This window comes from Cibotium barometz, chromosome 8 (assembly GCF_041138505.1).
Source record: "Cibotium barometz isolate CiBa-2024 chromosome 8, ASM4113850v1, whole genome shotgun sequence".
Lineage (NCBI taxonomy): Eukaryota > Viridiplantae > Streptophyta > Polypodiopsida > Cyatheales > Cibotiaceae > Cibotium > Cibotium barometz.
The window spans coordinates 55,828,733-55,972,911 of NC_141053.1; the positions used below are offsets into that span (position 1 = coordinate 55,828,733).

At 44.0% G+C, this 144,179-nt stretch overlaps 1 protein-coding gene across 1 annotated transcript; it reads left to right on the forward strand.

Moving 5' to 3' along the window:
- The first annotated feature begins 32,872 nt into the window (after nucleotides 1-32,872).
- Nucleotides 32,873-114,609, forward strand: LOC147636438 (uncharacterized). Its single transcript, XM_086801877.1, has 7 exons — nucleotides 32,873-33,250; nucleotides 49,833-49,932; nucleotides 50,068-50,136; nucleotides 50,280-50,391; nucleotides 87,443-87,525; nucleotides 87,654-87,715; nucleotides 114,057-114,609. Exons 1-7 carry the CDS (start codon nucleotides 33,045-33,047, stop codon nucleotides 114,163-114,165), a joined length of 741 nt encoding a protein of 246 aa, XP_086658003.1. The 5' UTR covers nucleotides 32,873-33,044; the 3' UTR covers nucleotides 114,166-114,609.
- Nucleotides 114,610-144,179: the final 29,570 nt, after the last annotated feature.

A 144,179-nucleotide genomic window follows, 5' to 3' on the forward strand; every position in this document is an offset into this window, starting at 1 on the left:
CTTTGTGGAGCATGTGGCGGTAACCATAAAACAGAGGAATGTAATACCTTTTCTCCTCTAGTCTCAAACCAACCCACAAAAAAGTGGTGCCAAGCCTGTGCTTGGAACTTTACCCATACCACACAAGAATGTACTCGCATTGCAAGAATGAGACAGGAACGTGAGCAGCCAAGGGGTGGAGTGGCTCCACAAATGTATCAACAGTATACTAATTTTGAACGTAAGCCACCGATGGCACAAGAGCAAGCACGACCTGTTCTTGGTGCCCAACCTCCTGCTCCTGGGACTGCTCCTGTGAGGGTTGTCGACTACGACAATTCAAATATGTGTAGAGACTTGGTAAACCCAGGCTATGTGGAGGAGGAATATGTATCATATTCATCCAAGGAAAATCTCTTTGAAAGTCGTGCATACCCAAGCCAAGCACTGGAGACTCAACCAGGGGAACAAAACTCTTTGATGTTGCTAGGCGGCTACCAACCTAGGACTCCAGGCCCCTCAGGTCAATGGCAGCCAAGGAAAGTAGAGGCCAAGCCAATGGGCCCCTATTATGAGTGCGGAGAACCCCATTGGGCTCGTGATTGTCCACATCGCTCAAGGCAAGCATCTCGATCCAATACAACAGTACAACAGTTTCCACCAATTGAAAGATATTGTCTAGGGTGTTGTGTAGAACACTTTCCAAAGGATTGTCTGCTGAAACCACATGAGGATGGCACCTCTCAACCAAAGGTCTCACTCAACCTTGTAGGGGCAGTTCCATCACCACCTTCATCTGAGAATGAGGATGTAGTGCCACTTAGAGTCATGACTAGATCACAGACACGAAATGCTGAAATACAGACTGATGAGACACCTCGAACTAGGGATGCAAAGACAAATCTAGTGGACAAGACCCTACAGTCCAATAGAAAAAAGACCACTAGGAGGAAAAAGAACCGAAACAAGCAAACTAAAAGTGCATCCACTAGTTCTCAAGATGCCTCTAAACAAAACATGAGGGATCAAACTTTTACATCCCAAGAAGTGCATGAGGAACATCAACCTCAACCTGGGCCTAGTGCTAAACAAGAGGAGGCTAGTATGACTGAGGATAGTTCTGGGGGTTCTGTTTTTGTGGATAAAGTGAATGAGACTCTAGATGCCATCATTGATGCTCATAGAAGTCGCATTGCAGCTTTATCTGAGCTACCCAAGAAGCTTCAAGAATACCCAAACCCTCGTGAGGAGAAGATCAATCTAGCTATACATCAGCAACTCATTAGGGAAGCTCAGTCAATACTTGAGGGACCACCACCACCTATTCCTCGGGGCCCAACCTCTATTAAGCCAACATTAGAAACCATACCAGAAGTGTCATCAAGTCGGGAAATGAAAAGTGAGCTCATTTCACATGCTCATAGCGAAAGGTCTGCACCAATTGACACCCAATTGATATTCCAATTAGCATTTACTACGATATCCCACACATCAGCTTGCGTGCTAACATGTACATCAAGCTGTTCTGCATCGTTGATGTCCGAATCGAGTGCTTGCCATTCGCCTCCAGTCAGCTTCCAACGTCTGTAAGGAAAGATAATAGAGAGTTGTTGCTTTCCAAGCTGGTACCGAACGACCATCTTCTCCGACACCACCATGCACTTTATCTTGTCACCCTGATGTTGAATAACCTTCAAATCCCACGAAGGTGGCAAAAAGGCACTCATTACTGTGCCTCCCTTTGCAATCCACATTGTAGGAGTCCGGTGAACATCAGCCTCCTTGAACAAAAACACAAACAAATGTAAAGGCATGAAGAACGTGAGAGTCGCACGATGTGACCCATAGGTGCACTTCATTGCATTGCACACATCAATCTCAATCCGACGTCTGGTTAGTGCAACCAAAGTATTGTCGGGCTTTGGCCAATCATGGTCCGTGAGACTTGGTGTAGGGAGCCTCCGTAGAGTCCCAGAACCATCTCTTGACGTGGGTACAATATACTGTGCATGAAAGAAGAAAACTGAGCGCTCTAAAAGCTCTGATGTTGAACAACCAGTATATAGTAGCTTGCCGATTTCAAAGTGGTGCGCCTCAAAGGTTCCAGAAAGGGCCTCTAAAGGCTCCCATTCCACAAATGTCGACGGAAAGATGTCTGCACAGAACATTACAAGAACACACTTGAAAAAATCAAGCTTCCGTAACATGAAATGATATTAGCATGTCTCAGTGCAGCCCATAAAACAAGAAGCACAAATAAAACTTACAATTTGCAGGAAAGCGTTTGTGATTGGCATTGTCAACACGGAGTTGCGATGCCTTGTAGACGTGTTGGATCATCACCTGCTTGCTTCCGTCAGCCCCCTGCTTGAGATCCACTATGCGACCCTTCCAATGGTGTGACTTTAACCCTATGTATCTGCGAGAGACTTTGTGGGCTCCCCTTGTGCTTGGACGCATCGTCACCCACATTCCTTTTGCAAAGGTGCTTGTAACCCACAAGCCAGTGTCGTCTTGTTCGTTGCTGCTCCTAAAGGACTCCACCCTTGAACGAGGTCGGCGACTCATTGTGCTTGGCTAACCGACTAAGCTAAATGCTATGAAGTTGTAGGTGTGTGAGAAGATCTCTGCAACCTAATGCTAGCAGAGCATATAAGCTGGCAAGAGGAGTCAAGAATGTGTATAAGCTAGCAAGAGGAGAGTGAAGAATGTGTGCAAGCAAGAGAGGATGGACTTGATGGGGAAAAAAGGACTGTTTTCCAAGCTTTCCATAGCCAAGAAGATCTCTGCAACCTAATGCTAGCAGAGCATATAAGCTGGCAAGAGGAGTCAAGAATGTGTATAAGCTAGCAAGAGGAGAGTGAAGAATGTGTGCAAGCAAGAGAGGATGGACTTGATGGGGGAAAAAGTGGACTGTTTTCCAAGCTTTCCATAGCCAAGAAGGCACAGAAAGATAGATCTAACTTTAGGAGGGAAGGGGAAGGCAGAATGGGGAGGGAGGAGGCCAAAAAAGATTCTTTTAGTTAGAGAGAGACTCAAAACCGAATTGCTAGTTTTAGAGAGAGGAAGAGGGAGTGGGGAGAGGGAAAAGTAGCTTTAAATGAGGGATAATGATGGGGGGGCGTTTCTGGCCCTAACCCACTTTTCGAGGTGGGGTCATTTATGCCAGTTTGAGCTGTCTTTATTAAAAAAAGGTGGGAAATCTGATTTTATTGAAAGATTTTGCATTTTCAGCCCAATTTCTTTTTAAAAAAAACGTATGATTCAAGTTTGACCCCTACATATTAGGGGCAGGGAAACCCAACATTCCTTAATGACTGTCATTAGGCTTGGGGCAAATTAAAGGGCCCAAGAAGACCCCAAACAAGTCCTAATGACAAGCAGCAAGATTTACAGGCAATAGATACATTTTGGTTGCAAACAGATTATTGTACAAAATGGGTGGAAACAGTAGCATTGAAGGATAATAAGGCAACAAGGGTTGTAAAATTTTTGTATAAGAGCATTATGACTAGATTTGGATGTCCATTTGAGCTTGTTTCAGATCAGGGAGGGCATTTCCTTAACAAGGTGATAAAATGCTCATAACATTGCATTTGATTGTGCATAAGAAGTCAATAGTGTATTATCCAGTTGCAAATGGTCAAGTTTAAACAAAATTCTTCTGAATATTCTCAAGAAGATTGTGTCAGATAACAGAAGAGATTGGGATCAGAAATTGGATTCTGCATTGTGGGCATTTAGGACAGCATTTAAGGTGACTACACGGTTAACTCCATTCAAGCTTGTGTATGGTTTGGAAGCTATGGTGCCTATGGAGTTTTTGGTACCTAGTCTCAGAGTAGCAGTAACATACAAGCTCTCATCTAAAAAGTCATTGGATTACAGATTGGAAAAACTTTTGGAATTGGAGCAAGACAGAATACAATCATCTTACATTTCAAAAGTAATTTAGAAAAGAAGGCAGGCATGGGTTAATAGGAATATAAAATTTAAGCTATTCAAGGAGGGAGATCTGGTAATGCTATATAATTCAAAGTTAGGTCCACATCAGGGAAACTGAAATTGAGGTATGTGGGCCCATTTCTAATTAATCAGGTGTTGGGTCAGGGAACTTTCTTACTGTCTGACTTGTCAGGAAATCAGTTTTAGAAAACCAGTTAATGGTTTTAAACTTAAGAAATTTTCTAGCCCAAGTCTAGTTGAAAGGGAGATTGGTGTCGGCCTAATATGTTAACTTGACACAATGGAAAGGAAGACTTAAAAGAACATGCTCAATAGGAATTGTTGGCCTTGAATATGGAAGTATCTCTCGCAAACATTGTGGTCAAATGCCAGAGTATATAGGGACTTGTCCAATAGTTATATACTATTGCATTCCTGGTGACCATTTATCAACTCTACAAGATATGTTATTCATTTGGGTTTTCATGATGAACACCCTTTATGAAGAGGGTTCATCTAGGCAAAAATAGAAAAGTGTGGAGGAAAAGATTGCGATGCATGCACAATTCAATCCTTTCGCTACTCCAAAACAATTAGGGGTTACTGTGGCCCACGACATTGTTATGGAAATGTTTTAGGTGATGGGGTTACAAATACTGCTGAGTTTGGGGGCAGAGACCTTAAAGAGATTTTGGATGTGGTGACTCCACTTTCTGATAAGAGGAGGATTCAAAAGTGTGTAGAGGATGCAAAGAGAGCAAGTTTGGTGAGTTCAAAGGGATTGGATGCAGTGTTGGTGCCCATGTGTGTGACCCTTTAATTCGTGAGTTATTGACAATAGCCACATGTGAGTTCAAGGTGGAGGATAGAAATTCCCAAATCAAGTTTTGGAAAATGCCAAATGTTGTGGTTAAGAAGTGTGGCTTTGGAACTCTAGAGTTTTGAGGGTTCATGGATGACAGGGCTAGTGCTAATTGATTAGCTGTATGGTCTGTGTATAATGGTGGTGCTAAAAAGATCATGCATGGCAAGGAAACATCTTGTGTTTTCCACTTGGAGCAAAGCATGCTCAATCATACAAAGAAATGTATATGTGCATCCTCTCAGGAGGACCATAAGATTTTGTGCATAAAATGGAAAGAAGCTCCCATAGAGGTTTCTTGCCAAATAGTGCAAGCAAGAATTGCAAAAGTTTTGGCAAAATAATCATGCTATGGAGGGAGAGATTCCTTGCTTAGAAACTTGGCTAGCATGGGGGGATGTTAGGGCCTTCCATTGGGGGTCATGGTTTCTTACACAAAATGATTATGGTTTGTTTGTGCCGACAACAAATTTGAGTCAAAGCCCTCTAGCATGAGAGCTAGTGTGGGATTCAAAAATCGCATTTCCTTGTATGAAGGCAAGGGGGGAAGAGCAAGTTGATGAGACACAAATTGCAATGGAGGCTTACCTGCTGCAAATTGTGCCATATGTATCCACCTCTCAGAATGAGCCATGTGCCAGTGGGGAAGGGGACATCACCCATGATTCATGGTGAGGACATCATAAGGAGGAAAAATATTATGAGCTCTACTGTATGCCCACCTATCCCATTATGTCGCTTGATTCCACATGCCAAATTCTATGGACTACGAGATGATGTTTCTTCTCTTAAGGCAGCATTTCAACATGAGGATTACATGGAGGAGAAGGGGTTTTTTATATTGCCCTTGCGTACATCGCATGGGGCGGAGAGCATGGTCACTGATAACATTGAGGAGAGTTGGGATGAGCACTGGAGGGCTGTCAATACAGAGTTTGAAAATGACATCGCAAGTAGTGGCGAGCTGAAAATATTATTAGGACACATGTTTTACGTCAGGGAGGGAAATTAAAGGACACAGTGACCTGGTCATCAATCATAACAGAGAAGTTCTCTGACACAAAGAGTCGGCATGTGAGAATGTTTTGAGCAATCCTTGATCTTAGGAAGGTTAGTGAGATTACATTATTGATGGGACTTCAAATAATGAATATGTCAATGTTTTGTGTTTCATAATATTTAGAGATTGTGGTCTATTTTCAGGATGTTTGTCAAAAATTTACCTTCTCATTTTGTTTTTATTATGTAGTCTCTTGGCAAATGCCCTTGTTGTGCCCTCCCTCAGAGATAAGATTGTCAACACTGCAAATATTTGCTCAACTAACTCTCAGGATTATTTGAGAGAGCTTCCGGATTCGGATGTGAAGACAATAGATGCCATCCATCAAAGAAACACCAAGGGAGTAGAACCATGGTTCCCCTTGATACGAGGATACCTTGGAAAGCTTATGTATAATGTAAGTTTCCATGTGCATGTTGGATAGCTAGTGTATGGATTGTGTTGTTCTTTTTTTGAGTGTGCATGTGTGGTCTATGTAGGTGCAATATCAAAATGCGTTGGAGAAGAGGTTTGGTCCTTTCAAAGGTCAAGTTTCCAATGAGGAGTTTGCTAAGTTGGAGAAGAAAGAAAGTGAAAACCTCACTCGAAAGTACTCAGACAGAATAGGCGAGGTATATTTTTGGTGCATTCTTTGGCTTCTACCTTGCTATGCATGAACGTCATTATCACCCTAATTTCCTAGCTTTGTGTGATGTGAGCACGGATGTGAGGTTGCGATGGCTTTCGCTTTTTGAAGCGAACAAGACTACAAAAGCTATGTTTTTTCAAGGGTGACCACGAGTACAGAATGTGATCTTCCAACTTCATTGGCTTTATGGGTGGTTTCTTTTCATGATTTATTGTTGCATATTAGTTTGATGTGTTTTGGTGTGTTGTCCTTTGGTGGCTCCCGAGAACTTGTTCTGGGCAAAATTCAAAAACGTTTTCTAAAGATTTTAGCAGACTATGTGTCCATCCTAAAGGGCATTGTGTTGCCATCTGATTATACACTCCAGGATTACTATAAGGAAGTTAAGACAAAAGCACGGAGATACATGTTTCCATTGGCGAGAAAGATTGAGGTTTGTTCAAGAGACAAAGAGATGCAGACTTTGAAGAAAGTGGATATGGTATAGATGGTTGTACAACGTCTGGTGTTCAGGTCCATACAACCTAGCCTCTCCCTTTGGAGCCCCTTTGCATGGCTTTGTATATTAGTTATGTTTTGGACGAGTTTTGCATCATGCAACTTAACTGTGCATTGTTTTTTCAAAAGATATTTACTATGTTTGAAGGCGAGCTAGCTTTTGGGTAGTTTGCATGTTTGGGCAAGGCCATGGATCTGTGTGGCTAATGTGGAAACCACCATGTATCCCCAAATTTTCCATTCGCTCAGCAGTTGGGAGTTGGATAATTGTCCATGCTAGTTGTACATAGAGAAAGGCCACATCCTGGAACAAGAGAAAGAGGCATTCTATGTTGAAAAAGGATGCATCGAATGATCCCCCATTGTCACCACATGGTTCATTAAGCAATTTGTGAAAACTAAATGTGAAGTATGTTATTTTTTCTTACTAAGTTTTTTTGGGGGCTTGCACAAGTGAAACAAAAAGAAACCGGGCAGCCAATGTTCTTGAGCCGTATCTGGACCACATTGATGACTTGTCTGTCCAATGAGAATGATTTGGCTCATACTGGTGAGTAGGTTGCCTCTTGCACTCATAATCATGGTGTTTGTGTGATGGTTTTTCATTGTTTTGTGCTCTTGTGCAGAGACTCTTTTTGTGCTCGTGCAGAGACTCTTTCCTCATCTACATCTACTTTGAAGCTTCGACATACCTTCATTTTTTTGAGGGAGCACACTATACAATTTGATGGTGTCTCTCCATGCATGGCAGTTCATGGGGACTACATTGTGTTTAGCAAGGCTTTTGCTAATGATTAGAGAGACCCAGTGTATACACCCATCCATGAGTTCTTCACAAAGAATAACCCCATGAGTAGTGTGTACACTAGGAAAGGAAAGCAGGTACCATGGGCAGCGGACTTTGTTATGTTGAACCTCTCATTTGGAGGGAGTCTCCATGGGAGTGCACAGAGGCCTCCATGGGATATGTTCATGGAGGACCATGTTTGTTATGGTTTCTCTTTGGCGGCTGCTTCTCTCTCCGCCCCTTGATAGTGGTAAGTTGATGGTGGTGTCCCACATGGCAAGTTAGAGCTTGCCTTGAACTCAATTTCCTATTCACCAATTGTTTGTCGTAGGTTCCAACTTGGTCAAGAGGTTTATGCAGGAGATTCTATGGGGTGGATTGAGCACTACTCCAGAGCATATGACATGGAGGCTTGGCGACGGATTGTTATCTTCCATCACTCAGCATATGGTTACATTAAACAAGAGGGCAGCATGGCAAAGGTAATGATTTTGTTGCCTGGTTGAGTTTATACGTGTGTCTCTTATGAAAATGTAGTTTTGGACTTCTATGATGTACCTTGTTTGCAAAAGAGGGTTGTTTGCACCCACTTTCACTCCTGTAAGCACACCATTGTTTGAGGCATTGCAAATGGGAGCCATGGACTCATCTATTATGCATTACCTGCTAGTGAGTGAGCACACTATCAGTAGTGTAGGGTGGGAGAGCTTCAAGGTGGTCTAGAGATGAGCCATACATTTCTATCATGTTTCTTGGAGCTGCTCTGTCATCCACGGGGTATTTTGGAGTTGGGGTGTGGCAAGATGCCCACTCTGAAGGCATGCCTCCGTTCAGGGAGATCATGTGTTTCATTGGATGTAGATGATGCCATCATCTTAGGCTATGTAGATTTGTACTTGCACAGCTACACGAGTGCAGGCTCTTCTATGACGATGAGAGTGGATGACCACTTGGAGGATGAGATTGATCCTCACGCGGGGGTGAACCCCTAAGCTTTGACAGTCCCTCTTTGACTTTTTTTGGTCCTTTTTTGCTAGATTCGAGGTGGAGCTATTCTACTACACTAACATTGTTCCTTTTTTATGAATTTGTCTCTATCATATGGAGTGTTTCTTGTTCACTATATGTGACAATGGATGACCATTTTTGTGCTGTGTTTTGGGTATTTGGCTTGTCCTTGGCACTAGTAGTTTGGACACCAGCACTTAATTTTATATCAAAATTAGTGATGTCCTTTTTGTCACTCTCTCTTTGATTGTTCAGTTGAAATGGAATTAATAAATATACCCTTAACACTTTGGGATTCAATGCAGGCTTTGTGTTGTTGACACATGTACTTTTGTTGTCATTGTAATGTATTTCCCTCTTATGCGGAGGCTACAGCTCAAAGAATGGTTTCTGAAGTACAAAAGGATGTCATGAGCACATCCAGCTACCTGATCCAGGATTTCATCTTGAAAAGGAAGGGGGTAGTGATGTCTTTTAGTAGTTGCATTTAAAGGCTTGTAGGCGATGTCTTTTAGTAGTTGCATTTAAAGGCTTGTAGTCCACACAGATCCTCCATTTGTTGCCTTTATTTGGAACAATTACAATGGGAGACACCCACCTAGCATCATCTACAGGGTAGATAAAACGGGTAGATAAAACCTGTCTCCAAGCTTTCTAACCTTTGTCTCGAGTATTTGTCTTTTAATTGTTCCCAATCTCCTCAACTTTTGAACTACTGACTTAGCACCCTATTTTAACTTCATTTCATGTACAACACTACTGGTACCCCTCATTTGAGTGTAATCTTTTGCAAGCAGCTGTTGGAATTAGGGTTGCAAGAAAGCACACAAAGCTTGGAGAAGAAGAAGCAAGAATGCACACAACACAAAGTGTATTAGATTGTGTCAATGTACAAAGATAAGATAGCCCTAGAAAGATGGAAGTATATACAAGCCGGGGGAAAAAACCTCCTAAAGAGGGAAAAAGTGCCCCGGCGGTCCTAAGTGTGTTCACACATATTACTGCCTATATATATGGCAACAAATCTCCCCTGGGAGTGATGGTGTGAACGAGAGTTGGCACTCATGTATAGGGAAGTGCCATGCCCGAAGTAGATCAGTCCACAAAGGGGAGCAAGCCCAAAGCTTTTGCGGAAAGCTTTGAACTTCTTTGAAAAGATCGGTGAGGTTGTCCTGTGTTGGCACATAGGCCAAGCTGATCTCTCCTGCTGAGAGTCTCTCCCTGACATAGTGATAATGCACCTCAATGTGCTTTGTGCGAGCATGAAAAACTGGGTTTCTTGCAACTGCCAATGCGCTTTGACTGCTGTCAGTGTAGATAGAGGTGGAAGACTCCTGTCCAACACCCAAGTCAGCCATAAGCCGTCTGAGCCACACACACTCAACCGTAGCTGTGAAAGCTGCCCTGTACTCAGCTTCACAACAACTAGAAGTGGCCACAGTAGGTTGCTTCTTGCTCAACCAATATATGCATGAGCTACTGAGCATGAAACAAAAACCACTTGTGGACACTCTTGTGTCATAGCAACCAGCCCAATCTGAGTCCGAAAAAGCATGTAAATCTGGCGGCAACGATCCCCCCCTTGGGATAAAACAACCCAAGATGTATGGTGCCACTCAAGTAGCGAAAGATGCGTTTAACTGCCTTCCAATGCTAAGACCCTGGGCTATGCATAAACCTGCTCACTTGTGAGACTGCGAACTGAATGTTCGGCCTTGTAATGCATACATAAATGAGGCAACCAACAGCTGTCTGATAGAGTGTGACATCAAAGTGATCTCCAGCATCATGAAGACTCAACTTCAAACCTGTCTCCATTGGAGTAGCAATAGTCTTACAGTCTTCAAGGCCAAATCTCCGCAACAATGTCTCAATATACTTTGTCTGACACAAAGCAATACCTCCATCACACTGCTTAAATTGTATCCCCAAATAATGATGCAAATGCCCCAAATCTAACATCTCAAAAGAGGCATTCAAATCAGCCTTAAAATCAGCAATATGACTCTCATTTGGTCCTGTGAGTAGCATGTCATCGACATAGAGAGCAATGATTAGATATTCATCATCCACACATTTAACATACAAAGTGCTTTCTGTTGGACTATTCTGAAAACCATGTGCAGTTAAATATGCATGTATCTTTTCATACCAAGTTTGTGGAGCTTGCTTTAAACCATACAAAGCCTTTTTCAACTTGCACACATTGTTTTCCTGCCCTCTTTGAACAAAACCACGAGGCTGCGATACATACACCTCCTCATGCAAATCTCCATTCAAGAACGCAGTCTTTATGTCCAACTGATGTACATTCCAACCATTAAGAGCTTCTAATGCACAAATGCTACGAATGGTAGTCATACGACAAGTGGGAGCAAAGGTCTCATTAAAATCAATGCCCTTTTCTTGAGCATAACCCTTTGCAAAAACAAGTCTAGCCTTATAGCGATCAACACTGTCATCTGGCTTTCATTTCAACTTAAAAACCCACTTACATCCAATGACCTTTTTACCAATAGGCAAATCACATAAAGACCATGTACCATTCTTCATTATAGCATCATATTCACTTTGCATTGCAGCCAACCAATTTTCTGATTTTTGTGCCTCATCAAATGAAAGAGGTTCTTCCTCTTCACACATGCTAGACACAGCCAAAGCATAACAATCTGATGCTGTTAACCCATGGCGGACATTGCGACATACTATATTTTACATCATTAATTTAAATATTTTGAGTCATGGGCCGGGCTTGTCGGCACCATATGTTAAGGATGAAGGGATTGGGTGATCGCCGATGAGAGGCGCACCTTGGATATCAGTAGGATAAGGGTTAGGGTCGGCCGGCCATGTATGGGCGCCCAAGTGTGAACGGCCAAGTCACCTATATGAGTCAAATGTAACCCTAAAATCCTCATTCTCATGTGTTGTGAATAGAAGAGTGCTCTTGCCTTATCTCCTTGTTTTCCTTCTCCTGCGTGTGTGAGAGAGAGAGTGAGAGCGATCGAGCGCACTGTGTAGCGGCACGGCGAAGCGGCGGAGAGGCGGTAGAGCGGCGACGGCGGCTCCTCCTTCACGGCTGCGACGCGGGAATCCTTCAAGGCGGCAGTTAAGCGGTGAGTGACACACCTTCTGCATTCTGTTTTGAGCTTGCCTTCCTGGTTGTATGCTTGCAGCCATTCGTGGCTCGCATACGGTGTTCGGTAAGTCCCCAGCTACGACCTGTGCGGCAAAAGCGCACATTTTTGGCGCCGCTGCCGGGGAGTTGCCCTGCACCAAGCTCCAGTTTACAGCTCGGCTGCTGCTGCGTGAAGTTTAATTTACACTACTGTAGGAAAGGCGTCTGTGTTGCTGTTGTGGTGTTTCTGTGGTTTTCAATCTCTGTTTCTGCAAGTTGTCTTCTGCATTTCTGTTTCTTTTTTGGTATTTTTCCGCTCCGCGTGTGGGCGTGCATTCTGTTATCTGGTTTCCGCGTGTGAGAGGGATTTCTGAATCCCCAGATCTGTGCTGTGTGTGCGAACTGCACCGCGGCCAAGGCTGAACCCTAAGGAAACCCTAGAAAACTTATCTCACAAAAAAAAACAGAAAATAAAAAATAAAAAAAATTATAAAAAATAAAAAACAAAAAATTAAATTTTATTTTCAAAGAAAGAACCGAACATGTGGAGAGGAAAGATTTTCTAATTGGAGAAAAAAATTTTGAAAAGAAAGAACCCCAATCGACCCACGACCCACGCCCCGGCCTCGGTCTCGGTCTTTTGATATATATATATAGGAGAGTGAGCCTCCATAGCTTTCTCTCAAGTGAGAGCTTATGGGAAGTTGTGCCCTATATGTAGCCCACTCCCCAAGGAGTAAAGTGAGCATGTGGGATAAAGCCCTCACCCTTTCCTCCACAAGCAAATAGGCTTTTGCCCTTTTCCCCCAAAGGAAACGGACTGTTTTGAGGACTACAGGAGCTCTAGATAGGCGAACACGGTGCTGTAAAGCACACTAGGACCCTTTAAACGATACGCTCGTTTCGAGCTATCACACGCCCTAGTCCAAGTTCGACCGTAAGTAAGGGGGTCAAAAACGGGTTAAAAACAACACAAAAACAAGTAAAAACGGGGTGCGAAACACCTAAGAAACCACTTGTGTGAGTTTCAAGGGTAGTTACCAACGCACGTAGGGTACCCACGTCACATGCATCTACGTTCTGGTCGGGTACTAGAGCCTGAGCCACTAGAAAGCGTTTCAGTTTACGCAGGCTCACACCATCCCTCCACGTTGGCATCTTGGCCTTCGGCTGGAACCCAAGGGAGTGCAACCCAAGATCCACGAATAGTGGATAGTGACTCGTCCTCTGACTCAGAAGCCATGGAAGGGCAACCTACCAAGAACCCTGAGGAGACAAGCCAAAACATGCCAGTGTGGGCCCCACAACCCGGATCTAGCATGTTTAGTCGTCTAATAGAGACCTTTAGTAGAGCTACACGCTCTGAACATGCGGCAAGCGAAGTAAATGAAGAAGGAGGGGTAGTAGATTCGCCATTCACATCTTATGTGGACCCTACCCTCCCAAAGAGTGTCCATGTGGATATTCTACCTACTTCGTCTAATGAGGGCCCTACTGAGCAACCAACTTCCGATGCTCTTCCTAAAGTAGAGGTCCCTAGAAGCCAACCCATAAGAAGTGACATTGCGTCCACTTCAAGAGAGCCGTTTGGCACACCAAGTCTAGATGGGATATTTCTCAATGAAAATTGGGAATATGATCTACACACAGAGACTCTAACGGACCTATACACGGGTTACACATACCATGTAGGTTGGTTAGAAGTCCTACGATCTACATCTAGCGCCACTAATCTAGAGGAGCAACAATACATGATATGTGAGGTGATTCATAGAATTATCCAAATTGAGAGGCAAAATAGGGGAGTGGACCTAGTTTCCACTGGCCCTATGAGGTTTTTGGATACGGGCAAGGCCAAACAACCAACCCTATCACAATTGGAGACTCCCTCGGTGAGTCCCATAGACCCTTCATATGTTGTTTCGCCTGGAGTCTCAATGCAGGTTGAGCCCACGAGTAGTAACTTTAGTTTTCCAACCTTGGCTCAACTTTCCATTAAGGAATCCGTAATGCCTACCCCAATGATGAGCATGACAGAAAGCGCACCTGTTACCACTGTAGTTAGTACGACACCACTACCTAGTGGAACAGTACCTACAACAGTGCGTGGCAGTGCCTATCGGCCTTATGTACCTATTGCTACTCATGCTCATGTAGCTCCTACGCCTCCTAGTATGCCAATGGCGTATGCTCCAAGACTGCCTTATCATAACCATTATCCAAGGGGAGCTAGGCCTAGCCACATATCATATCCTACGTCATTTGCCAACTTACTCAGACCAACGCCAACTCCTATCAGCCAGGCTATCCCAGAAGTACCTCCACCAACTATGCCTGCTCACTTAGGTGATCTCGCAGCATTTGCTCAGACGATCGGACGATCCATTGCAGAAAACATGCGGGGTATGCCTGAGAGAGAACCTAGAAGCAAGGCAGTACAAGTGGCTAAGCTCACTCAAAACTTCAGTGGTAACGAGGATGTTAGGAAGCACATTGAAGTCTTTGAACACGTGTGTGATTCCTTGGAAGAGCACAATGAGCTGCACAAGTGTAAAGCCTTAGGCTTAACCTTGAGTGGGAAGGCCGGAGATTGGTATCGAACCTTAAGGGTTGAAGAGCGCACTCACTACCCCACTCTCAAGAGATTGTTCTTGAAAGAATACATACGCGAGGGTGTGCTTTGGGGGGTAGCATCTCAACTCCAAAAAGCTGAACGCGAGGAAGGGGAGTCAGTGAGAGACTTTATAAGTCGATTGAAACATCTAAATTCTCGCTGCACTCCCGATGAACGCTTCAATAACAACCAACTCCTCGATAGATTCATCCGAGGATTGTGCCACGAGGACATTTACAATGGCCTAGTCATTAGAGGTCTTACAACGTGGGAAGCAGTCACTGCCAATGCAATCCAGTTAGAAGACAACTTGATGATTGCAGGTAAAAAGGTGTCTTCAGAAACAAAATCTGTTAGTTCGCAAGTATCTGGGCACGAGCCAATGACGGTAAAACCTATTGCCAAGGAGCCCAAGATATCTGAAATGTCTGTGACCGACCTTACGAAGGCTCTCCAAGAATACTTTAGGGGTAATCGAGCTCCTCAGAATAGCCATATGTACCCAAGGAGAGAGCAACAATGGTGTTCGGTGTGCTTAGGACCACATAGCACGAGTGAATGTCCCACATTTAGAGTCAAATTCAATGGGAATTGCAATGCATGTGGTAAGTATGGCCATCAATCTAAAGATTGCCTAACACTTAAGCGAATGTTGGCAAACCAGGCACCACTAGCTTGGTCAAACACACCTCAAGTACCCGCGCTAATGCCTGCACAACCTATCGAGCAACCGTCACAGCACATAGTTCCAAGGAATCCGAATGTAGTCCAGTCTGTGCCGTTACCACCGCCAGTGCTAGGACCACAACCTCCACATCCAAGGATTACCCCAATAAACCAGATGGGTTGTGAGTCACATAGTGCGTGTGGGGATTATGAAGAGGAGATAGACCCCACTGCTCCATACGGGATTGATACGTTTGAAATGATTCCCCAGTACTACATGGAGGATCATTTTGGGCAAGTCAAGCCTGTATATCAAGCGGCTGCTCTCGCCACAAGAGGGCAAAACCTTAACACCTTGGCAAGGAGACCACCTCTTCAATGCTACGAGTGTGGTGGACCACATCGTGTAGCAGAGTGCCCTAATAGGCTACAGAAGATCTCTACTCAGATGCAACCAAATCAAGCGAGCACATCGGGAATGCCGGTACTTACATGTAATCGTTGTGGCATAGATCATTTGATCGCTCAATGTCCACATAATCCTAATGTGCCCAAGATTACGCCATTGAATTTGGTTGAGGTCACCAACCAAGCACGAGGAACCACACCTGTTGTACCCGCGAATGTAGTTACACGGTCAATGCTTCAAAATCAAAACTACATTCTTGAAGAGAGGGATACTGCATCAATCGCTCAGGCAAAGAAAAAGAAAATACGGCGAAAGAGATCGCTTAATGCCACGAGCTCCAAGCCCAGTTCAAAGACTAACATAGGGACAGGAGACGACCCCGTGTATATGAATGATCCTGAAGATGATTCTGATTCAATAGAAACCATGGGGACCAAAGCCACTACCTTAAAGGAGGAACCCACTCGGGAGCTCGATGAAGGAGAATCAAGCGAGTACATAAATAAGGGAAAACAGAAGAAAACTTCCTCGGTCCCACAACCAAGTCAGTTAAGGCCCTCTCGACCACCCAAAATGACTGAGACTCCCCAAGACAAGCCACGTGGGCCAAAAACCCTCAAGAAAAAGATTGGAACTTACCCAAACCCAGTTGAGGAGATTGAACAAGTGCAACACTTAAGGGGTTTGGTGGAAGAAACACAAAGAGAACTGGAGCCAAACCCGAGAAAAATCAAAATTCCAGACACAGTGTTTCCTACGCAAGTTCAGCCTCACCGGAACCATAAACCGTTAGCTATACCTAGTATCATTCGGGAAGAAAGTGAGGATAGGACATCAGGAAGTGGGCAAACACCCTTTTTGCTTGAAAGAATGTTTAGAGAGGGAATGCCTGACCCCATCGAAGAGGAAGTGATTCCATCTTCACCAGTCCCTAGTCAAGGGGCGATGTCTCGAAAAGTACCATTGAATGTGTCTAAGCTAATGGATTTCATGTCCTCTGAGATCAGAACCACGATCATATCCAAATTATACGGAGATCCTGAGCTATTCTTAGCTCTTCGGGCATTTCTCAATGGAGAACTAAAGGCGGGGCTACCACAGTTTGCAAATATGGATAGACCCGACACGCTTCAAGATGAAGGAGAACATTGGGATCTACAACCCAACCTAGATGAAAACTCGGTCGTGGAAATACCTGTTAACAAGTTGGGACAGTACTTTGAAGGGGACGAATCTAATGCCACCCTCCCCATTACTACCAAGGGATTAACTCTAAAGGGAATCCTTGATGGTGGTGCTGGAGTGAGCATTGTGACTAAAAACTGTTGGGAATCCATGGGGAGACCTCACCTCGAAGTCACAAACATAGTGGTTAAGATGGCAAATGGAACTATTGCTAAACCTATTGGAATGTTAAGGGACCTTAAGATCAAGGTCCTGGGATACAAGGTAAAACATACCTTCATTGTAATGGATTTCTCCAAGCATCCTATGTCATATCAAATGATCTTAGGACGTCCTTTCATGAGGGAAGCACAAATGGTGCATGACTGGTCGAAAAACCATGTCTACCTACAATTCCAGGACTCTGTCATTCGAGTTGATCTTGAGAATGGTCGCGCGCATCCTTTAGGAAGCAAGGTTATCATCGATAATCGATCGGATACCACTATTCACTCCGCCCCATTAAGGTATTGCTATACATGCAAAAAGGAGACTGATGATGGGAAGGATTCTCCTTATATGGATGTCCTACCGGGTATGACTGAGTCGGATAACGTGGATTGGGTACACCTAGCGGCAACCATAGACACATGGGGAAATAGAGGTACAAGTTGGGTAACACCTGAGGGGCAAGATATGCCACTGTTAGTGCCAATAAACATGATAGGTGTTATGCACTTGACACCTAATGGCGAGAAAGTGGCAAACTCCACTGACACTGAAAGTAGCGAAGACTCTGACCAACGCGACTCTGAGTATGAATCTCAAGAAGAAACTGACCCTGAGCCTGATGGAAGGGATGAATCAAATATTCACCCAAATGTGGAAGCAAGGTGCTCAAGGCCTAGGATAGTGACCTCCTGCAGTTCATCCGAAAGTGAAGATCGACCAAGTGAGTCCGAATCTGATAGAAACAAAAATCAAAAACTTGGTAAGAAGAAAACGAGACATAAGCGCCAACGCTATCGAGCTAATGTACGCACTGCAATAAACAAGGAAAGATCCACTGCAGAATGGCTTAGTTATGTAGGAGCCATTGACGCTCATCGGAAGATAGCGGATGATTGGGGACAATACCTCCAAAGTGTCATGTGGTGTATTCCGCAACCTCATGACGTCGCCCAATTAGAAATCGAAGAGAAGCCAAAACTAAGTCGTACTGCAAGAAGGCGGCAAAACCAAGAGTTGGCTCAACAACAAAAGGAAGCGGAATTAAAAGAAAAAAACCGGGCACAACAAGAACCAGTAGACTTACACCCCGCACCCGATCATTTCAAATCATTCACCACAGGGGAACGTAAAGTAGTCTACACAAAAGCCCAACGAACGCCTACCAATGGGAGTAGCGGTGTCTACGATGACCCTGCGGTAGTTAAGGAGATAGACTTAGCAGATCCGGGTGAGGAGTCTAAACCAGTTTTTATTGCTCAAGACCTCACCAAGGCGGAAGAAGCTGCACTTACAAAGCTTCTTAAAGAATTCAAGGACATATTTGCATGGACATATCATGACATGAAGGGTGTTCCACCCTCGGTGGTGCAACACACGATTCCAATGATTAGCACTGCTAAACCAGTCCAGCAACGTCCCTACCCAATGAATCCTAAGTACGCAAAGATTGTACAAGAGGAAATTGAAAAGCTGGTAAAATGTGGATTCATATACCCAATTGAGCACTCAGAATGGGTTTCTCCGATAGTCATCGTGCCAAAGAAGAATGGGAAACTCAGAGTGTGCGTTGATCTCAAAAAGGTTAATGCAGCCACTAGAAGGGATCATTACCCCTTGCCATATTCTGAACATGTGCTTGAAAGAGTGGCTGGCAAGGAGGCATATAGCTTTTTAGATGGGTACTCGGGTTACAATCAGATCACAATTGCAGTCGAGGACCAAGCTAAAACAGCATTTATCACGGAGTTTGGAGTGTTTGCCTTTCGCGTCATGGCTTTTGGCTTGACCAATGCACCTGCAACATTCCAACGATTGATAAACACGGCCTTTAAGGAATATCTAAGGGACTTCTGTGAAGCTTTCTTAGATGATCTTTGTGTTCATTCCTCGTGGGACGAGCACTTGATGTGTTTACGAAAAATATTTGAAAGGTGTAGATTATATCGCATCTCCTTGAATCCTTTCAAATGCCAATTCTGGGTTAAACACGGAGTTATCTTAGGGCATATAGTGTCCAAAAATGGGATTTCCACTGACGAGAGTAAAATCAAGGTCATTCTGGAATTGCCACCACCCACCAACTACAAGGGAGTCCAACGCTTTATGGGCCACGTTGGTTATTATCGAAGGTTTATTCTATTCTTCGCCGAGATAGCTCGACCATTGTATAAGCTTCTCATCGAGTTTATTTGGACCGAAGAATGTGACCGTGCCTATGAGCTATTAAAGAAGGCCTTGGCGAGTGCTCCAATCTTGAGAATGCCTAACTGGGATTTACTCTTCCATGTGCATATTGATGCATCAAACTTTGCTATTGGGTGTGTTTTAACTCAACCTGGAGAACACAAGCTAGACTACCCCATTAGCTTTGCCAGTCGCCAGTTGAACGATGCTGAGATGAACTACACCACTACGGAGCGAGAAGGGTTGGCAATGATATATGCAGTAAGGAAATTTCGTTATTACCTCCTTGCCACCAAGTTTGTTTTCTATGTAGATCATCAAGCATTGTTGTATCTGGTAAACAAACCATGCTCCACAGGAAGAATCACACGATGGCTATTGATTCTTCTTGAGTTTGATTTCACTGTTGTTGTGAGACCTGGCAAAAAACATGTTATGGCTGATCATTTGTCTCGCATACCTAATGGTGAGGCCCCTACAGGGGTTGATGATGACTTACCTGACACTTCCCTGTTCATGGTGGAGACAATGCCTGAATGGAGTGAGAAGATTGTTAACTTTTTGGTTAATGGCTTTCCACCCAAGGAGCTTCGTAAAGATCTAGCTCGAAAGCTGATCAAAGAATGCGAACCCTATTGCCTGATAGCCGGGACTCTTTATAAAAGAGGAAAGGATGACGTTCTTAGGCGTTGTGCCCGAGAGGATGAGTATCTATACATTTTACAAGAGGCACATATGGGCGTAGCCGGTGGTCACTTCTCAGGAGACTTAACTGCGCGAAAGATCTTACAATCAGGGTATTGGTGGCCCACTATGTTCCAAGATGCATCACTCTTTGTGAAGGGTTGCGATGAATGCCAACGATACAAGAAACCCCAGAGGAAAGATCAGATGCCCCTACATCCAATCAAAGTAAACCAACCATTTGAAAAGTGGGGTTTAGACTTTGTAGGTCCAATTAGCCCAGCGGCCCGAAACACACAATCTCGCTATATTATTGTGGCCACTGACTATATGACCAAATGGGCTGAAGCGAAAGCGACACGTAAGGCAGATGCGAGGACAACAGCCAAGTTCCTCTTTGAAAATATAATCACACGCTTCGGTTGTCCTTTTGAACTTGTGAGCGACAATGGTACGCATTTTATAAATGAAGTGATTAAGGAGCTCACAACAAATTTCATGATATCCCATCATAAATCTACTCCTTACTATCCGCAAGCGAATGGCCAAGCCGAGAGTACCAACAAGACTTTAATCTCTATTTTGACAAAGACAGTTGAAGCTCATCGCACGGATTGGGATCTAAAGCTTATGACAGCTTTATGGGCCTATCGTACTGCGTACAAAGTGGCTATTAATTGCACACCATTCAAAATGGTATATGGCCAAGAAGCAGTCATGCCGTGGGAATTTGTCATTCCTAGTCTTCGTGTTGCTACTCAAGAGGGATGGGATGGTAATCCCTTAGCAGAGCGTCTGTATATCCTTGAGCGGCTAAACGAAGAAAGACAATTGGCTGTATACAATGCCCTTGTGGAGAAGGATAGAAGGAAAAAATGGTTTGATCGCCATCTAAAGGACAAGGACATCAAGGTTGGGGATAAAGTCCTGATGTATGGAGTACGCAATGAAAAGAAGAAGCTCAAATATGCTGGTAAGGGACCATATAGAGTATGTGAAATTACCCCGCAAGGTACCATCAGAGTGGAGACTCTCGACGGAGTTGAAACCATTGGATTCCTTAATGGGAGTAAATTCAAACGATACTATGACCCCCTGAGCCAGGAGGAGTTACATGCAATCCATCAAAAGAAGGCAGCTAAAGAACAAGCTGAGCTTAAAAAGATACAAGCGAGAGTCGAAGCCAAGGAACGTCAACAGCGTGCTAGGAGACAACGAGAAGCCAACTTGGGAATTACGCAAGTATTTTTCGAGGAAGCAGAGGAGGATGCACTGGAATCTGACCCACCTCTAAGATACCCAATTGAGTTACGGAGTCCTTACGGGGAGGTGTTGTACAATGCATTATTGGATACAGGAGCTCAACACAATTTGCTATCATATGGCGTGTGGTGTCAACTGGGGAAACCACCTCTATCCAAGAGTTCTATCCAAGTTCAAGGAATCAACAAGAAGAAAACCCCCGTTTCAGGAATTCTGCACACTCCGGTTGCCTATGACAAGGGAACCATAATTCAAAGCTTTTTGGTTATGCCAGCTGGCACCATGGAAGGGACTGTAATCTTAGGGCGCAAATGGATGATGGCCACCAAGTGCAATATCGATTGGGCAACCAGACAAGTCACAACGCAAGAACCAACACTAGGTCTGACCGCTCAAAATCCCGCACCTAAGTCACCCACTCAAATATTAGATAACGAAAAATCACAAAGTCTAGTGGCAAAACCATCTTCGATTGTTGGCCACCCCTCTAACGCTTCAACGCCAAGAGTGGAAACAGGCAAGGTGGTCCCTAAAGCTTCGCTTACTATGCCAAAGAGTACATACAAATGGGTCCCCAAAGCTTCGTTAACAGCTACTTTCCCTGCTCAATCTCGTTCAGCCACCAAGAAGCCTCATAAAAGGAAAGCAGCTACCCACCCGAGAAAGGGCAATGTAACATCACGATGGATCCCTAAAAAATTATTAGTTGCCCAAGGGTACTACGAGGGAAATGACCAGATTTGGGTCCCTAAACATAAGTTGAAACCCTCTACATCACCTGTAAATCCTTGCAAACCAATTGTTTCCACCTCAATGACAATTCAAGACCGTGGTAAGGGAAAGGTAATAGAGTGCTCTGCACCACTTCTTCCAGAGTTAGTTTGGATTCCCAAACAATATCGATCATTACCACCTAGCTCAGGAAGGGGGGAGCCACATGAAGCTTCTAGCTCCTCATGCCAGGCACACACTCATATAGAAGTTTCTACATGCTCTACACCTACTCTTGTCAACACCCAACAAACAACCGACTCTACGTCTCCCCTTGTAATAGTATCGTCGGAAACCATTTCCTCCATTCGTCAATGGGAGCGTACACTACCATCTCTGCAATTGGATGTAGCCACAAGGGTCATAAAAAGCTATCTGCCCACATCACAACCTATGACCCGCTGGACAAATTGGTTCCAAGAGGCTGCAACATCATTGCAAATAATATGATCTACCTAAGGAAAGGGGGAGCATGTACTCACGCTCGACATTCTAATGCTTCCTCCTTAACCTTCTCCCCTGACCATGCAATTGCCAAATTCAAGGGGATGTATATATATATAGCTTCATACTTTAAAAAAAAACAAAAACAAAAACAAAGAAAAGAAAAGCAAAAAATAGTAAAGAGCAAGAGCACAAAAAGAGGAGAAATATCCAAACTAGATTGACTTGTCATAAACCTACTGATGCTATATCTGTGTTTGCAGATATGGCAGATGCACGATCATCATACACTTCATCCACTCCCACCCTTGGTGAGAGGTATCATCTATACCTTTCTCAGATATTTCACATGTGCTATCCTGTTATTGAAACTGAATGGGATCATATAGATGTACTGGCCAGAGAGGAAAATGTTGAAGAATTAGAATGGCTGATTCGCCTATTGACCATGACTGACCCCTACTCCATAGAGGAAATATCCCCGATAGCCCAACGCTTTCCTTTTCCACAAGAGGACTATCCTCGCATGGTTACATTCTTGATGAGTTTATGTGGATGGGAAGATGAAAAGGAAATATCTGACAATGATGAATGGACGGATGAAACTCATGGCACTACTGAGGTTGATTTTATTTATTTGGATGATGCGGATAGAGGCTTAGCCTTAGGGCTAGAGCCAGGACTCTACAACATCCTCTTACCGTATCCTCAGTAGTAGTGTGGTGACTGGTAGGTAGGTTAGTGTTTTCAAGTTTTTTCTAGTTTAGATTCTTTAAACGAGTCTTGAATTTTCACATTCATGTGCCTCTCGAGGTATAGTGCTTGTTAGTTGATTGTACAGGTTAAAAACTTTGAGGTGGGTTCGCTTACAAGTCTAGAGACTGCCGCAACGTTCATCAAAATATATCTACATCAAATTGCAAGCTGTCTCGTCAAATCAAGGAGATCTCCAATTACAGGTGTAATTCTTCCATACCCACTCTCTTTCGTTTTTACTGTTCAATCAATTGCATAAACTATAATGCATGACCACATGGAAATTGTCAATGTACTACTTAGTTTTTGAAGTTACTTGCATGCTACTGTAAATCATTAATGAGCTTAACTTTATTGGAAATATTCCTAGGCAGCATGACGTCTTTAGTTAACCTTGGAATACGATTGTCTTAGGTCTAGGGTCAAACCATCTTAATGTTTGAACACCTGGCTGTGTGTGTGTTGACCTCTAGGACATAGCTTTTACCCCTTGTCGAAAGGATGTAAGAACACATTTTAGTTCAGGAGCGAAGATCAAAAGAAATAGATTTTAAAAAAAAACAAGCCTACAATAAATGGCAATACAAGTCTATGATGTGCTTCAATGTTGGCCTATCGCCTTATTGACACTTGGTAGGCGAGGAGTATTCTACTCCAAACCGATGCCTTGGTTGGTAGGGGGTAGCCTTGCCTAAAGTGAGCTAATAGATTCCTGGATAATGCCTTGTGTTAAACATGGTACCAGGATCGATGTTAGTTTTGCCTTAGGAAGGTCGCCATTGTGTAAAAATTGTCACGTGCATTGAAAAAAAATAAATAAAGGCAAAAGGCTCCTGTAACTCTGATGTTTCTGGTGTCCCTAGACGCGTGGTATTAACTTGTTCTTAGAGTAGACACAGTGTGGTCATCTGTTTATTTATTAAGCTTGGTTATTTTCCTTGACTTAGGCCAGTTATATAAACCTTGATTAACCTTTGACACCTTGCTAACTCTTGAATTCCTTTCAATAATTTTAAACTCCTATTAATTTGCTACACTTACTCATTCATGTACCCTTAAACTAAGTTCTAATAGCAACATCCATTGTGGTCTCACACGCTTGAATTTATACACTTTATATCTTTTGAATTCCAGCATACCTTCACTCTACTTCCCTGTTTTGCAGACGGTCTACCACAACAACCCTCTCGAGCTTACCATACCATAGCTTCCGAGGACGGAATCTACATCAGGAAGGGGGGCATGTTAACCCATGGCGGACATTGCGACATACTATATTTTACATCATTAATTTAAATATTTTGAGTCATGGGCCGGGCTTGTCGGCACCATATGTTAAGGATGAAGGGATTGGGTGATCGCCGATGAGAGGCGCACCTTGGATATCAGTAGGATAAGGGTTAGGGTCGGCCGGCCATGTATGGGCGCCCAAGTGTGAACGACCAAGTCACCTATATGAGTCAAATGTAACCCTAAAATCCTCATTCTCATGTGTTGTGAATAGAAGAGTGCTCTTGCCTTATCTCCTTGTTTTCCTTCTCCTGCGTGTGTGAGAGAGAGAGTGAGAGCGATCGAGCGCACTGTGTAGCGGCACGGCGAAGCGGCGGAGAGGCGGTAGAGCGGCGACGGCGGCTCCTCCTTCACGGCTGCGACGCGGGAATCCTTCAAGGCGGCAGTTAAGCGGTGAGTGACACACCTTCTGCATTCTGTTTTGAGCTTGCCTTCCTGGTTGTATGCTTGCAGCCATTCGTGGCTCGCATACGGTGTTCGGTAAGTCCCCAGCTACGACCTGTGCGGCAAAAGCGCACAGATGCATAAGAGGCATGCTGAAAACCTGAACGAGTATGACTAGACATAGGTGCATCAATTTTACTATCACTCACGCAAGGTTTGCACCAGTCATTTAGGCATACCTCTAGCCTGCTCATTTTCAGCCCTATCCTCATAAATTACATCCTGTAAATCTGCATCAGAAATAGGTTGATCTATGATGTCGTTTGAAATCTGCACAGGCTGAATATTTGCCTCATTAGGACTTACATTTGAATTCCCACCTATAAACAGAGGCAACAACGTATCAAATACATCCCGTGAGCTCACACCTGTCTCTTTGGTACATGGTAACAAAGGCTGCACAGCATCTTCCACAAAAACATCTCAACTAATCAAGATACGCTTTGACTGCGGATGATACAATCTGTAACCCTTGCTTTCAGCACTGTAACCAACAAAAATGCATTTGACAGCCTTAATACCTGTTGAGTACATATGCAGCACACATGACAGCCTCAAGCCAAAACGCATGTGGCAAAGCTTGGCTCTTGACCATACATCGTGCCATCTCCATAAGTGACCTATTTTTCCTCTCAACAACACCATTTTGCTGAGGGGTATACGGCACTGTACATTGGTGTTTTATCCCACGACTAGCCAGAAATGCATTAAACTCTTTAGACATGTACTCCCCTCCTCGATCAGAATGGAGAGTGCTCATAGTACAATTGGATACATTTTCAGCCATAAGCACAAAAACACTTCGGACTTTGCCTTCAGTGGATATACCCATGCATGTCTTGAGTAATCATCAATGAAAGTCACGAAGTACAAGTGTTTACCAAATGACGGAGTTTGCATAGACCCACATACATCATTATGTACAAGCTGCAACTTGTGAGTGGCCCACATAGAACCATCCTTTGGAAACGCAGAACGCTGCATTTTGCCCAAAATACAGCCTTCATCACAAACATGTTTCAATGGTGCCTCAAGAGGGGGCAATGAAGCAACCATATCAAATTTCTGCAAACGCAGCAAACTAGCAAAGTTCAGATGACCAAAACGAGCATGCCATAGTTTTGCATCTGAAACTGCATTTGCTGAATCTTCCACACACTTGTCATAAGAATTGAGCCTATACAGCCCACGAAACAAGGTGCCAGATACAATAATCGTATCACCAGAAGACAAATCATGAACAATACATCTGTCATCCATAAATTTAACTACAAGTCCAAGTCTAGCAAGCGCAGAGATTCATCTTGTTTATCCCTGGCACATACAAAGCATCTGAAAGTGTGAAAGCGCTGCCATTTGCAGCAATAAGCATAATTTTACCAATGCCCTTCACTTGGTAAGAAGCATTATTGGCACATGTGACAGTATTCCCATTAGAGAGACAGCCTCAAGACAAGTGAACATATCACGATGTGAGGTAATGTGCTTTGTACCACCACTGTCAAAATACCATACATCAGAGTCAACAGAAACTGCCAAGCTGCTCTGATACCAATTGTTGGAATTAGGGTTGCAGGAAAGCACACAAAGCTTGGAGAAGAAGAAGCAAGAATGCACACAACACAAAGTGTATTAGATTGTGTCAGTGTACAAAGATAAGATAGCCCTAGAAAGATGGGCATATATACAAGCCGGGGGAAAAAACCTCGTAAAGAGGGAAAAAGTGCCCCTACGGTCCTAAGTGTTCACACACATCACTGCCTATATATATGGCAACAACAGCTTGGGATACATGTATAATAGCTCTTGATAATAGTGCACTTCCTCTTCTTTAGTTAGATCCTTTGCTAACATCTGCATCAGCTCATCCTTAGAAATATTTGGCTTTAAATCTTGAATACCAGCAGCCGACTTTGCTAGAGGGTTAGTCATCTGCACACCACATAAGGTTGCCTCTAGTTCTAACAGACTTTGACTCCTTATCTATCTTTGATGATCCAATAGAATACTCTTCATAGTTGCCAGCAGAGCTTGAATCAACTTCCCTTTCTTCCTCCAACCTCTCTCCAATCTCCAATATTTTACCAGTTTTCAAATCACACCTTATTCTCTTCCCCTTGGGTCTGTTAACAAACAGGTCAATGCACCCCCTGTACCAATCTTGTTTGGACCTCATAGCAATGAGCCAGGGTCTGCCTAATATAATTGGGTATGCCCCAACCCTAGCTAGCATAATATGCATTTCAATGACAACCTTCTACCCCAATACATTCCTTTCCATGGCTTTAATTACTCCCAGGCATTTGACTTTAGAGCTATTGGCCATTTTAACACTAAAAATGGACTTCCTTGTCACTTTCAAGCCTAGGTCATGGACTGCTTCCTTTGTCATTACACATACTTCGGCCCCTCCATCAATATATACTTTATTTACCTTTCTGCCCTATATCCAGGCATCCGCTTGGTAGTATGTCAGACACCCTGCTCAGTTGCACTACATTTGCTTGAGGTATCTTGACCTTGACTCTCCTGACACTAGCCAGCTTATGCCATTGCCTTCTAATATTTGAATTCAGCAGCAGCTGGCCATAGGTTATATTTGCCTTCTCATTCTTGACATCTGCTAGAAGGCTATATGGGGGTTCCCCTTCTCGCAGATGAAATTCATCATTCTAATTTTTCTTCTCCTCGCTCTAGCTCTCCCCTGCTTACTGGATTCAGGCTTCTCCATAGGTTCCTTCTCTTTTCCCTTTTTCTTCTTTGCCTTGGTTTCCTTACCAATCGCCTTTAATTCAGATCTTTGGAGCATGGTTCTCTTATTTGCTAACATATATGCCTCATCTTCTTCCTCCTCTTCAATAGTTCCAAGTATATGAACATTTCCTAGAGGTCCCTGTGGTACCTACCCTTGAACTAGTCCTTGAATTCTATTGTTTATCTTTCTATTTCCAGCTCCCTTGTTCCCTTCTAGCCTCTGAATTATGGGGTAAACACCCCCAGGTTCCCTCCTTGGCTGGGTACACTATGGAGCAATGTGTCCCCTTTCTCCACAGTTAAAACATTGAAAACTATCCATTGTGTTCCTCAAAGGTCTGCCAACCTGTGGTCTCCTAACCTGATTTTGAATCCCCTGCACATCAAGGTTCAAGCTCCCTATTTGCTCTGTAAGCCTTTGAATCTCCTCTTGCAATCCCTCCTGACCTCTGTCTCTACGTGGCATTGGATAGGCGCAACAGCATCATGTTTAAGAACTGTCTCCCCTTTTTTTACGTGCCAGCTCCTGCCTCCTCACTCTCTTCTTCCATTGCTCTATTGCCAACCTAATAGCTTCAACATAAGAATTTGGATACTTTAGCTCAACTTTATCCTTTATGATCCCATGCAACAACCCTATAAACCTGTCTTTCTTTAGAAAATCAGGGGCACCTGAACTTTAAGTTTGTATCTCTATCTCAGTCATCTAAATTTTAAAGTAGGTTTGGCAACCTCCGAACATCATGAATATCTGATTTGTGGACCATCACTTGTTTTGGAAAGACCCTCTACACTTAAGAAGGTGGAGTATGACAAACATCATCAATTTCTCCCTCCTTCACATCCTAAGTATGTGCCACATGATGTTTCACCACATGATGTCTCACCACTTGTGATGAGAGGTAGAGATTCGTTTGAGGCATGGAGAAGCACTCCCAATCCACCAGCAAATGGAATGTCTAAACACTCAATCTTCTTTCGACTTCCATATTGGTGTGACATGAAGATCAATCATCTCTTGGATCACAAGCATATCTTCAAGAATGTGGCAATAAATATTTGGGACCATTTAATTGGTAAAAGAGATACAAAGGGTGCAAGGGATGACTTATAAAACATTGGATGCCTTCAAAGTGCATGGCCAATTAAAAGTGAGAGTAGCAAAATAGTTCTAACAAAGGCACCATGGGTATTAACCAAGAGGGAGCAAAATAAGGTGAAAAGTGTAATTTGCCCCCAGCACTCTCACTATTTTCCTCCAAACCCCCTCAAATCTGTTAACAAAAGCTGCAATATCCTCTTCCTTCCCTTGGTATAACCTGTTGAACTCCTTCCATAGCTCCTCTAGACTCTCAGTCCTCCCATATTTCCTCCTTAGAGCATTCCTCCTAGTTCCCTCTTTGCTCCTTTGTTACAGCACATCCTCGTACCACTCCTTGGCTACCCCTTCTAGAAGCAACCCCATCATCCTAGCCTTATAAATATCATCATCTCTGTTATTTTTCAAGGCTGTCAGTTCAAACCTTCTCAAAAACAAAGAGACAGCCTCCCCTCTCTCACCTCTAAAGACATCATATGTGGAATTAGCCATTTGTCTGAGTTAATCTACAAGTGATCCCCAATTTGCAAATTAAAGCTTCAAAGAAGAGCTTTTTGTCCTCAGTGGGGGCACCAAAGCATGTGTGGTGGCTAGGTGATGGCCTATATAACAACACTAGCAGACACACAAGATGAATATGTAGGAGGATCAAAACTTGGAGACTCTAAGGTCCCAACTCAAATGGCATCAATCAGCTCAACTTTTATCCCTGGACCTCTGGCTGACACACAAGTGAGCACTTCTACACCTTTCTACCTAGTTAGCTGCTACCCCCAATTGTCCTCTACCATCAGATCAAACCTCCAAGACTTCAAATCTCTTACCCAAAAGCCTCAGCTGACCTCAATGGATGCTTTTTTGACTCAAATCGCTCACGGTTGCCTCAAACATATAATGTATTGATTTCTTCTTAAAACAGTCACTATGTGATGATCCTAGATCAAAAACTATCCGCAAACATTAGAACACTCCTACGACTTACTTTAGGGCCAAATATCACACATTAGCACCCTTCAGCTGACCAAAATTCACTTCAACTGATGCATAAATGATAGAAAACTACTTTCGAAATCTTCCCCTATGTTCCCAGTACAAAATGAGTCTTTCTGGATCCTCTAAGCTCCTCCTGCTTCAGCTAACCTTGCAGACACTATCCCAAGACCTCGCCCAACTCTGACCCCTTTTCTACTCTCTTGCTCTGTTGATAGAAAATCTTATAGAAATGTGTCCTTAGTCAGTGTCGCAGAAATGAACTAATTGACAAAGGTTTAAAACAAGTGTTTGCTGACATAATCACGTATGCCAGTTGTCCAGAGTATCCTTCGATATCAACTGACTACTACAAAGACATGATCCCAAACTTCTTATGACCAGTCATCTCCCAATGTAAGATGAGTATTTATTTTATTTTGAGCTATTTATATTGTAAGTGTGTACAAAAAGCTCTATTTTTTTACAAAAATCTTGTAAAAGCTCACAAAATAATCACACTCGATATATGAATGATTTTAAAGCTACTTACTTAATTTGATTGGGCTTTGATTAATCATTCTAAAGTTTGTGTGTCTCTCTATTATTCTCATTATAAAGTTTATGGGCCTCTCTATTATCCTCTTGTCTTGCCCAAACCCCTTTAAACTCCTTTTTATTCTTAGGTTTATCATTGCTAAGGTTTTACACTTTCTAAGGTTCCTTATCTAAGTTTTTCTTACATTATAACTAGAAGGAGGATAGTGAGTCATTTGACCCATTAATAGTGTGTTAAAGGTGATTCTTAATTTGTCCGTGCTTGGCATCTAATTAAAAAATAGTGCCTTATGGGCACATTAATTTCAACTTGGTACTCTTCTCAATTAATAATATTATGTGGAGCTCCTTATAAAAGCTTAGTAAAATTAGCATGATTCAACGAAGCTACTTCTTATGTCCCCCTAGCAACCTCTATCATGTTAGAGCCATTATTAATGTAGAGCCTTGCTTGGTGTGCCACAAACCCTCACGTCCACCTATTACAAGATCTTTGTCATTGCCAACTACTCATGGAGTCCCTTGCTCTTAAATATATATTTTTTTGTATATAGACTCTTCAAGCTTCCAAACAAAATTCATCAATGCTAAGAGCCTCCTTATTCAAGTTCAAGTATAACCGTAAAAAATGGATGCCTCCTCGTTAAGGCCTCGTTATAGCATATATATATATATATATAATCTCTCTCTCTCTCTCTATATATATATATATATACTCTCTCTCTCTCTCTCTCTATATATATATATATATATATATATATACACTCTCTCTCTCTCTATATACTCTCTCTCTCTCTCTCTCTCTCTCTCTCTCTATATATATATATATATATCTACTCTCTCTCTCTCTCTCTCTCTATATATATATATATATATATAGAGAGAGAGAGAGAGAGAGAGTAGATATATATATATATATATATCTACTCTCTCTCTCTCTCTCTCTCTATATATATATATATATATATATCTACTCTCTCTCTCTCTCTATATATATATATATATATATATAGAGAGAGAGAGAGAGAGAGAGAGTGTATATATATATATATATATATATATATAGAGAGAGAGAGAGAGAGAGAGAGAGAGAGAGAGAGAGAGAGAGAGAGAGAGAGAGAGAAAGAATCAAAAGTTAAGCAAGTGTTAAGCAAGTGATACCTATTACTTAGTCTTGCTTTTTTCTGAAGACAAGCCCAAATTCAATCACAGTTTAAGAAGGATGGATTAATTTGTTAATAAAAAGAAATACATTGTATTGCTTAGGCTTGTTTTTTATAGAAGGCAAGCCAAAAATCAACAACACTTCAAGAAGGGTGGACTAATTTATCTGTCAAAAGAAATTGGGACTAGGTTCATTGTATTGGATTATAATTACAAGTGCTTATGTACATTTATTCCCGACCTACTTCTTGCAATGGCATGACATAACACTCTAATGTATTACATAAGTTTGTAAGGATAGATGTGGGGCACTTAAGTGCGATTATTGTGTGGGTCCTAGATCAATCACCACTTTTAATAGTGCTTATTGGACATGTATGCATTCATGTGACAATTCAATGGTGCAGCTACTAATTTTTCATTGGCTTGAATTTGTTGAATTGTTGCATGTCCATTAAAAGCTTCACGATTAGCCACACTAGCACGTGTGTGACATTCCTTGTGTCATTTGTTGATTGAAACACATAACTCACACCTTTTAAGAGGGATATGTTTGTAATAGACCAACCTCATTTCTTGTGCAGCCTGAGTTCCTACTGTAGCATGACTTGTGAGCTAGAAACATGGCTTCACCCATGAAATGCGTGACTTACAAAATTTTTTAACAACAAGAAGGCAAAAGCCATTACTTGTGCTTGGTTCGCATATATCTACACATGGTAAGAGTTTTAAAACAAATTCATTTACCTAGCAAATTGTGCATTAATAAAAAAAAAAGGAAAAGTGGTTTTTAATGTGGAAATTGCATTGATTGTTGGAAGAAGCACTAGCTGGGACTTTGTCCGCTTTAACCACTCTGCTACAGCCGTGTTCGCAATATATAGGCTACTTCATTCATCTAGCAAGACTCATCTTGCATTGTGGACTAACACACCCCTAAGGCATTTACACACCTGCTCTTTGAAGTGCATGCACACCCACATGCTCTACACACATTATTTTTACACTAATGCAAGCTTTTCCTCTTCAATGGTTATGGGTGGTGGAGCCCTGCCATAGCTGCTATATGACCGGAGGTATTTAGCACCGTAGAACACCTTTTCGGAGCTGCCCAGAGCTTGCTTTTTGATGGTCCTATCAAATGCTTTTGGGTAATTTGATTGTAAACTGTAGGTGAAAATCCTGTTTTCTTGTCAAATTTTTACTTAAACGGCAGAAAGACAAGGTTCTCGTGATGGCCCATGAGAGAGGGCAAGCCTGTTGCCCGCCGCCCATGGGTTTTCCAAACCATATGAATAGGTGCTCGGCAAAATCGGACCGCTGGGAGGCTGGGAGGCTGGGCAAGGTTTTTGCCATTTTCAGAAATTAATATTGGCACGTGGGACCCATTTGTGTCAGAACCTTCTGTGGTTTCAAAGGAGTTGGGGTCCTACAACATTTAAGAAATTTATGATTGAAAATATCCGTAAATTTTATATAGGCTTTGAAAAGAATTATATTATATACTCGCTTTCCGGCAAAAGTGTGGCGAACGAGCACAGAGAGAGAAGCACTTCCAGAGGGTAGGCATGTGTAGGAACTGTACAGAGATCTGATGTTAGTGCAGAGTCTTTGGTATAGCGTGCAAAAGGTATGGGCCATGGAGGAGTGAGTTAGGAGACGGGGGACGGCGGACTGTTGCTTTTGTCTTTGGCGATGGCGGTCTCTTCGAATCCGAACGCTAATCAGAGCTACCAGCAGCACGGCGCCCAGGCCGCGGCGGGGAATTCCATGGACACCAACGCAATGCCCAGCGTCCTTAATGGTAATGACGTGCAGCAGCACTCCCTCAAGCATGACCCTGGCATCGTCGTCGACTGGAGCATCGAAGAGCAGACTACCCTCGAGGAAGGCATCTCAAAGTAGGCCCCCCTTTATGCTTTATTTCATACTCCTAAGCTTAGCAAAAAAATAATTAGGGTTTCCCCCCTTTGTTCTTGTGGCTAGACAGAGCCCCTGATCGAGCCACATGTATGGATGCGATCATTGCCACATGTCAAGACATTTCGTGACAGCGCTTTGAGATGCCCTGAAAGGAAGCTGAATAGAAAAGCTATCACCTTATGTAGAGATTTATTCCATAAATGGAATTATTTTGTACTCAAAACCACATAACATAAGTATAGAAACCTCTACTGTTATAAGACATGAGTTGAGCTCTTTCAAACCACAGTTCCACTACATATGAGCGCTTTGGCTTGAGGCTAATCCCTCTCAAGGGGGAGGGGAGATAAGCAGATTGTACTTTGTGCATTCTGAAGCTTGTATGCATTCTATTCACATTGTATATAAATACTTGGTAGATTAGGTCATCTCTCTTTACTGTGTTTTGAGCAATTTGTGCATGGGTTTAAGTCTTTGATTAGGTGCTAATCACAATCAATTAATTCATAAACACGCTTCTGCAAGCACCCGTGTTACTCGAACAATCGGACATCATCGATCATGCGGTCCAGATCCTACCAACAAGTTACGTAGGAGGGAATGCCATGTGGACATTCTGCAGCTTCTTAGGATGCCTATATAAGAGCAGCCAGCCAAGGGCATGAATCATCTTGCAACTTGTGAGCTCAAGGGTCAGCCCAAGCATGAAGAGGCAATTGACCCTTGAATAGCTTGCAGAAGGGGAGCATAGAGATCAACCATATCTTCTTCATCTGAAGGAGAGTGTCCAGCCAGCATATAGCCCTAAAACACAGCTCATCAAGAAGGTCATCTCTGGAGCAAAATGTGTGAAAATAGCTTTTTGTCCAGCCCTAAAAAGGGAATTTTCTGGACATTTATTGGTTTTATTTAGTATTTTTGTCTTTTCTGCTGGCTGACAGCCTTTAGGCTGGCTGACCAGCAGTCCCACACAGTATATATAGCTTTGCCTCATCATTCACCACAGTGTACCACTTCTTGACCATATCCGGTACCATCTGCTGCTGCTGCTTCTGCCGGGCTCTACACCACATTGCTTCATCATACAGGACAGCACCTCAGCGTTTTATCATCTAGCCACATCTCAGGACAGCAGCCCACTCTCTGCTACAAGCCACACCGTGGGACAGCAGCCCTCTGCTACATTCAGTAGTTTACATCAGCACATCATCAGCGCTTACAGCGCACATCATCAGCGCTTACAGCGCACATCATCAGCGTTTACATCAGCATATCATCAGCGCTTATATCAGCACATCATCAGCGTTTACATCAGCATATCATAAGCGTTTTACCACAGATTATGGGACAGCAGCCGCCCTCTCTGCCACAGTAGAGCATATCAGCATTTTATCTTCAGCTCATGGGACAGCATCCCTCTCTGCTACATAGAGCACTTCGGCATTTTTCCTCAGCTCTCACCATCGGGACAGCAGCCCACTCTCTGCTACATCACACCATCAGGACGGCAGCCCGCTCTGTGCTTATCTTCACCCAGGTACGTACGCAGCACCCTTGTCACCAGAGTTTGCACCACTCGGGACCGTAGCCCCCTCTGCTCCTCACCACCCTTTAGGTACGCAGCGCTCGTCACCAGAGCTTGCACCACTTGGGACGGCAATCCTCTCTGCTCCTCTACCACTGTAGGTACGTGGCACCCTTGTCACTAGAGCCTGCACGCTTTAGGTCTTGCAGCACCCTTGCCATTAGAGCTTGCACCGCTACACCACTCGGGACGACAGCCCTCTCTACTCTACATCTACCACCTCAGGTACCGCAGCACCCTTGTTACTAGAGCCTGCATCACCTCATCTTCCGCTGCCATTACCACCTCGGAGTGCCTCTACATCCACCGACGCGAGCCTCCGACACCGACCACCTCTCGGAGTGCTTTGCCTCATATCAACGCGAGCCTTCGTCATCGACTGTGCTTCAGCTCCAACATCATCTTGGCTTCTGCACTGGTCTTTCTACTTGGAGTCACGTCACATTAGAGGGCTCTTGTACATATGTTCACTCACCATTATATATAGTCTCACTCACATATTTCATGCCGTGTTGTTTTGCTCTGATCTCTCGTACATTTGGTCCTCTCGTTCTTTTGCCCTCACACAAATCCCACAGGTAAATCGTCGATGCATGATCTACACCTCTATAGCTCATATATGAGCTCATGAACTGTTCCCGTTCTGGATTGGTAGCCCTTGGTTGAGGGATGAATTCAAGAACGTTCTCTATCCGTTCCATTGTACATGTGAATCTAGTCACCTAATATAACACCAGACAACAGCCCTGTACTCGACCTCTAAGATGGCCAATTGGTAGAAGCATGTCCACGTCACACTTGGGAGTGTGCACCTGACATCATCCCCTCTTGTTTAACTTGGAGCACGGGTGCCCCTTATCCTTTGCGTTTTTCACAGATTTGCAGCCTTCTTCTTGCTGCGTTTTGTGGACAGCTTCTGCTGGTTGGTTCTCCTTCAGTTTGGCTTCATTGCTTGCAGCCAAAAGGTAACTTTTTCATCAGCGTTTCATTCCTACTTGGAGTTTGGATCTAGGCGGCCTGTTTTTCAGGACAGCAGTCCCTCTTTGGCTGCGTTTTTCCCTCCGGTGGACATTCCCTTGTGCAGAGGGGGATTGTGGTGGTTCGGGCTTTTGGTACCTGTGGAGGACACTTCTTCTTCTAAGATTGTGCATATTTCTGAGATTGAGCCCAAGCTTTTGTGATGGCTGCTCCGACTTCTCTTCATATGTTCTTTGAGTTTGCAAAGTTGGTTCCAACTACACCTTATGGAAGGTGAAGGTGAAATCGGCCTTGTGTGGCGTGGATCTTTGGGATTGGCTTGTTACACCAACCAATGCCACTTCTCCCACCCTTGCTTCTGGTGGTGTGACTCAGGCACAGATTGATATTTGGCAGGCGAATGATCGTCGTGTTACCAATTGGCCGACCATTTGGTCCATCTCCAGATTTGTGTCTCGTTCACTTGAGACCAGGCGGGTGTCTCATGTGAAGAGGCCAATATTTTTGCTAAACATGGACGGGAGCCAGACTGGTGCCACCTATGTGTTAGCAGGATGGTGTTGTATGGACGACAGCCAGATTGGTGCCACCCGTGTATGACCTGGACTGTGTTCTATCCATGGGATTGTCACGCCATGGAAGAGCCAGTATTTGTGCCGTCTTACCTATGGGACTGTCACTCCATAGGGAGGCTCATGCCTGGAACTGTGTCTTACCTATGGGACTGTCACTCCATAGGAAGACCAGGATTCATGTTTTACGTCGCACTCATGTTTTACATGTTTGAAATTGTTTTCGCATGACTTGTATTTTTGTGTTTGCCTGCTTGACGTGCCACTTACTGAGCGGGGACGCCTGCCAGTGAGTCGTGAAGTTTGCTCTGTCTTCTGACAAGTTTTGTTGCATGTGAACAGGTGGTACGTGTATTGCACATGTTGGTTTAATAGTTTTATCTCTAACCTTTTGTTTTATAAGGTGGTATGTTCACATTCACTTAAAAGTGGGCACCCATTATGGGCACCCACTTGTGGGCCAAGGTGGGGAGGGAAACCCCGCACTTAGCCCCTTAAGTGTGTGTGGGTGGGTGCATGGCCACTTACCCACACCACACCACACCATGGAACTGGCCGCCCCCATGCAACCTTGGGGAGCTGGCCAGCTGTAGTCGTACAACTTTCCCTCCAACACCTACAAAGAGGCGACCACCCTTCTCTCTTTGGGAAGATGTTTTTGGATGCGCCACCTTCCCCTCTTTCTCTGTCAGGCTGCGCATGCTGGTGGCTATCTCCTATCTGTCAGTGGCTGTTTCTCCTCCCATACAGGCGGCTGCTGTTCCTTCAACAGGCGGCTGCCACCTCCAGAAGGCTGCGTTGCCTACTCAGCAGGCGGCTGCCACCTCCAGAAGGCTACGCTGCCTCTTGCAGGCGGCTGTATGCTCACCTCTAGCGGGCGGTTGTTCTCTCTGCACTATAGGCGGTGCAGGTTGCAGCCAGGCGTCACCTATCCATCGGGCGGCTAGACCACAGGCTGACGGTCCCTTCTCCACTGCAGCCAGGCGGTTCTACAAGCGGCTGTCCATCTCATGCAGGCAGCGCTCCAGCTTCAGCAGGCGGCTGTCCATTGTGTGTCCTCTCCAGCAAGCTCTGCACTACAGGCCGGCGGCTGTAGGCTGCTCTCCCTTCTCCACTGTAGCCTGGCAACCATATAGGCTGTGTGTCACCTCCATACAGGCTGCGCTACCTCCACAGCAGGCCACTGTGTATCCATCTCCAGCGGCGGCTCCACCTCCAGTTGGCAGGTGGCTACACTTTCTCCAGAGGTAGCTACCCCTCATCCTCCTCGACAAGCTGCTGTGTCTTGGTGTCCCTCTCAAGTAGCTGCACACAGACACCATGGGTATTGGTCTTCCATCTGCAAGCTACAAGTAAGTGAATTCAGATTTAAGTTAAAAACTGTGTTGTAAATCTGATAAAGGATTCTCTCTTTACGGCTAACACCCGTTCGGTGCCGAGTAGTCCAAGCTTTTGGAGAACCACGGTCCAAAGGTGCCGAGATCGAGAGAGCCAGGCGTTAGTACGGGAGTGCCTGTTTGTGCGTGGTTCTGGAACACTAGTGGGGCGCTCTCCGCGGATTCCAATGAAGGCATAGGACCGTAGAGACTGGACCACTCAAGTGGTCGCTCTACTTTCGAACGTCAACTTCGAGCCTCTTGTTTAGTACTGTATTCATTTGTACATGGACATCATGTGGCTCTTTGAACCCATGGAGCATTGTATTTGTCAAATACTCCCAATAATATATCATATATTGAGGGGGGGGTCGGCCCGTTCCGGCCCCAGTGCTGGTGTCCATCTATTTCATCATTTCAAATTTCAGTTGTTATTAAGTTGTCCATTTCAAATTGTGATATTAAGTTGTGCTATTTCGCGTGTGGGTGTCCAACGGAGTCTATTCCCACTTGACGGGATCGGTTTCATTGGTATCAGAGTACGGTTGTTTCCCTCTTCTTAGTGGGGAAACGAATCTGTGTATTGGACACCCCGCTTCTAGCACACTTAAGACAATGGACAGCCAAGGTAACCCTTTGGAAGTGCCGAATTCGAGGGGCCCATCTAGTGCCTCGCGTGGTTCTGATGCTCTACGAGGAAGGCACAAACCCCTTGAAAGGGTAAATGATAGTGATTCAAAGGGACAACTGTCTTGAGGAAAAACAGTCATGCAAGAAGATGAGCCTGATGCAATGAGGGCTGAAATGGAGCATATGAGAAAGCTTTTGCAGGCACAAGAGCAAGAGCTAAATTTTTTGCATGAAGATCCTCATGTGCAAAGTGCCATTGAAGCAAGGAAAGCCGATGCAATGGTTGATGTGACTTTTGAGTCCATGGCACGGGAAGTAGGCAAGAAGCCAAGGGAGTTGGCACTTTCTTACCTCCTCCGCAAAGGTGACATCAAAGAGGGGAAGACGGAGAGCTGAAATTCAGAAATCCACCTCACTTGAAGCATGGAGATCCCGCATCTCAAAGGTTGAGTTATTTTATGCAAAAGGAAGAGGTGACAGTCACCTCTCGTCATGCATCTTCTCCACAAGGCACAAAGTCTGACAGGTATATGTATGCTAGTGCTCATGGAGGGCATGAAGATCACATGCATTCAAGACATGTATCCCATGCTAGGGGTGACAGGTCTGCTACTAGAAGAGCTTTGCCTTCTGAGTTGTCTCATGGAGAGACATTGCCTTATGCAGGAAAGTCACATGCATCTGATTCTCAAGTCCGTGGAGCACATGCCATCGTGCTTCATGAAACTTCCATGATGGCCCATGCAGATCGGGTTGTCCCGTTGGATAAAGGGAAAAGAAAAAGAGAGGACCGTGAGCCTCATGCCAGAAAGCTCAAGGAATTTAAAGCAGGTGACAAGTTTGTCAAGTTTGATGTTTTTCATGGAGAGCATGATGCTTCCAAAGTGTTAGCATTTGTGGCACAGTTTGACATTGCTTTTAGCGATGAGGACTTCACAGAGAAGTCTAAAGTACGCCATGCTAGCATGTTTTTGAAAGGAACTGTTGCTCATTGGTGGATCACTCAAAAGATCACCAAGGATCCCATTTGCACCTGGAAGGAGTTTAAGGACAGATTCTATGCTCAATTTTTGCCACCAAACGCGGAGCAAACTCTCATCCAAAAGTGGGATAGACTTGAGTAAAGAGATAATGAAAGTGTGCAACAGTGAAGACAATGAGGGTTAGGGTTAGGGTTTACACAGGTTCAAGCAAGCGTGGAAAACCAGAGAGAGGAGTACACGACTTCCAATATGCTTCAATGATTGAAAAATCAAGTACAATAGCCACATGATAGTGATCCTAAAGGATAAGTGTTCACATGTCCGGCCATAAATGTGCCAGGTGGACCAAAACACTTATAAACTGCATATAAGTGAAACTGAACTAAATTGGGGGAAAAAACCTCCACTAACTGAAGTAAAAAGTGCCCCAGTAACCTACTGATGATCACTAGCACTCCTCTGGGTGCATACACAGCATAAAACCCAACAAACCCCCCTGCAGTGATATGTGATCACTGTACATCATCCACCAAAAGGAAACAAATTCAAAGCATTGCGGAATGTTTCAAATTTCGGACGTGGTAATGCCTTGGTGAAGATGTCTGCCACATTCTGATTTGTAGGATAGTAGATCAGACTGATATCTCCTGCCTGGAGTCTCTCCCGAACAAAATGATAGTGAATCTCAATGTGTTTCGTGCGAGCATGAAACACAGGATTCCTGGCCACAGCAATGGCACTCTGACTATCAGTATAGATAGGTGTAGGCTCCTCCACTGAAATATCCATATCAGTCATTAGTCGACGCAGCCAAACACACTCAACAGTAGTAGTGTAGGCTGCTCTGTACTCTGCCTCACAAGACGAAGTGGCCACTGTGGTCTGTTTCTTGCTTAGCCAAGAAATGCATGAAGCGCCAAGGAAGAAACAATTTCCACTAGTGGAATGTCTGGTATCAAAATCACCAGCCCAATCTGAATCACTGTAAGCATGTAACTGCATGTCACCCCCCTCAGGATAAAGCAACCCAAGAGACAAGGTACCCTTTAAATAACGGAATACACGCTTCACAGCTTGCCAATGTGACAACCGTGGGCTGTGCATGAATCTGCTCAACTGAGAGACTGCATACTGAATGTCTGGCCTTGTATTACACAAGTAAATGAGGCACCCAACAGCCTGAGCATATGTAGTGGCATCAAAGGAAACACTGTCATCTTGTAGTGACAGTTTCATCCCAGGCTCCATAGGAGTACTAATAGGCTTGCAATCCTGAAATTTAAACTTCTCCAGAAGTTTAGCAACATAACGTGATTGCAACAACCCAATGTCTCTGTTATCCTGCACAAACTGTATGCCCAAATAGTAATGTACAAGGCCCAAGTCAGACGTGTCAAATGTCTGTTGCAATATCTCCTTAAAAGCTGCAATTTTGTCATCATTTGATCCCATGAGCAAGAGATCATCCACATAAAGACTGATGACCAGCAGATCTGTCTCTTCTTTCTTCACATACAAAGTGGCCTCTGATGGATTGTTCACAAATCCCTGAGTGAGTAGAAAAGCATCTATTTTTGCATACCAAGCTCGTGGAGCTTGTTTCAAACCATACAAGGCCTTTTTCAGCCTGCATACTTTCCCCTCATGACCATGTTCTGCAAATCCCATGGGCTGAAATACATAAACTTCCTCCTCGAGGTCCCCATGTAGGAATGCAGTCTTTATGTCCAACTGGTGAACAACCCAACCACGATGTGCAGCCAATGCAATGACACACCTAACCTAAGTGTCGACATACGGGATGTAGGAGCAAATGTCTCCTCATAATCAATGCCCTTCTTCTGTGCATAGCCCTTTGCAACTAGACGGGCTTTGTACCTGTCAATGGATCCATCTGCATGTCTTTTCAACTTATAGACCCATTTAGTACCAATGGCTTTCTTGCCTTTGGGCAGATCAACCAAATCCCATGTTTGATTCTTTTTAATAGAATCAATCTCATCCTGCATGGCTTTGTTCCAATGCACATTATCTCGTGCATCCAGAAATGAATCAGGCTCATCATCATCCTGTAAACTGGCTGCCATAACCAGATTCAAATCCATGATGTGTGCATGCTCATTGGTCCTTGTCTCCCTACGAGTACGACCAGCAAGAGGACCCTCTAAATGGCTGTCCTGTAATGTCCTCAAATACCATCTAGGTATATGTCTGACCTGTGGTGCCTGCTGTCCCATATTTGGTTCAGCTTCTAGCTCATTTGGCTGCTGAATTTCTGCACCACCTACATCATTTGCTGGCTGTCCAGTACCCTCATGAGTTGGATCACCAACTGGAGAATGAAACTCCATGGGTAGTAGACCTTCAAACACATCATTTTCAGCCTGATTTGCCTCATAACCAGCCATGGATATTTCTGATTTTTCATCAAAAATCACATCCCGATTGATGAATATCTTCCTGGATAGTGGGTCATATAACCTGTAGCCCTTGCTCTCACGGCTATACCCAACAAAAATGCATTTTGTGGCTTTATCATCAAGCTTCCTCCTCAACTCTTTGGGTATGTGTGCATATGCAAGACACCCAAAGATACGAAAATGCGATACAGAAGGCTTGCGGCCATGCCAAGCCTCAAAAGGAGTAATAGAAACCAATGCCTTTGTGGGACATCGATTTAAAATATGACAAGCACACATTACTGCTTCCACCCAAAAGATATGTGGTAGTCTTTTTGCCTTTAGCATACATCTGGCCATCTCCATGAGTGACCGATTTTTCCTTTCTGCAACCCCATTCTACTGTGGAGTGTAAGGAGTAGTATACTGATGTTTTATACCTCTACTCCCAAGAAAGGAATTCAACACATGTGACATATATTCCCCCCCTCGGTCAGAACGGAGAGTCTTCACCTTGCATTCTGACTCTGTCTCAGCAAGTGCTACAAAGGCCAAAAATGCATCATATACTTGTGATTTCTGTGTCAAAGGATAGACCCAGCATATACGAGAGAAGTCATCAATAAATGTTGCAAAATAAAAGCAACCACCTAATGACTTCGTCTGCATGGGACCACAAAGATCACTGTGTATAAGTTGCAACTTTGCAGTTGCTCTTAGAGCCTGATCACGTGGGAAGGAAAACCTGTGCATTTTTCCCAAAATACATCCTTCACAAATGTGATCTGGAGGCTTCTCCATGAGAGGTAGATCTGTAAACATATTATGTCGCTGCATAAGCATAAGACTACCAAAATTTACATGCCCCATGCGAGCATGCCATAACTCCGCATCAACCATAGCTGGAGTAAGAGTGAATGCATGATAAGCAGACTGATCCACTGGCTGAAATGCATCCAACTCATAAAGTCCATGACATAATGTACCAGTAAGCATCAAGGTCAAGGCATTTGCTTTGTCTCTGACCATGCATTTATCATCATCAAAGTAGACCTGCATTCCACAATGTGCTAAAGAAGAAATGGACAACAAATTCTTCTTTATCCCTGGTACATATAAGGCATCTGTAAGGCGGAGAATGGAGCCATCAATGGCTGTAATCTGAATCTCCCCAATGCCACACACTGGATATGAAGCATTGTTGGCACACTGAACAGTTTTGCCAACAGGGGCAGGGCCAACATGACTAAACAAATCCCTGCGAGATGTGATATGCTTTGAGGCACCACTATCAAAATACCAAGTACATGCATGCTCTGTCAAACTGAGTGCCTGTGAAGACCAAGAGGCATCATAGCTGCATGTAAAAAAACAGTAATCCTTGTCCTCAACAAAAGAAGCAGTCTCTGGAGGAGCTTTAGGAGCATCATTAACAGACATCCCAGCTTCCTTTGCCTTCTCTTTGGCAATCCTCTTCCTACATTCATTTTCTGATTTTCCAGCTCTCTTTTCAAAAATGAGATCCTAGCCTCATTACGAGCAGCATACATCTGCTCCAAAGTCACCCATGCATTTTGTGAAGGGCCAGCTAAACGAATATGAGGTATAATGGACCTCTGAACTGACAATGCAATGAGTGACAAAGCTTGTGCATCCCTGGCATCCCATGTCTTTTGAGCATTTGTTCTCTGAACAGGCAATGGCTGTCCTGGAGCCTGTACCTGTTGTCCTCGTCCACGAGCACCCCCTTGGGGAGGAGTCTCTGGAGCCAATGGACCTGGACGTGGTTCATCACCACTAACAAAATCCCAAAGACCTTTTGCCACAAGCACAAACTCCACAAGGAGTAGTTCGTGCCATCCAATTTGTCTTCCTTAGACAAATATGTGAATACATCACTTTGCTGTTGATTTGCCATTATGCTTTACGCACAATGTTGTACCTGTTTACCAAAAAACCCAATAGCAAAAACCCTGATAACAACTGTACTCCACTGAATACAGTTCACCCAAATCTGCCTGCACTCTCAATCCTCTGAATGTGCAGCTCAATGCACTAATGACTGAATAGAGCAGCAAATGGCGTACACAATGCCAAAATGCCCCAAAAATGCCCAAATTTGCTGCACGCAAACTGTGCAAAAAAACTATATATTTTCTTGCTAGAAAATCTGCGTGTTGTGCCTGTATATTTTTCACAGAGAAAATAAAAATGCCCAAAAACTGAATTTTAATGCTTACCACTGAATGACTGTGTAGGTTGTGGTATTTCTGCAGGTACTGATCACCAGAGTGCAAGTACAAATGACTGTACTTCACAGGCTGATGTAGGTGGAAGTACTGTGCAGGTAGCGTTTACTGTACGGGCAAGTACAGTTCTGTGTTGGACGAGCAGGTACGGGCAGCAAGCGCAGAGGTTACCTGACGGCGCACAGGTGATGTAGGTGGCTGCGCTTGACTGTACGGGCTCTGTACGGGCAGATGCAGCAAAGGCTTGGCAGTGTACGGGCAGGGCAGTGTAGAGCTTCAAGGCTCTGATACCAATTGAAGACAATGAGGGTTAGGGTTAGGGTTTACACAGGTTCAAGCAAGCGTGGAAAACCAGAGAGAGGAGTACACGACTTCCAATATGCTTCAATGATTGAAAAATCAAGTACAATAGCCACATGATAGTGACCCTAAAGGATAAGTGTTCACATGTCCGGCCATAAATGTGCCGGGTGGACCAAAACACTTATAAACTGCATATAAGTGAAACTGAACTAAACTGGGGGAAAAAACCTCCACTAACTGAAGTAAAAAGTGCCCCAGTAACCTACTGATGATCACTAGCACTCCTCTGGGTGCATACACAGCATAAAACCCAACAAACAGTATGTAGCAAGTTTTGGAAAGTGTTGCTAGAGGTAACTCCTTTTATGCAAATCACTGAGGATGAAAGAAAGAGGAAGTTTCGCTCCGGATTGCAACCAGCTTATTGTTCGGGCATTGAATTGCACCCGAAACATACTTTGCAACAGCTCACAGCTTCTGCTCTTGCTACGGAGCAATTGGTGTTGGTGCTCAAAATTAAGCAGGATCAAGGCGGTTCAAAGGGGAAAGACAAGGCTGTCCCAAATCTGCAAAAAGGTAGACAGCCACCTAAAAAGAACTTCCGGGAGACCCACAAGGGAGGTAGAGCTGAAAATACCTCATCTAAAGATCAAGGTCCAAAGAAGAACAAATTCGGCTTGACCCCGGAGCAAAGAGAGCAATATGCCAAGGAGGGAAAATGTTTTTCTTGTGGTAGCAAAGACCACATGTTTCGACAATGCCCTGACCGCAAACCAAAGCATGAGGACAAGCAGACCAAGGCTAATGTACATGCAGTTCCCGATGTGCAGGGGAACACAAATCATGATGCAAAAGAGCGGATGGTATGCATGGCTTGGGGACAAATCAAGGATCAGCCCGCCTTATTCATGTTTGATGACTGTGCAACCGATAACTTCATCTCTACACAAACGGCAGCTGCCTTGGGTATTGAGGTTGAGAACATGGGACCTCATATTGAAGCCGAAGCTTCCGATTTTCCCGGAAGCTTCCGATTTGAGCATTTGAAGTTACCAATTTCTCGGAAGCTTCCGCATGTTACAGTGTTATCAGAGCCTACTTCAAGTGCAAAGATTCAGCAAAGAAACCAGAATTTTTTCTCGCTCGTGTGGTTGGTTTTTAAACGCCGGTGGACTACCCCTTTCAGAGTGTTTCCTGTGCATCGAAGGACGGTTGGTTTTCAGCCTCTGGAAGCCTCCGGAAGTCTCCCACACACACAGTGGATGGTCAGATTGCGCTCCGGAAAGGAAGTGCGTTTTCCTACTATGGCGAGCTTCGACGATGAGAGAGACTAAGAACCTTGGGACCAGAGTGCACCGGGCAGCCTAGCTAGGGCACCATGCTTGAGTGTTACAAATATGTTCCAGTAGATGATGCGAGCAATCGCAGACCAGACGACCAAGTTGGAAGAGCAGAAGGCGTAGATCTAGGCTCTGGAAGAGCGTACCCATTCTCTAGCGTCGTGTTTTCCATCTCCTCCTCTCTCTCCTGCCGTATTCGAGATTCCAGATCCTCGACACAGGGACCCTCTCGCGGGGTCACGACCGTAGCCGAGCTCTTTGCTGCTTGAGTTACAGATGCGTGCATCGGAGATTTGACAACGTGAAGACGAAGCCATGCGACGCATGGAACATTAGCGTTACCTTAAAGCTTTGGACGCTAGATTGACACCAGCGGCGTCCTCGAATCATTTTCCCGAGAAAATCAACTTCAATAAGTATAATGGTGAACTCGACCCCACAACTCTTTATTCATGGTTGCATCAGTTTGAAGCTTAATTTGCCGCAGTTAGAAAGACAGATAGTGATAGAGTGATCTTAGCCAGTTGTTGGTACTTGGAAGCTGAGGCCAGTCTTTGGTGGACTAGTGGGCTCATGCCCACACCAGATTAGGTATGGCAGCTTATGTGTGGGACGAGTTTGTCCGCGACATTAAGCAGCGGTTTCTACTGCCCCACTACCTTGAGCGACTCAAAGATGAGTTTAGGGGAGCACGTCAGAACGCGCAACCAGTCCTTCAGTTTGCCAATAGAATTTCGACTTTATGTTTGCAATTAGGCTTATTTGACTCGGACAAGAAAGGGTAGTTTTTGTATGGCCTTGACACGCAAATCTAGTGGGAGGTGTGTATGTTTGGGCCAGCCACCTTTCGAAGACGCACTCTCGCTTGTGCAAAGTGCAGAAATGAAGTATAATGGTGGCAAGCCCAAGACTTCCCAGTCGGCTACTTCCAAGGCTACCGCTGTTAAATCCCCACCGGATCTCCTCGTGATCGCTCTTGGTACGAGACTCCAATCCTGCAAACAAACAAACAACAAGGGAGTGCAGGCCTGACTCACCTCCCAACCATGACAGCCGTGGATAAGCCCACAGTCTTGGCTGTCCCCACCGAGCCACGAGCTGAGCTAACTAGGTTGACGTACCGACCAATCTCCTCCTCGCGTCGTCCCATACCGCCACGAAGCTACCCTCGCGGGCCTCGAGATTGTTGCCGGCCTCGGCTGCGTAAAGCAGGTGCATGTCCGCACTAGATCCAGGCTCCAAGACCATAGAGCTCTCACAAATCTCGCGAGACTCTATATGACTAATGACTAACCTGGGCCACCCTTTTATAGGCTCTTGGCCGGTCATCGGGCGTCCACACTTCGGCGCCCGTCCATACTCGGGTGCCTACCCGTTAGTCTTCCTAACTCAGCTCGCCAATCAGCCCGCCTAGCTCCAAGCTTCCCCAAACCTCGAAGCTTCCTGTAAGGTGGAATACTGACAGGATGAGCACCAGGGATCAAGTCAATACAATGATCCACGGCCCGTTCAGGTGGTAAACGCGATGGCAGTTCCTTAGGAAATACATCTTGAAACGAATCAAGTATCTTCTGTAATTCTTTGCTTTCAAACACACTTAATACATCCATGGAAGGGATGAGAAAGGAAGAAAGTGGAATCAATACACAATGGAAAGCGGTATACAAAGAAGAATCCATTATATTTCCAAAATCAACTGTATTTACAAGAGGTTCCTGAGAGGGATGAATATAATCACCTAAAATACTATACTGGATGTCCTTATGCTGAAAAGAAAAAATATGACTAGGCCAATCTATCTGGACTTGAAGAGTCTTAAACCACTCAATCCCTAATAACAAATCTACATTTTCTAGGTGCATAACATAGCATTCCAGAGTATCTTTGTAGTCCTGAATCTGGATTGGAAGCATCTCCACCTTTCGATCCCATACTTGCCTCCCCGCAGGTAGGCGTACCACCTCATAGGTATGATCGTTGGGTGTCGTATCAAGACTCAATTTTTGCACAAGTTTGTAGTTAACAAAGTTGTGTGAGCTGACAGGGTCTAGAAGAATGTGAATTTTATGGCCATTCACTTCTCCATAAACTTGGAGAAGATCATGCAAGCCAAATACTTTAGAGTTGAACAGACAATAAGAACATGCACTAGGGCGAGAAAGACAACTGGCTATCGGCCTTTGGCTTGGGTCCTGCGTTGGTCTTTGCACCCTTTTGCTTCGGGCACTCGTTATGCATGTGTTCTTTTTCTTCGCAGATAAAACAACGTCCGTCCTTCTTGAGCTTTAAAGCCCTAAGGAGTCGTTTCTTCTTCGCTGGTGTCGAACTTGAATTCTTCGAAGGTTGGTCCGAAGACTTTTCCTTCAGTCGTGTTAGCCATAGGTACAGAGAACTTTCTTTTATGCTTGTTCCCCTGCTCGGTAACGGGTTTCGACTTGGAAGAGACCATTGTATCATCATAGATACGAGCTGAATGAATGGCTTCGTCCAATGTTTTTCATTTGTTATTTTTAACTTGTAAACGATATGAGTCTGGTAAACCAGCTACGAAGACTTGCTTTGGCACATGAGCGAATGCCAAACATCCACTTTTGGCTTTATGTTGTACCAAGCCTTAAATAGTGTTATGGTCTTCAAAGCTTTTGTTGGGCACCTGTTCAACACATGGGTTGCACACATGATGGCCTCCATCCAAAAGGTATGAGGTAACTTCTATGTTGTCAATGGTCACCATACATCTCGCCATCTCCATGAGAGACCCATTCTTTCTCTCCGCTACACCATCGTGTTGTGGTGTAGAAGGCACAATGCAGTGGTGTTTGATGCCCTTCTGAAGTATATCTCTATCTGAGTGGAGTGTCTGGATGTAAGTGTTTGATGCCCTTCTGAAGTATATAATCCTTGAATGCATTAGACATGTATTATCCCCCTCTATCTGAGTGGAGTGTCTGGACTTTACATCCAGACATATTTTCAGCCATCGCCACAGTGTGTTGAAAGCATGTAAACACAGCTCCTTTTGCTTTCAAAGGATATACCCAAGCAAACCTTGAGTAGTCATTAATGAATGTGACAAAGTAAAGATGCCCCCCTCCCCATGGACGGTGTTTGCATTGGATCACATACATCACTATGTATGAGCTGTAATTTATTTTCAGCTCTAACAACTCCATCCTCGAGAAATGGTTTGCGCCAAAATACACCCCCTCACATACATGTCCTGTTGGAGACTCTAGAGGCGGCATATTGTGAACCATATGATGCTTCTACAAAAGCACTAAACTCCCAAAAATTACATGCCGGAAAAGAGCATGCCATAATTCTGCATTATGCATAGCAAGAGTCGGGACAGCCACTGTATGTGCATCATATGAACACTTGTTATAGCTGTCCAGCTTATACAAGCCATTGCATTGTGTTCTAGAAGTGACTGTAGCATAACCCCTTGAAGGGTCGTTGACTAAATACCTCTTATCTGCAAATTCAACTATCGTTTGAGGCTGAGACATACAATACATTTGTCATGCATACATTTGCACCATTGGCTGCAACAAGCATGACCTTGCCTATCCCTTTGACTGGATAAGTAGAATGATTTGCACATGATACAGTGCCGCCATTAGAAGCATAAACCAAGAGCTGAAGTACACCATCATCATTCCCTTTTCATGTTCCCACATGATTTTTCGTTGTGTTGTCAATCATCTATGCACACATGCCAAGCGCTTTTTGAGGGAGAAAAAGTGCACAAAATTTGGTAGTTGCACCACTAGCCAATCATAGGCCTTTTATAAAATGTAATTTTTGCACCAAGGTTCTTTCGGTATTGCGGCAAGGAACAAGTTCTATATGCTCAAGCATTCCATGAACTGTTCAAATCATCCATTGGCACTTGCATACATTTCCCTTGCTTGAAAGGCTTCCACTAGCATCTCTTACAAGCCATCACACGATTGCATAAACATAATTGATTGATGCATTCATATCTGCAATCATTGCATTGAATCCCACAAAGTACCGTTGAAAAATCACAATAGTCTCAATTAGTTGAGCAAGTCATTTTGATGTTTTAACTTTGTCATGCCAGCTAGAAACTTTAGTAAGTTCTTTTTTCTTTTGGGCTTTTTTTTTTTTTTTCGTGACAGATTTGATTCAGAATCACCAATCAATAAATATATAAAGATTGCTGCAATGTTACCAGAGAAAACAGTTCGCGATGTTGCACTGCGATGCAGGTGGATGTTGGTGAGCCTTTACTCTCTTTGTCACTGTTGCACTCCTTTTTGTCCTCCAGGTTTCTCTCACTTTGTTAAAAAGGTAAAATAATAGTTTAGAAGCTCCCATTATGTCATAATTTTACCTTAAAATGTTGATCAACAGAAGAAAGAGAATGAAAAGAGAAGAAAGGCTGAGGACCAAAATCCGCCAAAGAAGAGCAAGGACAAAAAGGTATATTCATATGCTTTTTGGAATGATACTTATTCTGGGGTAAAGCTCCTTAATAGAACATTCCATACCTTCAATCTACATCAAGTGGGTTTAATGGTTAGTCCAAATGCTAAACCTAACCGTGTTTTTCCCCATACTTACAGGACAAACCTGTAGATTCGAAACCAGTTGTTGTTGGGGCTCTACGTGCTTCCACACCAGCATATCCAGCTCCTATGTTGCCCTTGGAAAGTGATGACGGCATTCCCAATGAAGGTGCTTTTTGAATTATGTTAGCTTCTCATGCACAATTTCTTTCTCAAATTTTTTTTGTTCTCTCCATCATCGATCCTAGACACTTATGATGAAGTATTGATTTGTTTTTTCCCATATTCCCCCCTAGAATCTGATCTAGACCACAGACTTCTCCTCTACTTGCCTTAAATTTTTCCCAAATTTGTTTTCTTCTCAAAGTTCCAATGTTCGTATGTACTTGAAAATTTTCAATGCCCACTGTATCCTAGCTGTTTCTGCTTCTTCAGGCCATTTTCTTCAGCCATATCCATTTTCGTTTTCCTTTTCACATGGAAATGGGAACAACTTGAAACTAGGAAACATGTTATGTTTGAAATGGAAACGGCTATTGTCTGGAAATTTGGAGATTGACTGCTATTTTTTTGAGTTCAGGAGGTTCTAGAGGCAGCGTTCTCAACATAGCTTGTAACTACTCCTGTGAACATAGCTGATGAACCATAACCTCAACTTGTTATTTGTTTTCTTAAAAAGGATACAGTATAGATCTTTTTAAAACACCTCCCAGCCACTTCCCATGATTTTGTCATGTGCGTCATGCAATTGGATGCCTTGGACATACTACACCAACTCGAGTTCAAGGCCGTAAGGCCAAACACCATGCATTTTTGTGTGCCCTTTTCTAGGGACGAGTTGCTAGTGTACTACCAAGGGGTAGTCAGAGTCGTCATCATCATCATCATCATCAGCAGCATCAACATAATCATCATCACCATGAGGGCATGGAACCCTGTCGGCAGCCAGCATGACAGGAGGAGCCAGCATGGGGTCCCAGGCAGCAGGCGACAGCATCTAGGTGAAGGCCATTAGGTATGGGGGAGGCAGTATAGTAAGCGCAACATTTAATGCAATAAAATCAGTATATTCCGTGTCCAGACCTGGCCAACAGCATTTGTTGCTGGCCAACCAGCATCCTCCACATGTATAAAAGGCATAAGTCATCATTCAGTCAGAAGTCGAGTCAAATAAAGTCATCATTTTCATCAAGCATAGAAGTCAGTAGAAGTTATGTAGGGGTCAAAGGTCACCCCTTTGGGGCTGACCAAGGGCCCAACCATGTATAGACAAGTCACCTTTTTGTACCATATGAAATACAAGAAACCTGACACCAACTCTCTCTCTCTTCTTCTCTCTCCTCTGTCTTAATCATGTTTAAATCAGCATCTTGTTCTTAATCAAGCTTGGGGCTGTGGATCAATACATCAAATGCTTCTGTGCATGCAACATTGGTATCAGAGTATTCAGGCTCAACCACTATGCAGTCCCAAGGAGGTGCACAGATCCAGTAGAAGAATGCAACAGGGTAGCAGATGGAGTGGTCTGCAATAGGCAAAGCTACAGGAAGCATTCCCTGAGGGTATGTGCGTAGAACCAGTGCATCATTAAGCTCTCACATCAGTTCCAAAGGATTAGCAATAGGCATGATTGATTCCGGTAGGTGACCCACCACTGTGTTAAGAGTAAGGGATAGCAAGCATGGGGATAGCAGTGGAACAGATGCTCCGTTCTTCAGCACGAATTGGAAGTTCAGATTAGAAGTGGAAGATGCTCAGACAGAAATATCAAAGTCAGTGTCAAAGCAGAAGTAGAAGTTTAAGGTCAGTCATTTAGGGCATCATCAGCAATAGCATTAGCATAAGTGCCATCATTAGCATCAATAGCATCAGAATCATCATCATCATCACCATGAGGGCATGGAACCCTGTCGGTAGCCAACATGATAGTAGTCGGCAGCCAACATGGGGTCCGAGGTAGCATCTAGGTGAAGGCCATTAGGTATGGGGGAGGCAATACAATAAACGCAGCATTTAATGAATAAAATCAGTATATTCCATGTCCAGACTTGGCCAATAGCATTTGTTACTGGCCGACTGGTAGCCTCTACATGTATAAAAGGCATAAGTCATCATTTAGTCAGAAGTCAAGTCAAATGAAGGCATTCAAGGGCCCAAAGTTCATCCCTTTGGGGCTGACCAAGGGCCCAACCATGTACAGACATAAAGTCACCTTTTTGTACCATATAAAATACAAGAAAACTTGACAGCAACTATCTCTCTTCTTTGTCTTAGTCATGTTTAAATCAGCATCTTGTTCTTAATCAAGCTTAGGGCTGTGGATCAGTACAGCAAAGGCTTCCGCGCCTGCACCAGATGTGTATCCTGGCAGCATTACACGATTAAAGGCACACTTCATGCATGCAAAGTTGGGACCTTGTAAGGCTGTACCAAGGCACATTTATGAAAGTCTGAAGGCTTGGAAGGCCAAGGAACTAGGCATTCCTCCTTAGGAGCTCGTGGATCTTGAACATTTAAGAGAGCCCGGCATGGAAGAGCAAGATTCTACAATTGGCGACATGCAAAGTCAACACACTATTTATGTTGGGGCTAGTTTTAGCTCAGCACCTCGAGCAAAGAGGACCGCTTTACCTTTGTTGAATAAAGGGCATGGTTTCAAAAGGCTTCCATGAGGGAGGGATAACCAAGGTGTTTGTTCAATGTGCATTGTCCTTAAACATTTTGGAGACTCCTCGATAGAGGACAACAATTAGGGCATGGTCCCTCATATGAGGCTGTGCGTACTACAGAGCTTCGGAAAGAGAAGCTAGCAGTGGAGACAAAGATGGATCCTCTAAAGGCAACTTGGGCAAAGTACGGGTGTACTTTGATGTGTGATGGCTGGTTTGATGTGAGAAAGAGGAATGTATATTGTTGGTAAGCATTTGAGAGGATTAGAATACTTGAGAATGGCTTACAAGTTATGGTGGATCGAGAGAAACATATGCATGATTAGCAATGATGAAGTGTGATTAGAGAGTTAATAAAACACAAGGTGCATTAAGGAGAATCAAGAGTGATTATCATTGATAATGAGATGTCCAATATATTGGTTGAGTACAAGACAAAGGGAGCCAAGTCAACTCAATTTACTCCAAGATTCTCTCCCCAGAATCTCTCCACACTCCACTATTCACTCTGTATAATTCTCTCCTTGATTCTAGCTCCATGATTCATGGTGGGCTGATTGGCATCTATCTAGCCACTTGCAAAAGTAGGCATTTCTTAGTAACTAAGTCATTTTTACAATGATGAATTACAATGGTGAAATAACCTTAGACCATATGATACTTACATACATAAATGATGAATTACAATGGTGAAATAACCTTAGACCATATGATCCTTACATACATAAATGACTAGATAAATTTGGTGAACAATACCAACAAATCCCTCCCTCAAACAAATATCTTGTTACCTAGTGGTCAGTTATCCGGGTACAACGCTATGGGTTTGAAGGTAGTATGTTGTCTCCTAGTATAAGCAAAGGTAAATGAGAGAGCCCACGCTATGGGGTAGTCAAAGATAAGGGTCATGGTGCTAGGCTTCTTTAGAAAGCCCATTCATCATTAACATAGTTGGCCTCATGTGAGGTCTCCTTCTCCTGGTCTTCTTTAGCTTCTTCTTCTTCTCTTACAAAGAGAGCTCAAATCTTGCTCTTCAAGAGGTTGTTCTCTTCAATGTGATTGTTCTTTCCATAGAACCCACAAGTGTTGTTGTTTGTGTCGAGTAGCTCTTCTTGGAGTGCTTGGTAGAATAGACTTTGTTGTTGTTGAACTTTTTCTTTGTTTAGAATGTCTCGTCATGATTGTGGATTGAGCTTTGGTTCTCTTGAAATCTCATCTACTCTTCAAGTAGCGTTGTCTCCCCACCATCTAGTTTAGGTTCTGGCAAGTTCTTCAGAGTGGACACAAGATGTGAGTAGTCCTTCACTGGGCATGCTTTTAAGAAGTACCGCTATAGCATCTTCATCCACTGGTCCTCCTATAGCTGTAAGCTGAGCCATAAGACTCTTCAAGTAATTAATGTCAGATGGTTTCATTTTAAGCTCATAAAATTGGATAGGGAGTTAATAAAAAATGAGTTGCATTAAGGAGAATCAAGAGTGATTATCATTGGTAATGAGATGCCCAATATATAGGTTGAGTACAAATCAAAGGGAGCCAGTCAACTCCTTAATGTACTCCCAGATTCTCTCCCCATAATCTCTCCACACTCCACTATTCACTCTCCATAATTCTCTCTGTGATTCTAGCTCCATGATTCATGATTGGCATCTACCTAGCGACTTGCAAAAGTAGAGATTTCTGAGTTTACAATGATGAATTACAATGGTGAAATAACCCTAGACCATATGACCCTCATATAAATGACTAGGGATATTTGATGAACAACACCAACATATATAACATTCTTGTCTCTTTATGCAAAGGCGCTATGTTCATTCGTGCCATAGATGCCTCCATGGCAAGCATAGTGGTGACATGGGAATTCATCTTCAGCCATATACGCCAAGTTATACAAGAGATTGGCCCAAACAACATTGTGGAGGTCACAACAGAGAATGGATTGAATTGTGTTTCCATGGGGAGGATGCTCGAAGAAGAGTTTCCAAAGATTGTCTGGACACCTTGTGTTGCACATAGCCTTGATTTGATATAGAAGATGTGGGAAAACTTGACTGGGTGAGCAACATTTTCTTTGTAGCCTCTAGTATGGTGGAGTTTGTCATCGAGAGGCCCAAAGTGCTGAGTATGTCTAGAGCCAATAGTGAGCTCTTAAAGCCATCCAAAATTGGCTTTGCCTACATGTTCATTATGGTGTATAGGCTTGTCACGTGCATCCCGCACTTGGATGCCACGTAGACATTTCTGTACAGAAGGTGCAGGACCTGGGATGGTGAACTGGTCCCATGTGAGCCCAGTCCGGGACGAGTCAGCCAGGGATCCATCTCAGTCGTCCGAGGTCAGGTGTGCATTGTCCTGCACATGAGTCCAAGGTCAGGTGTGCATTGTCCTGCACATGAAGCAGTGCCAGTCCGCGCTGTGAGTCTCCCTCTGGAATGATGTCAGATGTGCTGTGTATCTGGTTTGCAACTGGATGCCAGGCCTCTGTAGGCATGTAGTTTGCATGTAGAGATGGGGCCAGCCCATAGGGCTACCCCAGGGCAAGGTTTTGCATTGGCATACTTAGCATGGGCATGGGGGAGGTATAGAACCACCCCCAAGGGGCCAGGAGGGCCCAAGATATTGCCCACCAGCCAAGGCAAGGGCTGGAGGGGCAGTCGGCCAGCTCCAGAGCCTCTGGACAGGCAGCCGACAGAGTGTAAAACCCTAACAGCAGGCGGCCAGGTGTGGGGGGGCAGTCCCACACCCATGCGCAGCATGCCCAGCAGCCAGGGTGCTGCCCAGAACATGTGCGCAGGCTGGACAGCCATCAAACCAGTGTGAAAACACTTTATTGAGTGTGAAAGCATTTAATGATGAAATTCAGTCGTGGGCTGTCCTGAAGCCAGCCGACTGCATGAAGGGAGGGGTATAAATACCCCAGCCCATAATCCCATCATTTATCTCATAATTCACCAAGAGCATCAAGCATTCAAGGGCCAGGACAGCCAAGGGTTTGCTAAAGCTAAGGGGTGAAGGACTGAAGGTCAAGGGCAGGTTTTCCAGCCAAGAAAAGGTCAAGTACTTTGTATTTGTTTCAGTTTTACATCATTCTAATAAAGCAAATACACCATCCGTGGTGGGGGCCCTACAGAGGGTAATTGGGACCCAATACTGTGTCCTTCTCCATCTCCCCCTTCTCTCTCTATTTTCTGCACATCGTCTTTCAGTTTTGTGCGTTAATTCCGTCGCGAAAAGAGTGCTGTTTTTCTGAGTTTTGAAGTACCGATCCTTCTCCGAAGCTTCCGCATATTACAGTGGTATCAGAGCCTACTTCAAGGACGAAGATTCAGCAAAGAAAACCAGAAAATTTTTCACTCGTGTGGTTGGTTTTTAGACGCCGGTGGACTACCCTTTTCGGAGTGACTCCTGTCCCTCGAAGGACGGTTGGTTTTTAGCCTCCGGAAGCCTCCGGAAGTCTCCCACACAGATAGTGGATGGTCAGATTGCGTTCCGGAAAGGAACTGCATTTTCCCGCTATGGCGAACTTCGGCGACGAGAGAGAACCAGAACCATGGGACCAGAGTGCACCAGGCAGGCCAGCTAGGGCACCCGGCTTGAGTGTACAAGACATGTTCCAGCAGATGATGCGAGCAATCGCAGACCAGACAACCAAGTTGGACGAGCAGAAGGCGCGGATTTTGGCTCTGGAGGAGCGTTCTCGCTCTCCAGCGTCGCGTTTTCCATCTCCTCCTCCCTCTCCTTCCGTACCCCAGATACCAGATCCTCGTCACAGGGACCCTCTCGAGGGGTCACAGCCGCAGTCAAGCTCCTTGCTTGAGATGTAGATACGGGCATTGGAGATTCGACAACGAGAAGACGAAGCCATGCGACGAGTGGAACACGAGCGTTACCTCCGAGCTTTGGACGCCAGATTGACACCGGCGGTGCCCTCGAATCATTTTCCCGAGAAAATGAACTTCAGTAAGTATAATGGTAAACTCGATCCCACTACTCTGTATTCATGGTTACATCAATTTGAAGCTTACTTTGCCGCAGTTAGGAAATCAGATATTGACAAAGTGATCTTAGCCAGTTGGTATTTGGAAGGTGAGGCCATTCCTTGGTGGACTCAGTGGGCTCATGCCCACACCAGATCAGGTATGGCAGCTTATGGGTGGGACGAGTTCGTCCGTGACCTTAAGCAGCGGTTTTTACCGCCCCACTACCTTGAGCGACTCGAAGACGAGTTCAGGGGTGCGCGTCAGAATGCGCAACCAGTCCTTCAGTTTGCCAATAGAATTTCGACCTTGTGTCTACAATTAGGCTTATCTGATGTGCGGACAAGAAAGGGCAGTTTTTGTATGGCCTGGACACGCACATCCAATGGGAGGTGCGTATGTTTAGACCAGCCACCTTTGAGGACGCACTCTCGCTTGCGCAGAGTGCAGAAATGAAACACAATGGTGGCAAGCCCAAGACTTCCCAGCCGGCTTCTCCCAAGGCTAACACCTCGGGGGGCAAAAGCCAGAACCAGACGGGGTCTTCCCCAGGACAGAGCCCGGGAGCCTCTGGCTCCAAGAACTCGAACAATGCGTCTAAGCTTACTCCAGACCAGAAAGCGGAGGCAGGCAAGACAGGTGGCAAGTTGAGTGCTGAGGAGCTTGCTCAGTACAGGAAGGAGGGTAGATGTTACTTTTGTCACACAAAAGGACATACTTCTCGGGATTGTCCGAAGAAGCCTCCAAAGCCCGCCGCCGCCTCCACAGCTTCCGTGGTGGTGAGCACAGCTCCCACACAGACCCCAGTGGCTACCCCTAGTTCTTCAACCCCCGGTGCTTCAGTTGGAGCAATTATTAGCCGGGAGCTCGAAGATAAGCAGAAGGGCGCCCATGACCAGGAGTATGAGCGCAACGAATTGCTCAAGTCCTTTGGCTACATAGGTGGCCAGAGAGTCGTTGTCTTGTTTGACAGCGGCAGCACGGAGGATGTGATCACGGAAGAGGCCGCTAGGCGTGCCCGTTTCGAGCTCACTCCGGTGGACAAACAAGTTGAGGGTTTTAGCACAGGTATGACTACGAGCGTCAAGTATGAAGCTCTAGGTGCTAAATTAGTCATTCAGGGCATAGAGTTTGTGCGTGATTTTATGGTTGCCCCTCTTGTCGGAGCAGACATAATTTTGGGTATCCAGTGGTTTCACAAGTTCCTTCCTGATGTCAAGTGGGACAAGCACACGTTCCAGATTGATCGGAATGTGTCAAACACCCCTGTGACCATTAAGTGTGAGCCAGGTATTCCAAACTTTCCGCTCATAAGCCACTTGTTGCAGGCTAAGCGAGCAGTCAGGAAAGGCGCACAGTGTGCGATGATTTACATCCAGACAGCCCAGACGGTGGCCAGTGCTTCCGAAAAGTACTCGGTTCTCCATGAAAAGTTCCAGAAGATTTTTCTTCGGGACAGTCTCCCTCTCCAGCTTCCCCCGTCCAGACCGGAGGATCACAAGATTGACCTCCTCCCAGGCTCGGAACCCCCGAGCAAGTTTCCGTATCGCCTTTCTAAGGCAATGGAATCGGAGTTGGACCGCCAACTCCAAGAATTGTTGCAAGCTGGCTTCATCCGCCCCAGCGTGTCGCCATTTGCAGCACCGATCTTATTTGTCAAGAAGAAAGATGGGTCTTCTCGGTTGTGTGTCGATTATCGTGCACTCAACAAGCTGACTATCAAGAGCAGATTCCCGATGCCTCGAATTGACTATATCCTCGAGAGGCTGAATGGAGCTAAGGTGTTCTCCAAACTGGATTTAAAGAGTGGGTACCACCAGGTTCGGATTGTTGAGGGGGACATCCCCAAGACAGCTTTCCGTACAGAACGAGCCCACTATGAATTTGTGGTTATGCCATTTGGATTGACGAACGCCCCAGCTACATTTAACCGCATGATGATGCGTATTTTCCGGGAGTTGATTGGAGTGTGTGTGTTCATATTTTTGGACGACATACTCATATTTTCAGCTACAGTTGAGCAGCATGACATTGATGTGGAGAAAGTCCTTAAGTTGCTGGAAAGCAACGAGCTCTATGTCAATGAAAAGAAGTCAGAATTTTATCTGTTCCAGGTACATTACTTGGGATATATAATCAGTGCCGAAGGCATTCGACTTGATCCGGCTAAAGTGGCCGAGATTGTTAACTGGGAAGTACCTCAGACTGCTTATGACATTAGATCATTTGTGGGTATATGCCAGGCATATTCCACCCACATTGACAAGTTTTCTGACCTCTCGGCAGACCTCACCGATCTGCTAAAGGGAGTGAAAACAAGGAGGCAAAAGATTCGAATGACTCCACGAGCGTTGGAGGCATTCCAGAACCTCAAGGTGGCTTTGTCTGAAGCGCCTTGTTTAGCCCTTGCCTCGTGGGACGAACCATTTCAGGTGATCACCGATGCGAGTAACATCGCAATTGGAGGTGTATTGCAACAGAATGGTCATCCGGTAGCTTACATGTCTCGTAAGTTACTGCCCGCCGAAAAGAATTACTCAGTCTATGATCGTGAACTCCTAGCAGTCATTCAGGCCTTGAAACATTGGAAACATTTCCTGTATGGCCGTGACTTCGAGGTTCGCACTGACCATCAGGCATTGCGCTGGATTCAGACGATGCCAAGTGCACAGTGGAGTGATCGACAACACCGCTGGAGTCAGATATTCCAGCAGTTTGGTGGCATGATTGAGTACCTTCCAGGAAAGGCCAATCCAGTGGCCGATGCTTTGAGCAGGAAGGGACAAGTATCTGCGATTCAGACCACTAGACTTGACCTTGTTGGTACAGGACTAGAAGACATGAAGCACACGTACTCGGATTCTGAGGAATTCGGTACACAGTGGGAACAGGCATTGGATGCCACAGGACCATGCCATTTTCTGATACGCGATGGTTGGCTTTACTACAAAGGCCGACTGTGTGTCATGAAATCATTCCGGGCAGCTCTTCTCCATGATGCCCATGACGCCATTACAGGTGGTCATAGGGGCATGAATTCGACCCTGGAGAAATTAGAACGGCAATACTATTGGCCAAAGATGAGGCGTGATGTGTTTACATATGTACAACGCTGTGACATTTGTCAAAAGGTGAAAGCTCCTCGTGGAAAGAAGATAGGGTTGTTACAGCCTTTGCCAATTCCTGAGGGTCCTTTCCAAGACATTTCGATGGACTTTGTCACAAATCTGCCTCCCAGTCCGAGTAAGCGTAATACACAGTGTTTGACTATTGTTGACAGGTACAGCAAATTTGTGATGCTTATTCTTTGCAGGGCCAATGTAACCGCCGAGGATGTTGCCCAGCTATTCATTCGGCATTGGTACCCGATTGGTGGGATTCCTAGGACCATAGTGTCAGACCGAGATGCCAAGTTTACCAGTCATTTTTGGAGGGCATTGTTTGATAATTTTGGTACTAAGTTGAATTTCTCCAGTGCATTCCACCCACAGACAGATGGCCAGACAGAGATATACAACCAGTTGGCCTTTGATGTGCTGAAGTGTTACGTCCACGATCAGCAAGGTAAGTGGGAATCGTTTTTGCCTTTAGTTCAAGCTGTGTTGAATGACTCTTTTTCTTCAGCTATTGGCAGGACTCCATATGAGGCAGCGTTTGGAAGACCTTTCCAGTCGTCGTTAACCAGGACGTCGTCTTCAGTACCGGAGGCGAACAGAGTGACGGAGTCTTACCAGGAGATCCTAGAGTCCGTCAAAGACAGATTGGCTAAAGCGCAAGAGGCCTACACTCGACAGGCCAATAAAGACCGAAGGGACATGAAGTTTTCGGAAGGAGATTGGGTATATCTTCGGATTATGAAGCAAAGATTGAAGCAGGTGGGCAAGCGATGCCCAAAGTTGTCTTTCAGGAGCTTCGGACCTTTCCCCATCCGGAAAAAGATTAATGAGGTGTCTATGCAGTTAAAGCTACCTCCGAGTTGGACTATGCACGATGTATTTCATGTCAGTTGGTTAAAGCCATATGCAGGTCCACCCCCTTCAGAGGTCAAAGACGAAGCGGAACCAGACATCATTGATGACGCAGAAGTAATGGTTCCAGAACAGATCCTTCTGCACCGTTTCAAGCATGGCTCAGGCCGAAGACTACGACAATTCCTCACGAAGTTTCAAGACCGAGGAACTCATGAAGTGGTATGGCTCGACAAAGAATTTTTCGACGATTATCCGGCTTTATTGACGGATTATTTGGAGGCTATGCAGCTTCCGTCAAGTTAAGCAGAAGGGGATGTCACGTGCATCCCGCACTTGGATGCCACGTAGACATTTCTGTACAGAAGGTGCAGGACCTGGGATGGTGAACTGGTCCCATGTGAGCCCAGTCCGGGACGAGTCAGCCAGGGATCCATCTCAGTCGTCCGAGGTCAGGTGTGCATTGTCCTGCACATGAGTCCAAGGTCAGGTGAAACCGGCCTCTGATAGAAAACCAGAGTGCGGTAGGAGCAACCACCCGTCCACTTGTAGTCTAGATGAGAAACAAAACACAGATTGGGGCTAGAGTGCCCAAATCTGAAAACACAGCGACACCTGTTGGCCCCAAAGCTTGGCGCCCCTTGCGGTATTTCTTTATTCCATTAAAATAATATGTATGGCTGAGTACAACACAAAAACCAGCCAAGAGTTTACACCTGTAAGTCCAATCTGACTGCCCACAAATCCTTCTCAGCACAGAGGATCTATGCACACAGATCTGTGTCTTCAAACAACACACTGTGCCTCCCTCTGATCAGCCAAGATCACTAAGCAGGCCAGCCATGGGCATACATCTGGCATAACTCAAGAGCATGATACATCTTCTCAGCTCAAACATACATGTGCTGTCCAATCTCTGTCTTAATCCCTTGTCAATCTGCCAAACCCCTCCTCTCACAAGGAGCCAGATAACACATACCTGCAGCAGACATCAAGCAGTAGAAAGAGAGATGGATGAACAGAAACAGAGCTTACCAAGTTCAGCTCGTGAAACAACACTGGAGGAAGCAACAGCACCAATCTGTGCCTGCAGGCACTTGAATCCACAATCCTGCTTCACACGTGTGCTTGCACTTGCCTGTATCCTCCTCCTGATGCTCACTCCTATGCTGTCCTTGAAAAGTACAGATCTGAAAATCAGCACAGTACCCGTCTGTACCGCCTCGGGATACGTGCCAGGCGTTGTACTAGCATAAACAGCCTACTGTCCACTTCTGTACCTGCCTGAATTTGAGAAAACAGGCCTGTCCAGCACCTGTCCAGCACCTGTTAACACCTCTGCAGCAACTGTACCTTCTGTACCTTGCTGCCCGTACACTGTACGGCAGCTGTACAAGGTGTACTTGCTGAAGAACAGTCTGTACAGCCTGTACAGGGCTTCTGCGCAGCCAAACCAGCAGCAGTCCTGAGCGCCGCCAGCAACAGAGGAGAAAGAGAGAGAGAGAGTGTGCCCAGTTCTGGCCGTACAGTGCTGTACGGCTGGTTCCACTCAGAAAAACAGCAACCAAACTGGTCTTCAGCAGTCGCCTCCTCCTTCTTGAGCTTTCCCACGCTAGCCTTCAAGCGCATGAGGGAACTCCACTTTTGCTACACGATTCCCCAAAAAGGGAAGAGAGAGAGAGAAGAGAGAGAAAACTCCTCCCCAATTTAATCCCTAGGGCCCCAACTTAAATAAGTTCCTAGGGCCACTAAGGCCTAGGGGCAAACTTCAATAAACATTAAAACTTAATGTTTTTAGTTTCCCCCCTTCACACCTAGGGATGTCCACACATCTTAAACACTGTCCGGGCACCCCCCATGTGAATCATAAAATATTCTGACCCTGCAACCACCATGCCCACACTTGTCCTGCTCCATTTTCACAAGGCCATGACATACCCCCCTCTTGAAAGATGGCAAGCGTCCTCGATTGCATTCTGGTGATGCATCAAAATATCTAAAGTGAAATATACAATATGGCAAGATCAGCGTTCCAATCTCTCTGAGCCATACACATGTATCAACATTCACTGCAAACCAATGGCATAGTAATAGTCCAAGTTGTATACCACTGTGAACCATACATATCCACAAAAATCTCCATGTGACTAGTACACATATATCATAGAAGTCCCATAAACAGATGTACTGTCAGCCTCAGTACCTTCGGGTGAGATAAAAACTACACCAAGCGACCTCTAGATGTCATCTGAGCCTGTCTGTATCAAGGGAGTGGAGGTGCTACCCCCCTCTTGAGCATCAGGTAATGCTCCAGACCCATGCTCTGCTGAACCTGAATGAGCCACAATAAGAGTCGGCTCTAACTCAAAGGCATCGAGATAAAGCTGCAAAACCTGAGGTGAATCTGTTAAGTCACCTTCCTCCATCCACTTCGCATCCATCGGTGAATAGTTCTTGAACTTCACAAGATAGCGACGGGAAACTTTACCTCGTACCTTCCTTTCTTTATGTGCCAGTATCTGCTCTGGAATTAGAACCTCATCAAGTTCCTCAACTTCCGGCTGAGCCTCATCTGATACATCCTCAGGCACATCCCCACGGAAAGGTCTAAGAAGACTCACGTGAAAAGCATTGTGAATCCTCCAGTGATCTGGTAACTTCAAACGATAGGTTACCTCACCAATCTTTTCCAAAACTTGAAAAGGCCCATAATATCGCATGCTCAACTTAGGAAATAAGCGCTCTTTACCCTTCATCTTCTTGAGTCCAGCCTTTTCAAAACGCAAAAGAACCCAATCACCCAATGCAAATTGTAAATCACGTCTGTGACGGTCTGCGGCTTTCTTTTGCTTCTGCTGAGTTTTCTGGAGGGCCAACTTAACTCTCCGATAAGCTTCATCCAAGCTCTCCACATACTGATCAGCTTCAAAGATCTTATCCTTTGTATGCAAAATGGGTGGAACCTTCTTCCCTCCTTCAACAATCTCAAAAGGCGCCTTGCCTGTCGAGCTATGTACAGTGTTGTTATATGCAAACTCCACTAGAGGAAGATACTTTTCCCATTGTTGCTTGTGCTCTGACACATAACACTTGAGAAGATCCAACACTGTAGAGTTAGCCTCTTCTGACTGACCATCTGTCTGTGGATGAAATGACGATGAAAACTTGAGAGTTGTACCCATGTTGTCAAACAACCCTCTCCAAAACAAACTCGTCATCCGTGGATCACGGTCACTAATGATAGACGTAGGCAAGCCATGATACTTGAAGATGTTCGCCATGAACAACTTCACCATATGATCCACTTTAATTGTCTTCCTCACGGGAATGAAATGTGCCTGCTTACTGAACCTGCATATGATAGTCCAGATGCCATCATTTCCCGTTTATGTCCGTGGAAGATCAAATACAAAATCCATGGCAATGCTCTCCCAAGGTCTATCCGGAATAGGTAAAGGCTGTAATAACCCTGGTGTCTTCTGACGGTCAAACTTTACCTTCTGACATACGATGCATTGCCTCACAAAGGCATCAACATCTCTTCTCAAGGTTGGCCAATAAAAGAAAGTCTCCACTGCTTTGACCGTGGCGTCAATACCTCTATGACCTGCATACGGTGGAGCATGACTTTCAATCATAACCTTGAGTCGCAATGGCCTGGTAACACACAGTCTGCCATGCATCAATAAAAACCCATCTCTGAGAGTGTAATGCTCATGCCGCTGACCCTCAGACATCTGATCATACAACCTTTCAAAATCCTCATCATGGGCATACTGCTCTTTCATTTCATCAAGCTCATGATGATAAGCAAGTGAAACTGCAGAGACCTGTGGCTTGCGTGACAAAGCATCTGCCACTACATTCTTTTTGCCTTCCACATGCACAATCTGAAAGTGAAACATTGACAAAAAGTTTGCCCAACGCATATGCTTCTCTGAAAGCTTAGTCTGCGTGAGGAAATAACGCAAGGTTTGATGATCTGTCTGCACAGTGAAATCAGCCCCAAGCAAGTAGTGTTTCCATGTAGAAAGAGCGTGAATTACAGCCAACATCTCTTTCTCATACACCTGTAAATGCTTCTCAGCATCTTGCAAAACTCTACTCTCATAGGCTATCACATGTCCCTCTTGCATGAGAACTGCACCAATGCTACTTCCACATGCATCACACTGGACAACAAAAGCCTTTCGAAGGTCCGGTAACACCAATACTGGGTCCGAAGTAAGCTTTTCTTTGAGCTTTTTGAATGCTGTAATTTCCCGATCAGCCCATCTAAACGGAGTTGCTTTCTTCGTCAAAGCATGAAGAGGTGAAGCAATTTCAGCAAAGTGCCGTATGTAACGCCTGTAATAGGAACACAATCCTAAAAAGCTGCGTACATCATGCACGGTCCTCAAAGCTGGCCAATTAAGTATTGCTTCTACCTTTGCTGGATCCATACGGACTCCATGACCAGACACAATATGCCCCAAGAAATGTATCTCCTGCAAGAAAAACTCACTCTTCTTGCCATTAACCACCAATCTATGGTTTCTGAGTTCTGCAAACACAATGGCCAAATGCCTTCTATGCTCTTTCTCAGTTCGTGAATGCACAATCATATCATCAAAGAATGTGCCCACAAACTCTCTATGAGGCCTGAAAATCCTGTCCATCATTCTGTTAAATGTGGCAGGCGCATTCGTTAAACCAAAGGGCATAACCAAAAACTCATACAATCCAAACGTGGTTCGGAATGCTGTCTTATGCACATCCTCGGGTCTAATGCGTATCTGATGATACCCGCTTTTCAAGTCAATACGACTAAAAACTGTGGAGCCCTGTAAGCGGTCCAAGATATCATCGATCCTCGGTATGGGGAATCGATTCTTGATGGTATTCTTATTCAGCGCCCTGTAATCTATACACATGCGCCAAGAACCATCCTTCTTCTGCACTAAGAGCACAGGTGAGCAAAAGGGTGATGAGCTAGACTGAATCAACCCCTTATTTAGAAGCTCCTGCACCTGACTCATAATCTCTTCCTGTTGGGCTGCACTAACACGATACGGCGGTCTATTCGGTGGAGTACTACCAGGAATCAGATCTATGGCATGATCTTCTGGCCTCTCAGGAGGTAATTCTCCTGGCAATGACTCGGAAAAACAGTCTTGAAACCCACTTAAGAAATCAGCCCTGTCCTTATCTAACATTGACAAATTAGACTTAGACTCATCATCCTGTGCATCCTTTACATAAATCAAGTACGCGGAAAGATGCTTTTTCATTACTGATGAAATCGCCGAAGCGGATACAATAGGAACAGATTCCCCTTTGAGTTTTACATCCAATACATGCTCTTTCCCTCTATGAGTCAGAGTAATTTTCCTATTGTAAGTATCCACCACCGCATGTACCCTGTGGCACCATGGCATCCCCAACAAAACATCACAGCCATCCAAAGGCATGATGAAGAACTCCTCACTGTCCACATAACCCTGCAAATGAAGCCGAAGCTTCCCAATAATAGGAGTAACGGGTTCTGCATACCCTGGATAAGCCATATTTGCCTCATGTAACGGCCCCATCTCCTCTGCGCGAATCCCCAATCGGCCAGCCAAATCTGGTGAAATGAAGTTGGCTCTAGCACCTGTGTCAAAGAAGATCAAAGCATTCTGATCTCTCACTTTGCCCCATGCTCTGCACAACTCTGTAGCTTCACCACTTAGCTGCTCCCCCACAAGATCAGGAACTAAGCCTGCAGAAGGCTTTGGTTTCTTTGGCTTGGGCTCTCCTTTATTGTCAGGATCCTTTTTGGACGTTCTCTTGGGACAATTGAATGACATATGTCCCTCTTCAGTACAGTAAAAACACTTTTGAGCATCTCTCAAAGCCTGTCTTTCCTCAGAAGTCCTCTTGGGCATTGGCAACTTCTTATACTTTGTCTCTGTAGACCCTTTAGCATCACGAGAAGCATGCCCAAATTTTTCAGCTTTCTTGCCCAATTTCTTATTGCCCTTAAATCCAGATGAACCACCTGTGAGTAACGCATTAGCTGTCATAGCATTTTCAATCATCTGTGACATGTTGGTTACTCTTGTCTTTATACAATAATCTCGTACCTCCTTGGGCAGCCCACAACAATACTTCTCTACCTGCTCAGATAATGGCACGGCACGATAAGAAGTCACTGGGAGTAGAGCTTCCCAAAACTTCTTGTTATAATCCTCCAAACTATCACACTTTGAAGCATCCAGCTTGTGCCATGCGGTCATAACATCCACCTCAAATGTAGATGTGAGCCATACAGAAGAGAAAACCTGTTTGAATTGGACCCATGTGGTGGGTGCTATGCCCTGCAAAAGAAGAGTAGACCACCACTGCAAAGCATTGCCCTTGAGAAAAGTGGCAGCTTTCCTCACCTTTGAGGACTCTGTGTAATTCCCACCAGAAAAAGCAGCATCAAACTGCTGTAAAAAGGTAAGTGCCTTCAATTTATCCTTGGCCCCACTAAAAGTGTCAAACTTCACTGCAGCTCCCCCTTCCTTGTAATCCTTCGCCTTTCCCATAGGCGTTAGATTATCATATGGAAGTGGTTTCGTGAGATTGCTGCCCCCAACATTCATACCTATCATTGGGTCAACATTTCCCATTCCCATGCCAGGCATACCATACATTCCAGCCATGTTTCCATACATTCCACTATGCATACCTGGCTGCATGCCACCAAACACATTGCCCTGCATCCCAGGTTGCATGCTTCCAAACACATTTCCTTGCATACCGGACTGCATACCACCATACATATTCCCTTGCATGCCAGGCTGAAAATTGGCTCCAAAAGGCCCATACATACCCATGCCTCCCTGAGGATAACCCCCAGTCATGGATTGAAACACCGAGCCACCACCAAAATAACCTGGATGCATGTTCTGCTGAGGAATAGGTGGCTGTCCATAGAAAGAACTCTGTGGGTTAGCACCAAAAGCATGCTGCATGTTCGGAAACTGTGCAGGAGATGGATCTTGTGGAGTGGTACCACTATGACCCTGAGAAAAATTCTTTGAACGAACCTTCTTCTTCTTTTTCTGGGGCTCTGTGCGGGGCTCTGAGCGAGATCTCAAAAATTCAGCAAATCTCTCACTCTGTGTGAGCTGCATAAAAGTATCCATAACACTAGCCAAGCGATCTTTGAACCGAGCATCATCATCCTCTTTACCATGCACATCTTCTGGCTGTGTTACATCCTCATAAGGCTCAACATCTGCAGCCTGTTCTCCTGCAAAAATATCCTCAGATACATCTCTTTCAGGAGAAGACTCTTGCTCTTCTTCTTCTTGATAGAAGTACTCTTCCTCTGTATCAGACATGATTGCTGAATTTTCAGCGATGGCTTTCTTCAAAGCAACCACGAGCTCACCCCCTTCAGAAAGTTGATGATTGGTCCCGGCAACGGAACCTTGAAACCGGCCTCTGATAGAAAACCAGAGTGCGGTAGGAGCAACCACCCGTCCACTTGTAGTCTAGATGAGAAACAAAACACAGATTGGGGCTAGAGTGCCCAAATCTGAAAACACAGCGACACCTGTTGGCCCCAAAGCTTGGCGCCCCTTGCGGTATTTCTTTATTCCATTAAAATAATATGTATGGCTGAGTACAACACAAAAACCAGCCAAGAGTTTACACCTGTAAGTCCAATCTGACTGCCCACAAATCCTTCTCAGCACAGAGGATCTATGCACACAGATCTGTGTCTTCAAACAACACACTGTGCCTCCCTCTGATCAGCCAAGATCACTAAGTAGGCCAGCCATGGGCATACATCTGGCATAACAACACACTGTGCCTTCCTCTGATCAGCCAAGATCACTAAGTAGGCCAGCCATGGGCATACATCTGGCATAACTCAAGAGCATGATACATCTTCTCAGCTCAAACATACATGTGCTGTCCAATCTCTGTCTTAATCCCTTGTCAATCTGCCAAACCCCTCCTCTCACAAGGAGCCAGATAACACATACCTGCAGCAGACATCAAGCAGTAGAAAGAGAGATGGATGAACAGAAACAGAGCTTACCAAGTTCAGCTCGTGAAACAACACTGGAGGAAGCAACAGCACCAATCTGTGCCTGCAGGCACTTGAATCCACAATCCTGCTTCACACGTGTGCTTGCACTTGCCTGTATCCTCCTCCTGATGCTCACTCCTATGCTGTCCTTGAAAAGTACAGATCTGAAAATCAGCACAGTACCCGTCTGTACCGCCTCGGGATACGTGCCAGGCGTTGTACTAGCATAAACAGCCTACTGTCCACTTCTGTACCTGCCTGAATTTGAGAAAACAGGCCTGTCCAGCACCTGTCCAGCACCTGTTAACACCTCTGCAGCAACTGTACCTTCTGTACCTTGCTGCCCGTACACTGTACGGCAGCTGTACAAGGTGTACTTGCTGAAGAACAGTCTGTACAGCCTGTACAGGGCTTCTGCGCAGCCAAACCAGCAGCAGTCCTGAGCGCCGCCAGCAACAGAGGAGAAAGAGAGAGAGAGAGTGTGCCCAGTTCTGGCCGTACAGTGCTGTACGGCTGGTTCCACTCAGAAAAACAGCAACCAAACTGGTCTTCAGCAGTCGCCTCCTCCTTCTTGAGCTTTCCCACGCTAGCCTTCAAGCGCATGAGGGAACTCCACTTTTGCTACACGATTCCCCAAAAAGGGAAGAGAGAGAGAGAAGAGAGAGAAAACTCCTCCCCAATTTAATCCCTAGGGCCCCAACTTAAATAAGTTCCTAGGGCCACTAAGGCCTAGGGGCAAACTTCAATAAACATTAAAACTTAATGTTTTTAGTTTCCCCCCTTCACACCTAGGGATGTCCACACATCTTAAACACTGTCCGGGCACCCCCCATGTGAATCATAAAATATTCTGACCCTGCAACCACCATGCCCACACTTGTCCTGCTCCATTTTCACAAGGCCATGACATCAGGTGTGCATTGTCCTGCACATGAAGCAGTGCCAGTCCGCGCTGTGAGTCTCCCTCTGGAATGATGTCAGATGTGCTGTGTATCTGGTTTGCAACTGGATGCCAGGCCTCTGTAGGCATGTAGTTTGCATGTAGAGATGGGGCCAGCCCATAGGGCTACCCCAGGGCAAGGTTTTGCATTGGCATACTTAGCATGGGCATGGGGGAGGTATAGAACCACCCCCAAGGGGCCAGGAGGGCCCAAGATATTGCCCACCAGCCAAGGCAAGGGCTGGAGGGGCAGTCGGCCAGCTCCAGAGCCTCTGGACAGGCAGCCGACAGAGTGTAAAACCCTAACAGCAGGCGGCCAGGTGTGGGGGGGCAGTCCCACACCCATGCGCAGCATGCCCAGCAGCCAGGGTGCTGCCCAGAACATGTGTGCAGGCTGGACAGCCATCAAACCAGTGTGAAAACACTTTATTGAGTGTGAAAGCATTTAATGATGAAATTCAGTCGTGGGCTGTCCTGAAGCCAGCCGACTGCATGAAGGGAGGGGTATAAATACCCCAGCCCATAATCCCATCATTTATCTCATAATTCACCAAGAGCATCAAGCATTCAAGGGCCAGGACAGCCAAGGGTTTGCTAAAGCTAAGGGGTGAAGGACTGAAGGTCAAGGGCAGGTTTTCCAGCCAAGAAAAGGTCAAGTACTTTGTATTTGTTTCAGTTTTACATCATTCTAATAAAGCAAATACACCATCCGTGGTGGGGGCCCTACAGAGGGTAATTGGGACCCAATACTGTGTCCTTCTCCATCTCCCCCTTCTTTCTCTATTTTCTGCACATCGTCTTTCAGTTTTGTGCGTTAATTCCGTCGCGAAAAGAGTGCTGTTTTTCTGAGTTTTGAAGTACCGATCCTTCTCCGAAGCTTCCGCATATTACAAGGCTTGTGAGAGTGCACCATGGCCTATTGCGTACACTGGTATGCTGTAAGTAGACAACATGGGATGATAGAGTCAGTGTCATTTGCTCGTATGGTCATGAGGAAAAGTTGGTGGCATGATGCGCAGGCACTTGTGAAGACACTCCAACCCATGTATCATGTTCTTCAACTCACAGACATTGAGGGGAGTACCATTGGGCTCCTCTATGAGTTCATGGACAAGATTGGGGAAGCCCTCGATGCTTGTATAGTATTGTCTCTTGAAAGGTACAATGACATCTTAACTCTTACTCTTAGTCTTGAAGTTGGAAGTTGGATGGAAGTATGAAGTGTATGCTTACTTTTTGTGTTTCCACTTGCAACTTTGAACTCATGCAGAGTTTAAGGGAGATATGGGACAAGCGTTGGGATTGATTTCCACGTGGTTGCACACATTTTGCATCCTCTTTGGAGATGTGAGGAGCTATACGTGAATGAAGTGTTGGAGTCAAGATGGAACTCTTACATTTCCAGGGTGGTGGAGAGCTTATGAGAAAGCTAGAGGATGAGCTTCTCATCGGAACAACAACCACATGTTTGGACGGGCAACAACAACACTGAGAGACACACAATTGGAGCCTGTGCCTTGGGGAGACAAATATGGCATTGGTACTCCAAACTTGGGAGGTTACTAAGTAGTAAGTACTAAGAATATTGACAATCTAATGTAAATTGTGAATCGTGATCAGAGCCATAGTTGTCACAGTATGATCGTACTTACGGGAATTTTTTGTTCGATGTGAAATTTTGGGATACCGTACGATAAAATACGGTAAAAAAAAACACTTATAAACTTAGACATTTTTAATTTGGAGGGGAAGACTCTAGAGAAGTTGTTTCAAACCAAAATTTCATTAAAAACAAGTTTGAAGGGACAAACAAAAGTACATAAGCATAGATGAATGATGAATCAGGATATCCGATAGAGGTGTGATGCGTGCTAGGAGCGAGTACAAAAAGAGGGCCAAGGCCCAAGGAGAGACTAGACAAAGGCATCACTATTAGAGCTCTCACTGAAATCATCCTCAGGAGAAGAGGACACATCAAGGGCCTCGCAGAAGTGGCCATCGCTAAGGAGGTTGCCCTCATCATCGAACTCGGGCTCTTTGAGCTCATGTGAGAAGCCAAAGTGAGCATCCTCATTCGCAGGACCGGGCGTGGTGCTACCCGAACCACGCTACACATAGGTATGCACTGTGTCTCTCGAAGCGCGACAAATCGTGCATCCACGGCTTTCTACTCGCACTCCTCTGCCACTACCTCGGACCTCCAACACATGACGAGTGCGAGTAAGTCGCTGATCAAATGACTTGAGCTCTTGATAGATCTCTGCATAGATCCTCTTCTCCTCCTCTTTGTTGACACTCTCAAGAGTGTCCCTTGTGAGCTTGAATGCATCCACATTCACCTACATTCTACAATGATGAAGTGACAAGCAATGAGCATCAAATTTCAATGATTCAATGTATTAGAATTTACTTTCAATAAACATTGAAGTTTGAACAATGAAAACTTTAGTCTTTAGAGTTTACATTAAATGCTTGTAACTTATAAGTCATACCTGTCTCGTCGATTCCATCTTTTGCATCACGTGCACCATGCACAAGTTAGTGTGGTAATACACTAGCCGCTCTAACTGCGTGCTCAGGCGATTGCGTAACTTCGTATGTACAAGTGAGTAGGAACTCCAGTTCCTCTCCCATGCACCTGAAGAGCAATCCTGAGGTAGGATTCTCAAAGCCACCTTTTGGAGGTCTCACCAGAAGAGGGGCTTCACAAGGGATTCCCTCTTCCAGCAGGTAGTATATGCAAACGCGGCTCCCCCCCTTTGGTTGTTGTAGCTAATGAGCTCCTCAAGGAACTTTCCATGGTGATCCTCTGGCAATGCATTGGACAAGAAAGCATCTCGGTCTTGAAGTAACTCCACATCGGTGAAGAGGGTGGTTGATTTGTAAGCCGGATGCAATAATGCGGCAAGACCATGGATAGGTCTTTGCATCCACTTCCATCTCTTCTCCACAATGGCCAACATATCCTCGTGCTTCTCCTCGTCGATGGAAGGAGAAGCGTGAAACTCCGCTATAGTCTCTCTCCTGAAGTGAACGAGAAGGTCCATGGTGGCCCCCTCCATGTCGGTCACCCGCAATACCCTATATGTCACATCCACTCTGCACTCAGTGCATGGTGACAAATTGGCTCATCATCAACAATGCAACATTTGTACATTATTAGAACCTAGTAGGATGATATTTGTCGTACGCCGTGACCCCATTGTACATCCTCAGTCCAGGATAAGTCAGGCACGAGCTACGTAGGTCATTCCTCAGCCTTAGCTGGTCAGTCAGTCAATCAAGTCTCTTAACCCACTTGGAGAGAATCATTCATGCATGAGAGTCAGTAGAAGCCTTAGGGTTTGCATTAGAAAGCACTCTGCATCTTGCATAATATGCATTCATATGCTTGTGCATCATTTAGAACATTCCAGAAACCTTAGGAAATTTACTAGGATTTATCTGGTATTTTTTCCATATTTTATGCATGGTTAGTTAGTACGAAAGGTACGATACGGTACGGTACGATAAAATACGGAACTAATTGGTATCTTAAAATTTTTTGAGGTACGGTACGATATTAGTACGTTTTTTTTTAAAAAATACTTCCTAAACTTAAAAATTGTAGACAAGAAGTTACAAAATAGTAGAACCATGAACATAATGTCATCATGGCATTAGAGTACAAAATTGCTACAAAAGGATGGGCCAAAAACTCATGGCATGGGCGACCGCCAACATGCGTACATACATGATACTACATACTACAATACATCATCGATGGGCTAGAAGGAGATAGATGCCCAATGCCTAGAGAGCTATAACATATCAAAAGTCTACATCATCACCAACATCTGCATGATCATCAACATGATCACTACTAGAGTGTCCATCAAGAGAGTTCTCTGAAGAGGACTCTTCGAAGGTGGACGAGACACTCTGGGGATCATTCTCGCTAAGTAGGTTGCCATCATCATCAAACAAGGGCTCTCTAGGCAGTGGGGTATCATCATGAGGGGGCAATGGAATATCATCATGAAGGCGGGGATTGGAGCTCGAGGATCCCCGCCTCACATATGTGAGGAGGCCACCCTTTGCTGATGTCGAAGGCGGAGGCCTATGAACTCCAACTGCTCGGCCCCGTCCATGCTGACTCCTGGTGCTGCGAGTATCTGCTGCCACAAGCTCACTATAGAGCTCCATGAAGATTGCCTCCTCCTCCTCATCAGGTTGTTGATTGACACTTGCAAAGTTTTCACTTGTCAAGGTGAAAGTGTCAACATTGACCTACACATTAAGGCACGTTAGAGTCTGTACAGTGTACACAAAACTTAAAAGTTATGAGTCATGACAAGTTAGAGTCTAGACTTGTCACTTACTTGCTTGGGACTACCCATACTAAGAATGCCCTGCATCATGCGCAAGTTAGTGCGGCAGTAGACCAACCGCTCCAACTGTCGTGTGCTCAGTCGATTGCGTATCCTCGTGTGTATGAGAGAATAGGAACTCCAGTTCCTCTCACATGCACCCGAAGAACAATCCTGGGCTAGGACCCTTAAGGCTATGGGTTGGAGATGCTCTAGTCCATACCCAAAATTGTCCCACCAAAAAAGGGGCTTCACAAGTGACTCCCTCCTCCAGCAAGTGGGAGACGAAAAGGAGGTTTGACCTCTCTGATCAACATAGCAGCCCAACTCCTCTAGAAAGGCATTGTGCTCATCAACTGGCACAGCTCGAAGCATATATGCATCCCGATCTTGTCGAAACTCCCTATCGGTGCAAACTACTGGAGACTTGTAGGCTGGATGTACCAATGCTGCAAACCCGTGGATTGGTTTGTGCATCCACCTCCATCTCTTCTGTGCAATCTCCATGATTTGTGCTCGCTCCTCAGATGTAATGTCTGTGCAAGCCTCCAACTCCACAAGGGCAGCTCTAAAGAAGTGGACAAGAAGGCCCATGGTGGATCCCTCGCAATCTGTCATCCGCAAGAGCCTATAGAATGGAGTCATAGCAATGACAATTGCTCGGACTCTAGCCCAAAATCTCTCCTCTAGGCAAAAGCGTTGCATGGCTTTGGCCTCTTCAGTGACGTGCTCATCCCAATCGTTCCACATGGTGGAAACAACTGTTTGGCGAAGGGCGGGCCTCACATCGTATAGACGCTCCAAAACCAGCCACATGTAGGCAAAGCGGGTGGCCGATGGCTTCTTCAAGTCAAGCTTGCTATGCTCACGAAACATAGCAAGCACCTTCACCTTTAGCATGAAGAAGTTGACAATAGATGTAGCTTGTTGCACAATCCTCTTCACCCAGCCGAGCTTCGCCACATCCTCCATGAGTAAGTCAATGCAATGACTCGCACATGGAGTCCACACAATGGTGGGGAATTCCTCCTCAAGCAAGCGGCCCATGCGTCGACAATTTGATGCATTGTCGGTGATGACTTGCACCACGTTTTGAGCCCCAACCTACATGGTAGATAAATCATATGAGTTGAGGGCTTTGCACAAATGACAAAATCAGCCACACTTAAGTAAAATAATGCTTACCTCTATGATCGCTTGCCTAATATGGCGGTAGATGAAACTCCCGGTTGTCGTTCTCCCCCTTCTCCCGGTGTCAACCGCACGCAAGAAGTATGTGCCAAGCGGGCAAGACACAAGGATGTTGATAATGCCACGCTTCCTTTGATCACTCCATCCATCTGTGAGAATAGAACATCCATACTTCGTCCATGCGGCTCGAATCGGGTCAAGGGCTCGATCAATTCTCTCCTTCTCTTCATCAATCTTCCTCGTGCGCATAGCCGTGTAAGAGACCCCCGTCCACCCCTCACATGGGCCCACATTTGCAATCGCCGTCAGTTGGACTTCTTGGTGTCCTCCTCCACATTGAGGCAATGCAAATCAAAAGCCTCATGCTTCTCCCGAGGCATGATGGATAAGAGAAGGGCTGAAGCGTGGAGTAGAGGAGAGAGCGTAGAGAAGATGAAGTATGGGAAGAGCTTGGAGGAAGAGAACTTGGAGTAGAGGCTCAAGTGGGATGGAAGGAGCTTGGAGGAGGGTGGAGGAGAGGCTTGGAGTAGGGCTTGGTGCTTGAGGCTTGCTTGGAGTAGATGGAGGAGAGGCTTGGTCCTTGAGGCTTTTATAGAAGGACTCAAGAGAGATGAAGGCAAACAACCAAAAAAACGGGCAGAAAACGGCTAGAAAAACGGGCAGAAAACGGGCAGAAACGGCTACTTCCAACGGGCAGAAACAGGCGAATTTCGCACCTAATCGTACGGATACGTACGGTACCGTACGGTACGATTCGTACGTACGGATCTGTCCGTACGACGTACGGAACTAAGCCTGATTTTATGGTATTTATTTAGCATTTATTGTCATTTATAAACATAAACTTTATTAAAGTTATGACCAGCCAACTTGACCAACCCCTAACTAGTATAAATAGGCTTGCTCAGTGCTTAGAAGAGCATTCGGCCCTCAGAATCCAGGCGCCTCATATCCTCAGCCCTAGGAGCATCCTTGCCTGCAGCCATAGTCTCATCCAGCCCTTGGAGTACTTGCGTTTTGCTTCAGCCAACCCTGGTTCTCCAACATAGCAGTTCAGCAGTCCCTACAGCCATCAGGCGCAGCCATTCAGAACTTCCACAGGCCCCAAATCAGCAAACACATCTGCGTTTTCTGCATATAACACAGTCGGCCTGTTTACAGTTCACTAGAGCTCTGCGTTTGCAGTTCTACAGCAGTTTACCTTGCGTATTCAGCCCTACAGCAGTGCTGCCGCCCTCTGTGCATCATCCGTACATGCTACAGTCATCTGGTGAAGGTAACATATCATTCATAAGCATTTTCAGCATATTTACATAGCTTAGAACAGTCCACCGCAGTCCCTCCTCAGCCTCAGGTGTGCAGCCCTTCCTCATGTCCTTGGGAAGGGTGCATAGGCTCGAGATCAGTTCATTGAGGTGTTTCTACAGCCGTGTACAGTTCAGCCAGGCTTCCGATCCTCCGAGATCTTGCGTTTGGCTTATCTACACTCCACAGTCATTCTCTCTAAAGTAATAAAGCAAATACTATCTCGTTATCGGGATAGGGGGCCCTTCAGTGGCTAATTCGAGATCCAATCTGGTGTACGGTTCTCATATATCTCTCTCTCATCTCTTTAAAGTTTGAAGTATTAAAGTGGATTGCTAAACTCACGAAACTCAGGATACAGAAGACGGTGTGAGCATTTGCGTGACAGGATCTTCCAATACAAAGACTTCCGCTGCATATCACACTATAGAAGGGCGTGACCGCAATGACAATAGTCCGGATTGACTGCCAAAACTCCTTTAGGCAAAGCCGTTGCATGGCTTTGGCATGCGTCGATTTTTGCTTATCCCACTCATTCCACATTGTTGAGACCACTGTTTGGCGATGGGGGGGTCTCACACACATGCTCCAAGAGGAGCCACACGTACGCGAAGCGTGTGGATGAAGGCTTCTCTAACTCCAGCTTGCTATGTTCGCGAAACATGGCAAGCACCTTCACCTTTGTTGTGGAGAAAGTGACAATCGAGGTAGCTTCGGCCATTACTTCCTTCATCCACACTAACTTGCCCATATGCAAGTCAATGCAATGGGCGTCCACACTATGAAGGGATAGTCCTACTCTAGCAATTTTTCCATGTGGCTTGCATAAACTCACTCACAAGTCCAACAACATAGCTCAAGTTTGGTGTAATAATCTCGGGGGGGGGGGGGGCTGCACTAATAATAAACCCTATGTATCATGTGTGTTCAAGGGGTATTTTAAAAACCCCTTATCTACGAATTTCTTACGAATAAAATGACCCCTTTTTCTATATAGACTTGTGGATTTTTTTCCAAAATTGATTAAAATTTTTGTGTTATACTCCAATGACACTAAAATAGGCTTATAGTCTATCATACCATACTTGGACAACATGTTCAAGCCATACTACCTTTGTAATAACAAAATATCCAAGAAATACCTCTATGCCCAAGAAATACCATGGCTCATCGAAAATGTATTTTATCTAAAATTTCTTCATAATCCTTCTGACATCGTGTATGTCAGCATCGCTATCACCAATGATAATCAAGTCATGCACATAAATGACTCATAGCATGATCCCTAAATCTATATTTTTCACATAAAGTGAAAAATATTCATTGCATATCTGAAATCCAATGTTGGCAAGATACTCCTCAATCTTTATTGACCATGCTCTGGTATTTTGAAGCATTGTCGGTGATGATTTGCACCACGTTCTCCGGTCCGATCTACATGTCACAATGCACATGAATGGATGCAATGAGCGTATGATATAGCGACATATGACATATGCTAAACTTTAAACTTTAAAGACTTAAGCGCAATTTGAAACTTACCTCCATGATGTGGCTTGCTTAATATAGCGATATATGAATGCGCTCGAGGATTTCCTCCCTGCCTTTCCGGAATCCACGCCCCGCACAAAGTATGTGCCAAGAGGGCAAGAGACAAGTATGTTGATGATGCCTCCCTTCTTTCGGTCACTCCATCCATCGGAGAGGATACTACATCCATACTTGGATCATGCCGCTCGCATTGGATTGAGAGATCTATTGATTCTCTCCTTCTCATCAACAAGCCTCTTTGTGCGCATGGCATGGTAGGAGATGCCTTCCATTGATCTACCTTGAGCACATGGAATGAGAGATTGCACCTAACAATGGTGCGTGCAATCTCTATATAATCCTTGATAGGATTGAGGCAAACCATTGAGAAGTGTAGAGACAAGTGAACTGTCACGTATCTGTTGGTCATGTCCACTCCCGGCTAGTTCAGGTGTGAACCCAGCTTACTCACGGCACCTTTTCCCTGTGACTGGACACAGGTTTTTTTCCCGTGTGAACACACTTATGTGTGTTGGGCACTTAGCCCTAGGCTTTTTAGTACTCACTTGTACTTTCATTTTAACATCATTATTGAGTACATCTTTTCCAGCACTCTCATGTTTCTCTGTGCTTGAGGTTGTGTGTGTGTGTGTGTGTGCGCGCGCGTGCAGCCTAGCTGTCCTCCTACCCAACATTGGTATCAGAGCCTGGTTAGGGTTACGCCCTGCTTCCCCCCAACATTAGGGTTAGGGTTTGTCCCCTGCTGTCCTTCAGCCTTGAGCTTCAGCCTATTGCATACTTTATACACGCCACACTCTCTCTCTAGATTTGCAAGTACTCTTTTTGCTACACTACTGTACTTTTGCACGTTTCTGTACGTTGCTCTCGACCTGTTGCTGTACGACGCCGCCTGTACCGTACACTTGCTGTGCGCCGCCGCTGCCTCTGTCGTCACCCTCACAGCCGCCGCCGTCGTGAGCCGTAGCCGCCTTCAGATCCGCCGTTGTTCGCCGCTTGTTAGGTCTGTGCCGCCGTCGACCGTCGACTAAGCAGCAGCCGTCTGCGCCAGATCTCACAGATTTGTGCCGCTTGTCCGTCGTCGCTGCCTTCGACTTCACCCTCAAATCTTCGTCGCCCTCTGTGTGCACCGATTGTACCCGTCGCCGCCTGCTGCAGTCCGTACACTATGTCGACCATTTCACCTAGCTGGTGCCGCCTTGTACCTGCACCCTACATCGCCGCCTCAGATCTACACGCTCCTGTCTCAGATCTGTCAGATCTGCACGCCCCTGCCTCAAATCTACCTGTCTATTGTACCTGTTGTCCAACTGCAACTCCAACATTGCAAGGTTTGAGAGATTTGCAAATTTTTGACTTGAAATTGCACATTCTGCCTGTTGAAATTTAGGGCTTTTCACCATTGAGCTTGCAATTGCAACATTGGCATTGATTTCAGTAGATTTGGTGCATAATTGTGCTAGAAATTGCGCAATTGATTTTAGCAGATTTGGTGCATAATTGCGCTAGAAATTTGGGGATTTTACAAAAATTGGCACTATTTGCAAGCATTTTGGGTGTTACAGGTACATTTACTTGGCATTGGGGTATTTCCCTCAATTTTTTGGGGTATTACAGTATTTGGTACCGGTGACAATTGCTTTAGCAGATTTACAGGTGCAGATTTGGTTCATATTTGGTCTAATTGGCTGTCGAAAAATTAGGGCTTTTCTAAATTGAGTCCATTTTTGGAGCATTCGACCAATTTACCTTTGATTTTGCCAGGATTTGCACACTTGCAGCTCTTACAGGTGTCAGTTGATTGTGTTTTTCACGGCACATATATATAGTTGTGGTTTGCTGCAGTATATGTATGCCATCGTGGACACTTTGACAAATTTGCATCATCGTGCAGTACACTTGCAGATTTGGGACATGCATATGTATTTCTCATAGTGAAGGAGTTCCCTTTTAGTCCATTGATTATCCTGCTATTTATCTCCCGCATTCTTATGGTTTTGCTGGGCATTGCCTACTCGTGGTAACTTGTGACAGATTTGCTGTGTTATCATGGCCAACAGTAATAATGACCCCTTTGGAATGCTATCTCAAGAGGACAAGCTCAATGGGGATAACTACCCTATGTGGGCTTATATGATGCGTCATGTGTTGGTTTCCAAGAATGTATGGCTATATGTGGATGGCACTGATGAGCGTTCTCTTACACTCACTCCAGCGGAAGGTGAAGTGATTCCCGCTCACTCTCCTGCAGGTCCATCCCCTTGTCTTCCTCCTACTTAGCAGTAGCGTACTTGGGATGCTAGGGATGCTCAGGCCCATGCGTTGATTGCTCTCTCGTGCGGCTTGCCGCAGGCATATCATTCTGCACATTCGTTCTTGCACCACTGCAAAGGGTGCTTGGGATACCTTGGCGGCGTTGTATTCAGGTCACAATGAGACTCGTGTAGCTTACCTTCGGGGCAAGTTGACCGCATGCTTGAAGGTGATTCTATCGATCAGTACCTTACGCATGTGAAAGACCTACGAGAGTAGCTCATTAACATTGATGAGGTCTTGACAGATGGCTATCTTGTTCAGACAGTTTTGCGTAATTTACCTGACTCTTATCAGACATTTGGCACCACTTTGCAGTTGTTGGCTGGTAATGCACCTAATGCGGTCACTTTTGACAACCTTGTGACTCTCTTGCTCAGTGAAGAGCAATCTCGTTCCAACAGGAACAACATGATGTTTGCCGAGTCAGCAATGGCTGCTTCCTTTCGTGGGAATAGATCTGGGCCTAAACCTAGCCCATCGGATCCTCCCAAGACAGAGGACAAGCCTGAAAAGAAAAAGCGCTGTAACTATTGCAAGAAAACAGGGCACACCATAGAGGAATGCAGGAAGCGCATTGAGAGTGAAAAAAAGAAGAAGTTGGCATCTTCTTCCACAGGTGTAGATCAGGCCAATTTGGCTACACATGTATTAGCCTTTACCATTACACCTTCATCACCTGCAGAGATGTCTTCTGATGCCGTTGCTTTTGATGACTATGCTCTATAGTCTGTACTCCTTGGCATGCATTGTCTGCTGGCAGATGCATTATAGGGGGGGATTTTACTTGCCCACATGCAGTTTGTCACTTTCTCACATGTGATGTTTATTGGGAGTGCCTTCTACACTCTTGGCCAGTGTTGGCTTGCTCTCATGGTTTTGACATGTCACATGTATATTATTCATTGTGGGATTATGCATCTTTACACTTGCCATACATGCCACTGATCATGGCATTGCTGAGAGTTTACCTATCCTCTCATAGCATTGGTTGATGCCCGCCTCGAGCCCCCACTTTTTCTCCCCATTTTCAGATTTTTCCATTGCTGAATTTTTACTTTTATCAGCCCTACCATTGCTGATTTTTCCTCATCGGATTCTCCATTGATGAGTTTCACTCTTGCAGGTTACATTGCATGTCTCACATGCATGACTTTTGGATCCTGTTGCCTTTACACATGCGTATATCTGCTACCTCTTCTTATGCTTATCACTAGTGCAGTTACAGAGCATTGATGTGGATTACATGCAGGTCAGCTTGGCATTTGGATGCTTGCCTTTAGGGGGGTATTATGCGATGCCTCTTGATTTGATGCAGTTGTTGTCCACATGATCTTTGCCATGCATTTCAAGTGATGCGTTTATGTACTACTGTGCTCTACCATTAGCACTATGACATTGGGGATTCTCCTTTTCCTCGTCATATGGTGCTTGCTTTTCCCATTGGCAATGCAGCTCACTCTTACTGTGGAGCATAGTGCAGGGCAGCATTCACAGCTTTATCACCTTGCTGCTACCCATTCACACCATTCACTTGAGGGGGGTTTACTTTATTGTTTGACGGAGGACAATGCGGCGGACCTCTTCACGAAGTCTCTACCTCAGGCTATGCCCAGGCGGCACTCCAGCTCCCTAGGGTTGGTTTCACAGCCAGGAGCTGAGAGGGGGTGTTAGAAGTCATCTCCTGTCTTTATCAAACACCAGGGCCTCTGTTGTGGGTGTACCCGCCCTTTGTAGGTGTTTTCTCATTTTTCCTCACTCCCCGTATTTTTTCCCCATTTTTCCCTATTTTCTTGGCTTGGGTGGTTGCCTTGTGGTGGCAAGAGGGCCCATGAGCTGGCTGACTGATCATTCAGGTCCACGACCTCTCACAGCTGCTGGCCGACTTGATACAGCTGGATGATTGGTGCATTTTGCTGGTTGTGGAGAATTCAGTCCTTGTCGGCTGCCCCTTCTACTGGCCGACTGCTCTCTTGGGGCCATATAAAATGACCCCATAGCCCCCTTGCCATTGTATCTTGTTTACACTTTGGGATCTTGTGTATATAGAGCAGAGTTACACGCATATCTCTCTCCTTCTCTTGTGCTGTCTATTCTCTGCAATCTACTTGCTCATGTGGTCTCAGATTTGGTTATCATCTCCGCTGCGTATTTTGACACACCCATCTATGGCCATTGGCTAGGATGGAGCTTGGAGGCTCAACCCACAGAGACCAAGACAGGGAGATGGTGGCCTCTAGCCTAGAGGTGTTGCTTTTTGTGTTCATGCATACTTTTGTCGCAACACCTCTTCCCTCTTACAGGTACCTCCATTGTGATTGATGGAGTCCAGAGTACGCATACTTTCGCGCCCGGAAAGAGTGGTGTCACATGGAGGATAGGATCCGTGCCCACTTGGCACGCCTTCGCTCGAGGATGGATTGTGATTATTCCCCCTCTAAACCCTCGCCCAAGACTCTCTGAGTGGAGGGCAGCTCTGCGAGTTCCGCCTCACTTAGAGATTGAGATGCGGATAGTCTCATGGAACATACAGGGTTTAGGGGAGCCTGAGTGCTCTCAGAGACGAGGCGTCCTTAGAGGAGAGCTTCAGAGAGCCATAGTGGGGGAATCTATTGACATTCTTTTCCTTCAGAAGCATCACCTCTCAGGGGGGCGCACCCGTCGATGGAGGAAGATTTTACCAGGCGGAGAAAGACTCCCCCTTTCTTGCTCGGTTCGGCAGGGTTGTCCTTTGGCACCTTACCTCTTCTTATTCGTTGCCGAGGCCTTGAGTAGTTTTCACTCAGCCCAGGAGACCGGGATGAAGGCTTTCAGCTGTTAGGGTTAGGGTTTGGAGGTACTGCAAACACAAACGTGGGGAAGCAGAGAGAGAACACGACTCTTGTTGTGTATTCAGTTAATAATATGAAGTACAATAGTTGCTAAAGAAGAAATGGACAACAAATTCTTCTTTATCCCTGGTACATATAAGGCATCTGTAAGACGAAGAATAGAGCCATCAATGGCTGTGAGCTGAATCTCCCCAATGCCACGAACTGGATATGAAGCATTGTTGGCACACTACATAGTTTTGCCAACAGGGACAGGGCCTACATGACAAAACAAATCCCTGCGAGATGTGATATGCTTTGAAGCACCACTATCAAAATACCAAGTACATGCATGCTCTGTCATACTGAGTGCCTGTGAAGACCAAGAGGCATCATAGCTGCATGTATAGAAACAGAATCCCTGTCCTCAACAAAAGAAGCAGTCTTTGGAGGAGCGTTAGAGGCATCATTTACAGACATCCCAGATTCTTTTGCCTTCTCTTTGGCAATCCTCTTTCTACACTTTGTGATGTAGTGACCTAGCTTCTTACAGTAATGACATTTGCCCTTCTTCTTGGGCTGTCCATCACTTTTCTTGGTATCCTGAGATGAACCACCATCACCTGAATTCTGATTTGAACTCTTTGGCTGAGATTTGCCTTTTCCCTTTTGACCTGTAGTAAATGCTTGTTCAGCACTTGTGTTCATATTCATATTCTTCCTCATTTGCTCTTCTTGTAGCAAGAACAAGCTACCCATGACCATGAGGCGAGCACTTCACGTGGATGATCATTCATGGATCATGATTCATGGGCCTTACTACTTAGCTCTAGCCTCTAGCCTCTAGTCTTCAGCACTTTTTTGTCATTGACTCATTTGAGTCCGTCCTTGTATTTTGCCTCCTTAAGGCTCCTGAGTCCTGACTCTTGAGTCATGACTCATTTTGTATCTACTTAATTATTATCTTTGACTCAAAATCTTAGCATTTTAGTGTAAATTTGTGCTCATTTTGATGTGCTTCCAAAGTAGAATAAGTGCAGAGTAGAAAATTTTTTAAAAAAATTATTTTTTGAGTGCCGTTCCCTCCCCCGTCCCCGTTCCCTACTTATGGCCGTCCCCCGTCCCGTCCCCGTCCCCGTCCCCCGTCACCGTCCCCCGTCCCTTGTGACTATGAAATGAAGGCTTTCAGTTGTTAGGGTTAGGGTTTGGAGGTACTGCAAACACAAACGTGGGGAAGCAGAGAGAGAACACGACTCTTGTTGTGTATTCAGTTGATAATATGAAGTACAATAGCCACATAATAAAGTGACCTAAAAGATGTGTTCACATGTCCGGCCATTAAATGTGCCGGGTGGACCAAAACACTTATAAACTGTTTATAAGTGAAACTAAGCTAAACTGGGGGAAAAAACCTCCACTAACTAAAGCAAAAAGTGCCCTAGTAATCTACTGATGATCACTAGCACTCCTCTGGGTGCATACACAGCATAAAACCCAACACGGGATTCATGGATTGCATCTTCTCCTCCGCACGTAGGAGGTTGCTTGACTCAGAGTTCGTAGATGACACAGCGACTCTCCTTTTAGAAGATGTGGGGAATCTCCAGAGATTCGTGGAGGTGATCAAGGTTTTCTGTCGCATCAGGATCACGGATCAACTGGCACAAGTCGTATGGTTTTTGGGTAGGCTCAAGCACCCGCCTCGACTTGGCGCCTAGTTGAGGCTTTCGAGTGGATCCCGAGGGGCACTCCAGTTCGTTATCTTGGTTGCCAGGTGGGCATTAATATCTCCCCCGAGAAGCAGCTCGCCATGCTTCTTCTGAGTATTCGGAAGAAGCTTTTATACTGGAGTTCTACGAGGCTCTCCCTACCAGGTAGAGTGGTGGTGGCGAACTAGGTACTTCTTGCCACCATGTGGTACATCACTTCGTGTTGGGCCACCTCTCGGGCATGAATTGGCCATGTACAACGATTGATCCTGAACTTCTTATGGGACGGGAGGCCAGCTAGGGCCAAGGTGGCATGGAGAGTAATCATTCAGCCATGTTGTAGAGGGGGGCTAGGCCTCATTGACCTTGCTATTCAGAGCCATGCCCTGCTGGGCAAGCTGATTGTTAGAGGACTCCTTGTCGGTGGTGAGCCCTATAAGGATTTCCTATTGGCCCGGATTTCAGCCCGCATCCCGAGTCTTGGGGCCCTTGGCCGTAGAGTGCCAGATGGAATTTCACAGAGATGCGGGCCCGCGGTTTTAGTCCAGCTTTTGAGGACAGATTTGCAGCCAGCTTACTTCGAGCTTGGGATTATCTTAGGCTGGCCCTTAGACAAATAGCTCTGGTAGCCTCAAAGAAGCGGCTTTGGCAGCCTTTGGTCTGGAACCCCATGATCCGTTTACCCAATGGCCACATGTTGGGGGCCCGACCGCAGGTATCATGGGGCGCCTTGAGCATAGAACCAGCTAGGTCTCTTGGAGATTGGATCGCACACAGGTAGTTACCCCCGGAGGTGCAGGAGAGAGGCCTGATAGGGGTCCGAGGTAGAGACAGGCTCAGCATTCATAGTCACATGGGACGCGAAATGGGGACGGGAAACACGGACGAAAAAGATTGAGAATGGCCATTCCCTGTGACTACAGAGTGACATGGGACGGGAATGGAAACGAGAAGATGCTGCCATCCCCAACATTCTCGAGTCTAAAAATGCCCATTCCCTGTGACTGTGTCAGCATTGACATCGACTCAGCTATCCCTCCGGAGTGGTTGACTTTTATCCTAGACCCGGACACAACCCCCCCCCCCCCCCAGTGTGGCTAGGTGTGTTTACCAGACATGATATTCTCGTGGCGGTCCATGGAGCAAATGACGACAGTGGTCTACTCACTTTTTCTATTGGATCCCATGGCAAACAAACTAGGGAGATCCGAGCTCCCCTTAGAGAACTTCAGGGGTTGGTTCTTGCAGAGAGTGAGGGTGATTGGCTTTCGGGTACGGGGGGTGGCACATAGACCCTCTGCCGGCTAAGGTGGTTAGGGAGAGGTTATGGTGACTGGATATGGGAGTGCCGACCTCTCATGCGCCTACAGTGGGACCTGGGAGAGTGGACTTGGCATGACCCCACTAATCGAGAGGAGACTCTGGATGCCCCCTTCTTTGTATATATTGCACGGCTAGGCCGTAGGATCCAGATGCTAGAGATTGATGGCACCCCAGCAGTAGCAGAACATTGGCAGTCATAGGGCCTCTCACAACGTTTCCTTTCAGATTTTTGGAAGAGGCTTTGGGACAGTTTCCGGCCTAAAAAGATCACCCTCTTTCTTTGGTTGATGGCACACAGGAGCCACTCTCAAGAGTCTCAACGACATTGTCTTTGGTATTGCCCGAAGGCTCAGCAGGTCTGGCAGCGGATTCTCCACATCTTCACTATGGACAGGGCCTCGACCCAGATCATTACATGGGGCACTGTCGCTTGGGCCACAGAGGCTGTGGTGGTTAGGGCTTGTGAGGAGGATGGGGGAGGGGTAGCCCTTTAGGTCTCTCACCATAGTATTTTGGCAGTACCAGTCACAACCCCACCTACAGATCACTCGCGACCAGGCTCATGCCAAAGATGGGAGATTTGCAGCAGCATTGCAGATTGGCACATTTGGTGAGCTAGATGTAGCGAGGCCATAGAGGGTACCCATGCTCCGCTTGCAGAGTCCATCAGGATCATTTGGCTCGACATCATTCATACCCTCCGCGGTCAGTGGGGGAAGCTACAAGGAGGTTCTTACCGCATGCGGAAGCGGTGGGAAAGCTTTCTTGAGGCTCTGGAGGCTTGGCCCTTTTCTCACAGATAGAGGTGGTGAACGCACTTGGCATTACAGACCACCTATGTGTCCCCCCCCCCCCCCCCCCCCCCTCCTCTCCTTTATGAGATAGCCTTCTTACAGAGCGGCTAGCCGGAGGAGAAGTGTCTGAGGCGAGTTTGTATCTGGCCCTTTGTGGCTGGTTTTTCATTAACTAATAGAAGGATCTTTTTCCCAGAAAATGAAAATAAAAATTTGCATTTGCTTTCATTAGTGTTCATAGTTTTCCTTGTGATTCTATGATTTCTGCCAGCAATTGGAGGGACAGCAGGACAGCTTCTTGGGCAGAATTCGCAGATTATAAGTCAAATAGAAGCCAACCTTGCTGCTTGCAAGGTGCTCAATTTCTTTCACTGCATGCCTAAGAAATTTGTGGATATGATTTAATCAGTTTCATCAGAAAAATCCTCCGGATTTTAAATCTTTGAAGATTATTTGAGCCTGATTTCTACTTTTGATTGCAGCTTCAGGAGAACACCGATCTGCTTGTGCGGCTTAGAGATAATATAATTGCAATTTTAAACAGGTATGCTTACTTCACACCCACATACAGGTTCCAAAGTGTTGTCTCAAAACCATAGCTTCATATGTTAGATCTAGTGTCACAGCTTCATTTCTAGCATTATCAAGTCTTATTGTGAAGAGAAGGCAGACACCTGAACCAAGGCACCAACCTTGTTACGACATGGAAAAGCAACTCATGCCTCAGTAAAGCAAGGAGACCCGATATTGCATGCTGTTTAAGCTATTATGTTACTCTGTGTTGCATTACTAGATTAGGCGATGTGGCTTTGGATATCCTATAAGAAGTGGCTTCAAGAGCTAGTTTTTGATTCCATTATAACGCATGGGAACAGTGAACTCAAGAGGCTGCTACTAGTTCTTTCTGCCAAGGAGGCATTCAATGATCAATCAGGAGCAGCAGCAACGTATGTCCCTTCTGTGAGTGGCTACATGTCAGTATTAAGTACACACCCAAATCAGTTATCCAATGATCGGCAGCAACATGCAAATAGCAGGCTGTGGCTGCTTGTGAATAGATCCAATCCAAACCTTGCTTCTTAAGAGGCTCCGTTGATAATTAACCTCTAGTAGTCATTCTTGCAATGTGCATATCACCTTATGCATGAAATGAGGTTTCAACATGGATTCATATCGATTTATGAATTCATTCAATTGCTTATATTGTTCTTATACATAGAGAGTTTGAGGATAGACAAGCAGGCTAATCAAGGTGTGATTCTCTCATGTAATCTCTAAAATTGATGATATCCCTTTGCCCCAATGCACATCTCCTTCCTGATCATTTGGTAATTGTTCAACGACAACATGGTCAAGAATGATTGCGTTGTCATTCTCATGAGGCATCTCAACCACAATTGGTTCACACTCTTGCATAGCATAATCTATGGAAATATTAAACTCATGTGCACATAAACTTCATCCACGACAACCTGTGCATGTGGAACCAACTCCATTGCTACTTGTCCTTTGGTTGCAGCTCACAGGCTCCCTCGTGCACAAGTCCTCCTAGAAGGTCCCTTCATAGCCAGTAGACTTTGTGCACTTGCGAACGCATGAAAACAGGTATTCATAGTTTCCTTGGACACATGTGTTGGCCCAGGAGGGGAGGTGCAGCAACAGAGTTAGGGTTTGGCACAGCAGCACACACACAATGTGAAGCAGTTATACTCAAAATGAAGGTGAGATGCAAAAAATAGGATTTCATTGGAATGTGTGGAGCTAGTAGGGCAACTCCATAATATGAATGAGTATGTATCTTTAACTATGCATCTAGCCATTTCCATCAATGACCTATTCTCTCTCTCAGCAACACCATTTTGCTGAGGAGAATATGGCCATAGTAGTTAGGGGGTTGTTTGAAATGGGTTTCCTAAAAGTTTCAAACGCGTTTCAAACGGGTTTCGTAAATCAGCCCGAAGTTTCCTACAAGTATCCTACCTACAGGTTTTTGCATGTACAAAATTTCAAATATATATTGTATAAAATATGTAAAAATAACACTAAATGCATAGAATACATGGAAACATCAATTTGAAGCCTATAGTCTATAGTCTTTGAATCACAAACAACACAAACCATATAATCATCCATCATCAATGTCAAACCATCCATGACACTATCACGACTCACACTACATATATGTTAAAACTTGTAAGTTTGAAGTGTTCATGTCACATCAATGATCATACATGAATCATGATGAATCAATAGTCATGGCCCAATGCCCATAAACAACACATAATAAATCATGATAAGCCACATGGCTCATGGACAATGGCTCAGGCTCTCGACTCTCAGCCTAGCTAGTAGCTAGTCCTGCAAGTCCTCAATCTCCTCATCCTCATCATCGTCAGGTTCAAACACACTGTGAGAATCTGAATCAGATGTGGAGGAAGACTTAGCTGCTGCTGCACTCGCCTCACCTGCTGCACTGTGGAACTAGCACCTACTGTTGTAGATGAATGTGCACGACTAACATGTGTAGGTGCTGTGATCCCCTCATATAGCATGGCATAAATGTCACGCTCCTCTCGAGGAATCTCTGGGACTTCTTTCACTTTCTCAATGTTGATTTTATCAACATTGACTTGGCGAGGCTCGAAGGGATTGCCTACCTGCTCAATTAGGCGGAGGTTGCAATGACAAAATACCAACCGCTCTAATTGAGTAGTGGACAATCGATTCCTCTTCTTTGTATGGAAGAGGGCCCAAGTGCTCCAATTCCTCTCGCAAGGACCCGAGCTACAATCCTGTGATAGGACTCGAATGGCGAGGGATTTCTGTCATAATTCATGCAACAAAAGAAGTTGAAGCCCTTATTAGAAATAACTTATAAGTATACTACAAGTGGATTCTTATGCAAGATTCAAGAACCAAGAGTCAAGACTCACCAAGTGAGGGGTGCTGATGCCATATTTCTCCCATCATGACACTGGCTGTAGTTGTGTCTCCCGCATTTTTGCTGTCACTGAACCAAATTTAAAGCTACCATTTCGGAAAATAAGTAGCTCATCCTCCAGCTGCCTTAGCAGGTCCACATCCCCTCGTGTATCTCTGGATGTACTGCTGCCATCCATCCTCAAGCTCCTCATTATTGTATTGCTCCTCATTTCTCCAAAGAGGATGCAATATGTGAGCAACTGCATGGATTGGTCTATGAAACCAATCCCATCGTGTGTTCCACACGGCTCGGATATCTTGAACCCTAAAAAAACAGCCATGAAATGTATACAGTATAATGTCATGACTCGTAAACATGATATTATACAAGATTGAAGAATCAAAGAGACTAAGAGTGCATGCATAATGCAGCATACCTCTCTGTTGATAAGACAATGCAGTGGTTCAAAGCTTCACCAATTCTATCCATGAACTCGTACAGGAGTCCTAGAGTGTTGCCCTCCATGTCCGTGATGCGAAGAACACTATAAATAGGCTAAATGGTCTTTATGAGAGCTTCAGCCTCTTGCCACCAAGTGTCTCTCATGACAACACATACAAATGCAATGGCCTTGGGACTATCACGATCATCCCAAGCTATCCACTCCCTGGAAACCACTATGCGTAGGAGTCCATGGCGGACTCTCACCAGCCTCTCAACCACAATGAATGTGTATGCAAATCTAGTGGTAGAAGGTTTGAGAAGCTCTAAGTCATTGTGTGCCCGATACATAGCAAGCACCTTTGGCCTCTTTGTCACAAACTTTACCATTATGCGAGAGGTCTCAAAGATGTCTGACACCCAACCTATCTTTGCCACATCCTGTAACTTGGTTGAACACAATGCTAATCAATACACTTAAATACACTAAGATTTGAAGGACACTTGCTCATATACAAGAAGTAAATTGCTGAATTGACAAGAGACACACAATGAGCCGGAACGGCCAACTCCTCCCTTGAGTAAATTGTATTACTATTGGAGAAATTCAATACATAGCTTCACGGGCATCCATTGCCAAATCCTCCATGCCAATGCATATGAAATTCAGCATTTAGAAAACAATGGTATGTCGATGTAGATCACCAAGGAGCTGCCTTGATGCCCGGCCCGACATCAGTGCCCATATTCTTTACCATTGGCTCTATGTTCTACCAAGCAAGGTAGCAACATCTTCAAGAGCACATAGGACAAGAGAAATACTACATAGGGTGGCTAAACAAGGAGTCTTGCCCTTCTACTGAATAAGTAATGGCAACACATTGTCCAATTAGCTTACCAGTCTTCATAGAAGTTGTTGCAAGCGGAAGCTTTCGCGTTGGAAGCTTTAGAAGTGTTGATATCTTCGATTTGCCGCAATCCTTCGCGACAAAAGTCTTCAAGAGGATGAAGGGAACCCTGGGAAAGCTTCCCCTATGGTTCAACTTGAGAAAGGAAGGCTGAAATTAGGGTTTTCAGCAAAAAGACCAAAAATTATAGCAAAAATGAGAGCTGTTTTACTGAATTTCAGTCATTGGGAGTGAGTAGGAGAGTGATTAGCACTTGGAAACACTCTTGGAAGCTTGGAAAACACCCTAGCAAGTTGGGTATGGCTATGGAGAGCTTGGAAATGGAGAAAAATGGTGGAAAAACAGAGTTTTCAATCTCCAAAAATCCTCATGAAGAGAAAACACGAATTTTCTCTTAATAAGTAAGTGAATTGGGGTCCAATCAGGTGAGAGGACATGGGGAGATGCCCATTTATGAGTAAAAAGGGAGGATCAGGTCCTGGACAAGAGTCTTGTCCGCCTCGGGACTTCAGTGAGTGTGAACTTGGAAGCGGTCATAATTTATAAGTGACTTTTGGGCGCCCAAACTTTAATGAAGTGGGAACGCACTCACTTATAAATATTGGCTAAGTCCTAAAGGCTATTTGAGCCTAGATTGGGTAATACTTACCACCTGTTCACATGCCACACAACCATGTCAGCAGACAGTTTCACACGCACGATTCACGGGCGGGCGTCTCCTAGCCCGGAACTACACATAGGTCATGCAGGCATGAAAACAGCATGTAATTTCATTTGCAGGCAAGCACATAAAGATGCTATGCAATGCAGCATTGGCATGAGCAATTTCCGTTCATGAAACCATATAAGACCAAGCGTTTCCAGGCAAGTATATGCGATACCAGACCCAGTGGAAAGCCAATCCTCCAGGCGTTTCCGGGCATGTACACAAAGGCACATGTCCCAGCGGAAAGCCAAGTCCTCCAGATATTCCGGGCATGATAACGTCAAGTCCCAGCGGAATATCATATCCAACTATACAGCATGACACGTGTCAATCACATGCATAGGCACATTCCATAAGCCATGGACACCAATCCAATATGTACATAGTGTGAAAGCAAGAATGAACCATTTGGGTGGCCAAATGTTGACATTCCCCCCCGCTTCTAAACTGTTGTCCGCAATTGAAATGCATCCAAATATGTCTGAAGCACATGCGGGCAATCTTTGAAGAACACTTCATCTACCCATATAGTATCAATGGGAAGATAGTTCTTAGACTTCACAAGGTAACTTCTCACAACTTTGCTTGTAGCAAGCTTGCGTTCCTTGTGATACACAATCTGCTCTGGTTGCAAGATCTCCTCAAGCTCATCCACTTCTGGTGAATCCTCACTGACCATATCACTGGGCTCCGGCCCTACATACTTGCGAAGGAGACTCACATGAAAAGCATTGTGTATGTGTCAATGGCTAGGTAATGCCAATCTGAAAGCCACTTCATTGATCTTCTCGATCACTCGAAAAGGTCCATGGTACCTGGTTGCAAGCTTAGGATATGCACCCTCTTTGCCAGGCCTCTTTGCAAGTCTTGCTTTCTCAAATTTCAGCAATACCCAATCATTCTCTTTAACATCCAATTGCCTTCTATGCTTGTCGGCAGTCTTTTTATGCTTGTCTTGTGACCTTGCAATGGCTGTCCGCACCTGAGCAAAAGCAATATCCAAGTCTCTTACATACTTACCAGCTGCAAATATCTCATCCTTTGTGCGAAGGATGGGTGGCAAAACCACCTTACCATAAACAATCTCAAACGGGGCCTTTCCCGTAGATGCATGCACTGTGTTGTTGTATGCAAATTCCACAAGTGGTAAGTATTTCTCCCAAAAAGACTTTTGATCCGCCACATAACATTTCAAGAGATCCAACACGGCTGAATTTGCAGCCTCACTCTGTCCATCCGTTTGAGGGTGATGAGCTGATGAGAAGTCCAATTTGGTGCCCATATTATCAAATAAGGCCCGCCAAAAGAGACTTGTAGTCCTGGGATCTCTATCTCCCACAATGGACTTCGGCATTCCATGATGTTTGAACACTTGTGGAAGATATATTTTACCCATATGCTCAACTTTGATGGTCTTTTTGACCGGCAAGAAATGAGCTTGCTTGCTAAACCTGTCCACAATTGTCCAAATTGCATCATTACCCTGTTGGGTACGTGGCAAGTCCATAATGAAATCCATTGTAATACTTTCCCATGGCTGCGTGGGAATAGGCAATGGCTGAAGCAAACCTGGTGCCTTTTGCCTATCAAATTTGACCTTTTGACAGGTGATACATGTACGCACATGTGCCTCTATGTCCTTCCGCATACATGGCCAAAAGAAATACCGCTCAATCATGTGCGTAGTAGGCATTATGCCTCTATGACCAGCATATGGAGGAGCATGGCACTCATCCAAAACCTTTTGCCTTATGTTAGACACCACACATAGGCAATTATCTTTCATGAGATAACTCTCTTTGATCACATATGAGGCATGTGCATGACCAGCCATCAAATCAGCCCAAAATCAGCATCCATATGATACAAATCACGCATGGTAGACAAGTCCCCATGAGAGACAACCGAGATAGCTGCTACATACGGCTTTCGTGACAATGCATCGGCCACTACATTCTTCTTTTCCGGGGTGTGCAAGATTTGAAAATGAAACATAGAGAGGAAATTGGCTATTCTCATATGCTTCTCTGACAACTTAGTTTGAGTAAGAAAATACCTCAAACTCTGGTGATCTGTCTTCACAGTGAAATCAGTCCCAAGAAGGTAATGTTTCCATATAGTAAGTGCATGAATTACAGCCAAGAGCTCTTTTCTCATATATACCAAGAGATAGCTCCGCATCATGCAACCTATGGCTGTTATAAGCCACGGCGTGTCCCTCTTGATTAAGGACAGCTCCTATGCAATTTCCAGATGCATCACATTTCACACAAAAAGGCTTTTGCAAATCCGGAACGATCAACACTGGACCATGAGTAGTTGCATCTTTCAATTTGAGGAATGCATCTCTCTCTACATTAGTCCATTTGAACACGGCTTTCTTCTTTGTCAAATCATGCAAAGGAGAAGCAATCCATGCAAAGTGCCGAATGAACTTGCGGTAGTAAGAGCATAATCCAAGAAAACTACGGATCTCATGCACCGAACTCAATTCGGGCCAATTCCGAATTGCATCAATCTTTGCAGGATCCATCTGCACTTCATCTTTGGACACAATATGCCCAAGATAATGTATCTCTGACAAGAAGAACTCACTCTTCTTTGCATTTAGGAAGAGTTTATGCTTATGGAGCTCTTCAAAAACAATAGCCAAATGAACTTTATGCTCTTCTTCGGTCTTCGAGAAGACTAGGATGTCATCAAAGAAGACACCTGTAAATTTCCTGTACCCACGGAATATGCGATCCATCATTCTATTGAATGTAGCCGGGGCATTTGTAAGACCAAAAGGCATAACAAGATACTCATAAAGCCCAAATGCTGTCTTGAAAGCAGTTTTGTGTACATCCTCAGGCACTACACGCACTTGATGATATCCACTCTTGAGATCAATTCAGCTAAAGCATGCCGATCCATCCAACTTGTCAAGGATGTCGTCTATGCGTGGGATCGGAAACCGATTCTTGTTGGTAAGCTTATTCAAAGCTCTATAATCCACACACATACGAAAGGATCCATCCTTCTTTTGAACTAAGAGGACGGGTGAACAATATGGGGAAGAGCTTGGCTGAACCAAACCCTTCTCAAGAAGTAGAAAATCCTCATGATCCACATAGCCTTGAATGTGTATGCGCAACTTGCTAAAAATAGGCATGACCTGCACTTCTCTCCCAACAAAGGCAGCCCCTGCTTCAATTTGAGGACCCATGTCCTCCACTTCAATACCCAAAGTAGCTGCCATCTGAGTGGATATGAAATTCTCCGTTGCACAATCATCAAACATAAACTAAGCGGGCTGATTCTTGAGTTGTCCCCAAGCTTTGCATACAACCCTATCTTTGCCCTCATGCATTGTATCCCCTTGCACATCGGGAACCATATGTACCTTGGGCTTCGGTACATTCGCATTTTCAGCTTTATTCTTCGTATTTGGGCATGCTCTTGCCATGTGCTCAGTGTTGCCACAAGTAAAGCATTTGCCTTCACGCATGTATTGCTTCTTCTTCTCAGCACTAAGACCGAAGTTTGCCGGCTTATAAGGGTGCTTTTTAGCAAACTTATTTTCAGCTTTTGGACTTGATTTGGCTTGGTTTTGGTCCCTTTTAGGTGGCTGTCCATCATTTTGCAGGTTTTGGACAGCCCTCTCGTTGCCTTGAAATGAGGGTTTAGCCTTATTGGATCGACTCAATTTGAGTTCCAATTGCTCGGTGGCGGTGGTGGTGGCGGCTGCGATTAATTGGTGTAAGGTATGACCAGGATACATTTGTAATCCCGCTTGTACACGGGTTGCAATCCCGATTGAAACCTTCTCTTCCTTTCCGCCTCGGTGACATGCATAAATGGACACCCAATCCCACTTCATTGTTATCTCATTCAATGCATTGGGAGGCAAGAATTGAGCATAGAACCTCTCCTTGAACTCTTCCCATGATCTAACAGGATTCGGTGAGAGCTTCTCCGTGAGCCACCAATGGGCAGCAGTGCCTTTCATGAACATGCTTACATGTCGGATCATGGATTTCTGAGTGAAATCCTCATCACTGAAAGCAATATCAAACCGGACAATAAAAGCAAGTGCCTTTGATGTATCATATTCCCCATGATATGTGTCAAACTTCACAGATTTGTCTCTGGCTGTGAAGTCACGAGACTTTGATGCATGTGTGTGCATCTCAACATGTTTTCCCCCATGTTTGTCCATTGGGACAGCCCCTATAATTGGCATCATTTTAGGACCAAAAGGTGATGCATAAGGCATAGATACATGTGCCCTGTAAGCATGAGGCATGGCTGGCCCCTCAACATGCATTGATACATTTTTAGCCATAACTTCTCCCTCACGAGCACACTCGAAGGCATGAGTGGCATGAGAGATACGCGGAATACCTGCACCAACAAAAAATTGCAGCCCATGTTGCATGTACATTTTCAGCTGGCAATGGTATTTGATATACATTTTGACCACTGCCATAAACATTGTATCCTTCACGGGCTACATGAGGTATTCCTGCATGGCGTGAAGTCACTGATTGTTCCTCTCCCATAGCATGGAGATTTATCCTCTTAGACATAAGTTCTTGTTCGGGCACCAGCAGGGATTCCAAGACATGTGGGATGGTTGCCTTTTCTGCATAGGCATCCTTGGTACGAGCCAAGTATGCACGTGCTGCATCCCTCGGTTGCATGTGCAACTCTTGAGCAATCATTGCCATTGCATGATCTATATAAGATTCAACTTTCTTGGCCTTCAAACGATCATGTACCAATGGATCCTCGCGGCGATAGAGATTCAATTCTTCTTGTTGCGCATGGAGAAGAGCCTACATATGAGTAAGTTCAGCCCTTAAGACTATGGACTCTTCTTCTTGCATCTTCTCTTTGCTACGGGACGACTGTTCCACATATTCATATTCCCTATTGTGCACCACATGAGTTTCCTCATCCTGTAAAGCATTGGAGGCATGCATTTCATTGTCCTTGCCTCTTGTATTAGCATCTCCAACATTCATTGTATGGCTGTCCATAATGTTCTAAGTGTAGAGATAGCTAGTGTTCAGGGTGATTGTCTCTCACGATAGAAGTGAAAGAGAACCGTATGCTCTGATACCAATGTAACTTGGTTGAACACAATGCTAATCAATACACTTAAATACACTAAGATTTGAAGGACACTTGCTCATATACAAGAAGTAAATTGCTGAATTGACAAGAGACACACAATGAGCCGGAACGGCCGACCCCTCCCTTGAGTAAATTTATTACTATTGGAGAAATTCAATACATAGCTTCACGGGCATCCATTGCCAAATCCTCTATGCCAATGCATATGAAATTCATTTCGAAAACAATGGTATGTCGATGTAGATCACCAAGGAGCTGCCTTGATGCTCGGCCCGACATCAGTGCCCATATTCTTTACCATTGGCTCTATGTTCTACCAAGCAAGGTAGCAACATCTTCAGAGCACATAGGACAAGAGAAATACTACACAGGGCGGCTAAACAAGGAGTCTTGCCCTTCTACTGAATAAGTAATGGCAACACATTGTCCAATTAGCTTACCAGTCTTCATAGAAGTTGTTGCAAGCGGAAGCCTTCGCGTTGGAAGCTTTAGAAGTGTTGATATCTTCGATTTGCCGCAATCCTTTGCGACAAAAGTCTTCAAGAGGATGAAGGGAACCCTGGGAAAGCTTCCCCTATGGTTCAACTTGAGAAAGGAAGGCTGAAATTAGGGTTTTCAGTAAAAAGACCAAAAATTACAGCAAAAATGAGAGCTGTTTTGCTGAATTTCAGTCATTGGGAGTGAGTAGGAGAGTGATTAGCACTTGGAAACACTCTTGGAAGCTTGGAAAACACCCTAGCAATTTGGGTATGACTATGGAGAGCTTGGAAATGGAGAAAAATGGTGGAAAAACAGAGTTTTCAGCCTCCAAAAATCCTCATGAAGAGAAAACACGAATTTTCTCTTAATAAGTAAGTGAATTGGGGTCTAATCAAGTGAGAGGACATGGGGAGATGCCCATTTATGAGTAAAAAGGGAGGATCAGGTCCTCGACATTGAGTCTTGTCCGCCTCGAGACTTCAGTGATTGTGAACTTGGCAGCGGTCATAATTTATAAGTGACTTTTGGAAAACTTTAATGAAGTGGGAACGCACTCACTTATAAATATTGGCCAAGTCCTAAAGGCTATTTGAGCCTAGATTGACTTACCACCTGTTCACATGCCACACAACCATGTCAGCAGACAGTTTCACACGCATGGTTCACGGGCGGGCGTCTCCTAGCTCGGAACTACACATAGGTCATGCAGGCATGAAAAGAGCATGTTATTTCATTTGCAGGTAAGCACATAAAGATGCTATGCAATGCAGCATTGGCAAATTTCCGTTCATGAAACCATATAAGACCAAGCGTTCCCAGGCAAGTATATGCGATACCAGACCCAGTGGAAAGCCAATCCTCCAGGCGTTTCCGGCCATGTACACGAAGGCACATGTCCTAGCGGAAAGCCAAGTCCTCCAGATATTCCGGGCATGATAACGTCAAGTCCTAGCGGAATATCATATCCAACTATACAGCATGACACATGTCAATCACATGCATAGGCACATTCTGAAACCGATCCCGTCAAGTGGGAAAGACTCCGTTGGACACCCACACGCTTAATAGCACAACTTTAAAACCACAAATATGAAATGGACAACTTAAAACAACTTGAAATTTAAATGAACAGAAATGGAAAGATGGACACCAGTACTCGGGCCGGAACGGGCCGACCCCCCCCTCAATATATGATATATTTATTGGGAGTATTCAATGAATACAATGCTCCATGGGTTCTGAGAACTAGATAATGTCCATGTACATATGAAAACAGTACCAAACAAGTAGGCTCGAATTTCGATGTAGAAGCTCGAAGCAGAACGACCACTAGTGTGGTCCAATCTCTGCGGTCCTGTGCTTTCACTGGACTCCGCGGAGAGCGCCTCACTGGTGTTCCGAGACCACGCACAAACAGGCGCTCTCGTACTAACGCCTGGCTCTCCCGATCTCAGCACCTTTGGACCGAGGTTCGCCAATACAGCTTGGACAACCCGGCACCGAACGGGTGTGGCCGTAGAGGGATGAATCCCTTATCAGATTTAAACATATAATACTTTACTCAAATCTGAAAATCACTTACTTGTAGATGGTTGATAAAGAAAGACCATACTCGTGGTGTTTGAAGAAGATGAAGCCACCCTTGTCGAAGGAATAGTTGCCTTGTGTAGAACTAACAAGACAAGCACCACCACGAAGGGTACAGCCGCCTGCTGTGAGAGAAGAAGTATCCACTTGCAGGAAGGATAGAGACCTGGCTGCTGTGTGGAGGAGCAACCTGCTATGAAGAAAGATGCCGCCTGGCTACAACAAGTGCAGCCACCTTATAGAATGCACAGCCTCCTGTATGGAGAAGGGATCGCCTGCTTGGGAAGAGGAGTAGGCGCCTGCAGGAGAAGAGGAGTAACCCACTGAAGTTGGTCACACAGTCGCCTGCAGCAAGAAAGGCAACGTAGCCTTGCTAGAGATAAAACACACAGCCGCCTGTAGAGTAGGCAGCCGTCAGCCTATGGTGCAGTCGCCAGCAGAGATAGTCAGCCGCCTGTGAAGAGCAGCAGCGTAGCCTGCACAACCTGTATGGGGGACGGAGCGCAGTCTAAGGAGAAAGGCCGCCTGTTGCTGCTGATGGACACTGCCTGCTGGCCGTATGCAGAAACGCAGCCCACTGGAGGTGGCATGCGCAGCCTGAGAGGAGCCGGAGTGCTGGTCGCCGGTTGTCTACGTAAGAAGGAAGCGATGGGTGATGGACAAACGCAAGAAGCGATGCATGCCACGCTTGAAGAGAGCCCTTCTTTTAAATAAAATAAAGGTGGAGTTAACCTTAGTGATACCCACGCATGCATGTGGGGGATTAGTGGGGGTAGGTGACCATGCCCACCCCCACACTCACTTAAAAGTGGGGCTCCCCACCTTGGCTCCAAAGTGGGTGCCCAAAGGGGGTGCCCACTTTTAAATAAGTGTGAACCCCTAACCTTATAAAATAAAGGGGTTAGAATAAAATAACATTAAAACAACAAGTGCGACATACTTACCACCTGTTCACATGCACTAAAACTCGTCAGAATACAGAGCAGACTTCACGACTCACTGGCAGGCGTCCCCGCTCAGTAAGTAACACGTCAGGCAGGCAAACACACAAATACATGTCATGCGAAAACAGTTTCAAACATGCAAAATATGTGTGCATGTGCAAAAAGTAACATGGACATATCTCCCGTTCATGGAACATGTACAAAATATCTGTCGGCACAAAACTGGCACGACATAAAAACATAAAAACCTGGTCTTCCTATGGAGTGACAGTCCCATAGGTAAGACACAGTTCCAGGCACGAGTCTCCCTATGGTGTGACAGTCCCATAGGTAAAACAGGGCACGAATACTGGCTCTTCCATGGAGTGACAGTCCCATGGATCGAACACAGTCCAGGTCATACACGGGTGGCACTGATCTGGCTCCCGTCCATACGACACCATCCTGCTAACACACGGGTGGCACCAGTCTGGCTCCCGTCCATGTCAGCAAAATACTGGCCTCTTCACACGAGACACTGGCGTGGCCTCAAGTGAACGAGACGCAAAAACTAGGAATGGACCAAATGGTCGGCCAATTGGTGACATCCCCCCGGGCTTCTAAAGAGTTGACCTCAACTGAAAAGCCTTAAGATATGCCTGCAACAACTGCGGATAATCTGCAAAATAATCCTCATTTACCCACTTGGCATCAATAGGCAAATAATTTTTAAACTTCACAAGGTATCTCCTGGAAAGCTTTCCTGCAGGTAGCTTTCTCTCCTTGTGAAAAACAATCTGTTCTGGCTGGAGGATCTCCTCAAGCTCTTCAATTTCTGGTGGATCTTCTGTGATAGGCTCATCAGGATCTGGCCCCACATATTTCCGAAATAGACTCACATGAAAAGCATTGTGAATCTTCCAATGACTAGGTAAAGCAAGCCTGTAGGACACTTCATTGATCTTGTGAATCACCTTGAAGGGTCCATAATAGCGAGGAGAAAGCTTAGGATATGATCCTTCTCGTCCTGGCCTCTTCCGAAGCCTAGCCTTCTCAAATTTCAGCAATACCTAATCACCTTCTTTGACTTCCATGTCCCTTCTATGCTTGTCAGCAGCCATTTTATGCTTATCCTGAGATCTTGCAGTGGCTGTCCGCACCTGACCAAAGGCAACATCCAAGTCACGAACATATTCATCAGCTGCAAAAATCTCATCCTTTGTATGAAGGATGGGTGGCAAGACCACTCTGCCATAAATAATCTCAAACGGAGCCTTGCCCGTGGAAGCATGGATCGTATTGTTGTAGGCAAACTCAACAAGTGGAAGATACTTCTCCCATGCACTCTTTTGATCTGCCACATAACACTTCAACAAATCCAACACGGCTGAATTTGCAGCTTCACTTTGGCCATCCGTTTGGGGATGATAAGCTGATGAAAACTCAAGCTTAGTACCCATATTGTCAAACAAAGCCCTCCAAAATAGGCTTGTAGTCCTGGGATCTCTATCCCCAACAATGGATTTAGGCATACCATGATGCTTGAAAACATTAGCAAGAAAAAGCTTTACCATATGATCAGCTTTGATGGTTTTCTTGACAGGCAAGAAGTGAGCTTGCTTGCTAAACCTGTCCACAATAGTCCAAATAGCATCATTCCCATGCTGGGATCTAGGCAAATCCATAATAAAATCCATCGTGATACTTTCCCAAGGTTGCGAGGGAATAGGCAATGGCTGAAGCAAACCTGGAGGCTTTTGCCTGTCAAATTTCACCTTTTGGCAAGTAATACATGCACGCACATAAGCCTCAATGTCCTTACGCATGCTCGGCCAAAAGAAGTACCTCTGAATCATGCGAGTAGTAGGCATAATACCTCTATGACCAGCATATGGTGGAGCGTGACATTCGTCCATAACCTTTGGACGCAAATCCTTCACCACACATAGACAATTATCCTTCATGAGATAACCCTCATTGATTACATAAGAGGCATGTGAATGACCAGCCATCAAATCAGTCCATATATGGCAAAAATCAGCATCCAAATGATACAAATCTCTCATAGCAGATAGATCTCCATGAGAGGCCACTGAGACTGCAGCAATATAAGGCCTCCTAGATAGTGCATCGGCCACTACATTTTTCTTTCCTGGGGTATGCACAATCTGAAAATGAAACATGGAAAGAAAATTTGCCATTCTCATCTGCTTCTCTGAAAGCTTGGTTTGAGATAGAAAGTATCTCAAGCTTTGATGATCTGTCTTGACTACAAATTCAGCCCCAAGAAGGTAATGTTTCCAAATCTTTAAGGCGTGAATTACAGCCAAGAGCTCTTTCTCATAGATATCCATATGAAGCTCAGCATCATGCAAACGACGGCTCTCGTATGCAACTGCATGCCCTTCTTGATTTAGGACAGCTCCTATGCAATCACCACAAGCATCACATTCAACCATGAATGACTTGTGCAAGTCAGGAACAATCAATACTGGACCACATATGATCGCATGCTTGAGCTGCAAGAAAGCATCCTGTTCCTTTGAAGTCCATTTGAAAGCAGTTTTCTTCTTCGTGAGATCATGTAGAGGAGTGGCAATCATAGCAAAATGCCTTATGAAACGCCTGTAGTATGAACATAATCCCAGAAAACTACGTACTTGATGTACGTTTTGCAATTCGGGCCAATTCCGAATAGTCTCTATCTTTGCAGGATCCATTGTAACTCCATCCTTGGATACAATATGTCCCAGATAATGAATCTCTGAAAGGAAAAACTCGCTCTTCTTAGCATTGACGAAAAGTTTATGCTTCCGCAACTCTTCGAACACTGTGATCAAATGAGTTTTGTGTTCCTGCTCATTCTTGGAGAAAACCAAGATATCATCAAAGAAGACTCCTGTAAACTTGCGATGGGGTCGGAATATCCTATCCATCATACGATTAAAAGTAGCAGGAGCATTGGTGAGACCAAAAGGCATTACCAAGAATTCATATAATCCGAAGGCTGTCCTGAATGCAGTCTTATGGACATCTTGTGGCACCACGCGTATCTGGTGATAACCACTCTTCAAATCAAGTCTGCTAAAGCAAGCTGAACCATCAAGCTTATCCAAGATATCATCAATACGTGGAATTGGGAATCTGTTCTTGATGGTAAGCTTGTTCAAAGCTCTATAGTCTACACACATACGGAATGATCCGTCCTTCTTTTGAACAAGAAGCACAGGAGAGCAGTAAGGTGAGGAACTAGGCTGAACCAAACCTTTCTCTAAAAGCTCGTTTACCTGCTTCATAATTTCTTCTTCTTGTGCAGCACTCACTCGGTATGCGGGTTTGTTAGGTGGAGAACTACCTGGCACAAGATCTATGCGGTGATCTTCGGGCCTTTGGGGAGGTAATTCACCTGGCAACGAGTCAGCAAAACAGTCGTTGAATGCATTAAGAAAATTCAGCTTATCATTAGACATAGCATCCACATTTTGATGATTTGGCACAAGACTATCACGCACAAAAACCAAGTACGCTGAAAGACTCTTTTTCATTGCTTTATTAATTTGGATGTGTGATACAACTGGGATGGAATCCCCTTCTTTGCCAGCATCAATAAAATGCATGCGGTCTTTATGCATAAAGGAAATCATATTAGACTTGTAGTCTTTGCGGGGCTCAAGCCTATGGTGCCACGGCTTGCCCAACAATACATCACATCCATTCAGAGGAGGAACTAGAAAATGCTCATTATCAAGATAGCCCTGTATATGGATACGCAACTTCCCAATCAAAGGGGTAACCTGCACCTCTTTACCAATAAATGCAGCTTCGGCTTCAATCTGAGGTCCCATGTTTTCAACCTCAATACCCAATGCAGCTGCCATTTGCATAGAGATGAAATTGTCAGTTGCACAGTCATCAAACATGAAGAGTGCGGACTGATCCTTGATTTTCCCCCAAGCCTTGCAAACCATACGCTCTTTTGCATCATGACCTGTATTACCTTGCACATCAGGAACTGCATGAACATTTGCTTTGGTGTGCTTGTCCTCGTGCTTTGGTTTGCGATCTGGGCATTGCCGAAACATGTGGTCTTTGCTACCACAAGAAAAGCATTTTCCATCCTTGGCATATTGCTCTCTTTGCTCCGGGGTTAATCCAAATTTGTTCTTCCTTGGGCCCTGTTCTTTAGATGTGCTATTTTCAGCTTTACCACCCTTGTAAGGCTCCCGGAAGTTCTTTTTAGATGGCTGTCCGCCCTTTTGTTGATTTGGGACAGCCTTGTCCTTCCCCTTGGAACCTCCTTGATCCTGCTTGATCTTGAGCACCAATTGCTCCGTAGCAAGAGCAGAAGCTGTTGAGTTGTTGCAACGTATGTTTTGGGTGCAATTCAATACCCGATCTATATGCTGGTTGCAATCCAGAACGAAACTTCCTCTTTCTTTCATCCTCTGTGATTAGCATGAAGGGAGTCACTTCCAGCAACACTTTCCAGAATTTGTTAACATACTGTTGCACACTCTCATTATCTTTTGTTCCAGCCTGTCCCACTTTTGAGTGAGAGTTTGCTCTGCATTGGGTGGCAAGAACTGAGCATAAAATCTATCTTTGAATTCCTTCCAAGTAGAGATGGGATCCTTGGTGATCTTTTCGGTGATCCACCAATGGGCAGCAGTCCCTTTTAGAAACATGCTAGCATGGCGCACCTTTGATTTTTCTGTAAAGTCCTCATCGCTAAAAGCAATGTCGAACTGTGCCACAAACACTAACACCTTAGAAGCATCATGTTCACCATGAAAGACATCGAATTTGACAAATTTATCACCTGCTTTGAACTCCTTGAGCTTCCTGGCATGAGGCTCATGGTCCTCTCTTTTTCTTTTCCCCTTATCCAACGGGGTAGCCCTGTCTGCATGGGCTCCATGGGCCGTCATAGAAGCTTCATGGGACACGGTGGCATGTGCTCCACGAACTCGAAGCTCAGATGCATGTGACTTACCTGCATATGGCATGGTCTCTCCATGAGACAACTCAGAAGGCAAAATTTTTCTGGAAGTAGACCTGTCACCATGAGATACATATCTTGCATGCATGTGACTTTCGTGCCCTCCATGAGCACTGGCATACTTATATCTGTCAGGCTTAGTGCCTTGTGGAGAGGATGCATGTCGAGAGGTGACAGTCACCTCTTCCTTTTGCATAAAAGATTTCAGCCTCTGGGATGCAGGATCTCCATGCTTCAAACGAGGTGGATTTCTGAAAATCAGCTCTCCGTCATCCCCCTCTTTGATATCACCTTTGCGAAGGAGATAGGCAAGTGCCAACTCCCTTGGTTTCTTGCCCACTTCACGAGCCATTGATTCGAAAGTTACATCAACCATAGCATCAGCCTTCCTGGCTTCAATAGCACTTTGCAGATGTGGATCTTCGTGCAAAAACTTCAATTCTTGCTCTTGAGCCTGCAAAAGTTTTCTCATATGTTCCATTTCAGCCCTCATAGCATCAGGCTCTTGTTCAAGCATAACTGTCTTTCCTCGAGACAGTTGACCCTTGGATTCACTATCAAGAACCCTTTCAAGGGGCTTGTGCCTACCACGCAGGGCATCAGACCCACGAGAGGCACTAGAGGGACCCCTCGAATTAGGTACTTCCAAAGGGTTGCCTTGGCTGTCCATTGTGTTCAAAGTTTGCTAAAAGCGGGATGTCCAGTACACAGGCTCGTTTCCCCACTAGGAAGAGGGAAACAACCTTGCTCTGATACCAATGAAACCGATCCCGTCAAGTGGGAAAGACTCCGTTGGACACCCACACGCTTAATAGCACAACTTTAAAACCACAAATATGAAATGGACAACTTAAAACAACTTGAAATTTAAATGAACAGAAATGGAAAGATGGACACCAGCACTGGGGCCGGAACGGGCCGACCCCCCCCTCAATATATGATATATTTATTGGGAGTATTTAATGAATACAATGCTCCATGGGTTCTGAGAACCAGATAATGTCCATGTACATATGAAAACAGTACCAAACAAGTAGGCTCGAATTTCGATGTAGAAGCTCGAAGCAGAACGACCACTAGTGTGGTCCAATCTCTGCGGTCCTGTGCTTTCACTGGACTCCGCGGAGAGCGCCTCACTGGTGTTCCGAGACCACGCACAAACAGGCGCTCTCGTACTAACGCCTGGCTCTCCCGATCTCAGCACCTTTGGACCGAGGTTCGCCAATACAGCTTGGACAACCCGGCACCGAACGGGTGTGGCCGTAGAGGGATGAATCCCTTATCAGATTTAAACATATAATACTTTACTCAAATCTGAAAATCACTTACTTGTAGATGGTTGATAAAGAAAGACCATACTCGTGGTGTTTGAAGAAGATGAAGCCACCCTTGTTGAAGGAATAGTTGCCTTGTGTAGAACTAACAAGACAAGCACCACCACGAAGGGTACAGCCGCCTGTTGTGAGAGAAGAAGTATCCACTTGCAGGAAGGATAGAGACCTGGCTGCTGTGTGGAGGAGCAACCTGCTATGAAGAAAGATGCCGCCTGGCTACAACAAGTGCAGCCACCTTATAGAATGCACAGCCTCCTGTATGGAGAAGGGATCGCCTGCTTGGGAAGAGGAGTAGGCGCCTGCAGGAGAAGAGGAGTAACCCACTGAAGTTGGTCACACAGTCGCCTGCAGCAAGAGAGGCAACGTAGCCTTGCTAGAGATAAAACACACAGCCGCCTGTAGAGTAGGCAGCCGTCAGCCTATGGTGCAGTCGCCAGCAGAGATAGTCAGCCGCCTGTGAAGAGCAGCAGCGTAGCCTGCACAACCTGTATGGGGGACGGAGCGCAGTCTAAGGAGAAAGGCCGCCTGTTGCTGCTGATGGACACTGCCTGCTGGCCGTATGCAGAAACGCAGCCCACTGGAGGTGGCATGCGCAGCCTGAGAGGAGCCGGAGTGCTGGTCGCCGGTTGTCTACGTAAGAAGGAAGCGATGGGTGATGGACAAACGCAAGAAGCGATGCATGCCACGCTTGAAGAGAGCCCTTCTTTTAAATAAAATAAAGGTGGAGTTAACCTTAGTGATACCCACGCATGCATGTGGGGGATTAGTGGGGGTAGGTGACCATGCCCACCCCCACACTCACTTAAAAGTGGGGCTCCCCACCTTGGTCCCAAAGTGGGTGCCCAAAGGGGGTGCCCACTTTTAAATAAGTGTGAACCCCTAACCTTATAAAATAAAGGGGTTAGAATAAAATAACATTAAAACAACAAGTGCGACATACTTACCACTTGTTCACATGCACTAAAACTCGTCAGAATACAGAGCAGACTTCACGACTCACTGGCAGGCGTCCCCGCTCAGTAAGTAACACGTCAGGCAGGCAAACACACAAATACATGTCATGCGAAAACAGTTTCAAACATGCAAAATATGTGTGCATGTGCAAAAAGTAACATGGACATATCTCCCGTTCATGGAACATGTACAAAATATCTGTCGGCACAAAACTGGCACGACATAAAAACATAAAAACCTGGTCTTCCTATGGAGTGACAGTCCCATAGGTAAGACACAGTTCCAGGCACGAGTCTCCCTATGGTGTGACAATCCCATAGGTAAAACAGGGCACGAATACTGGCTCTTCCATGGAGTGACAGTCCCATGGATCGAACACAGTCCAGGTCATACACGGGTGGCACTGATCTGGATCCCGTCCATACGACACCATCCTGCTAACACACGGGTGGCACCAGTCTGGCTCCCGTCCATGTCAGCAAAATACTGGCCTCTTCACACGAGACACTGGCCTGGCCTCAAGTGAACGAGACGCGAAAACTAGGAATGGACCAAATGGTCGGCCAATTGGTGACACATTCCATAAGCCATGGACACCAATCCAATATGTACATAGTGTGAAAGCAAGAGTGAACCATTCAGGTGGCCAAATGGTGATACATTCTCAATGAGGAGGTCCAAGCTATGAGCAGCACATGGAGGCCAAAGAATGGCAGGAAACTCCTCAAGTATCCTTCCCATGGAGACACAGTTTGAGCCATTATCAGTGATCACCTGCACTATATTCTGTGACCCAATCTCCATGACAACCTCTCGAATGTGTCTCCAAATGTACTCACCTGTCACCATTGTGCTTGCCAATAATGCATCTATGGCACGCAAGAACATTGTGCCCTTGCATGATGAGACGAGGATGTTATAAACATTCCTTTTTCTAACATCTGACCATCCATCACATAGAAGAGTGCATCCATATTTTTTCCATGTTTCCTTGAGAGGCTCTACCTCCATCTCTACAGCTTGTCTCTCCCTTCTGAGCTCCCGTGTGCGCAAGGCCGCATGAGAGGGCCCCTCCCACTCACATCCTATGCGGCTGATTGCCCTCATGGTCTTTTTCCATCGTGCGGTGCGCACAATATTGAAAGACAAAGCACATTGTATGAAGAGCTTTGTCAGCTCTCGGGTGGCCTCTTGCTTTGCTTGCATCTGTAGACTGGCTTTGATGCTTCCTCTTTGCAAGGCCTTGGCAATGGGGATGGGAGTCCTTTGTGCCCGTGGTGCAAAGCTGCCTTCAGAAACCTTTTGTTTCTTGGATACACTTGTACTACTTGTAGCTGACACATCCACATCTTCCTCCTCATCTTCATTCCTCTCCTTTTCTGTCGGTAACTTCATTTGGCCTAATAATTTGGCTCTCTTCCACTCTTGTAATGATGCCTTAATAGCATCCGGCAGAAGTGGACAAGAGCTAACTCCCTTCCCTGCTACACCTGTGAAATGGGCCTTCACTTGGTCTATGCTGCCACCGGACTGCAAACCACAATACTTGCACTGCCATTTGGAAGCACCTCCACCCTTGTAGGAGGCCGATTCGATCACATGGGTCCACATATCATTTCTTGTGCGAGTCATTTTGTTGTTGGAGTGTGCCTGCGGAGAAACCCCTAATTTTCAAAACACTTCAATTGACAAAAATCAGCCATGTAATGGATTACATAGCTGCTTAAGACCCTTGGGCAAAATCTAAGGCAAACATTGGAGGCTTAATGGGGTCTCTGTGAAGAAAACCCCCATTTTGCATCATCTCCATCTTGCCCCAAATTGGCTAAAATTAGCAAGCAAGATTGATAAAAAAACACACCTGGCTGTAGACACGCGACCCAAGGGAGGAAACGTGGAGGTTTGGGGTAGGCCGGGAAGCGCTCGTATTCACTGGTGACGAGGAGGGGAAGGTGGTGCACGGAAACTAGAGAAAATGTTATCGAACAACTCGCCGCCTGATGTTGACGTTGGATTTTTGGATTTTGGGGGAAAAAAATGTTATAAAAAATGTGTGAAAGAAATACGTTTCCCAAAAGAAAATGTTTCAGAAACGTTTCAACGTTTCTTTCAGGGAATGAAACGCGTTTTCTAACTACACTGAATATGGCATCGTGCATAGAGGGTTAGGTCAAGGTAGTAATATGGCAGATTTGGCATCCAGTTGAGGGCTGTAGGAACGAGCAGATGCTTTATGCCCTTTTCTGCCATAAAAGCTTTGAAAGCAATGGACATGTATTTCCCCCCTCGATCTTTACGGAGGGTTTGCACTTTGCAACTTGTTTGATTTTCAATGTGTGCCACAAAATGGTGAAAACATGCAAATACATCAGATTTTTCTTTCAAGGGATATACCCAAGCAAATTTGGAGTAGTCATCGATAAAGGTTACAAAGTCTACATGCTTTCCAATAGATGGTGTCTGCATAGGACCACACACATCACTGTGCACAAGCTATAATTTCCAGACAGCCTTTTTTGATCCATCTTTTGGGAATGCATTTCTGTGCATCTTACCCAATATACACCCTCCACATACATGTTTTGGTGGAAGTTCTACATGAGGCACCATTTGTTGATGCCTTTGCAATAGCATTAGACTGCCAAAATTCACATGCCCAAACTTGGTATGCCACAATTTTGCCTCTTGCATGGTAGGTGTAAGAGTGGTAACCACATGAGCATCATGCTTTCTCTTGTCAACCTTGTCAAGTTGATATAACCCATGGTACAATGTGCCAGATGTGACTAATGCATAACCATCTTCACAGTCTTTGACTGTGCCTCTGTCATCCTCAAAGTTTACTTTATATCCTCTTTTAGTAAAAGAGGAGATGGACAACAAGTTCTTCTTAATCCTAGGTACATACAATACATCTGGAAGACATAAGTCTGTACCATTTGTTGTTGTGAGGATCACCTCAGCAACACCTTGAACTGGATAAGAAGAAATTTTTGCACATGTTACCTGTTTGCCTTCTAGGGAAGTCGTAAGCTTCTTAAATAAATTCCTCTATGAGGTAGTGTGTTTAGAAGCACCACTGTCAAAGTATCATGTGGTGTCTTTCATTGACACCGAGAGACATATGCTCTAATGATAAATCATAATTGCAAGTAAGAAAAGTCCACTCATCTTGCACAAGATTTATTGACGCATCGCCTTTCAGTGCAGGTGATGAAGAAGAATCTATAACCATGCCGCTTTTCTTTTTCTTCTCCTTTTCAAGCTGCTTTTTGGACTCATTTAAATAGTGACCCGGCTTTTTGCAGTAGTGACACTTGTATTTTTTCTTGGGCTTGCTTGCATCATTTTTAGCCTTTTGTGAAGATTGTCCCAAATTAGCCTTTGGCTGAAAATTGCTTTTTCTTTGCCCTTGCCTTGGGCAACAAAAGCCCTATCACTGCTCTGCATGATGGAAGATTTGTTCTTCCGGTTTTGCTCCTCCTATAGCAATAAACCAACCAGCTCTTCAAACAAGATTGGTTCTAGGTCTCCCCACATAGTTAGAGTGAGCGATGTGTGGAAGTTCAGGTAAGTTTCTGGCAGTGATGATAGTGTCATGGAGACCAACTCCTTTTTAGGAATGACCTCAAAGGCAACTTTGGCCTCATTCTTAGCCCGATACATGGTCTCTAATACATCCCAAGCTCGTTGTGAGGTCCTGCAAGACTTGGTATGCGGTATGATTGATTGCTTTATTGACGAAGCAATCAAAGCCATTTCTTGGGCATCACAAGTATCCCATCTTTTCTGCTCGTGTGAGGGAGGAGCAAGTATTGTAGCTTGCTGAGCACCACGGTCAAGTGTGTTAGGTGCTATGTCTGTAGGGCGTACATCTTCACCTGATACATGAGCCCATAAACCTTTGGCCACAAGAAGGTTTCGGACCATGAAACTCCACAGGGAGTAGTTATTGCCATCCAGTTTGTCCTCTTGGGACAAAACCCTAAATATATCAGTTGTATTCCCAGTCATAATGCTGAAATCTCTTTGCCAAGAGATATGCAAACACTTGCAACCAAGTATGCACCTGCAGGCAAAAACCCAATGCACTGGAGTGCTATGCCTGGCAATCACAAATTCCTGAGCAAACGTGTTGCCTCTAATACAAGGCTGCAATAAATGTTTGGAGTGTCGTGACAACACAAGCAATGCAAATCACTAGTGAGCTGTATGATGTGCCAATTGCACACAAATGCGAAAAGCCCTAAATATGTGTGTTCCCTGCAACTTCAATTGTGCAATTAAGCACTAGCTTTTGAAAACCCCAAATTTTTGCAAAGCTTGTGGCTTTAATTTTTGCAATTAAGCAAAAATTTTGTAGTTGTGTGCATGAAATTGTCCTATTTGCCTTGAATTTTGCAATTAAGCAAGAATTTCGAAAAAACCCCAATTTTCACTGAACCCTGCATCTGAAATCTTGCATTGTAGTGTTGCTTGCACTTGGAATTATGCACTAAAGTATGTAATTCTCAAAAACCCCAAAAACAAAAATCCAAAGTACCTCCTGGAAAGGGGGGCAGGTAGCCAAGTGTCACAATAGAGAAGCAGCAACTTTGAAGGTGCTGAGCTGAAGCGAGACAGTGGAGCGATTGAGGTTCTGGTGCCAGCTAACAGAGGGCAAAGACCAGCCTTAGAGCAGAATGGCCAGCAGGGGAAGACATCGGACGGTGAGCAGGTAGGCAGCCGAAGGCGACGGACGGCAAGCAGGCAAGAATCCGGATGTGAAGGCAACGGGCAGGTGAGGTGACCGGAACGGGGACAGCGATTGGCAACGGGGACGGCGACTACACGAGTTGACGGACGACGATAGGGACAGACGGACGAGATGACGGATGGCAAAATGGACGGCGAGCAGGCAAGAACCCGGATGTGAAGGCAACGGGCAGGGGTGAGGCGACCGCAACGGCGATCGGCAACGGGGACGGCGACTAGACGAGTTGACGGACGACGATAGGGACAGACGGACGAGATGACGGATGGCAAAATGGACGGACTGTAGACACCCAAAAAACTGCACGAACCTGAATTCTGCAATCAATGCCTTTGAGGTTTGATCCCAATCACTCTTCAAATCTTTTGCTTGCCAAATACACCTTCCTCTTGCAGATGCTTCTTCTGAATAAGGCATGTTGCATGCGCGGAAGCGTTTGCTGTACTGATCCACAGCCCTATGCTCGATTAAGAACAAGATGCTAAATAAATATGATTAAGACAATTTATTATGGTACAAAAAGGTTGCTGAAATGCTTGTACATGGCTTAGGCCCTTGGTGAGCCCCTTAGGGGTTGACCTTTGGCCCCTTAACTTCTAATGATGACTACAATGGTGAATGAGTGAATGAACTGAATGCACTTGCTGAATTATGAGTGATGCTTATATATATATATGCTGAGAGGGGCTGGTCAGCCAGCAACAGATGCTGAGAGGGGCTGGTCAGCCAGCAACAGATGCTGTCGAGGCATAAAATGCCATAAAAACTGGGCTTTACTTAATGCTTGCCCCCACATAGCTGGCCTTCAACTGGATGCTGCCCTGCTTGCTGCCGAAGGCATATATAGCTGCCGACTGGTTCCCTAAACCTTCCTTGCTGGTTATGCTGCTGATGGTGATGCTGAAGATCATGAAGATGCTGTTGATGGTGGTACTGCTGATTCTGATGCTGAGGATGATACTGATGCTAATGCTACTGCTGATGACACTGATGATGGTGCTATTGATGATAATGATGCTCTAAATGCTGTCCTAACCACTGTCCTAATCAGGGATTTGGTGTTCCTGCTGAGGATTATGCCATGCCATGGGCGTGCACGTGACATGGCAAGATTGTCTCCCATTCATCAAGATCCCATATATGTGCTGTAAATGTACATGGTCTAGCAAACCAATTCACAAAATCTTCAACACTTTCAGCTACATCACCTCATAAAACTGGTCAACTGTGCCATCCCAATTGCCACCAAAAAAACATCTTCCATTAAACTAGAGCTGTCTGTGCACCAATGAAACGGCTTGATTTGTTAAGTGAGATTTTCCCTCGTATGTGTTTCCCCGAATGGAGTAGCTAGTAAAATTTGGCGTTTGTTGGCGATGATGTTGATGTCGCATGGATGCATCCTTGGCCTTGATGTAGCAAGGGAGGGAGAAAGAAAGAAAGATATATTAACGTCTTCAAAAGACCCAAAGGGGACTAGAGAGTAATACGCTCAATGAAAATACTGGTCCATGGGAATAAAACTGAAATCTGAAAAAGTAACTAGCTACCTACACTATGAATATGTGACACAATGAAAAGGGAGGAATCCGGTAACTGCAGGTGTATCTAACGTTTCTGTAGTAAAGTTGTATTTGAACATAGTTTGTTGCTTTGTTTTCCATTATTTTGGAATTCATTTTGAATATTAAGTTGAGCCATCTCGCTGACTGGTTTTTTTTTTGTTTTTTGTTTTTAACTCCCTTTCGATAACTAGTATCAAAGACATGACAGGTATCATCAGTCACATGCCGCCACTTCCTCCGATGAATGTTGAACTTGGTGACGCTCTTCTCCCAAAGTCTAGTTCTCAAATGCCTAGCTAGAATGGCCATTATTTGGAAAATTACAAGTAATTATTACATTGTAAATTATGTGTTTCAGCCTAGTCAAAACAGGAGGTCTAGCCTAGCAACTTGCTAAGTAATTATCAATAACATATAAAAAGTCACACACCTTAAGTTAGTCTTGTGGAGGTGTCAAGGATTGATACTCAAGCTTAATAATTTAACCATGGGCTTGAGAGGCCGGTGAGGAGCTAACAAGCATTGAAGATGGCTTGTAGTGTGTGTGACCATAAATCCATGATCCTGGTCTCTCCGTGACACCTGTCATGCTTACTTAATCACTGGAGAGCCAGTGTGGTAAGAGTGTTGTATAAGTGGTGTAGAAGATTCCAACGAGAATTGTTATGAGAGTTCTGCAATTTGATGCGATGCACATCAAGCCATGTAATTTTTACGATCCAGAGACAATAAATTACCATTGCCTTCAACTCCCAAGTCTGAAATTAGTATTATTTTGAAGCTGCAAATGCAGTCATGGTTTTTTCTTTTTCTACCTTTGTTAAAGGTGGGTCTAAGCTTCCAATAATATTCCATGTGTTGCATCTTCCATTTTCCCTTCAAGTTAGAAGGCTCCCAGTTTTGAATTCCAAATCGATTGCTGAGGAAGTACTTTGCAAAAGGGCTGCAATTTTTTTTTGGAACCTTTTTTTCCCAAAAAGAATCCATCTAATAGAAAAGAGCTGGCTTTTTTTCCTTCCAAATAATGTTCGCCTACACCAATAGGGTAAAATGCATGAAGGCATGAAGCGAAAAGATGGGGTGAAAAAAAGGCAAAAAGTGCGTGTGTGGGGCCCGGCCGGGCCTGGGGTGTGTGTGAGAGAGAGAGAGAGAGAGAGAGAGAGAGAGAGACTCCTTCCGTGGTTGGCCGCTCTCAGAGGTAGACGATGGAGGGAACATTGAGGGACTTGTAGTATTACTGACATCATCACTCTATATGCAAGGAAACTAAGCCCCAATTGTGAAAGAAGGCTACACGAAATTGTTGCATGCTCTCCGAATAGCTTGTCACGTTCTCCAAATGATTGTGGATACTATTGGCAAGATTTGTTCAGATAGATGAGGTGGTCTTTGCTAGTGAAGGGACAATAATGCCGTTGGTGGTCTTCTTGCATTTTGCTTTCCAAATGTGCCTAGTTGTGAGGTTTTTGATAAGATCCAATGTTTTTCAGCGAGGGTATGGGGTGTCCAACGTGCTAATGTTGTCACTCGAGTGGTGATAGTGGTGGTGTGAAAGGGGGTGAGTTGAAGCATGAGATCACTATCCTCCTCATAAAAGAGTATGGTGGTGTCTCTGTAGTCCACGCGTTGGGCCTCTAATTGACAAACATGGTGGTCCTTGGAGTTGAGGTAAACATATGAGACCGTCCATACCTTCTCCTTTGGTAGTTTGAAAGGACAAATCTTCTTGGGAGCACCACTTCAGGCACAGGGGGTGGGGCGTCTAGCATTTGCTAGCCAAGTGTAATACCACTAGGTTGATATAAGCAACTAATTATATCACCCAGGTGGGTCATCGATGTCTATAGCACTAGTTGAGTTCAATATCTCAACACACTCTCGCGAGCTCAACTCCATACTCTGCACTCTGTGTAAGTCCCTAAGCTTGTGGATTGTCTTTGTATCCAATACATTTTATGAATATGCTAGCCACCTGATCTTTATATATCATATCTACATCACTTGCTGGTAGAACCTTCTTCCTCACAAAATGATAATGCACATCAATGTGTTTTGTTCTAGCATGGTAGGGTTATGGTATCTATAACCTTTTTGCTCCAAATCATAACCAACAAAAGATTCATTTCTTTGTCTTTGGACTTTAAATGTCTGAAAGTGAGAAAATACCTCACTTTTCTCTTTCATAGAGTAAATCAGCACTTTCATAGAGTAAATCAGCACTTGTCTCTTTCATAGAGTAAATCAGCACTTTCTTATGTGATCATCAATGAATGTAACATAGTACTTGCAACTTACAATCGTTGGAGTCTTGGTCAGTTTTCATGCATTGAATGTATAACATGTAATGGTCTTGCACTGATGTGCTTGGAATGCGGGGACATGTTTGGCTTACTTACCAAGCTAGCATGCTTCACATCTTTTGGGTGTACCATTAACCTTAAACTTTGACAACCCTGTAAAAATATTTTGGGCTTCCATAGACTTTAGTCTCAGTCTCACCCATTGTATATTCACATGACCAATGTGCTTGTGTCATATGTCAATATTTGCAATGACATGTGTCTTATGCACAAACATGAATGCCTTTACCTTAGGCATGTTAACATCTAAAATAAACATCCTGCCATTCATGTTACCTTGATTTTTGAAGTCTTCCATAAAGCATCTTTGAGGATTGAACCTCACTTGCAGAACCTTCTCAACTAACATGTGTTTAATCGTTTCGAAACTAGGTTTTTTGTAATATTAAGAACATTAAATATCTACCAGATACTTCATTTTGCCTAGACAATGGCACTTTATTGGCATACGCAATGGGATGCACAATATCATTACTTGTTTTCACTTACCCTGGGTTTTTATTTTTTACATATCTCAACATTACTTACTATGACTAGGTATGTAGTTAGAGGGGCTATAATCCATATACGAAGTGTCTTCTGATCGTGAGACAATACATCTCCTATCGTGGTAAAACTGTGCATATGTTGCATTATAAACAACTGCTCACTTCTGTCATCACCTTGTTTACCTGATGATGTATAGTTGCCTTGCTGTAACTTTTCACTTTTAATATTAATCTTCTTTTTATAGTAGTCCTTTGTAATGTGCCTTCGTTTGCCACAGTAATAGCACTTCATGCTATTTGCATTTTAATTCCTTTGTCAACCACCTCGGTCTCTTTGGCTTTCCCTACCTCTAGAGTGGCCTTTTTTTAATACCTATTTGTACATTAGATTCTTGTTGTTACTACCTATGATTTAGGTTTCCAAAATGGCGTACCTTAGCCTCTAGATGATAATCTACCTCTACCTCTACCTCTACCTCTACCTCTACCTCTATCTGAGTAGAATGCCCGCTCATGTGAATTTTCAAAGGATGAACCTCTCCTAATATTTTGACTCATTAAAGTCTAAAACTGATTGTATTCCATGCCAAGCCTATTCAAGGTCACCGATATTTGGAAAGGTCTCTTGGACTTCAATGGAGGTCTGAAACTGATTATATTCCATGCCAAGACCATTCAAGGTCATCGATACGATATCGTCATCATCTACTGGTAAATCAATTAGAAGCAAGGGCATCTGCAAGCTATTCCTTCACTGATCACTGATTACATTATGCAGCTCCTACTTGAGTTGCATCTTTCGAGATTGAGTGTTTTTAGTGTACATCTTCACCAAGGTGTCCCAAGCCTCCTTAGAAGTTTGTGCATTATGCACATGCATGATCATTGATTCTGCCACACTGACACAAATAGTACAACACCTTTCTGGCTATTTCATGTGATGCATTATTTGCTTGTACCTGCTGTGGGGTGGAATCTTCTACTTTCAATATTCTTTAAGGAAATTAGTCATCTTGAACTTCCAAGCCATGCTTGGACGTTATTCTTATCTAGCTTCTCACTCACAATCGTGGATAACGTGTCAAACATGATTATGTACGGTAACTTATCAAATAGTGCTTGCAAATACTTGTGCACTTAGAACAAACTTTGTAATCTTCAACACAACGATACTGTACACTTTTTATAGTGCAACTGTATATGGAATAGTCACACAAACATACATCCACCAACCTTTAAAATCTTAAAATCTCTGCATAGTCTTGTAACCGAATTTCTACTGCAACTTTGCTCCAGCCAAGAATTCATATACAATCAAAATCGTCACTTTCACAAAGTGCCTATGAAAAACTTGCATAGCCAAAATGTGGTCCAAAACACCTCCAAAAGCATAAAATTTTAGTTAATGATGATAACAAAGTTAACTAAACACAACGGGATCTTCTTTCTTCACCCAAGGGGATGCTTTAATTTGAGACAGTGGCTTCCCTGTTTACATGTAGCTCAAGGTGTTGCTCCAAAATTAAAGAGGAAAAGAGATGGAATTACCCTTACCCATGTACCATCCTTTACTTGCCTCTTGTTTTCTTCTTGAGCTTTGCATGCAAACCGATGCTCTCATACCATGAGAAGAATACAGGGGAGAAGATAAGCAAACACACATATATAAGAGTAGACAAGCACACACAATAGATGGATGGCTAAATATTCTTCTATTCTCTTCTCTTCTCTACAACCATTATATACTATAAGGGAAAGTACTCTCCTACTATAAAATACAAGGTCCATAGTGTGAGCCTGGCCACATGAGTTGGCGCTATAACTATGCCATAACTCTAGTACACCAAAGTGGTTTTCACATAGCTTGTAAACCACTGGCGGCATATTTCTCATAATCTCACCAACCATGCTAGTAGGAGTATCTGGATTCTTGATCATAGTTTGTTTTTCAAGCCTTAGGAGAAGGAGTAGCTTCCACTTCTCCCTGTCATTGGGAGAATGATAGAGCAAGTGTTGGAATTCCTAGTGAGATAGTCACCTCGATGCTGGCAGTGTGTGGGTGGCTGGAATGGGATTTCTTCACTCCACCTCAGCATTTCCTCTCCAAAGACAGTTTCACATGTTATCTCGCTTCGATGCCTCTAGGTGGATTCCATTATTCAACGGTGGGTGTAGTACGCTAGTCTTTCACACAAGTGCTTCATTTGCCGACAGATGGGTTACCTCGCTAGAACTTACTCTTGTTGCCAGGCTAGGCAAGCTAGCTTCACATACCCCTAAAGGGTCCCAGTGTGAGGTACCACACACTTGGAGATCGATCCCATGCTAGACTTTTAGACTTTTTAGGACCACTCGCCCTCCTCAGGAGGATAATATGATTCCTTTACAATAGATGTTCTTATCATGGATGAGAAGATGTCGTCCTCTCCCTCTTTACAGCGATCCTCTTCCTTCGTCCCCTTCTCCTCCCTTGCCTTCTTCCTCGGTCCCTTCTGCCCCTCCCACTTTGGCCTCATCTGACCCACCCCTCTACCCTTGTTCTCAACCCCTCCTCTATCCTCTCTCCTGAAGCCTCCCCAGTTCCCCCCTGAAAAGATACAGGGAAGAAGGGACCTTGAGCTCTTGTAAACACACACACACACTCTCATAAACCCTAGAAGAGAACACACAAGGTGAGAGGCTGAAAAATTGTTGGTCTTCTTCTTCAACAAAAGAGGTCACACAAAGAGATAAAGTGACTAAGGCACATACTAGAGTATATACAAGCGATCCATAATGTGAACACGCTAAAGTGGAGTGGGTAGGTGTGGACTAGTCAGTATAGTCCAGTTGTAGAATCTTTGGCGAAGATATGTCGGTGCCAGCAGCTACCAAATCCACTAGTGATGTAAATGTCGAATGGTCACTCAGGCATGTCGTGAGTGTTAGCTCATGTTGAGCTTGACATCTTAACACTTCCTCTCAAGCTCAACTCCAGCTAATGAACTCCAAGCATATCTCAAAAATTGTGGAGTTTCTCAGCTCCCAAGGCCTTGTGAAGATGTCAGCAACCTGATCCTGTGTGCTAACGTAGGCCAAATTGATGTCACCTGCCCACCACGACTCTCTCCCTGATGAAGTGGTAGTGTACCTCAATGTGTTTCGTTTGCGCATAGAAAACTGGGTTCCTGGCCAACTGTATACTGCTAAGATTTTCATAATATGTGATAATCTTTCTCTCTACATGCAACCCCAAACCAAGCTACCGCACACGCTGCACCGCATCTCCTCCATACTCTACCTTTATACTCAACAAGGCAATTGTGGGTTGCTTCTTGCTGCTCCATGTCACAACAGTACTCCCCAATGAAAACATAAATCCATTGGTATATCTCATGTCTGAGATGCTACCTACCCAATTTGCATCTGTGTACCTATATAGCTCCAATGATATACCTGCAGCATAAAACAATGCATAATGAACAATGGCCCTCAAATACCGAAGTGTGCGTCACACACTATCAAGATGTGGTTTGTGCGAAACCAAAGTGGCTCCCTAAGCCAACAGTGTAACCTGATCGTGACATAGATCAAACTCCCCACAATCTTCTTGTACATAGTGGGGTCCTCCAACACAAAACTTGCATCCGCACACTGAGCTTGCCATTTTGATCTAATGGCACCGAGATTGGCTTACAACCAACCATCCCATACTTGGTCAACATGTCCAATACATATCGTATCCATTTGGCCATCTGACCAGGGCGGCATGATGCTCTATTACCATTGTCTAAGATGTCTTCCGGTTACATGCATGTCACGTTCGAAGACATGGTGGATACAAGATTTTGGTGCTTGAACTCGGCGTTCAGACGCACACTCAGGAAAGTGTGGGTGTATTTCATGAAGAAGAAGAGTGAAGTTTTCACTCAATTTTAGAATTTCAGAGTGATGACTGAAAAGCAGAGAGGAAAGCATGTGAAGTACCTAAGGTCAAAATTTCAGAGTGATGACTGAAAAGCAAATAGGAAAGCATGTGAAGTGCCTAAGATCAGATGAAGGGAGAGAATACTTCTCTAATGACTTCTCTGATTTCTGGCAAAAGAATGCCATTCAGAGACAGTTTACATGTAGATACACTCCGCAGAGCAAAATGGAGTTACTGAGTGAAAAAACAAGCACATTGTAGAGATAGCACGAGCATTGATGGCAGAGAAATGTCCCGCATAGATATTGGGTTGAGGATGTGTCTACAACAGTTTATATCATGAAAAGGACTCCTACTGCAGCCATACATGATGTAATGCCAAAGGAGAAGTTTACTGGCAAGAAACCTGATTTGTCTCAGTTGAAAGTTTTTGGATGTATATATATATATACACACACACACACATGTATATGTATACATATACATGTGTGTGTGTGTGTGTGTATATATACATGTATATACGTGTATATATGTACATATATACACGTATATACATGTACATACATATATATATATACACACACACACATATATATATATATACATATATGTGTCAGATGAGTTGCATACTAAGCTAGATCCAAAAGCAGAAAAATGTGTGTTTATTGGGTATTCCCTTGAGCAAAAGGGATATAGATGTTATAATCTTGCTACACGTGAATTGAGGATAAGAAGGGATATTGTATTTGATGAGATGAGTAGCTAGTATGTTGCTAAAAAAGATGTTGGGACTGATGATGTAAGTGAAAATGTGGTTGCACAAAATGCAAGTCAGCAATCACAGTCATTCAGTGGACCAGGAGATTCTTCATACATCGGTTCTATTGATAAACCATGGAATAGCAGGCTCCGTCATAATACCAGTTCTGGAAATGTAGTTGGTACATCAAATAAAGGCAAAGAGGAAGTGGTTGATCCCCTTGGTATGCCTAATATTTTTGCAGGGCATTCTCTTGTTGTGATGGAGAGTCTAGTGGCTTGGAGATAAGCCTTGATGTGAGGAGCTTGGTATTCCAGCAATGAGGACACCTGGTGTAAAGAAGACTTTGAAAGCCATGAATACAGAGTTACGAAGATCTCAAAGAGTCAAAAACCCTGTGCAGAGGTTGACTTACAATGGTTATGTGACACATCACTATGCTTACAAGTTATGCAAGTTGTAGAGCCCATATGTTTTGATGAGGCTATTGTAAATGTGTATTGGGAGAAAGCTATGGATGAGGAGATGTATGCATTTTATGGAAATGAGACTTGGGATTTTTCTAACACTTGCCACAATTGTTGGGTCTGGAATTCGCCACTATGCTTGTATCCATATAAGCATTTGTTTCCTTTGCTCCCGTATGTTTGAAAATGTTGCTGGCGTGAAGATCAGAAAGTTGTAGCAGACATGGGAGTCGCGTCGCTTGGCTTCCTGAAACTCCAGTGGCGTCCATCTTCTCTTAATTGGTATGTATAATGTGTCGGTCCGCTGAGTTGGTGGCGCACACATATAGATTTGGTTGTACTCTAGAATTGTTAGGTATTCTTTTAAGAGAGGATTGCCAGCGCAAATGAAGCCTTTGTACTCTGCACCAGAGACAATGATTCCGAAATTGTGTCGTTAGTGAAGGCTTCAATATTGTCATGGGGAATAGGATAGCGCACCTCTTGAGGGTGCCATTGGGGAGACAGGTGAGGTGCCAGTATCTCCTCCGCTGGAGACGGGGCGAGAGGGATAGTGTGACAATCTATCTGCTGAGGAGTGAAAGTAGAGAATATGCAATCGGCCTAAGATGTGTTAGTAGGTGGTGTATTAGGATAGGGGTTAAGGAGCTTATTACTAGTGGACATTAGAATAGATGGGGTAAGTGGACTTTGAAGATGAGGACAAGGATTCTTCCTGACCATGACTTGTTCTAGGGGGTGGGTGGCTAGGCTTGTGAGATTTTATAAATTCTTGTAAGTCAAGGATTTCCTCGAGATTTATAGTAGGATATTCAATATGGGTGGCATCAAAATTGTATTGTACATTTGTTAACATGGCTTCTAAGTGTTTGTAGATATTAGAGTTTAGCTTTAGAATTCCAAAGGGATGATACAAAGTAGACTCACATAAGTTAAGATGTTGGTGAGTATTATAAACTTCAAGTCACCCATGACTTATAATCCACTGATAGCTATGTGCTACCACCTCATAGTTGACCGATGTCTCGGGAATGTCATCTTGAACAAACATGTCTAATTTTTCGACACTGTTGTCTAGAACTTCAGAATTTTGGAGTACCTGACACAACCAACTACGAAGGTTTAATACAATAGGATGTAATGGGTAAAAGAAGATATCTTGTGGATTAGTTAAGACTATGTCTCCCCACAAAATTTCCATTATTATTGTAGGGTCAGCATCACGTTTAGTATTCTGCTTAATAAGGGTTAGTTCAACTAGGCCTAGGTCTTTAGATAGATTTATATCGTACTGAAGTAAAGAGAGACAAAAATAGAGTGAGAGTTTGAGGAGGGGCCGGAAGAGTTACTGGGCAAGTGACCCAACTCTCGAGGCACGCTCAAGGAGTCATCTGTAGGCTCCGGTTGTTGCTGACTTTTGTCTTGGATCACTAACCGTTGTTCTAACTCTTGTTAGCGAGAGTCATTGTTGTTGAGGAGGTTTGATATTGTAGTTTCACGAAGCAGCATCCAATTCCTCGAATCTCCGAGTTGCGTCTTCTTGGGCACGCCTGGTTGTTGTTTTGCTTTCTTGAGCTTCAGTGATTCTTTGAAACCTTTCGGCAGCCAACCTCTGACTGTCTTGTAGTTGTTGTGTAAGTTGTGCCATTGCTTCTTGGTGGGCCAATTCTTTCCTTTGCATTTCGACTTGACTTGCATTATAGTGTCGTTAAGTGTTCTTATTTTTTCTGCATGTGCCTTGTTCGATTGTTCTCTCTCTTGTTGTAAGTGAGTGGCCTTGTCCTCCTCTGCTTTCAGATTGGAGGATAACTATTGGATCTGTTGTGCAGCTCCTCTTCTTTGGCCCTGGAATTGTGCTGGAGCTCTTGTACTTGATGGGCATGAAGTGCTGTGAGCTCATGGGTGTGGGTGACCTCCTTTTGAAGTTTCTCTTTAGCTTTTTCTAACTTTGCCTTTGAGGTCTGCATTTTTTTAATCCTTTGTACAATGGTTTGGCTAAGGACCACATTATTGCTCTCCAGTGCTTTAAATTTGTTCTATTTCTCCTCCGTGGCCTTCAAGCTTTTCATTATGACATCTTTATGTGTGGCTTCACCTGCTGCCAACAAGTGGTCCTTTAAGGTTTGCACTTGTGTGTTTGACTCGTTAACCTGCTTCCAAAGGGCAACGTTATGATCATGGATCATGTGTGTTGTGAAGAGGTGGCAATGCCACACTTTTTGCTCTTGCTCCCAAAGTGCACTTGTGCTTGCACCTTCTTCGAGTCCAGCCTGTGGTTGGTTCAACACCTCATCCAAACCTTCCATTGTTTCTTGCATGAATTGTTGATGGTCGACTTTTTGTAGGGAGGCCAGTTGGGGTATTCTTTCCTTATCTTCCAAATGCCTCCTTTTGCTTGGGCTTGATGGTTCTGTACTTCTTGGTCTTTTTCTTGCATCATTATGGAATGCTGGTTCATGTACTGGAGCTGTTGCCACCTCAATGCCTTGTGTTTCCTCAGCATGTACTGGTACTGATGCTGCTTGTTCGAGCTCTATCTTTGTCGGTGTGTCTGCCTGAGCTGAATCCTTAAGTGGGGATAGGTCTGTGAAAATCAGTTGTGTTCAGCTCGTCCAGGGGAGTAACTTGCTGCATGGGCTCTTGTGTGGCTTGGCTAACTGTGGTTTATTGCAATGCTTCTTGGTATGTTCTGATTTCCTGTGCCACCTCAGCCTCTAGTCTTTGTGATTCTGCAGCTATGTCTGGGATGATCCCCCTCATTTTCTTTTCTGTCATCTTGTTCTCCCTTTCTTTATCTCCTTCATAATGGCCTAGGTCTCCATTAAGATAGCTTGCCCCTCTTGCATTTCTTTAGCTATTAGTGTTGGTTTGCTCTGGCAGCAGTGCTAGTTGGCCCAATTCTCCTCCTTCTCTTCATGTATCTTAGCAATTCTGTTCAAAGGCACCCTGTTGTATCTATCCACCAGCTTGACCTGCATTATGAGTGACATGGCCCTGCAGGCTTTCTATGTAGCCTCATCCCGGATATTCTCGTACTTTACCGCCCCATTGGAGTTATAAGAATTCTTTAGCATTGCGTCTAGAGGCATTTTGTCGAATGCGTGGGTGTGGACTTTGACTGCTGGTGGGAGCTGCAGAGCATCACGTATGAGTTCTTTCATGATCAGGAGCTGCTTTGTAGTGCTGTCAGCCTTCGTGATAGTGCCCTGTTTGGTGCCCTTGTCATAGGTCTCTATATATTTGGTGCAAATCTCCGTGTCGATGCTCCTTGGAAGTATTTGTGCTATTCTCCCCAAGCCTATCTTCTCCAGCTTTGCCTTGACTTCTGCCTCTTCCTCCAGAACTCGGAGGCACTCTGGGCTGTGGTAATGTAGTGTGACCTTTCCATGGGCCGTAAGGGCTTCTTTGCATATAATGCCCCCATGGAAGGCTTGGGCATATGGGCCCAAAAAATTCAGCTTAGGTACCCGCACACACTGGTTTCTTTTTCTGACTTGCTGCTTGCTGGGGAGCCTGTAGTGTTGGCTTCAGTGGAAAATGGGGTCTCTGAGGTTCCGTGAATTGTGTTTACGTGAACTGAAGTTTAGTGAAATCAAGTTCCATGAAGTGAGGTTCCATGAAATGTGTTTACGTGAGATTAGGTGCCGTGAACTCAAGTTCCGTGTGAGATCGAGTTTCGTAAATAAGACTACAGTTTCGTCGTGAAGTGTGGTTTCGTGAAGTGAGGTTCTGTGAAACTACAGCTTCGTGAACTCAGGTTCCGTGAGATCAGGTTTCGTGAGACTATAGTTTTGTGAAGGTGCGGAATTATGTTATTATAACGGTTTTCCATTTTTGTTTTGTTATTAAAGACTGTGATATATGCAAGTGATGATATCGTAAGGAAAGTTTCAGAATAACCACCACCGAATCGGGTGTTACTTATGTACAATGATTGTTATCGAGAAGATATTGATCATAAAAATGAAAATCAAAATAAAAAAGAAAAAAGAATACGAAAAGGAAATGGACCAAGCTCCCACCTTGATAGATGATAGTTGGTTATAGCTGGAAAATCCAGGAAGGACGATGCACGAGGATCAAAAGTGGGAGCGCAAGCGAGTAGTGATGGACATACGATGCAAAATGATGAGAAAGGAAAGAATTTTGATTTTATAACGTAGCCGTGAACGGGGCGGCTACCTTAATGAAGAAAAGCACGTGGCATCTTTCGATTGGCCCGTGAGAAATGACTGTTTCATGGCGTGAACCTTTGTGAACTAGTTCACGATGTGAACTTTTTAGGGTTGGCTCCTCACGATGTGAACATTTTTGGATCAGATCACAGCGTGAACTTTTTTGGATTATGAATGCGCAAGATTCATACTTTCTATTTTTTTGTTTTTCTTCATGCTCAGTTATTCAAACATGCACATAATGAGTGAATGATACCCAGCTTGTTATTGGGTCCTGTGGTTGGGGGCTTTTTATCCGTGTCCCTTTTTATCCGTGTCCCTTTGCTGAACTTCTTTGTTTCTACCTTTAGGTTCCTTGTTCAATTCTATGACGGGAGTGGTTACTGACATTGCTTTGGCAATTCCCAACCCATTTTGTTGAGTTGTCTTTTTCCTCCGCACCAAGGTTGATGAAGTTCTCGCTCATGAGTTTGGAGTTGATGTATGCTTTTACTACTCTTTCCTTTGTTACCGGAACTACTTGTGGTGGTGGTTTTGATTTGGACCTTGGGCACCGACTTGTGTGTACCCTGAGACTTTGGGTATTGTTTGTGTAAGTTTTGTGGGACTGATGCTTGTCTTGTTTTATGAGTTGATGTTATTGTATTTGGTGTCGTTTTTTCGTCAATCATGATATATTTCCCTCTGTTTATCAAGCTCCATAAGGGTATGGACATGACCTTATCACTCTTGTTTAGCAACGCTGTCCTCTTTTCCCATTGGATATTGCATTTACTGGCGCGCAAATCTAGGATCGTCCTAGAATCATTTCCTCTTTCATGGAACTTGCAGGCATAACAAACACCTTCCTAACTAAGGAATTATTTTTGATGGAAATGTTAACACTTAAAAGTCCCTCAGCTCTTGTAGTTATCAAGTGCACACTGCGTACTTGCGCTTCAGTGGGTTCAAGGCATGGTCTATCTAATGCTACCCATGTTTCATACGAGATCAAGTTATGACTTGATCCCGTATCTATTAGTGTAATGCTCGTTGCATGGCCGTTAGTTGTAGTAAGTCCCACCTTGAGTCGTACTCGCTCAATGTTCAGTTCCTCTTCATCCGAGAGAGGCAAGGAGGCCATGTTGACATGTAATAGTCTCTTCTGGAGTAATTTTTTAGCTTGGCCTCCCTTGTCTTAGCCTCTTCTTGAGCTTACTAGATTTTTTCCTTTGCGAGCTGTTTTTGTTGTTTTAAGAGATGTTCTTGCAAGAGCATCTCTTGGGTGAGTGGTCCAAAATATTTTTTAAGTTTTTTTTTCCATTGACGTAACCCTCCATCTGTATGCCATTAATCGTCTCAATTCTAACCAACCCCTGAGGTGTGATCTCAGACACTCGGAAGGGTCCTAGGCTCTGTATTTGAGTTTCTTTTTCCTGGTGCTTCCTACACCATACATGAGGACAAGGTTCCCTGTTTCCAATTCTTTTTGTTTCAAATTTTTATTGAACCAATGCTTCTTGCGTAGTTTCTCGACCATGAGTCCATGCGATGCTATTAGCCTAGTCTCATCAAGCTTCTCTAAGCCAATTAGCCTTTGAGCTAATGCATTCTCCGTCAGACGTTCTTACACTGCAATCCTTAATTTCGGAACTAGGCATTACTGCCTCAATACCATAAGCTAGATGGAAGGGAGTGTATCTCTTCGCTACCTTATATGATGTTCGATATGCCTATTGGGTTGCTGCTGTTAGCTTATATTCCCAGTCCGTTTGACTTGCTTCCAAGGTTTTTATCAAGATAGTACACAAAATTTTGCTTGTACTCTCTGCTTGACTATTATTGTAAGATTCCTTCCTCCAGCTTTTGAGGTGTAAAGGTGTAAGAACCTCCCCTTCTGTTCTTGTAATCATCCCCCTCTCTGAAATGGAAGAAAGATCTTTTTTTACCCTACTTTGGTCTAGAGAGAGAAAATATCTAGAGAGAGATAATACAAAATTGAGATATCTTTGGATGATACGAAAATCCTCCTAATGTCTAAAATGGATTCCCTTGAATCAAAAGTTCAAAATGAACTTTCCAATGTTTATAAGGAATCAATTGAAAATGGTATAAAGGACCTTAGCCAGGACCTTAGCCTAAGGGTCCCGATTTTCAGAAATTTTTAGATTATGGTCCAATTAAGGTTCCAGTGGGCCAATAGGATTAATCCAAGTGTTGGGATGAGATAAATCCAAAGAATAAAAGAAAATACCCAAAAATGAGTAAATGCTCACATAAGATGAAGAGTTGACTGGGTATAAGGTTTATTAGTTAAAAATTAAGAGATATTAATAAAAAAAGAGATATTTTAGAGAAATGATGCATTTTTGACACCTTGGTAAGGAGAGGGAGACTCTTGAGGTAGGTGCCTTTTTCACATGTGTGGTTGTGTTTTTTTATTTAAAAAAATATGATATTTTTATCTCTCCTCGCTCTTGGATCAAACTAGATAAAAAAGGGAGCCAAGCTGGTCCAAATCTTGTCCAAATTGAGTCAAACTGAAGCTGAAAAATTCTAGAACCCAGTTGGACTTGGTTAGTGGCCTCCCTCACTTATAAATAGACCCTCATTCCTTTGTATTTTCATATTATTGGAGCTATACCATGCCAGTATTATCTTAAAATAATTATATTTCTATTATCCCTTAATTTTCCTCTTCTCTTGGTGGGAGCTTAGAGCTTCTCTTCTCCTCTTGGTGGACCAATTGACTGGTTGGGGGCTTCACTGCTAATTGCCAAACTTGGAGGTAAAACTAATTTTTATGGTTTTTCAATTATCTCAATGACTTTCTTCTTCTCAACTCCTCTCAAGCTTGAGAAGCTTTCAAAATGATGGTTTTTATTCAAATCAAGCTTTCCATAAGATTCTTAATGTCTAATTAGAATTAGGTTAATCTTTATGGTTATTTGTAATGCTTTCTTTAAGTAAATCTCTCTCTCTAAAAGAATAATCATCTTTATGGCTAAATCTTTAGCAAAAGAATGCTTCTCAATGATAATCTCTTATTTCAAAACTAAACTTTAGGCTTGATGAGCTAGAGATTAAGAATTGATATTTTCATAATTTTGAGTTAGTAAAAATAATGGTTAACTCCTTTTAGATTGTTTATGAGTAGAAAAGAATTCCTTTGAATCATTCTAAATGAGAAAAGGATTCTCTTAATAATTTGGGAAAGGAGGAATATCTAAATTAGCTTAATCTAATGAAATAATCATAATTATGCTTATAATTATGGATAAAATTATGAAATGTATACATAGTTTGATTTTAAGCTTAAAAGAAGAGCTTCTATCATATTTTCATTACAAGCTTTTATTCTTTTAGAAAAAAATGAGAATTATGAGTAATAGCACCAGCGAAGCTATGGTAAAATTTTCAGAAAAAAAATACATATCTTATTTTTATGCATAATGCTAAAAGAGGAATTCCTACCATAATCTAGGATTAGATATCTTATGCAAAAAGAATGATTTTCATCATATTCATGAAAGAATACTTTTTTGTATTTATGCATAATTATTTAATTAAGAGAAAAGAGAATTTTTTGATAAAATTATTTTTATCCATAAGAATTTTGATGTAAAAAGAGAAATTCCCATGATATTCGAGATCCAAACAATTAAATGTTAAAAGAGGAATTTTTGGCATAATTAAAAAGATGAGTATTTATCAAAAGTACAATTCTGAGTATTATCATTTTTATTGAGAAATATGGGTAGAATTGATTTTTGTAAATCATATGAATCTTTTATTCAAAAAGAAGAATATTGAATATATCTTGTTTGAGAAATTTGAGAAAGAATGAAAAAATATCCATTGAGAAAACTTGGATAATTCTTAATCAGAAAAAGGGAATCTGGAATCCCTGGGAGGATAAAGGATCCAATAAGAAAATGATAGTTTAGATTAATCCTCCATTAATGAAGCTCAAGGAATGAAAACACAATACGTAAATACTCTTTCTGAGTTTTTACTATAAAATTCTGAGAAGGTTCATTTTTCCTTTTTAAACCTTCAACAACACTTTCATACTTAGATTTAATGGGATCGAGAAAAAGTTACCTTTAACTAAGCCAAGCAATTAGCAGAAACCTAGAAAAGTTATATCAGTATCGAAAGTAGAGTAACCGTAGTAAATGGATATGATGAGATGGATGTGAATGGATGAGATGGATGTGAATGGATGTGATGAGATGTGACGAGATGTGAATGGATGTGATGTGATGTAAATGGATGTGAATGTGATGCGATGAGATGTGAATGGACGTGACGAGATGTGAATGGATGTGATGTGATGTAAATGGATGTGAATGTGATGTGATGATATGTGGATGTGATGAGATGTGAATGGATGTGATGAGATGTGGATGGATGTAAATAGATATAAATATGATGTGATGATATGTGAATGGATGTGATGAGACGTGAATGGATGTGATGTGATGTAAATGGATGAGAATGAGATGTGATGATATGTGAATGGATGTGATGAGATGTGAATGAATGTGAATGGATGTGACGAGATGTGAATGGATAAGATGTGATGTGGATAGATATGAATGTGAATGAATGGATGGATGTGAATGGATGAGGTGTGATGTGGATGTGATGTGGATCTGGGTAGATGTGAATGAATGTGATGTGATGTGAATAGATGTGATGTGGATCTGGGTAGATGTGAATGGATGTGAATGTGATGTGATGAGATATAAATGGATGCGAATGTGATGTGATGAGATGTGATGTGGATGGATGAGATGTAATGTGGATAAATGTGATGTGATGTGATGTGGATCTGGGTAGATATGAATGGATGAGATGTGACATGGATAGATGTGATGTGGACCTGGATAAATGTGAATGGATGAGATGTGATGTGGATGGATGTAACGTGATGTAATGAGGATAGATATGGATAGATGTGACGAGATGTAATGAGGATAGATATGGATAGATGTGACGAGATGTAATATGATGTGATTGGATGAGAATGGATGAAGGACGATGGAAATAGATATGACTAGATGTGGAATAAGCAATGTGAATTAATGAAGAAGAATGTGGAATAACGAGAAATGATGTGGAATGATATGGAAAGATGAGAGTTCGTTAGAAACTGTATTTATGAGACCTATTTTTAAAAGACTATTTTATGTCAAGAATGCTGAGGAAGCATTTTGACTATCTTGTCAATTATGGTCACATGACCTAAGTAAAAGTTGCAGAGGCGAGCTTCCGTGTACGGTGGATGAGGGACCAAGGAAGCGGCTATGAGTGAAGCGCTAGGTGACTTGCGAAGGAGCCTAGAGGGTGCTAACCATATGATTCGATTTAAATGGTGAGCTTCCGTGTACAGTGGATGAGGGACCAAGGAAGCGGCTATGAGTGAAGCGCTAGGTGACTTGCGAAGGAGCCTAGAGGGTGTTAACCATACGGTGCCCGGGCTCTAGGTCACCAAAGATACCCACACGTGCATCGAGGAAGAAAATGGAACAATGAGTTGGAGTTGTTTTCTGAACACAGGCATGGATCTGGTTGATTGGCCTTGCTGGTCTTCAACGGATGAGTCCATGGCTCTTTTATATGGACTTGTTGGTTGATCTTGCTGATCTTCAACGGAGAGTCCATTTGGATTTTCTTATGTGATTATATTTCTGGGTACTATGAGCTAGGAACTATTGAAATGCCAATGATGCCATAGATACACCGATGAAGGAATGATTGGAAATTGGAATTCAAGCTAGATATTTTAGAGGATTATGATCAATGATACTATGGTTTCATTAAAAGATTGTTTTAAAGATAGCTGAATCTATGAAAAGAAAGGTAATTTCATATTGGGTGTGTAAGTGGTGTGACTATCTTGAACTTTGCTTGAAGCGCTGGCTAGGGAGCCTGGGAACTCTTTTCCCTGGTACCCAGGACAAAACATAACCAAATTTCTAAATGGATCCTATCAATATAATGGTTGGGCGGTTGGCTAACCCACGAGATCGGATGGGGTTAGGCTGGACTGATGGATCCCTAAAATAAGACTAAATTTTGTTAAGTTACGATAGTTGAAGTAAATCATGGATAATCCTTGTTCTATGGCAATGGTTGTGCCTCTTGATGAGGAAAAAAGCGTTGGTCTCTATAATCCACGTGTAAGTTCCTCCCTTGACCCGGCCATGTAACATGCATGTTAGGTCAGAATGTCAATGGGTAAATTAAGACTCGACTATGGTAGAATAGATTTTCCTGGTGGAATTGCCTGTCTGTTGGGCGAGGGAAGTTTATTTGGATTCGGTTTTGGAAGAACCGAGGGATTTGTCTCTTGTCCGGATATTCGTGGGCGAGGCCCCGAGTGGGAGACTCTGCCCTGCGCAAGAAGTGTTACTTCCGCTGCTAGCACCCCCGAATTCGATGCTCGGTGGGGGCAGGGATCTTTCAATTAGCTTGTGGATAACAAGGTGATGATTTTCGATGGACCACAAAGAATCCCACAAGTAAAAGATCAATCACCTCATTAATAAAATGTGAGCCGTGATCACGAACTAATTCTATGGGCAGCCGAACCTCGAGATAATTTGCTCATATAAGAATTTTGTTGTTGTTTGTGCATCAGCTCACTTCGAGGCTTTGGCTTCTGCCCATTTTGTGAAATAGTCCGTGTGGCCACGATCACATATCGAGCTTGTGATGGATGTGCCGCGGGACTAATAGGTCCAACAAAATCTACCCCCATTTTTTGAAGGGTTGTCTTACAATAATAGGGGTGAGTGGCATCTTGTCCTTTTGTTGTGGGATAGTGAAACGCTGACATTCTTCGCACCTTTTGACAAATTCTATGGTGTCTCCGAATAACGTAGGCCACCATAATCCTGCTTGAAGTACTTTGCAAGCTATGGTCTCTCCAGCAAAATGCCCACCTGCTATCCATGAATGTGCTTCATCCAATATCGTGAGTGACAAACTCATCTTCTCTCACACATCTTCTTAGCACATTATCTTTTCCTAGCTTCTATAGTTCTCTCGCAATCAGTTAATAAGGTGCAGCAAGCTTGAGAAGCCGCCACATTTACTCTTTGTTCAAGGGTATTTCCTACAAAAAACCATGAGCTAGATAATCCGATATTTCCTCGCTCCATTCGGGTACCATGTCCAGTTTGAACAAACAAGCATTAGGGAGATCATGTTCGACACCAGTTGTTGGTTCCCCATTTGGAATTCTTGACATATGATCAGCTAACACATGTTGTGTTCCCTTTCTTACTATGACCGTAAAGTCAAATTCCAACAATAATAGCAACCATCGTGTGATTCTTCCCGTGGTGCAAGGCTTATTCATCACTAAGTACAATAAGACTTGATGGTCCACGAAGATTACGAATTTGTTGGCCAATAGGTAATGTCGATACTTCTTGACAGCGTAAACCATGGCCAATCCTTCTCTCTGTGTGGTGGTGTAGTTCATCTCTGCATCATTTAACTGACAACTAGCAAATTAGACTCGATAGTCCAATTTGAACTCACCAGGCTAGGCTAGTACGCATGAAATAGGAGATCCCAATGTCGCATAAGGCAATCACTCTCTCTCACTCCCCCACGCAAGCATAGAAGAGGCACAATGCTAGAATGCTTTCTCTCTCAATATCTCTCAAGACACAAAGAAGAGCTATAGCACAAAAGGGATCGTGTCTTTTCATTTTATGAGAAAATGCCTTATATACATTTGGCCCTTATTCACACTTGGGCGCCCAAAACTCACTTAGCTAGGCCTTGGGTGGCCAATATCTCATAATGTACAGCTTTTATAGTGCCATTTCATGACACTTATTAATGTCCTCAATTGGAGGAGCATGTTTGTTAAACCAAAATGGGATTAACAATCCTCTTTATTACTTGCATGTATTTCTGATAGTACCTCTCCCTCCCCCTACAGATACCTTTACTGCCTATGATAGAGCCCAATTTATGGTTACAGCCCATGAGCTAAAGTGGAATGGGTCCATATGGAGTAGAGGACTAGGAGACACTTTGCCACCACTACGACTACTCACCATCCAAACCCTTGCCCAAGTTTGATATGGTTGAGTACAATGCATATAGATCTCGCCCCACTAGACCCCTGTGATGTAGATAGTCACCTGGAGCATCCAAGGATAGGGTGGCCTATTTAGTTGCTTTAGGCAAGGAGTCCTTCGCTCAATCACAAGGAGTTACAGAGAGCCTTAGTAAGAGAATCTATCAACATTCTCTTTCTCTAGGAGCATCATGGTTATGCCCATAAATGGGGAAAGATTTTAGAGGTCAGGAGTCACACCTTTTAGTCACTCGTCGCCTTTGGCCCAATCAAGATCTAAAGCAGTGCATGTATCTCTATTAGTGAGCAGTTTCTTTTGATGGTGGTGGATTCATGCGCCAAAGTTCTAGGGAGGATGTAATGTGTGATTATCAAACTTGGGGAAGATAAAGTGGGCATCCTCAACATTTATGCCCCTTCCTCCATGGTAGGTTAAGTAGACTTTTGGAGCACGATTAGGCACTGCCACCTTTAAGTGGACTTCTAGTGTATGGGGGGAGACTTCAATAGGTTTGAGACCCACGGAGGATAAACTTGAAGGTAGACATGAAATCATCTCTGGAGATGAGCTAGTAGCTTGGGAGGATCTTATCTTCACCAACAGATAAGACCCTTGGTAGCTTGGGAGAGGAGCTTATCTTCAACAATAAATAGGACCCCTAGCATCTTCTAGAGTTTGAGCGTAGTGTGAGCGGATATGAGATTATTTAGATTTGCCGACTGGCAGAGCATAAACCCAACCTCTCATAGATAGAGTGCTTCTATATTGATGAGCGGGCCTGTGGATGGGATGGTTTGGTCGACATTCGGGTGGCACTTCTTTTTTTGACCATTTGCCCAACATCCTCTCTTTAGAGGACCCTTGGTGACAAGATAGTTAGCAACAAAGCCTCCGTATACCCGAGAGCTTGATATAGGACCTGAATATGTAGAGGAGGATTAATATGATAGGGGGAGCCTTGCCTTCCATAAGGCCACAACAACTTCCAAGTACTTCATTTTGCCAACTTACTGTTGCCATATATATATAGGCAGTGATGTGTGTGAACACGCTTAGGACCGCCGGGGCACTTTTTCCCTCTTTAGGAGGTTTTTTCCCCCGGCTTGTATATACGCCCATCCTTCTAGGGCTAACTTATCTTGTGTACATTGACACAATCTAATACACTTTGTGTTGTGTGCATTCTTGCTTCTTCTTCTCCGAGCTTTGTGTGCTTTCCTGCAACCCTAATTCCAACAATTGGTATCAGAGCAGGCATCGGCTTCGAGGGCTACACCGCCAGCACCCTCCGACTCACGTTCTCCGATTGAGGTGAGCTTTCACGAGCGCTTGCAGGTCTCTATACTCTACAAATATGCCCGTAGGGCTTTGCGTTCTCAGAATTTGCATCTGAGGTCGTTTCGGGCTCCGTTTTTGCATTTCAAGTTCTGCACAGGTGTTTTTCGTCATTTTCTGCAGAAATTTTGACAGTGCAGTTTTTTGCAAAACAGGCATACGTGTTCTATTGTGGACCGTGCTACATAGCACAAGTTGTCTTCTATTCAGTCTTTGCTTCATTACAGGTAGCTTTTGCATCAGTTTCAGTCAGTGGCCATGGCTGATAACAGTAATGATGTATTTCGTATGTTGTCTGCTGAAGACAAACTGGATGGAGACAGCAACTACCCACTTTGGGCATACATGATGCAGCATGTTTTGGTTGCAAAAGGAGTGTGGAACATTGTGCAGGATATGGATGTACGTCCAGGTTCTGTGGATGTAGGATCTGTTGAGGATGTTGCAGGATCTAGCAGCTCTACTGTTGCTGCTGTTTTACCCACTGCTGAACAAGCTCGTTGGGATGGTAAAGATGCGCAGGCTCATGCCTTGATTGCACTTTTTGTCAAACGTAGCATCACCCCACATATTCGTTCAGCTAAAACAGCAAAATAGGCTTGGGATATTCTAGCTGGTTTGTATGCAGGTCGAACGAGGTAAAAATCTCTTACCTGCGTAAAGAGCTAGAATTGAAGATTATGCAGGAAGATGATGACATGAATGTTTTTCTTGCTGAGATTAAAGATCTCAAAGAACAGTTGATTTCTGCAGGTGAGATTATTCCTTATCATTCTCTTGTGCAGACTGTTCTTGATGCTTTACCTAAGACATATCAGACTTTTGCTTCCACGTGGAGGCTTCTTACTGAGGACAGACCTGATGCTGTCAAGTATGATACTTTAGTCAACAAGCTCTTGCAAGAAGTGCAGTCCAGGCAAAACAGGGCCAGGTAGCATGCAGTTGATCAAGCATTTATTGCTGCCCAGCAACAACAACAGAGAAGAAGTGGTAAGGCAGCCCCTTCCACTGTTTCTTCTCCTGTTAGTAGGTCTGCAACTTCTTCTCCTTCCACAGGTAGCAACAATAAGTCTGAGAAGGCTCTTGATAAAGGCAAGAAAAAGACCAGGTGCAACTATTGTAAGGCAAATGATCATGTCATTAAGAATTGCCCTAAGCTAAAGGCTAAAGAGGCAAAGAAGAAAGAGTCAAATGCAGCCACAATAGCGGATGCTTCTACAAATGCAGATTCTGCAAATGTTGTGCAGGATACAGAATGGGCGTTTAGCGTGTATTGCAAGTATGACCCATCTATACATGATGCATGTTTGGCAGTTTCGGTTGACTCTCATGTTTGGTATTTTGACAGTGGTGCTACAAAGCACATTACCTCACATCGTGATATGTTCACGATGCTACAAAGCACATTACCTCACATCGTGATATGTTCACTTGTCTTGAGGCTATCTCTAATGGGAATACTGTCACATGTGCCAATAATGCTTCTTACCCAGTGAAGGGCATTGGTAAAATTATGCTTATTGCTATAAATGGCAGCGCTTTCACACTTTCAGATGCTTTGTATGTGCCAGGGATAAAGAAGAATCTATTGTCTGTCTCTACGCTTGGCTAGACTTGGATTTATAGTCAAATTTGTGGATGACAGATGTACTGTTCATGATTTGGCTTCTGGTGATACGATTATTGCATCTGGCACCTTGTTTCGTGGGCTGTATAGGTTCAATTCTTATGACAAGTGTGTGGAAGATTCACCAAATGCAGTTTCTGATGAAAAGGCAGTTTCAGATGCAAAACTATGGCATGCTCGTTTTGGTCATCTGAACTTTGCTAGTTTGCTGCGTTTGCAGAAATTTGATATGGTTGCTTCATTGCCCCCTCTTGAGGCACCATTGAAACATGTTTGTGAAGGCTGTATTTTGGGCAAAATGCAGCATTCCGCGTTTCCAAAGGATGGTTCTGTGCGGGCCACTCGCAAATTGCAACTTGTACATAGTGATGTATGTGGGCCTATGCAAACTCCGTCATTTGGTAAACACTTGTACTTCGTGACTTTCATTGATGATTACTCAAGGCATGCATGGGTATATCCACTGAAGGCAAAGTCCGAAGTGTTTTTGTGCTTCAAACAGTTTTTTCTTATAGTTGAAAATGTATCCAATTGTACTGTGGGCACCCTCCGTTCTGATTGAGGAGGGGAGTACTTGTCTAAAGAGTTTGATGCATTTCTGGCTAGTCGTGGGATAAAACACCAATGTACAGTGCCGTATACCCCTCAGCAAAATGGTGTTGCTGAGAGAAAAAATTGGTCACTTATGGAGATGGCACGATGTATGGTCAAGAGCCAAGCTTTGCCACATGCATTTTGGCTTGAGGCTGTCATGTGTGCTGCATATGTACTCAACAAGTGTCCCACTAAGGCCTTGCAGTCTATTACTCCATACGAAGCTTGGCATGGCAGGAAGCCTTCTATTGGTCACTTGCGTGTCTTTGGTTGCTTGGCCTATGCTTTAGTGCCTATGCAACAATGCAGAAAATTGGATGATAAGGCTGTCAAATGCATTTTTGTTGGTTACAGTGCTGAGAGCAAGGGTTACAGATTGTATCATCCACAGTCAAAGCGTATCTTGATTAGTCGAGATGTTGTTTTTGTGGAAGATGCTGTGCAACCTTTGTTATCATGTACCAAAGAGACAGGTGTGAGCTCACGGGCTGTATTTGATACGTTGTTGCCTCTCTTTACAGGTGGGAATTCAAATGTAAGTCCTAATGAGGCAAATATTCAACCTATGCAGATTTCAAATGACATCATAGATCAGCCTATTTCTGATGCAGATTTACAGGATGTAATTCATGAGGATAGGGCTGAAAATGAGCAGGCTAGAGGTATGCCAAAATGGCTGGTGCAAACCTTGCGTGATAGTAAGATTGATGCACCTATGACTAGTCGTACTCGTTCAGGTTTTCAGCATGCCTCTTATACATCAGATTGTTATGCTTTGGCTGTGTCTAGTATGTGTGAAGAGGAAGAACCTCTTTCATTTAATGAGGCACAAAGTTCAAAAAATTGGTTGGCTGTAATGCAAAGTGAATATGATGCTATAATGAAGAATGGTACATGGTCTTTGTGTGATTTGCCTATTGGTAAAAAGGCCATTGGATGTAAGTGGGTTTTTAAGTTGAAACAAAAGCCAGATGGCAGTGTTGATCGCTATAAGGCTAGACTTGTTGCAAAGGGTTATGCTCAAGAAAAGGGCATTGATTTTGATGAGACCTTTGCTCCCACTTGTTGTATGACTACCATTCGTAGCATTTGTGCATTGGCAGCTCATAATGGTTGGAATGTACATCAGTTGGACATAAAGACTGCATTCTTGAATGGAGATTTGCATGAGGAGGTGTATGTATCGCAGCCTCATGGTTTTGTTCAAAGAGGGCAGGAAAACAAAGTGTGCAGGTTGAAAAAGGCTTTATATGGTTTAAAGCAAGCTCCACGAGCTTGGTATGAAAAGATACATGCATATTTGACTGCACATGGTTTTCAGATACATGCATATTTGACTGCACATGGTTTTCAGAATAGTCCAACAGAAAGCACTTTGTATGTTAAACGTGTGGATGATGTACATCTAATCATTGCTCTCTATGTCAATGACATGCTGCTCACAGGACCAAATGAGAGTCATATTGCTGATTTTAAGGCTGACTTGAATGCCTCTTTTGAGATGTCAGATTTGGGGCATTTGCATCATTATTTGGGGATACAATTTAAGCAGTGTGATGGAGGTATTGCTTTGTGTCAGACAAAGTATATTGAGACATTGTTGTGGAGATTTGGCCTTAAAGACTGCAAGCCTATTGCTCCTCCAATGGAGACAGGTTTGAAGTTGAGTCTTCATGATGCTGGAGATCACTTTGATGTCACACTCTATCAGACAGCTGTTGATTGCCTCATTTATGTATGCATTACGAGGCCGGACATTCAGTTTGCAGTCTCACAGGTGAGCAGGTTTATGCATAGCCCAGGGTCTCAGCATTGGAGGGCAGTTAAACGCATCTTTCGCTACTTGAGTGGCACCATACATCTTGGGTTATTTTATCCCAAGGGGGGATCGTTGCCGCCAGATTTACATGCTTTTTCGGACTCAGATTGGGCTGGTTGCTATGACACAAGAGTGTCCACAAGTGGTTTTTGTTTCATGCTCGGTAGCTCATGCATATCTTGGTTGAGCAAGAAGCAACCTACTGTGGCCACTTCTAGTTGTGAAGCTGAGTACAGGGCAGCTTTCACAGCTACGGTTGAGTGTGTGTGGCTCAGACGGCTTATGGCTGACTTGGGTGTTGGACAGGAGTCTGCCACCTCTATCTTCACTGACAGTCAGAGTGCATTGGCAGTTGCGAGAAACCCAGTTTTTCATGCTCGCACAAAGCACATTGAGGTGCATTATCACTATGTCAGGGAGAGACTCTTAGCAGGAGAGATCTGCTTGGCCTATGTGCCAACACAGGACAACCTCGCCGATCTTTTCACAAAGGCGCTTCCTCGTGAGAAGTTCAAAGCTTTCTGCAAAGCTTTGGGCTTGCTCCCCTTTGTGGACTGATCTACTTCGGGCATGGCACTCCCCTATACATGAGTGCCAGCTCTCATTCACACCATCACTCCCAGGAGGGATATGTTGCCATATATATATAGGCAGTGATGTGTGTGAACACACTTAGGACCGCCGGGGCACTTTTTCCCTCTTTAGGAGGTTTTTTCTCCCGGCTTGTATATACGCCCATCCTTCTAGGGCTAACTTATCTTGTGTACATTGACACAATCTAATACACTTTGTGTTGTGTGCATTCTTGCTTCTTCTTCTCCAAGCTTTGTGTGCTTTCCTGCAACCCTAATTCCAACACTTACATAGATAATGGTACTTTACCAACATGTGCAATGGGGTACAGAGTATCATCACGTGTTTCTACATAACCTGAATTTTTTATTTTTTGCATGTCTCTAAACCACTCACCCATGACTGGTCATGTGGTTAGAGGCACCAAAATCCACATACCAAACATCTCCAAATCCTAACACATCTCTTGTTTTGTAGAATTGAGCATATGCTACTTGCTAACTTTTGTCATCACTCTGTTTGCTTGATGATGCTTAGTTACCTTGTTGTAACTTTATTATTATGCTTTTAATAGTAGTCCTTTGTAATGTGCCCTATTTTTTCACAGTAATAACACTCTATACTATTTTCATTTGATTTCTTTGCCAACCACTTTGTCCTCTTTGGCTCCCCCTACCTCTAGAGTGGCCTCTCTTGTATCTGTATGAGATTGATTTTCTTGTTGTTGTTTGCTCTGCTGGTTTTGATTTCAAAACCTACCCCACCACCTCATCCTTTAGAACTGACCTGCCTCTACCTCTATCTATATGTGAGTAGAAGGCCTGTTTATTTACATTTCCACAGGATGAAGCTACCCCAATATTCATCTTTTCATGGTGGATGAGGAGCAGAGCAATCAATTGCTGAAAAATTAGGAAAGTTGATTATATTCTTTTCCAAAGATGAACATTATATCATCATTGATCCAATAGAAGCAAGGGCATTTGCAAGCCCTTTAACCTTCACTAAGTAATCATTTCTACTCAGCTTTCATCTGGTCACATTATGCAGCTCCTGCTTTAGTGATAAGAGCACATACTATAAGGAATAGTATTCTCCTACTTATAACATACAATGGTCGGTCCATAATGTGAACCCGACTATGTGAGATGGCGCTATAACTATGTCATACTCTAGTAATCTAAATTGCATACAATGGTCGGTCCATAATGTGAACCCGACTATATAAGATGGCGCTATAACTATGTCATACTCTAGTAATCTAAATTGCATACAATGGTCGGTCCATAATGTGCACGACTATATAAGATGGTGCTATAACTATGTCATACTCTAGTAATCTAAATATGGGTGTCACATATCCTCTCATCGACTGGTGGTTGGATAATCTCACCCACCCTACCAGTGGCATAAGTGTGGAAGCTATCACCTAGGCGAGTTATCAATGTCCGTAGCACTAGTTGATCTCGATATCTCAACAATGTTAGGGGGGAGAGGGGAGAAAGATTGTATCTAATTCTCTTGTCTTGTTCCTTCTTTGTATTTTTTTATTATTAAATCTCTTCTCTATGAGATGGAACAACTCACGCATAGGGAGAATATTATACCCAGTGATCTTGTATTGTTCTTTCTTTATATTTTTAAATCAAATCTCTTATCTATGGTTTTGATTTATATATTAATATTTCTTTCAACTCCAATGATGTTTTAGTGGTATCAGAGATTTAGTACACTCACATGGGGAAGATAAAAATCAAACTTCAGGATTTATGAAGGACAAAGTGTGATAAATAACAAAGAGAAGGTAAGAAAAATAAATTGTATTCTATACATAATTTAAAAGTTTGAGAGAATTCAAAAAAAAACTTGCAGTTGTGATGTGTAGTACTCACAAAATTTAAGACAATAAACTTTTACTTTGGACCCTTAGGCAAAGATAAACAAAGAGAAGAACCTTTAGTAAAGCTAAAGGCTTCTATATTAGCTTAAAGCAATGGAATAAGATCATGGACTTTTACTTTGGACCCTTAGGCAAAGATAAACAAAGAGAAGAACCTTTAGTAAAGCTAATAGCAAAGGCTTCTATATTAGCTTAAAGCAATGGAATAAGCTCATGGACATGTCATTATTTCTCCAAAAAGGAGCCTCTTCTTGTGAAACGAAAAGGAGAATAAAAAGCAAAGAAGAACCTTTAGTAAAGCTAATAGCAAAGGCTTCTATATTAGCTTAAAGCAATGGAATAAGCTCATGGACATGTCATTATTTCTCCAAAAAGGAGCCTCTTCTTGTGAAACGAAAAGGAGAATAAAAAGCAAACCTTCATTTCTTCACAAGCTAATTAGTAATATCATGACCAATCTATCCATGCCAAAAAAATCTTCTTTTGATGTACAAAAAAGAGAGCCCAAATCTCAAGAAAAAATGGCCTATTCATGTTTTTCTCCTAGTCGGATTACGTTTTTTGAATCTTACTAGTAGGATTACATTTTCTTCCCAGTAGGATCACATTTTTTAAATCTTATTAAAGATTAATCAAGCACTTTAAGCTCAAACCTCCATCTCTTCACAAGATAATTCTAGTATAGGCTTAATAATATCAAGAGCAATCTATCCATGCCAAAAATAGCTTTTGGTGAGCAAAAAAGAGAGCCCAAATCTCAAGGAAAAATGGCCTACTCATGATTTTCTTCCCAATAAGTTTACTTTTTTTAAATATCATTTAAGAGTAATCAAGCACTTTATTAAGCTATGTACTATTTATAAGGTTTGAAAAAAGGTCTTATTCAAGGTGTGAAAATCCCAAGTTTCCACTATGTTTTTTTTTTCAAAATACCATCATTGTAGAAAATGCAAAGCATTCATCTCTGGACCCATTTCTAGAGGGGTAGTTGGAGGGGCAAAAGAGGGACAACTAGTATATGACTAGCCCTTACTACACTATTGAAGCCTAGATGCTAAGATCTAGGTTCCGCATATCGTACAAGAAATTATGAAGCCTTAGAATCACCTCTAGGTGTACACATCCAATAGTTAGCCGCAAATTACCTCTCTTCAAGCACTTTTGAGGAGTGATTTGGAGGTGTTAGAGGTATCCTCTAGCGAAGATTTAATATGAGGAAAGACTAATATATAGTCTTGAATCCTAGCTATTCAAGACCTCCTCTAGCACCACCAATTGAGAGGAATTAAAGACCAAAAATCACCTTGATAACATTGTGGCACAACTTTTTTTAGTTTACTATGTGTTACTCCCATTTTCATCTAATTGGTTCAAGCCCTTCTAAGCCTTTTTGAAGGAGAACCTACTATTTAATGTACTCTTTAATTTTTTTAAATCATTAACTTCTTATTTGGATTTATGATCTAAGGGATGTTTAGCTCCAAAAGTGACCCTTGAGTTATGTGCACATAGGGAGCAAATGTGCGTGCACATATACGGATTTATTGGTAGTGATTACATTTTATGTTTGTAAAAGTGTAATATAACTTAGCATGTTGTACGTGTTGATTTCAAGGGTTTGAAAGGCTAATATTGCTAAACAAGATATGGGTTTATTGGTGGCAATATGGATTTATTGGTGATGATTGCATTGTGTTTGTGAAATTGCAATACACCTTAGCACAACACATGTGTTTATTTTAAGGGCTCAAAAGGCCAATATTTTACAGTGTTTATGTTTCATTGCCTCATGTTACAAAATCCCTCACACTCTCTATTGGAGACATCATTGCCCAAACTTCAAATTTGAAGTACTAAATCAAGGAGTTTTCTATTAGTATAGCTTTCTATTGGAAAATGTTTATTTGTTGGTTCTTTCAATTATAAGATTAATTATAAACAAGGATTAGTTAAATCTATGTTATAGTTTATTGACCTCTTTAAAAGATAGTTTTTTTCTTTGGTTTAAACTAATGGTGATGACGTAACAATACATGTGAATGAATTAAATCTTATTCCTCGTATCTAGCATAATTTGTTGGAAAACATGGATCTAGGCTAGTTTATAGGGGATAAAAACTAATCAACCCTATATTTTTTTAATGTGACACAAGTGATTAAGAGAACTAGAAGGCTTGATAAATGATGTAATTAACAATGGATTAACTCAAGGCAAAAGACAC

What these genes read in the sequence shown, in the direction of transcription:
- LOC147636438 (XM_086801877.1), top strand. Translation starts at nt 33,045, where the DNA reads ATGGCGGTCTCTTCGAATCCGAACGCTAATCAGAGCTACCAGCAGCAC. An exon ending in AGAAGAGCAAGGACAAAAAG is followed by an intron (nt 50,137 to 50,279) that starts GTATATTCATAT and finishes CCATACTTACAG; the next exon opens with GACAAACCTGTAGATTCGAA. An exon ending in ATAATTGCAATTTTAAACAG is followed by an intron (nt 87,716 to 114,056) that starts GTATGCTTACTT and finishes TTCGATAACTAG; the next exon opens with TATCAAAGACATGACAGGTA.